This window comes from Schistosoma haematobium, chromosome ZW, assembly GCF_000699445.3.
Source record: "Schistosoma haematobium chromosome ZW, whole genome shotgun sequence".
NCBI classification, from domain to species: Eukaryota; Metazoa; Platyhelminthes; class Trematoda; order Strigeidida; family Schistosomatidae; genus Schistosoma; species Schistosoma haematobium.
In genome coordinates this window covers 67020799-67164977 of record NC_067195.1, presented here as the reverse complement: position 1 = coordinate 67164977, position 144179 = coordinate 67020799, and the positions used below count along the sequence as shown (strand labels likewise).

The following is a 144179-nucleotide window of genomic DNA, read 5'->3' as shown; positions in this document are numbered from 1 at the left end:
AGGAGAATGCTAGTCAGCGGTCTATGCTCCATTAGGAGTAACAGGCGTAAGTAAGAGAGTTATAATGTAAAATCACTGTACAATATAGTCATATTAGTTTATCTAGTCTCAAATAGAAACTGACTACTTATATTAATTGATTAGAAGTAGTTAGTAGAGATCTTTGAACCTAAACTTTTTACTCATTACCTTTAATCACTAAGTATTCTGTATATTGTATGCAATATTCAATCACTTAGACTTAAGACTTCATAGTAACTTTGTCGATAGGACAATAGTAGCATGGAAGAAATAATTATATTTAACATTGACAACTATTCAATGATTAACTAGTTATATTTATTGGTTATGCTCAAATTATTAGATGATATGTATAGTATATGTCAAGATAAATAAAATAGATGTTCATATTTGTGATAGAAATTTAAAAAAAAAATGAAATTGAATTTATTTTATTTCCTGTCTTGATTTTCAACTACAGAAAAAATACAAGAGAAATATTACATAGTAATAAAATCTATAATATGTTTCTTTTGTCGGCTAGTAAAACAAAAAAACCCAAAAAAACCACCTCCCCCCCCCAAAAGAAAACACATGAATAACAATGAAATTTGACAAGAGATATTATCCAACTGAATAAATTTATTTATGGGTGGCTAAAAAAAGGGAAAAAATCATTCCTAATAATTCACCAATAGGATATAGAAATAATATTTCACATATATTACAAGTAATAGAATTTATACAACAAGGCAGGTTTCAATTGATTTTTATATGTACAATAATTGTAGAGATTTAATAATGAAAAGAGCCTAATAATGTAATTTAAAAGGTGTGGTAGTTGGTATTCAAGATAATCCGTTAAACTTCGTATATAGTTCGTTCTGATAACCATCATTAGATAATGGCCCAACGGTGTATTATTCAGAAGGCGAATACGAAGTGTTGATTACATTTATTATTGCACCATGTACAGATAATTAAAATTACAGATACGTTAAGTAACTATGATAGCGTAATGCCGAAAAGCAAGCAGGGAAGAGAGTGAGCTGGCGAATCGAATAAGCGAGTCCAGGAGCCGAATGAATAGGATTAAATGTACATGTGTATATTTATAGGGAAATGAATGAATCATTAAATCAACTAAGCGACTAACAGTAAGACTAGCAGAACGAATATACGCGTAGTCAGTAAACAAATGCTCAAGCATACACATTTATACAATCACAACAATAATGAAGGTACAATGATATAAGTTGTTATTGTACGAATGACTCTGTCCGTTTAGTTAACAAAAGGGCTTAACCAAATAAAATGTGAACAAACTCTTTGAGCTGCTATAAAGGTTAATCTATTTAAAGATTAATTTTTGTTATCATCAAACAATATACTATCCATAGTGAAGTTTTTTTATTTGAAAGTTACGTTCACGAGGAAAGAAGGACTTAATAATTGTTTTCCTAAGGTTTGGTATACTTACTTGGTTTATATTCCTGATAATAAAAAGTGTGCTCATTGAACATATGGAACTATTGTATTTTATTAATGATACAAATGTATTGAAAATTAAAAAATATAGAATATTGTAACATATTCCTTAGTTGAGTCATTTCATATAAATTCGTTTCGGCTCTTATTTTGAGATGTACATTTCCCGTAAATTTCCCATACTAGGACAAAGTAATTATATAACAGTTTATGGTAATTCTCTAAATGGCATCAATATTTGGTAAAATCATCTTTTGAAATTATCATATTCATTTCATAGTATTTATTTAGTTTACATTAATTGGTCACTGAGTGGTAACCAAATTTTTTGTATAGCACAAAATCAAAATCCACAGTTTATTCAACTTGGATTAATATAGTTAATGCATTAATTATTAAATACTAATTATACAATTTCTAATAAAGTTCCATGATTCATTGAGCATGACATGGTTTTTTCTAGTTACGAATCACTGAGAATCTTTTAATTCTAACGGCATACAATACGAATTCAATAGATCAATTGATTGAAGCATATCACTTTAACAACTATACTTAATATAGTAGAAGACAGGAAGAAATCATCATTTATAGGATAAGCTTAAAATTCAAGAAGTCAAAATTTATAATGCAACAACCCTGTATGAATAGTAACAAATATGAACATGGTATAAATTGTAAAAAGTAGTAAAATTGGTAGTAAAAGCAGCCAACCAGATAATAACGAATTTCAAGATTGTAAAACGAATCAGAAACATTTTACTCCGATTACCTTTACACATAAACACTATCATTTGTTAGCAAAAGAAATGAAATAAACTAGTTTCCTTAACATAAAGCATATATATATATATATAAGATCATCATGAAGAAAGTTCGTTATTCATAATGGTATTGACAAATATCATATTTCAATGGTTAAGATCATGAGTCAGTTGAAGCTAGACCACCATGGAAAGCCTGGAAGCACTGGACGGCCGTTTCGTCCTATCGTGAAACTCCTCAGCAGTGCGCATCCACGACCTCACCCCCTGCGAGACTCGAACCCAGGACCTACTGGTTTCGCGCCCGAGCACTTAACCACTAGACCACTGAGCCGGCACCCAACGGTGTTAATGTCTAACTTCAACTAATCCACGAACTTGAGCGACACATTCACCATTGTCTTCAGTGAGTTACTACCTCACAACAGACCTGGTTGAACTCCACTGGTCACTACTTCTCACTAGAACTCCAGGATATACCTCGTGAAGCCAGTCACTAGTGAGCATATTTTGATTAATATCACAAGCTAGACCACTATGAAAAACCTGGAAGCACTCGACAGCGGTTTCGTCCTGGTATGGGACTCCTCAGCAGTGCGCATCCACGATCCCGCACCTCGCGAGATTCATATTTGTTGTAGAAGTGAAACTGTGTCTTTTTTCACAAAAATAAAAATATATTTTACAGTTATTTTCTTCCATTCTGATGATATTCATTTAATCAACTAGTTAATTTTTTAAATTGAATTGATTTTCTCAATTAAATTACCCACCATACATTTATCGTATATCAATAGGATATTTTTGAGTTGCTCTTTTAAAACTCATAGATCATTCCCTGTAAAAAAGAAAAGGAAAGAAAACGGTACAAGTTTTTTGAAGCGATTTTAATTAACCTTAGATAATTTACAACATTGTACTGGGTTCGCGTGAGGACGGTCTATGGATGAACTTGAAGAAACTGTAAGAAGCTCAGAAGGAGCCGAAGATATCCCATTCAATAATCTTCTGGAGGAATATTCTAGAATCTCTACGTGTAGCTTTCCGATTGAACAATGCTAATAAACCCTTGATTGCTGATTGGATAGACATAACGATGGTTTCGTTTTTACTAAAACCTATAAATACTTAACAGTTTTTTACTATTATCGACACTGTCTGGAATAACATTCCTTTCACTTGTCTTCTATCTTCTCATTTGCAACTTGGAAGGATTCTACCGTTCAATTGCTCAAGTTATACACGGCATATCAAGAATATAAGCTCTAGATATGACAGTTCGAGTCCCAGAGTGAACATCAACTCTGAGATACATGTACAACCAGCTGGTAAGTCCTAAATAGGACGAAAAACGCGTCCTGGATTCCACTACTAGCCACTATCCATCTTTGTTTTAAAAAATTATTATTGAATTGTACGTAGTTAAAAGAACTACTAACTTTTGTATCTTTATCATATTGATACATTGAAATTAAATAAATTGGAGAGAACATAAACATAATCTATCTGAGATGATGGAGAAGATTTGTAGCTCAGGTGGATCTAAATAAAGCAAGAACAAACATCTTATGATTATTCAATTCCATTAATCTCTAAAATTATCACATAATTTATGAACTTCACTAAACGATTACACCACCCAACTCGAATTAATTCCTTTTGACCTCTGACCTGTTCTAGAATATATATATATATATATATATATATATATATATATATATAGTTATTATTGTAATCCAGTTATTTACACTCATCTATGTCAGTTGTTTTCACATTATCAATGTAAAAATTCTATCACATTTTTGGTTTGTAAGTAGCTGACGAGAAACCTCGAAATAATATGAATTCATACTATTCTGCATCGATATTTGTTCTTGCTTAATTTAAATTCATAAAGGGAACCAATCTATCTGTTTGTAATATGTCCAACAACCAGAATGACATTTTTGACGTATAAACTCAAAGAAGTTTAGTATTTGTTGAATTATTGACATAATTTACTAGAATAATGTATGAATTGATTGTTATGAATGATGATATACAATGATCTATATATAGTGGCACAGTGATTTCTTAACAAAACAGCCTAAGTAAGTTCAGTTTTATTCATTGTTTAGGTTAAACGGATGATGTTAGGTGAAATAATCAATCTGATTATAAAGTTTTCCTAACAATGTAATCGATCATAGATTTCATTGTTTGCATAGTAGGTTTTAGATTTTTTAAAGTACAGATAATATGGAAGGTTTAGCAAAATGAAACATAATCCAAGAATCTAGATGATAATATGGCTCCAACTAAATAATTCAAAGTGCTGTGTAATCCACAAAATTTTTCTTGAAAATGAGGTATGAAAACGAATCTTCATCTCATTAATATATGGCTTGAATATCATGTTTCATTGATTGTACATCTCTAATCATATCAAGGAAATTAATTCTTTAGTCTGTATTCTCAAACATCCAATGTTATATTTGATGCACAATTTGTTTAACCTTCATTTCCAACAAAGTAAACTAAATAAATTTTCATATTATGTGTTTATTATGATTTTTATTCCCAATTATAGCCCATGTGCATCGATAAATAAAGTGACTTTTACTTGTAGTAATGAGCATGATGTTTTTGGAGATAATGATATTTACTAGATTTTATGAAGACCATTTAACAATCACTAGTTGACCTTTAAGTATTCTGTGATAACGTTGTTAATTAAGCTCAAATGTTAACAATCGGGACGGTAAAAATGATATGTTCACTCAAAACCAACAGATGTTTCATTTCAATTACCTTGAACGGCCTGGCATGAAGCGTACATCCCGTATGTTAATTCCTGTGTGTTTGTTAGGTGTTCGTTGCGTTACATGAATTCTAAGTGTTCTCATATTTAAGTAATCTTTTGCTGCAGTAAAATCACCAAATCATTGCGAAAAACATGAATTTAGCTCTCTCTGTTTTGTAGTGTATGTAAGGCTATGCAAGTCGACATAGCTTATTCTTGCTTCTCGATAGGCTAATTTATCCATTCTTCTTGAGTCACATTTTGACCTTGTCTTTTAACCACTTATCAACCTTGACTGTTTTTATATGAACGTACGTGTGCGTTTCTTATCTTAATCATCACATATTTGTAGCTTATTTTTATCTGATTATAAATCGAGTTGGCTCACATGCCCTCTCCACCACACGTCGTTTCGCTTCGCCCCCTTGATTGTCTGTTCAAATCAGTGAGTGTACAAAATATACGCACTCAAAAATCCACTCTCGTATTTGTATTTGTTAATTACGTTATTCGATTATATACGAGGATTGGCGACGTGCATATCTTAATAGCAATCAGAAACGATCCAACTGGAGTCAGATGTATTGCTGCAAATTGCACACGTCGACTCGATTGTTGCTTCACAACATGATCTGGGATACCATTTACTCTACTAAACATCCTCGTCTTTGTTTAGAGGTTAATAAGGTTCAAAGAACGGCGTAATAAGAATGACTTAACAACTCCAGATACACAAAGTTTGAGTGAATTGCTGTTTTACTCACGGATTAAGACGAAATGTTAAATAACCGGTAAGTTTTAACTATTAGTATTACAAAATATAAACTTCATAGTTCATCATATTCTTAGACATTACAGTCGATGGAACATAGATGACACACAAACCTTCCGTGATAACACAACAATTTTATTACCCAAGCGAAGCAAACAGTACGTGCTGATTCAACAAAGGACAGATTGTCGAGAAATTTGGTAAGCGCTTCGCGGTGTTGGTGGAGAAAAAAATGGACAATTTTAACTTAAGCATCATAAATAACTAGGTAAGATCGTAGTTTCTCTAACGCTTATCTTCGTGTAATCCTTACAGCAAAAAAATATGGCTCGGAATATAACAAAGTTTGGGGACGTGACAGGAACTGTTTATTTTAAAAAGTTCTTTGTGGTTGAATTTGTAACTTAACTATGTGTACAACTTGTAAACTGATTTTTTGCATCAATGTTGCTCTGCTTTTACCAGTAGTAATGATGTATCAATAAACTTTTGCCCAATTTTTATTTTCGTCCTCGTAGTTTCATAAGGAGGTATACTGATAATCTTAACAGGTAACTGTTTGTGAAAATTAAAAACAACTAAAAGTCTGCCTTACAAGTACGCAGTTCATTATAAAAACTTGTAATAGTGCATCAGTTCAGAAGTTTCGCCAAAAAGTTGTGTTGTATATATAAGTTTCTTCACTACGTTAGTATATTTGGATGAATACTAACAAGATTTATAGTGCAAAAGACTGAGTACAGTTGTTATCTTTATGTTTAAATAATCCATTAGATGAAGAAATGTGGCAACAGTCAATATTAAACACAGTTATCGTCAATATGAAAGTTGTTTCTTCACATAGTTTTCCATATCCAGAAATTCTATAAGTTGTTTATCGGTATAGACTTGATTATTATAAAGGTTTGAACCTTTCAATTAGTTGACAGAAGCCATAAGTTGTGTATCAAAAAATCTATGGGTGCCTTTCTAGCTTAATGCAATTCTGAAAAACAGCAAATGAATCGTGAAACAAATGATTAAACTTCGTTATCTGTATCAAGTTCAATAAGTAAATGAAATAGCAGCTAACAGAATGTACCTAAAAGTGACTTACTTGTTGTAAACAATGCTTTTATTTTCTAACCCTTCTAGAATTTCACCTAGTCATTTCGTATTTCCAACGGAATTGCAGGCAACAAATAAACCATATCAAAAGCTTCAAGTAGTATAATGAAATTTCAGAAACATTCAATTATAGCGTTCACAATACTATTAGCAATTCATGGTTTACATACAAAAATGACATCATTGGTAAGCACTATTTAGATATTACTCGTTAATGTGCATCAGCTCTTTGTTTATAATATGGTCAGTGATTACGGATTCCTCCTATAGAAATTAATTCTGAACCTCTATAACAGACGCATCATAAATTCGTATTAATTAACAACAGGCGATGTTTCCTTAGGAGGACTGATTGGAAACATCTTCAACACTATGGTGTACATAAGAAGGTCGTCAACATCATCCCGAATTCATATGACGGACTACAGTGCAAATTCGTGTACGGAGGAAAGCTGACAGATGCATTCCAAGTGATTATCGGGGTCAGACAAGGCTGTTTACTCTCTCTTTTCCTCTTCCTTCTGCTGGCCGACTGGATTATGGAGACCTTCACATCTGAGCTGACGCATGAAACTGGTTTATAAATTTGATGCAAATAGATGATTTTGACTTCACAGATGACCTGGCCCTTCTATCCCATACACATGAAACAATTCAGATGAAGACAACTAGTGTAGCAGCAGCCTCTGCATCAGTGGATCTCAACACACACAAGGGAAGATGCAAGATTCTCAAATACAACACAGAGAAAACCAACCCGATCACACTTGATGGAGAAGATTTGGAAGATGTGCAACCTTTCACATAACTGACCTGAGCTGCATCATCGATGAACAAGGAGGATCGGATGCAGACCTAAAAGTGAGGATTGGAAAAGGAAGGGTCGCATTCCTGCAATTGAAGAGCATATGAAACTTAAAACAACTCTCAGCCGACTTATAAGTCAGAATCTTTAATCCGAAAGTCAGGATAGTCCTATTGTATGGAACTGAAACGTGGAGAACTATTACAACTATCATCAAGAAGGTCAAGTATTTATAAACAGTTTACTACACGGATACTCAATATCCGTTGGTCGGATGCCATCAGCAATAGCCTACTGTGGAAGAGAATGGATCAACTTCCATCGAAAGGGAAATTAGGAAAAGATATTAGAGGTAGATAGGAAATACATCGAGGAAACCACCGAACTGGATCACGAGGCAAGCCCTAACTTGAAATCCTGAAAGAAAACGGAAAAGAGGAAGGCCAAAGAACACGCTGCGTTGAGAATTAGAAGCAGACATGGAAAAGATGAACAGTAACTAGAAAGAACTGGAAAAGTATGCTCAGGATAGATTTGGATGAAGAATGCTTGTGAGTGACCTGTGCTTCTCCACTTAAGGTAACAACGTAAGTAAGTAAGTAAGTAAGTAAGTAAGTAAGTAAGTAAGTAAGTAAGTAACAACATCGTTTAGTTATCACACTCGAAACGAACAAGCATCGTTTTACTTATGAAGAATATGTCACTAATTAATGTGACACCAACAGTGATATTATATACAGCGGGCAAAAGTGGATATCAACGTCAATTGTTACTCATATGATTATTCTTTCTCAGATAAGTTATATATTGATATGTCAGTTTCATCAAAAAGATGATACTTATAATGAATAGAACTGTTTATGGTTGTACACTAGTAACTTATATAATGTTCAAAAATAGTTCATCACCAGCATATTTGGGGATGTGAATAAAATGTTACAGGTTTTAGAGTTCATTGTCACTTGAAAAATCTGACTGTGGTCTATTTTTTGACTCTATAAATAGTGAATTTCACTTGCTTGGGTTTACATTATTACAAATAACCACATTAGGCTGACTTAACATTCACCCAAGTAGTGAGCAACGGCTACGTTAAACTACTAATTAACTGGAATAAAAGCTGTGTAACAAGCAAAAATATTACGAAAATTGTCGTGTGACGGCAAAAATGATGTTAATAGCTGATAAATAATGACATCCAAACTACTCGATATCATGTAACATTTGCATGAGGACTCGCAGCATACCTTTTTTACTGTCCCTAACAATTAGATTAGTCAGAAAAATCAACTATATGAGTTTTTATATAGTTAAATCAATTCATAAATAAATCAACAAAATTGATCCCTACGAACTTCTTTGTAATTATCACAAGAGACGAGACGTATTCAATTAACCATAACTAGTGAAGTAAATCTTTAAATTAAACTGATCAAGATCTTTTATTTATCTGATAATTGCCGTTTAGTTATGTTCTGATACTTAAATTTTGGAAACATGTAAATCATTAACAATAAACAATAAATTATCCAATAACGAAATGAAAAAGTAACCTAACAATTAATCAACTCTTTTATTTACTGAGGTAAGTTTATGAAATAGAATATTCTTTGTTTATTTATCTTTATGTTTTAATAATGATGAGAATTACTGGGAAGATTTAATGTATGTTTATTTAGTCTCTTTTAAAGTAAAAATACAAAGCTATTTTTTTATCCAGTATCTTCAGTTGAATGATAATTTCACAGTTGATAACTGAACAATATAAATATAGATGCCTTTAGGGAAAAAATACTGGAGAGGAATTAATATATATATGTATATGTATTAGTTTGCAAGATCAAGGTGAAGGTCAAGCGATGAAATGTTTGTTCATTAAACAGGATCTATAAATTATTGATATGAAATGTATCCTTATTTATCATTATTTTGATAAGTTAAACATGGTTAACAAACAGGTCTATCTATAGCATTTAAAACTTTTAAGTATACATAGAATGTGAATAATCATGTTATCATTTAAGGTATCTTAATATCGGAGAACTTATTTGAAGGCATAAAACAATAAGACATATTTGATACTCATCTACTGAATCACATTAAAATAAATAAATAAATTTATGATCCCAAAATTATGAGTAAAGGAAACCCTATGACAAAAGACTTTGGCAACTGATATAGTGTATAATCTTTAATGTTTAAATTTTATTTTGTAATGAGTCTAAGTGTTATTCTTAATCATCTTAAGGAATAGATACCAATATTGAAAGAACACATAAGAATAATTATTTTATATTGTTGTCAGAGTTTACATTTTTCTCCTATATATTGCATGACTGCATCATTTAATCTCTAAGACAGCAGGTTTATCTAATTATCTAGATATTTTAAACTCAGTCAAATACACTTCCTTGTTTACACTACTAGCCAATATCAAGAATGATTACATCACTCATTTTATCAAAAATTAAAAATAATTGTTTTAAACGTGCAACCAATGATGGATTCTTACCTACTAACTTACGCCTGTTACTCCTAATGTAGTCTTTATGATCCAGTCGATCACCAGGAGGGTGAGAGTAAGCAACCTTGCCTGACACCGGTCCTTAATTCGAACGACTCCGTCAATTGTCCTCCATGCACGATTTTGCGGTTTAATCCATCATAGCAATTACGTATGATATTGACTATCTTCTGAGGTGTGCCGTAGTGTCGAAGAAGTTTCCATAGTGTTGTTCTGTCCACGCTATCAGACGCTGTGGAATGATGAATTCTATTCAGTTGATTGTTCCACAATGATCCGTAGAGTTGCGATTTGGTCTGTACACGATTTATCCTTACGGAATCCTGCCTGTTGGTCTCGAAGTTGGGCGTCTATGCAGTCCTTCATTCCGTTTAACAATACCCTGTTGAAGACTTTTCCCGGTATTGAGAGAAGAGTGATGCCCCTGTAGTTATCACACTTGCTGAGATCGCCTTTCTTCGGTATTTTGACCAGAAGTCCTTCTTTCCAGTCTTTTGGTACTTGTTCCTCATCCCAAATCTTATTGAGGAGAATGTGGAGTATCCTTGCACTTGCCGCTACGTCTGCTTTCAGTGCCTCTGCTGGGATGTTGTCCGGTCCTGCTGCTTTGCTACTCTTGATTTGTCTGATGGCCATGCTGATTTCTTCAATTGTTGGTGGGCTAACATTGATTGGGAGGTCCGTGGGTGCTGCTTCGATGTTGGGTGGGTTCAGTGGAGCTGGTCGATTCAAGAGTTCATTGAAGTGTCCTACCCACCTGTTTTGTTGTTCTTCAATATTGGCGATTACCTTGCCTTCCTTCCTTTTCACTGGTCGCTCCGGTTTACGGTGATTTCCAGAGAGTTTCTTTGTCGTATCATACAGTCGTCTCATGTTCCCTTCTCTTGCAGCCTTTTCCGCCGTCATTGCTAGATCTTCCACATATTTACGTTTGTCGGTTCTGATGCTCCTCTTCACCTGTTTGTTTTCTTCTGTGTATTCAGCTTGTGCCTTGGCTTTCTCTGCTTTTGTTCGACTGGTATTGATTGCTGCCTTCTTGTTCCTCCTCTCTTGAATCTTACCCAGTGTATCAACAGTGATCCATTCCTTGTGATGGTGTTTCTTGCGGCCCAGAACCTCATAACATGTTGAAGTGATTGCAAATCTCTCACCATTTTTGTTCCTTTCTCCCAGTCCTTGTCGTCCCATGATGTATTCATATCCGGTGTTGCCCATTCCAAACTTGGCATTGAAATCTCCCATCAGAATGGTCAGGTCCTTTGTTGGGCACTTCTCGACGATTGACTGCAGCCTATCGTAGAATCGGTCATTAGCGTCTTCATTGTAGTCGTTGGTAGGCGCATAGCATTGGATGATGTTCATTGAAACGTCCTCTTTCTTTGTTTTGAAGGAGGCTTTGATGATCCTTGGTTCATGAGATTCCCATCCTATAAGTGCATTTTGTGCTTGTTTGGACAGAATCAATGTAACTCCTTGTGTATGTGGGGCATTTTCTTCCTCATGGCCGGAGTAAAGCAGAAGCTCCCCTGAAGCTAGTCGTTGTTGTCCAACTTGCGTCCAATGAGTTTCACTGATCCCAAGCACCTTAAGGTTGTATCTCCTCATTTCTGCAGCAATTTGGAACTCTCTCGGTGTCTCACATTGTAGGAGTATTCCATGTACCTAAATAAGTGGTCGCTCTGGTTGTCAGAAAGGGGAATCGGCCATGTGACCCCCGGAGGAATTCGGCTTTCATCATTATGCGTCATAGTTCTTCTTAATGAAGATCTCCTGACTCCTAGAGCAGAGTTTAAATGATTTTAATAATTTTTTCTGGTTAGATTTTTAGCGAGTTAATTTTCTACGGGATGGGGTCGCTAACCCCATGCTCAACTCTCCTCATTTATCCGGGCTTGAGACCGGAAGTAGCCCCCGGAGGGATTCCAGGTGGAGTTAATAACGGATTCTAATGTTTGTATATTTGAAAAACTTGAAGTTACATTTATATTATTAAGAATATAAAAACAAAAAACGATCTAGCTTATCACGTTCAATTAACCAATGAAATAATGATTATAATAGAACATTTGATTCAGCTATTAAAACGGCAAATCTTGATTTCTTAATCCGTGAATAGTTTCTTACTGGTTGTTTCTTTGTTGTTTGTACTGTACTAAACTAATAATAATTCTTTTATCTCGCTTTCGCCCGCGAGACCGATACGTCCTGGATTGGAATCCCACGTGGATTGATAGTGGATGCGCACTGCTGAGGAGTCCCATACTAGGACGAAACGGCTGTCCAGTGCTTCCAGGTTTTCCGTGGTGGTCTAGCTTCGATTGATTCATGAATTCAACCATAAAATTATTATTTCATTATTAATTAGGAAAGATTAGTTCAGCGAAGAGTTCTCTTTTCGACGAAACTCATTTTCAAAGCTGCACAATCGCAAATATATATACTTATTTTTACAGGCTGATAATTATACTGATGATAAACTTGTTATACATGGTGACAGTGAGGCTAAATAAACAAAGGTATTAAAAAGATTTCAAAACGAGGAAAGTTTAATAATCGTTTGATTGTTAATGGCTCAAGTATTCATCAAAAGATAGATAGGGAAATTATCATTGGGAAAGGATGGTTCAGCATGATAAGATAAAATGTTGAAATTGAGATTAAATGTAATCAGGAGGATCGTAGAAACAAAATAAAACATTTAAGGCTAGAGGATTTAAGGGGAAGGTGGAAAGTGAAGCAGATGGCTGTAAAGGAACAAGAGTATGAAAAAGAGAGGAAAAAATTTAATACATTAAGACCATGGTAGAAGGAGAGGTTGTACCAATCTCTTTTGCACACACAAATCTTGTTTTTCCAGATGTATGGTTGTTGCTTCGGCAATGCAAAGAAGATGTAGTCTAATTGTCTTAGGAAGACTTCTACTTACCTTGTAGATGACTTTGAACGCAGAGTCTGTCTTGATTGAATGACCTGTGTTCACAAGGTGTTCGATTATAGAACTTCTTATTGAGCCGTTGCCTCCTCTTTTTAGCCACGCCTGACAATGTTCTTGAATTCTTTAGTATAAAGTACGCATCGAACGACATATAAACCAAGCTCCACAAGAGCAGGTAAATTGGTAAATGCATATTGAGTTGGTCAGATGAGATAATTTATCTTTCAGATTATTGGTGAACAATCATCGCCTGGAGAGTGATATTCGCAATGCTGCCGCGAATAATTTTCTTTTTAAGGAATCAGAAACTCTCCTCTTTATGATATATCTCGCTCTATCACCTTTGATGTTGATGTTCACGTAAAAAATTTTTCTTTTGTACTGTAATTATTTGTGTTTTTGGCGTTTTCGGTTTTATATTCTTATCAATGAATATCGAAGGATTCCCGTTTTTGATAACTATCTCCTTAAAAAGGTCCAATTCTTCATTTACGACCTCGAGCTACAGATTCTTCATTTTCTTGTAGCGTCTTCTTCGCGTTGCCGAAGCAACAACCATACATCTGGAAAAACAAGATTTGTGTGTGCAAAAGAGATTGGTACAACCTCTCCTTCTACCATGGTCTTAATGTATTAAATTTTTTCCTCTCTTTTTCATACTCTTGTTCCTTTACAGCCATCTGCTTCACTTTCCACCTTCCCCTTAAATCCTCTAGCCTTAAATGTTTTATTTTGTTTCTACGATCCTCCTGATTACATTTAATCTCAATTTCAACATTTTATCTTATCATGCTGAACCATCCTTTCCCAATGATAATTTCCCTATCTATCTTTTGATGAATACTTGAGCCATTAACAATCAAACGATTATTAAACTTTCCTCGTTTTGAAATCTTTTTAATACCTTTGTTTATTTAGCCTCACTGTCACCATGTATAACAAGTTTATCATCAGTATAATTATCAGCCTGTAAAAATAAGTATATATATTTGCGATTGTGCAGCTTTGAAAATGAGTTTCGTCGAAAAGAGAACTCTTCGCTGAACTAATCTTTCTTAATGAATGTCTTAATGGATGTATTCCGTTTATTATTAATACCAAGTTTGTATAGTAAATAGTTTGTACTCCATTTCTTGTTCGTCTCTTTTTTAAAATGCACTGATGAGGCATTTAGGCTTAAGCTCTCAATGAGAAAGAAAAACAACAAGAATTAATTGGTTGTCTTATTGGCGACGTTAAATAAGCATCGTGATTTGAATAAATGCCTGTTATACATGTAATGTTTATGAAATTCGATACTTTTACTTTGAATAAGCAAGAAAGATAACAAGGCACCTTATAGATAGTTGATAAATTTGTTCACTTGTATTGATTCTTATGGTTGGAATGAATTATTAAAGGCTTTTATTACTTGTTAGTCTCAACTTCAGTGAGTTTTCTTATTATCATTTCTCACAGATTTTATCTCAAGATTATTAAAATTTATTGAAATATTGTTTTCTTTCTTAAAAAAAGCTTGAATGAAATGGATAGAAGGTTTGGTTTATGATATACATGTTCAGTCCAAAAACAATGGATATGTTATATACAATGTAAATAAGTTTTCAAGGCATTTTCACATTCAGTTAACCTTAGAATGATGAGGTCATCAGTATATAATAAGTTACTTCAGGTTTTGAACTGAATACAAAATGTCAAAGAAGCGTTGTTTGTTTTGAGATTCAATTCGTTGATACAACTTAAGTGACTACTACTGATTTACCAAAATTTATATTAAACCTTTTCAACGATATCTATAATCGTTTAATATCTATTGGTCTTAAATAATGATGTCACGAATAAAATTGTATTGTCAAGTGATATGGAATGTCATTTCCTTATTATTTGTAAGATAGTAAGAATTATCTGTTTTTATTCAACAGTTTATAGTGACTACTGGATATAGATTAATTGAATCACTTCATTAATATACAGTCTTATCTAAATGTATTCTGTTTCTTTTAAGTATCTGACATATTTGAATAAAACGGTCAATCGAAGTGAACTGGTTGATAAATTCAAAGAATTTCACTCAATTCACTGATATTTGAAACTGTACAAATGATTTAAAGAGGAAGAATGTATTTGTAAAATCTCAGCGAAAGAATTTGAAGTAAATCCAACGTTTCACCTGGCAATCTGGTTCAAGGTTTTTCAAGGGAAATAGTGTGAAACTATTTGTACAAATGATTGTTAATTTTTCTAGAAATTTTAAATTGACTGTGGTGCGTGCTACTTAGATTGATATAAGTAGTATATGACGCGAGTCAGGAATGTAATGTCTGGCAGCAGAAGATGGGGAAGATCAAGAAAGGAAGAACGGGAATAGAAAGCAATTAGTATGGAAATGCAAGAACAACGAATTTCGAGACAATTATTGAACATTTTGCAAATTAAGTATTATAGTATGGTTTTTCTATTTTACGAAGTAACTCAGTAATTTTATCCTAAATGTAATTCAGTTGTCCTCACCTATGTTCTCCTTCAGTACAGACTATTTACCAAAATAAAGGTTAGCATTAGTCTTAAATATCTCAGTAGTTTCTGGTCAACGTTTTTTTATCGGCTTACTTATCTACGGGATCGGGTCGCTAACACAATGCCCAAACGTCCTCCTTCACCCGGGCTTGAGACCGGCAGTAACTCTAGAAGAGCTACAGGTGAAGTTAGGACATACATTACGAAAATCATCAAGTTGCATCACGAGCCAAACCCTAACTTGTAATCATAAAGGGAAGCGGAAAAGAGGAAGGCTGTAGAACACATTACGTCGGGAAATAGAAGCAGATATGAAAAGTATGAATAAAAACAGAAAAAAGCTGGAAAGGATTTCCCAGGACAAGGTTGAGTGGAGAGTGTTGGTTGGCAGTCTATGCTCCTCCACGATGAGTAGCAGGCGTAAGTAAAAAAGAAAGTAAAATCTCATTAGTTTATAAACAATTAAACAATCGTATTATTGATTTAATGTACTACTATTAAATAAATGATGCTGAAGACCAAATTTGGACAATAGTATCCTTTGATAGACTACATTTCTCTGTGTGACAATATCTCAGTTGAAATACGTTTTTTTGTTGTTGAAAGTTATCACTTAACGTTCGATGTATAGTTTCTAAATCTTTTCCTAATTAATAAGCAATAATAAAATTCTTGACATAATGAAAGAATTAACTTAATATTTTATGTTTAAGAAAAAGAAGCGAAAATATATGACTAATGTATTGATATACACCAACTATATTTTGTATATATGCTTATTTATTTTTTCTGTGACACACGTTAAAACCTGAAAGGTTGTCTCATATATCTTATTTCCTGAATAAATTTGTACTATCGTTACTACTTGTAGTTCAACTGATTGTTGATTTTGAAATGAGACAACAAAAACATACTATTTCCTTTAGCCGACATCTCTACTTGTTTTGAATAACTTGATTGCTAAGCAACATAAATTTTATATAAGAACCGGTCATTATAAATTTTTTTATATTTCCAATGAACGTTACTTTTGTTTTATTCATCACTTCAAACTTAAAGAACCTCTTTATATATCACTTATGTGTATATTTTAAGTTGATTTTCATTGAGTGGATGTGTATGAATTAAATGGAGAATGCTGGTGGGCGGCCTATGCTCCTCCACGAGGGGTAAAAGGTGTAAGTAAGTAAGTAAGCAAGTAAGTAAATAAGTGTGTACCTGCAAGATAAAAAATTGTATTCTAAGTAGTTGTTAAAGTCTATGTAAATTAAGATTCAAAGACATTTCAGTTGACTTACATTTGTACAACATGTGGTAATGTAGTACTTTATCGAATAGTTCAGCATCAAAGTTATTAGAGGACTAATGATATGAATTCAGTTCCCAAAATGTAGCTACATTTTCATTAATTGGGAAGATATAATTGATTGATCAATAATAAAAATCACTAAAAGAAAGTTTTATCGCTAAGACAAATCAAGTAGCTTCATTGGTGAACTCATTTTAATGCGTACATTTTACACATTAATGGATGAATTTCTAACATTTCTGTTAATCAAATAGCACAATACTGACTGATTATCCAATGAAGTTTTAGGATATGAGCAAATGAATGAATTGATTGTGTTTATTTAGTTTCAGCAATGACAGGTTCCTCTTACGATTTCGGACATGTGAATAATCAAATTCGTGAACATTTTTTCAATAAATTATGACGAAATTTGTGGCAGCCTGCTTGAGCATCCGAGCTACCTGTTCCTCCCATCAAGATATTTCAACAAGTTATGTAATTTTGTTTGTTTTAATACATCATTATGGCTATTAACCCCATAACCTATTCAGGTGACGTTTTGAAAGTGTACAACCTTTCGTTGTACAATTTACTAAAGGCCCAATCACAAATATCGTGGTTTCTGGCAATATGCAGCGAAACGAATGTACATGATTTAGATGTCGATTGACTGAACTACTAACTTCTAACTGGCGATCACTCAATTTGTTATCCTCAGAATCGACCAAGAAGCAAGAAACGGAAACGTGTTGAAATACTCTGTGCTGAGAACTTTATATTGTACTAAAAATATAATATGAAATAAAGCAGTAATACATTTGAATCAAATAAACGCCTTTTGTATTAGTAAATTCCAATAACATTGATACCAGTTGAAAAAACTGAGTTTTATCTTTTAAAAACATAATTTCACTAGTTTTATTTCGTAAATAAAGCTTTATTATTCCTATTTCCTTACAATTAATACATGCTCTATCTTATTTGCTTCTAAGGAGATAATAAGTAATAAATATGATTATAAACTATTGATCATGTGAAGAGTTTGAAAATTTATCTAAAAGTTCTCTATATTACAGATAAATGTAACTTTGATATAATCTTGGTTGATTTTCATCACGCAATACTAACATATAAAATTAATATGATTTCACAGACTGTCTACTCTTGTTATTCCAGTCTATTTTCTTTAGAGGGTGCAAATATAAAATTTTAGCTGAAAATCGATTGATCAGCTGATCATATATACAGTGAGATTACAGTACAACGATTTAGATTGATATTGAAAGTGTATCCAATATTTGTTTTTTATGTTTTTTAAGGTACAATTTATGTTATATTGAAGTAAAATAATTCATAGAACTTGCATGCTACTTGATTGCTTTCTGATAGGCTGATACGAAATAAGTTATATTTTTTAAAACATTGATTATAACGTATAGATTATCACTCCTATTTCATAAGAAATGTTCAACTTCAACCAATCCACGACAGTGCGAAATATTTTGAAGTCAGACATCAACACCGTTGGATCCCAGCCTGTTGGTCTAGAGGTTGAGTGTTCGCGCGTGAAACCAAAGTTACTGGGTTTGAATCACCCATGCGGAATCGTGGACGCAAATTAATGAGCCCTATACTAAGAGAGAAAGCCCGTCCAATGCTTTCAGGTTTTCAGTGGTAGTCTCACAATGATTGGTCCATGATCTGAATAAAACACAACAATCTCCACAACCCTATACTGACATTTTTAAGTATATTAATTAGTTCATTAGGATGGGTCTAGTTTTCCTAGTTATGTCTTTCAGGGAGTTATGTCACTGATATTTTAGGACTCTTAATTCGTCCATTAACGAAAATGAAAGTGACTCGGCAAAGCAATTTTCTTTTCAACAAAATCGTTTACTAAAGCTGATGAATAGCAAGTATAGTTATTTTCTAAAAATAGTAATCTATAATAAAACAGGACACTGTTATGTAACTAAGGGAATATCAAAAATTATTCATGGAAAATTTTGAAGTTGTGTGGAAGTCCAAGGTTAGAAACCCAACCTTTGAAAAGTCTTAACTTACTAAACACAATAATCCCAGAATATGAATGTTCTTTTCACTCTACTGAAGGTTACAATTTAATTTAGTCTAAGAATATGAATAGTTTGATAAAAAGGAAAATATATCTGAACGCGAATTGAAGGTGTTGAATAGCTCAATCCGATTTAATGCCTTAATGTATGACACTTTTTCATTTAAAAAAACCCAAATAAAATTAAGGTTACAGACCTAAATAAGTTTCGCTAAAAAATCTTCAAAAGCCACTAGTCATTTCAAAGTTATTCGGTATTTCATAATTTCAAGCATCATCTGCTCTGTACAAAAATCTGATTGCTTTAATATCAATCAATTCATTCACATATGCGGTACACATAAGTGGATGTAAATTCGAATTACAAATATCTTTAGGATTTCATACTACATTTGATACATCATACTTGATGGCACAGGAATGAGTAATGTGAAGAAACTAGACATACTTCAGATTCTAAAAAAATTTTGAGATTGAAGTCTATAGTTTGATCATCGATCTAAATAACACCCTGGCATAATGGCTTGTATTATGAATATTGCTTATAACATTGTTAAAGTCTTCAAAGGAAACAATTACTATGGAGATTGAAGCATTTCAGAATCTTCGAATTTGAGCTTCTCTGAATAATAACCGTAGTATTCAGTGAAAAAAATAATTTTTTTTAATGATGTAACATGCATATTTTAGCTAAACGTGTCTGGTTAGTTTGATTAGATTAATTGGGTAGCGAGACAATGAATTGTTTATTGAACCGATATACAACTACTTGGGTAAAGTCTCTAATAAGAATTACTTTACTTTCTTTTTTTTAATATACAGAAATAAACGGTCATTTCTAGTTTCTGGAAACATCATGGTGTCTTTCAAAATGTAAAATAAAACTAGAAACTTGACGGTTCTTATTTCACACGCAGCATGTATGATTTACTGAAATAGATATTGAATTTAACATCTAATGCCAGAAAAAAAAATTGATTTTGATAATTTATTCCTTTATTTCGATAAACAACTGTTGTTTTCACTAATTTTATTATTGTTATAGCAAACAATAGTTGCACATTAGCGTTCAAAGTTAAACACAATACATAGACCTACTAATCTTTTTTAACTGACCACAATAGAACAGTGGAATATCTACCTACATGAGTTTTGTACAAAGTATTTTATTAGTACAATCTTTCATAATGGTAATGAGTTTTCAAATGTATCGCGGCTTTGAAGACAAAATTGCATTTTTCACATAGTTTCTTGTCGTTTTGTTGATTATTTTGATGAATTTCAGCTAATCTCTAGCTGTTTAAAATCTAATGTAGTGTGTTATGACTTTTTTATTAAGTAGTTCGGTATGCTCTGGAATAAACACAGATCATTTAAAGCAGTCCAATCTTATTGCTTTAATAGGATTAGCGCTGATAATTGTGATTCTGTTATTAAATAAAATAAGACACATAAATTATTCGAATACGTTTATACTAATAAGCGGTTACTGGAAAAGTCAGAATCGAATATATAAGAAAGCTGGATTATTACGTAATCTTCAAATAAACACTATTTGTAACATTACATTCATAGGAAATTAATAGAGATCAATTGCAAATAATATAGGCAAGAATGCTTACTCTCTTCATTTTCTTTCTCATGGTGGTCGACTGGATTATGCAGACCTCAACATATGGTGGGGGGGAGCACGGGATACAGTGAACAGCTAAGATGAAGCTGGACGATCTAGACTTTGTTCTTCTATTACACATGCAACAACAAATGCAGGAGAAGACGACCAGTGTAACAGAAGCCTCAACAGCAGTTGGTCTCAATATACACAAAGGAAAAAACAAGATTTTCCGACACAACACAACACGCACCAATCAAATCACAATTGACAGAGAAGATTTGGAAGATGTATAAACGATTACATATCTGGGCAGCATCATTGGTGAACACGGTGGACCTGATACAGATGTGAAGGATCGGATCGGCAAAGCAAGAGCAGCATGTTTACAACTGAAGAACATCTGCAACTCAAAACAATTGCCAATCAACACCAAAGTCACAATCTTGAATACAAATGTCAAGACAGTTCTACTGTATGGGGTGGAAACTTGGAGAACTACGAAATCTATTTTCCAGAAGATACAAGTGTTTTTTAACACCCATCTATCCAAAAACCTCCAGATCCGTTGGTTAGACACTATCGGCAACAACCTACTATGGGAGTGGGATGATGGGAAGAAAAGTCAATTTTCGATTGATTTACTCATTATGAGTTTTGTTCAATATTACTTCCGTTTTAATTCAATGTAAGGATTACTCAATGTAGTATTTGTTGTCTTTTCTAGTATGATATTTTATTCTGCATAATATACGATATTTTTGAATTCAATGAACATGAACTATGCTCAGACTGTGATTTGTTGTAACTCTAAGTATTTTTCATATATGTGATTTCATCCTAATTATTAATCAAAATGGGTGTGCAATCAATATATAAATGAGTGTATTTTCGACTAAGGTCATCGTCGTCGTGTTTTGTGGTCAATAAATCTTCACTTATACCAGTCTTTGTGTCCTTACTTTCGCGTCGTGGGACTTGACGAGGTCCCCCGTTTCGAGTATAAATGATAAGCGTTTTCGACACAACAATCAGCGACGACCAGATATAACAAGTAGCAAACGATTGATAAGTTAAAACAATTGGCGACGAGGATGGGATTTTGGAAAACAGTAACAAGATATAACAAGGAGAGAACAACCAGATCTTAGCGGAGGAAGAAATCAAGAGGAAGCGATGGAAGTGGATAGGACACACATTGAGGAAAGCACCCAACTGTGTCACAAGACAAGCCCTCACATGGAATCCTCAGGGCCGAAGAAGAAGAGGGGAGGAACAAAGAACCCATTACACCGAGAAATGGAGACAGACATGAGAAGAGTGTATTTAATTGGATAAAACTAGAAAGGATGGCCCAGGACAGAGTGGGCTGGAGAATGCTGGTCGACGGCCTATACCCCATTAAGAGTAACAGGCGTAAGTAAATAAATTATAGATATTTATCTAAATTGACTAATCTGATTTATACTACAACGTTATATGTTTGATATAAGCTTCAATTAACAAATTTTAATTCTGTTAGGTTATTGTCAGTTATTGTTATAATTTGTGGCCTGTGTCCCTTGTTAATGTATAACGTGATGATATCGCCAATTAGAGAGCAGTGAATTATCGATCGGACCAATGACGCATAAAACCCGTGCGAGCATTCTAGAGTCCTTATCGGCCCTGCTTCCTGCCTATGATATGATTTAAATCATTTATAATTAGAAAAGTCAGATTTGACAATATCTTTAAAATTATGAATGACCACATGAAATATTACAGTTCTCCCTAGTGCAAATTTACATGGGTTTATTATTTGGCTATAAGTCCTTTTATTAACAATAGTAGCCAGTTCACTTGATGAGCATTAATTAGGAATTTATTTGACTAATAAAAGCGTTTAAAGATCTTGCACGGTAACATACTAATATATATCAATAATTACATTTTAAATGTGTGTAACATTCGGTTGAAGATACACTCAAGGAAAGGAAACATATATTCAAACGATCAAAATCGACATATCACTAGGAAGATATTTTGTCTTCTAAACTCTACCTTTATCATCAAGAATGTTTTAGTAGAACCATCAGTCTAATATTCTTGTCAATTTCGTATTCTACGTTTAAATAAATTAGATGTTTGTTCTTTTGTAAACAAAAGACTGATATTTCAAATAAGTTACCTATGTTTCCGGAAAACCGATACTAAACTATACTTGGAATAAGTTATTTAGTCTGAAAAGTATGCATAAATAAAATCTGATGAGAAAACGTTAATAATTCAATGTTTAATGACAATAGATTTATTTTCAAAGAAGGAAAATGTCTCTATACATTATGAATCTAAGTAATTCAATGAAACTAGGTTAGTCTTGCATTCAATGTATCAGTAAACATCATGCGTTTTTTTTAAATATGAAAGATGGATTCATATAGATGATAAATTAACGAAACCCTTTCTTTTTACAAACAGAGCTACATACGTAACTTGCGGAAGTGTAAACATTGATATGTAAGATTGGGTTTATAAACTCCCAAAATTAACCACTCAAAATTTATGTTGGACTATCTTATTATGAGGTAAAATTCACATTGGATAATCACGAGTAAATGGACTTAAAGTAATTTGAAAATAATTCGATTAATTTAATTTCAGTAATTATACAGGGATTGAAGAACTAGTTGATTTAAATAATGCATTAGATGAAGAACATACAGCTGATGTCAGAAACAATATGATCATTGAGGAATTCTTGTTACTGAATATAATTGTGTTTCGGTTATCTTTTTGAAATTAACAAATTATTTCAAATGAACATGCAGTGTGGTTTCATTCAATTTCACGGCTAACAATATATATTTGGTTCATTGCTTTACCCATAATCGGGTTATTGTAGTTAGTTGCAAATGATCTCGTTGACTCATGGTTATCTATAAAATTTTTCATTTTCTAAGAACTATTACATCTCATTAATAGATAGAGAAATTACTGAATATATGTTTTTTTTTTCATGATCTGCGTCTACTGGTGATGTTTCTTTGACATTTTTACTTATTTAACGCATATATTTTTTCGAGTACTTTGTGAAAATTCAGTCTTTATTTATAGTTATTTCAAGAGGAATCTACCGCTAGTGTAAAAGAATTTAGTTCTTAGTTTGATAAATTTTCTAAACATTAAAACTCAGTTCATACAACATTAAGCTCAGTACATTTGAGTCTCAAGATCATGCTTGACCTATTGAGCTGGAATTCAGCAGTAAAGATTTTTAATTTAAGTCGGAAACCAGTACCATCTGCATATAATGTCGTCAGAAATTAATTAACTTGTTTGCTATTTTGTAGACTTACAGATTACGGGTCTCAAAAATTTTGTCGATCATCTTTGATAATCCCATTTGTTTGAATTTTAAAACGAATAACATGAGATGCTGTTTAGACATTCTTAATATAATCATTTGTTATTTGACAACGCTGGATAATGTTTGTCAGATATTCTAAATCCACTAATTTTTTTTCGAAAGTTGGATGGAGAGTACTGGTGGGCGGTCTATGTTCCTTCATGAGGAGTAACAGGCTTAAGTAAGTAAGTAAGTAAGTAAGTAAGTAAGTAAGTAAGTAAGTAATAACAGTTATAATAAGACTTAATTTTAATACTTACTTGTTTGAGTATGTAGTGATCGGGCGTAACAAAAAGTTCTCAATTGACTGTAGAGTGAGTGATCTATGAACTAATTTACACCTTTATGATATTTTATCAAGCTGATTTTGCATTATTATTATTATGTCATATAACCATATCATTTTATTGCATAAAAATCATTTTTGTTTGGATTTTGTTCATCGTAACGTCTTGACAATGTTGGACTTTTCACTCTACTTAATAGCCAGGGAAATAGGAAATAAAAGTATCACCGTTCAACGTGTTGAAGTAACTGGGTGTATGATATATATTAGAAAATAAAATACTAGTATCCAACTCAGCGTAACACTACTCCTGGTAAAGTCTACGTGTAGTAAATAAGCACACAGAGCAACATAAATGCTTGAAGCAATCAAATGTTGACTTGCTAATCGTAGATTAAAAGATTTTGTACACTTTACTGAGAGACTACATAGACTGTGTTTTGCATAGAAATCATAAACGGACTTTAATGAAAGATCCTTATATATTAATAAAACAGCAAATGTGACCATTGCTGACAGTTTTATTCTATGTAGTTAATTCTAGATTCTCAAGGATCTAATAACGTTATTCATAAATTATAATCGAAGGTGATGATTTCTCATTCCAAATCCACTTCGCTTACAAATTATTTGACAGGTTAGTTTTTAAAAATCTGTAGTGATTTGCCACAATCTTTCCATGAAATAAATTGACTTCCGATGTATAGATAACATGTAGAAAAGTTTCTTTATTTGGACATTATCCTAAAAATAACTGAACCAAAGATGAAGTCACATCCAACTAATGAGGTTTATATATATATATATATATATATATATATATATATATATATACCTAATTGGGATCCGCAAGACGATAGAAAACGATGGTTAGAGACCTTGAATGACATGGCTCAAAATCGCTTGCAATGGCGCAGCTGCATCCACTCTTTGTGTTCTCCCGAATTCTAATCTTCTGAATTCTTCATGTCCCTTTTTTTCTCTTTCCAAATTTATTTTACCAGATTATGCACGTTGAATAACATCTTCAAACTTTAATCTTTCCGATTACTGCTTCTAATTTTACTACCTCTACCACTATGGGATTTGAATCGACAATTTTATCTCTGTGCTAATGTGGTATGGCAACGTGAACGAATGTACGTACGTACGACATTCTAAGTTGTTGCTGACTGACTGATATACATCTATATGTATATTTATAACAGTATTAATATCATTCAATTCGGTATTATAATGATATATATCAATCGGCAGTTTACTGAGAAACTATTTTTATGAATCATCACTTTAGAAAACAATAAAGAAGTTAAACGAAGTAGTACTTCAAGTAATCAATACCTTCATTCTAACTGTGTATTTCAGTTTTCCACTCAAAAAAAAAGAATACCAGTTACATATTCAAAAGAAGTATATCTAAGCCAATATAACCATATCATTAATGAAACCAAAACAGAGAAGACTATTCATATTCATTTTGTTTCAAAGAAAACACATGTTGATTCTCAGAAATTTATCTAGACATCAAAAGATGTGCTTTTTATAAAGAAAACTAAATTTTTATGAAAATTACTTTTCATTATTACGTTTTCTCTCTCTTACTTTTGACATAAATACTTAAAGGAACAATTCAGTGTTAAGTATTTTTAATTAAAGTCTACGGTTTTGTTTGTTCTCTTTTTGTTTAACTTTTATTTCAATGACTATTTTTCTAACAATCATCCAAATGTTACATCTTTTTTTAAAGTTTCGTCATATATATTACAGTCAATTATTATATTCTCAATGGTTTATTCTTTCTTTCACAAAGTTTCATCATTCATATCAAACTATGAGTTGTTTCCATGAATGAATCAATGAAAAAGATGTAAATTGTTCTGAGGAAAAGTAATTTCATCTAAAGACGAAACAAACTAGACATCAATAAACATTATAAGCAAAGATGGATAGTGGCTAGCAGTGTAATCCCGGACGCGCGTTTCGTCCTGTTTGGGACTCGTCCGCTGGATGTACCTGCATCTCAGAGTTGATGTTCACGCTGGGACTCGAACTAATACCAAGTGAATTGAACTTCACCCCATTGCATAAGCAAGTGGCTATCAGGACTCAGTAGCTAAATGGATAACGCAATGGCGTTTGAAGCGAACTGTACTGAGTTCGAGTCCCAGAGTTAACATCAACTCTGAGATGCAGGTACATTCAGCTGACGCGTCTCAAACAGGACGAAACGCGCGTTTTGGATTCCACTGCAAGCCACTATCCATCATTGCTTAAAAAGCTTATGAATTAAGGCAATATTGAGGCATACGCACAGTATGAACATATGCCAATAAGAGATTGATCAATTTCAGTCCTAAAACATCAATTGGAAAATTCAAGTAAAACAATACTAAGTGAATAAACATTGTTGTTTAAAGATGACAATTAATACAATAAAGAGTAACTAGTAAAGAAGTTATTTTTTTCTAGATAGAAACTGAAAATATTTTGATCATGTCTAATTTGAATTCAACTAATGATATAGTAAATAGAATTATTCTCATTCATAATTAATTTAAATTACATTCTCAATATTGTACTGAACTAGAATTCAATTGTTAACTGATTAAATAAATAACACTAACTATACTGCTATTTACAACGATTGATTTCTTGTAAGTTTAATTAATGCTTACGAATTTATATATATATATATATATATATATATATATATATATATAAGATTAGTGAATAAATGAACTGTTAGTGGACACCTTATAAATATGTAGAATTTATTAGTTACCTATATATATATATATATATATATATATATATATTCATTTACTAAAATTGGTTAACTATTCTAAGATGGTGGAGAAAATTTGTAATTCAGATGAATGATGATTTAGTTGAAGTTTTATTCTCTGAAATTGACCAAAACCATCTAGATCATAGAACAATATTCTACCTGATTTAATATTCATTATTTCAACAAAAAGAAATAGATTAATTCAAATGAGTATAGGTATATGTGTAGTTATTAGGAGACAAAAATAAATTTCCCATGAGATTACAATATGTATTACGGAAGAATTTATTTAATAGTTAAAATAAAATAAAAATTATGTATCAGTTTTAGTGGTGGATAACAAGATATTCTATCTTAGTCAAATAGTATAGTTTTGTATTTAGCTATTCTTTCTTATGAAATAATCAAAATTCATCAACTTACATTATAATTGTTACTGAATTATATCGTCAGTGAAAATACATTATTGAATAATTCACTGATAGCTTTCATTTTAAATCTTTATAATACAAAAATAATGAATTTCTCGTACTTACTTACTTACGCCTGTTACTACTAATGGAGTATAGGCCGTCGACAAGCATTCTTCAACCCACTCTGTCGTAAGCCTTCCTTTATAGTTTCATCCAATTCTGGTTCATTCTTCTCATGTCTGTCTCCATTTCCCGGTGTAATGTGTTTTTTAGTATTCCTCGTCTCCTTTGGCCTTGAGGATTCTAAGTGGGGGCTTGTCATGTGACACAGTTGGGTGCTTTCCTCAGTGTATGTCCTATCCACTTCCAGTGCTTCTTCCTGATTTCTCCCACAGTTGGGATCTGGTTTGTTCTCTCTCATAGTAGGTTACTGCTGATAGTGTCCGGCCAACGGAACTGAAGTATTTTGCGCAAATGGCTGTTAACAAACACTTGTATCTTCTGGAAAATAGATTTCGTAGTTCTCCAAGTTTCCACCCCATACAGTAGAACTGTCTTGACATTTGTATTGAAGATTGTGACTTTGGTGTTGGTTGACAGTTGCCTTGAGTTGCAGATGTTCTTCAGTTGTAAACATGCTACTCTTGCTTTGCCGATCCGATCCTTCACATCTGTATCAGGTCCACCGTGTTCACCAATGATGCTGCCCAGATATGTAATCGTTTATACATCTTCCAAATCTTCTCTGTCAATTGTGATTTGATTGGTGCTTGTTGTGTTGTATCAAAGAATCTTGCTTTTCTCTTTGTTTACATTGAGACCTACTGCTGTTGAGGCTTCTGTTACACTGGTCGTCTTCTCCTGCATTTGTTATTGCGTGTGTAATAGAAGAGCCAAAGTCAAGATCGTCCAACTGCATCCTAGATGTCCATTGTATCCCGCGTTTCCCTTCAGATGTTGATATCTTCATGATCCAGTCGATAACCGGGAGAAAGAGAAAGGGTGAGAGTAAGCAACCTTGCCTGACACCGGTCTTTATTTCGAACGACTTTGTCAACTGTCCTCCATGCACGATTTTGCGGTTTAATCCGTCATAGAAATTCCGTATGATATTGACTATCTTCTGAGGCATGCCGTAGTATCGAAGAATCTTCCATAGTGTTGCTCTGTCCACGCTGTCAAATGCTTTTTCGTAGTCAATGAAGTTGATGTAGGGTGATGAATTCCATTCAATTGATTGTTCCAATATGATCCGTAGAGTTGCGATTTGGTCTGTACACGATCGATCGTACTAGATCTTTGTTATTAGTATAAAAATTAACAAGTACATAAGATAACAATTACATTTCCAAAATATTCTGTTATAATTATTGAAAATAAAATTTTATCAGTACTTAGTTAATTTTAGGAAACTCATTATTTTTGTATTATAAAAAGGCGAAATTATAATTTATGCACGAACTAGTCAAATATAAAATAATAGGTCTCGAATTTCGGCGTGAAGTTCACTCATCCATTTGGATAAATAAAGTTTTGACATTTTAGTTCGTGATGAAAATCTGAAATCTAATTCCTGACTTTAATCATCAACTGTAAATCATCATTCTAATTCTTCACACAGGTTTATAACCGTCATTTGGCCCTAGTTATTAAGTGGGTACTCTCAAGATCAGTCTAGAGTCGTTGAAAGATCGTCCATAAATTATAGTCTCACCAGGATTAACATTAACAAAACGATACTGTTTTAAAACTAATAAACTGAATATATACATTTTGATCTCTATCAATTTCATTCTTTTTTTTATTATTTATTTAGGTTCAGGTTTATGAGAATTAGGTGAGTACACTGATTTTGCTGTTTAATTAAAACATCTGTCCTTAAGTAAGCATAATTTCTCATACTTAAAATGTTTTTTCTTCATATACATTATAATAAAAATGTTTACTGGTAAAATCTAATTTTATTTAATTTTTAAGAATATTAATTTTACCTAGTGTTTTTATCCAACCATATTACATGATCCCGCCAACGGGGTTCGAAAACATGACCTATCGATCTTGCGCCTCCAGACCATTGAATCGGTATTCAACTGTGTTAATGTCTAACTTCATACAATCCACGAAATTAAGCCATCGTCCTTCATTGTCTTCAATGAGTTACTATCTCACAACAGATCCAGTAAAACTGTAGGAAACACCTCTTGAAGCCAATCTGGAGGTTAAGCATCTGCGCGCGAAACCGGAAGGTCCTGGGTTCGAATCGAGTGGGGTGGGATCGTAGGTTTGCATTACTGAGGAGTCACATACTAGGACAAAACGGTCGTCCGGTGCTTCCAGGTTTTCCATGGTGGTCTAGTTTTAATTTACTCATGAATTTAACCATTAAATTACTACAATTTCCACAAAACCTCCTTCTGAGAACTCTAAAAGTTACTAGACTCATAATCATATTTGCTTATTGATTAGGTGTTAGCACTTTTTTCTACTTCCATTAGTTTTCGATACTAGATTTTTCTTGAAGAAATATGCTTTAATTTCAGTTATTATTTGCACTTCTGAGTTTATCAATATTGGATGGTTTATGGTCATCGTTGAATTTTCTCAGTCTACTTCATGGACTTTCTTAAATGGACAACTAGTAGTTTAAATGTTAGAAAGTCACTATGACATCGAAAGGTCCTGATTGCGATTTCCGATAAGGTCATGGATGTACATTGTTGAGGAATCCTGTTCAGGGATGAGATAGCCGTCCAGTGCTTCGCGTTTTACAATGAATGGCTAGCTAAGATCAGTCTGTAGTATAAGCTATGAAATTCGTTTGTTTGCCAGTTTTCTTTTCCCAGTTCATAATCTTCTTTCGAACTTGGTAAACTGGCCCATTTGTTTTTATTTATGTTATGCACTGAAAACAACAAGTATTTGTTTTTAGATTTGTAGTAGATTGGGGGGTCATAATTTCTTAAAAAAATAGAGCTACTTGGTTACAGAATTCGGTTTCTTATTTACTGATTACCGTTCAAATTAACAAACTTTCTCTACATTATAAGTAGTTTATCTAATACATGACAGTGTGACGTACACGATTTTTTGTCATTAAAATGTGGATTTTTTTTATTGTTCATATTACACCTATTTTATGTCTCACCACTTGGAGCGGATGTATTAGTTAAGTGCCTTCTAGAAAAAATTAATAACAGATAAACAGGACGTTTGCTGTACTCACATGTCATTTGATAGAAGTTCATTAACTAACAAAATCATCCGGAAAAAAAGGTTGGTACAAATCACCACTATTCGTATTTGTTGAGTGTCTTCTTACCTAAATATATATGCCTGCCAGATCACACTACAAAAGTTCTCTGATCTTGAGCTTGTGAATTTCAACTTAAGATTATATAATATTTACAAAGTTTTTGTATCTTATTTAATGGGTAACGCTTTATAGTTTCAGCTTTTATCTATTTATACATCCAGAAATATAATAATGAATGTTTCCTAGGAATTATTGCTTTTCATACAATAGCACTTTGTTCATATTTTGTTGTTTAATCGAAGATAATCTTCGTCACATCAGATTAACGAAAAAGGTTGAATTCTTGACCTTTATGGACATTATTCCTGATATCAATAGAAATCAGGGAAGGTTGAACAGTAATTTCTTCCTAGTATGAAAATTGTGCTCAGCGTAGATCCACGACGCAATTAGATACTAAACCTATAATCTTTTGGTCCCGTGTTCGGCACTTAACATTTAGATTAATCCATTCAGTGGTTCATATATATAGTTTTAGTAAATTGAGCTTGACGATTATCGTCGGTGACGATTAACTTACTACTCGGATGAATGAACGCTCAACCAAAGATAAAAGAATCCTGGGTTCGGTCATCCGTTGGTTTAGTAGGTTTTGGTGATTAGGTGTTATTCACTAGGATGATTTTTATAATACCCCAGTGGTTGCCTATTCGTTATTTGTCAATATACTTACAATTTTGACCAAACATATTAACCCATTTATAGTTTTCCTCCCCAGTGATTTGCAGGGATATAGTACTTTTAAAATGGTATACTGTATTCAGAGATGATGGTAGCTAGCAGTGAGGTCTCGAATGTGCGTTCTGTCCAATTTGTGACTTATCAACTGGATGTGTCTGCATCTCAGAGTTGATGTCTACTCCATGACTCTACCCCAGTGCTGTTCACTCCGATCACCATCGCGTTGTCCACCTAACTACTGAGTCCTGATAGCCACTAATTTATGTAATTCAGTGATGTTTAATTTACTTTTGTATCTGTTGTTTGAATCTTCCCACTGACATTTAGAATGAAATGCGCGTCCTGGATTCCACCGCTAGCCATCTTTGCTTATAATCCTTGTGAATTAAGGTAATATCGAAGCAGCCAAACAGGGTGCACTTATGCCATTAAGAGACTCATCAATTACAGTCCTAAACATCAATGTTGATATTTAAACAATCAGTACAATATATAGTACATTGTTATCTGTCTCGGTATTTTTTGATTGCAAATAATAAACTCAACGTTTCAATACATGAGAGTTAAGTGGCAAAGTTCAGGTTAGTTTTTACTGTGTAACAAATCTTGTTAGTTGATTACATTGTCAAGTGAATGAATTTGAAGCTTATTACACTATATCTAAGCATATGGTGATAAGACCACTTGATAATGAAATCGCTATTGAGTATAGCTGTAATATGAAGTCTGAGATTGTGTCCGAAGATTAGTGATTAAAAAATATTTTGAACTGCTTTAATGAAATAACATGAATTCATAAAATCCTACTAAGTTCTCATCCTCTGCATATAACCATAAATATTTGCAGATCTAAATGAGAATTGAAGTCATAAACATAAACAAGAAAAAAAGCAAATGTAAACATATAGAAGCATGAACCAGAAAAGCTTCAAATAATGTTGAAACATTCAACCAAAACGTTGTTCTTTGAAATGTCTTACTTTAAAACTGAAACAACTGAATAGACGAATTTCATCAATAAAAGTAAGAATCCTGAAACTCTATTTACAATCGTAATAAATGAACAGAAGGTTGAAATTAAGTAGTAAATCAATGAAACAATTGAGTTCAAGAGATAAAATCGACCAGTTAGAGAATAATCTAAATTCAGCTGACAATTGAATACGGACTAAGTGCATTAATTAAAAAAGTGAAAATAAAGTGAAATAAGGATCATGTTATTAGAGACTGAAATCTGTTTTACTCCGAAAGTATGCGAAAAAAAGGAATATCAAATTGCTTGGTAAATACCTTTCAAAAATAAAAGCAGAGGGTTGATTCAAATTGTTGTTATATATAAATGGAAAAGCTTGAAATTTATTGTATATTATTAACAGAAACAAGAGATTTATTGTGAAGTAAAATGAATTATTCGGTGCTTCAACATGGATTGCATATCCCTTTGACAGATTTGTTGATTATAGTTAAATAATTATGAATTAACATTAGCAGGAATTCATCATGTTTCCCATTTATTTCTTCAATTTTTTTTGATTGCTCATCAGTGGAATCAAGGATACGAATTTTGTTCTACTTAGTTCTCATCAGCTGAATAAAAATTTATTGAAGTATAAGAATTTCAACAAGGATTTAAACCAAGTTCCTATACCATTCAATATCAAAACATCATCAAAAGTATATTGAGATTCAGCACATATCACTTATTCAAACATTTTTCTGATTGAAATATTAAGTAGTTGCTAGGTTTGGGGCGGTTAATATTTCACTTAATCTGCGAACGGAACAAAGTCTCGGTGACCAAAGAACAATAAACTAGCTATTTGATGCGTCCCAGCCTCGCTAACTAGAGGAAGAAGTCCAAGCTTGAAATGGGGAAGTATATTCAGCAAAAACCAGAAAACGAGTGATAACAACAGATACAAATCAAAACGTTTATATCCAGCACAAACCCGTCTTTGTTGAGAGTTACAAAATATCATACTAAAAGACTCAACGGACGAATAGCACTTAAGACTCTCCCAAGTGGGAAATAGGACATGAAGGGGAAAAGAGTGCTTTTGGCGCAAAAACATAGAAATTCAAATTTTCAGAATAAAATTACAAAATACGGTCCTTTTCCAAGTGATTTCTGGTGATCTAATGTTTCCAACAGTAGTATAAATATTCCATGAACAAATAAAGTAGATATCAGTCTAAAAACCACTATTATAACATAGTAATCTTATTTATGAAAATTCTCAAGATTGTTTCAACGAACATTCCAGTAAGACATATCATTAGAGCAATTTTAAAACTGCACTTAGATGCTTCTTATATAAACTATTTAAAAAAACTCCATACAACCTACGAGAAGTTTTCATTCTAAATCATAATTTGTATCTTTCTAAAGTTTCACTGATTGAAATCATGAATCAGTTGAATCTAGACCACCATGAAGAGCCTGGAAGCACTGGACGGCCGTTTCGTCCTAGTATGGGACTACTCAGCAGTACGCATTCACGATCCCGCACCCCACAAGATTCGAACCCTGGACCAATCAGTCTCGCGCCAGGCGCTTAACCAACTAGACCTCTGAGCCGGCGGGCATCCAACGGTGTTAATGTCTAACTTCAACCAATCCACGAAGTTGCACCACCGTACACCATTGTCATTTTCAAAAAAAATACAAAAATTAAACAAATAACTTCATGCTTATTTAGTATGTTAAAGATACTTTGTTTACTATAACAAATAAACAATAATTGGATAAAACAAAACAAAGATAAACTTGATACTTTGAAAAAAATTGTTGGCATCATTATACTTAAACTGGTAGCATTAAAAAGGGTTTTAATTATTTATCACTTTGTCACTATCATTATATAAATGGAATATTTTGGTTACTTGTTGATTAGTTCATTTTCGATTTAATAAGTGTATTCAATGTTCAAATTTGGCAATTAGATGAATGATTTATGTCATAATCATATTACAAAAGTATATAAAATCTGTAGGAAAAAAAATACATTAAGCCATTTCTAATAAAGGAGTATACAATAAATAGATATCAAATCTTATGTTTTTTTGATGGCATCATATGTACTTGGTAAGTTTTAATATGGTATTATTATGATTTTGAGATAGTGGAGAATATTTGTAGCTCAGGTGGATGATTTTGATGGAGTTTTGTTCTCTAAGCACAAACTTCAGGTAGATGTCGTTCAGAAGAACAATGAAAGCTCCATGACTTAATTATCCAGCTCAATGATACTATTAACATACCGATTCCTCATGTTCAATATATAACTTGCTGATTCAGATAATGCTTCTCAGGGTATATACAGTTTGATTCACTTTATCTTAATGGTCTTCTAAAATATACACTCAGAAACAGTATAAATTACCAATAGAATGAATTTTAACGGCTAAGATGAGTTTGATCCAAAGTATCGCTGCTACTATTTAATAGTGTGCATGTATCAAAAAGATTTATTGGGGCTGATTATATATGACATGTTTACAAGCGTTCAAAAAATAAAGCTCTCTGAGTACAACCCAGGTAACTCATTTCACTCAAGCAGTTAATTTGGTATATATAAATCTATGAGTCCATCATTGGTATTTCATCCTTGATTCTTTTTGCAAATAATGTTTTAATAGAGAAGGTAACATGCCATTTAACACCGTTGAACATCATTTCTAAAGACCTAAATCGATGTGTCAGTGCGTACTGTCTGTGATACTGCCACCACTTCTGTTACTTTGGAATTTCTGTTGATGATTTCAGCTTACTATGCAAATTCAGTCCGGAAAATTGAAGTTATGCACAAATGTGCCATTTGCTACGTTACTTATATTTGATTAGCTCTCTTGTCATACTGATTCGCTCCAAGAAACTTATTTGATATTTCAAAAAATGCGATATATTTAACATCTGCGTTTATGACGATTGAGTTACCTGATACATAAGCCAAATATTAAAAATCTTAAGTCTTGAAACCTTTTTGCGTTTATTTCTCCCCTGCTTCATTCACCTTTCTCAATCCATGTAAATTTCTCATCACCTTTATTATCATAATTATCCTGACAACATTTCTCTTACATTATATTCGGACGAATTAATTTTCATTATTATTATTATGTCAATTTATATGACTATTTGCCTATTGTGTTTCTGATTTACTTTATTGTATCGATTGTAACTCAATACTTTACAACGAACTTGTTTTTCTTAGATGACCTTCTGATGTACAAATAACATATTTTTGATCCATTTAAGCCGTGACCGATGCATATGCTCACTGTTTTAACATTTAATATTTTTTTAATTACTTTAATTAGGTATACCTTATTTTAGCCATCGTAATGTGTGGCCTGATGATCAAGTTATCGAAAATAATTTTTTACTGAAATACATTTTTATATTTAAATATTCCATAGGGATTTTTAAACTAATCATAATAAATACTAAGTATGTATTGACTGTAAGGTGACAGGTATACTAATAGTGATAGGAATAGTAACAGCCTGAAAAATAATATTTCATCGAGGGAAGTAGGTCAAAACTTATTAAAAATAAGTTTATTAAAGCGATGATTCGTTTGCACTGGTTGTTCGAATCTTCCAGCTGATGTTATGAACTGCAATTGACCAATCCCTTTAGGCATATTTACATCCCTAATAGATACTCTCAATTTTGACACGTTATAAAAATTTTAAGCACAATGCGATAGCAGAATGCAGAATGTGCATTTTCTCCTATTTGGGGCTCGTTACCTGGGTGCATCTGCACCCCAGATTTGCTGTTCTCACTAGGATTGGGACAAGTCAACCTTCGTTTCAAACGCTTACCACTCTATCCACTGCTCCAAATGGCTAGACAGAATTGGAATTTACCACTTTGTACTGGATAATGGTTATCTGTACTCAATAGTTTAGCAAAACCTACCATGTTCGAGTCCCGATGTGAAAATCAGTACGGGTGCATGCATATCCATCTGACAGGTCCCATATAGGAAGTACGTCATCATCCAATTCCGCTCATAATATAAAATAATAATCACTTAAAATCATATGATAAAAATTGCATGAATAATCATTATAACCGTATAAAAATCTAGAAAAGAAAAAAAAGATGATGGGAAGCAAAGAAAAGGTAGAAAGAATTATCAGGATCGTATATCTATTTTTCTTAATTTAATCGATTTCATAATTTTTATATATGGATATAAATTTAACTGTATTTTGCAGTAAAACTTAATGGAGATCTATTTGAAGACAAATATATTCATCATTATCTATCGACCAAACATAGATCATAGAAAATATTAATATTTAAGAAGCCCAAATAACAAGATATTATCAAATTTTCTAGTTTACCGTCAATATGAGGATTTGTAGAGATCTTATGTTATCTAGTTAATGTTGGGTCGGCTTTCAGCGAACTGCAACGGAGCCCCCAGAGGCCCTAAAGGAGCCGAAGTGTCCTAGCCAGTCAGAGCATGATGGAGCTTTGTAGAATATTAACGTGGTACACTAATATTGGTCAGTAGCATAATATGACATTTAGCGAACTGGCCAAAATATGATGTTGATTTAACAAATGTTAATATCTATAAATTCCCGTGTTTTTCTGTACAAAAATGAACCTTTAGAGTGAGGTGTTTTTCGCCTATTTTGCGCCTTTTCTCTCGAGTTCTAGCTTGCAAGTTACCAGAATAGCTTAGGAACTGAATAAAGTGTTCGAATTAACAAGACTTATTAGTTAATTTTAAAATATCAAATTTAAAACATTTTTTATATTTTACATTCAAATTTCATGTCTTAAGCAATTAGCTATTTTCTAATATACACTATGTTCCTCCATCTAAATGTGGTATTTTTTCAGTTCATTAAAAAACTTTTTTTCCACATAGATAATGAGAATTAAATTTTTTCTAAAAGAAAAGAAGCAAACTCATCAAGCCACTGTAATGTTCAAATCTTATTAGCTTTACTAAAACACATGGGATACTTGGTTTTCCGTTGTTGTTGTCGTTTTGTTCTTTTAATGAAAATGTTTTGTTAGTATATTTTTAAACACGAAACAATCTTGGTACTCAGGATTTATTGATGATAACATTTTCAATATTCAAATTATCTGAAGAAAATGTAAGACAATTACATTTGTTCAAATATAATGGTATACGATGCAGATATCTATCCCTCTTTCTCTCTCTCTCTCTCCCTCTCTCTCTCTCTCTCTCTATATATATATATATATATATATATATATATATATATGGCTGTATGTATATTTATATAACAAAATTCTAGCGCTTCAAATTTCACTGGTTCACATACATTCAAATAATTAATTTATTAAATTTAAATCTTTAATGTGAAACAATTATTCTGTTTTCTTGTTTTTGTTTTCCAAATGAAAGGGTTTAAGTTTACAGTAAGCTGTGTGAGATACTTGTTTCATTACCGTTTATGGTCATCTGTATTTTTATTGTTTATTTGTTAGAAACGGTTGTTATTTCTCATTATAGTATATATATATACGATTATTCACCAATAAAAGAAAGCCTTAGTTTAAGATTTATCACCCTTTGTAATAAACATAATTGTTTGTGTGACGATTAGAATATTAATTCAGTATTAAAAACCTGTGTACTTAGACATTTTAGGGCATAAATTCAAGTTTTCACAGATTCATCAATAGTTAGTTTTACATCAATGAGGAGAACATTCAGAAAGTGAGTGCATTCTTATAGTAGCCTATGAAGATCAGTTCTTCCAAATGATCATTTTTCAACCTTCATATGTTGAAATTCGATATTGATTAACTTACGATGCCTACTTTCGGTATCATACTTATATAAAATATATTATGACAGTATTTAAAATGGCTTGATGATAATAAGATTATTGTATACCTAATTATCGTTAAGTGTTTGAAAACCATAGAAAATGTAATCTTATAATCATATTTAACAATGTGTATAATTAGTTGAAAAATAAAACGGTTCACTATTCATTCAAATTATAAACAAAAAATAATAACAATGGAGAAACTGAATTTATCTCATTCACTTCATCTCATTAAGTGATTGCAGTAATTTCTCTTTTTTTTGCATAAGAAATTGTAAACCTCTATAATGATCCATCAGTTACTTTCTATCAAAATATTCTTCTTTCAAATAGCACAAATAAAGAATAATTGGAATTAAAAGTGAAAACTACCTAACCGACTTACGTTTTTTATCTGACCTACATAACTTTTAAGAAGTAATTGATTTTGTCGTTTCAAAATATTAATTGTTTGTTTTTCTCTGTCGATTATCAGAAGTCATTCGTTAGATGAGTAATCCTAAAATCTTATGTCTTCGAAACATTTGGCTAAGTTATGATACGTGCATGCATTTTCTATGGTGTGATAGTGAAGAAAATCAAATAATAAGTTCTTCGAGGTGGTTTTTTTACATTTAATTTTATTCTTTTACCTCTCTCATGATACACTATGCCCAAATGTATTATAATGTTGTCGTAAAGGAGTTTTATTGCAGCTAAACTGATTTTCTCAAATATAGCTAAGTAGTAATTTAACATACAATTAAATTATAAATTTACCGACAGGTTTATTTGTGAATTTGTACGAGTTTAACGTAGCAGTTACGTAGAAGTGTCTGAAAAAGGGTATCTCCAAAATTTCCCATTCATGTACCCTAACATATATATATGAATTAACGGATAAAAGGCCTTTAGAAATCTGATAGTCAAGTGTTGAAAAGGATATCCTCGATGGGTTCAAAACAATTAGAAAACATAATTAACTGCACTTTTATTAACCTTTACGGTGGTCACTGCCATTAAGAGCTTTCAATTCGATTTATATATCTCATTTCTAAATCAATGCATTTCATTATCATCTAATAGTTATGGAGATTTATCGAAAGTAACTTGATTTATTTTAAAAATTAAATTCTTCTACCAAATGTAATAATAACACTGATGTTATGCCAAATATATCCAAATCATTCTGTAAGAATCATTTTTGTCTTTGATCATTAAGATTCTCTATATTACAGATCATAGTGATAAATCAATATAATCTGTTCACGGATATGTATTTTTCAATAGAATAGAATACAATTTTTTTTATATACACAAGTTTATATTACAGGATAACTATTCATCATAAGCTTTTTTTATACTGAATATAACACGTATATATATATATATAACTTAATTTCTATAGATAAGCCTGAAACGGAAATCATAAATAGCGGTAGATTCTAGAATTATGTTATTTCAAAGGGACTGAACTAAGCAATTAAGATTACATCATAATTAAAGGGGGTTTTTTTAAACTATAAAAACAAATCATTTTTAGTAGTATTTATTCAATGGATTCTACATTGTCCTATGTACAATAATAAATCATATGAGAGAACATAATCATCTTCTTAAAACTACTGTCTCAATTTGCGATCAATATTTCCAGCAAATAAATTTCCTTAACGTTTATTAATGTTGGCAATTTATTATTATGATGATGATGATTGTTTTTTCTTTGTTGCTAATCAGTATGTATGATAAAATTGAAATGAGGAAGAATAGTTCATTATAGTAAATGAGTAAATCATATAAATGAAGATAAATTAGTATTTCATAAATGAAACTTGTGTTAGAAACTAACTTTCAAATAAAAAAGAATTTTTTTTAATTTTTATTTTTAGATTTATTTAAATATACAGAACTTATAATCAATAGTTTATGGACAGTATTTAAGTAGTTTTATGTATAATTAATACTACTGTATTGTTTAAGCAACATAGTATCTATACATAAAAGAATTTTCTGTATAAAGTTGTGGAGATTGTTGAGCTTTGATTGAGATCATGAAATGATTGATGTAAGATAATTATTGAAAACTTGGAAGCAATCTCATGGATTGGTTGATATGAGACAATAATGTCATCTGATATCAGCTCAGTTGTCTAAAGGTTGAGCATTCGTGCGCGAGACCAGTAAGTCCTGAGTTTGAATTCTGTGTGAGGAATCGTGAATGAGAACTGCTGAGGATTCCCATACTAGGATAAATGGCCACCCAGTGCTTTTAGGTTTTCATTGGTGGTCTAACATTGGTCGATTCATGATCTCAATCATAAAAATAATTTTCATTTATATTGTTTTTATTCGATACTTAAATGTTGTAGGATTTCATATATCATCGAGCTAAATTTACCATACATTTGTTGGAAAGTACTTTTCATATTTGGGTACTTTTACTACATTGATGAATTGTTTATATAAAGTGTACTTCAATAATATGATGGAAAAATAAGTTGATAAGACAGAAACTTTGATATTAAAATATTAATCTGCTTGGATAAACTACTTTATATAGGATGATAAGATTTTCGGTTCATCGAGAAAATTTTATAATATGACAATTGAAAAAGTTGTCGAGTGAAGTTAAAATTATGCTTTATTGAATTATTTTTAATATTTAGGCCAATTTTCTATTCCAAGTAATGATAAGTATCAGGACACAGTGGCTAACTGGATGACGCTATGGCATTTGAAGCGAACGGTACTGGGTTGGAGTCCCAGAGTAAACATCAACTATGGGATGCATGTACATCCAGCTGACCAGTCACAAATAGAAAGAAAGGCACGTCCTGGATTCCAATGCTAGTCACCATCCATCTTTGCTTATAATGCTAATGAATTGATACAATATTGAAGCAATACGCACAGTATGCAAATATGCCAATAAGAAACTGATCAATTGCAGTTCTAAACATCAATGTGAGGATTCAAGTAAACAATACTAAGTGAATTCGATTTTCTATTCCTTTTGTTGAAATTTTTACACCGAAGGAATTTTTTATAATTTCATTACACAATTTGCATAATAATGGATACAAATCACAAAAGGTTTACTCTACTTAAAACTGTTCAAATAGATAAACAGTTGATTTTAAGTGTGATCTTCGTTCTCCACAGGTTTCTGCATGATCACTTTTTAGTACATACAGAGCTGTTGTTAGAAACAAAATGATTGAGATTATGAACCGATTGATGTTAGACCACCTTTGAAAATCTGGAAGCACCGGACGGCCGTTTCGTCCTATTGTGGGACTCCTGAGCAGTGCGCATCCACGATCCCGCTCATGGGATTCAAACCCAGGGCCTTCGATCTCGCGTGCGAACTCTTATCTTCTAGACAACTGAGCGTGCATCCGACGGTGTTAATGTCTAGCTTCAACCGATCCGCGAAATTGCGCGACAATCTTCCATTGTACTGTGGTAAATATCTGTTTCTACCCGACACGGATTGGACTACAATGGTCACAGCTTCTCACTAGAACTCCGAGAATTCCCATACATATATTGAGTTATTATCTTGACGGTTTAAGTGAATGTATGTTTGTGGCAAATAATGCAGATAAAAGTGTATTCAAAATCTTTAAAAAAGAAGAATATCAAGTACATTTTAGGATATTTAAAAAAAGTTGATTATCTGTACTTATTTTCCGTTGAATAATTGATAATGAAATTATTTTGGCTTTTTGTGTAACCCACTTTTCTTATCACTTAGAATGTTTATATAACTGTTAAAATAAGTATTGATGAATTACTTCAGCACTTCCAATAAATACCGCTTTTATCATTGTTTATAATAAAGTTTATGAAGTCTAAATATCGATCAATAGTTCAGAAAGTTGTATTAAACCGTTATATCCGTTAATCAAAGATTATAATAATGCTGTTTATCTATGTATGTTCCAAACAAATATAGAAGTAATAACAGATATACGATAATCTTTTTTTAATATAGCCTGGTTTGATAAATAAATATTGAAAGAACGTATTCAAGACGTTTTATAGGAGTTGGAAACACCTAATTTTCATTAATTATTGATTGTTTATATTGTATTACTGATGAGTAATAAACTTTTGTTGTTAAGCCGATGCATAATTAACTTTTGATATTCTCTTCATTTCAATATACCACTACGAACGTAATATTCAATCATTAATAAGTCACAATATCAGTTATAAATCGTTTAGTTAAGTGTATTTTTACTTAGACAATCGATAATTGATTTAAGAAATTTACTCATCCAGTTTATATTTTCTCACATTTTTATCCAGTTTATTCCGTTTGGTTAGTTAATCTAATTTATTTAACTTTTAATACAAACTGACTGTTTTATTCCTAAATGATCGAATAAGGAGATATAATGCTTAAACTATCTGAAATTCAAATAGAGCAAGAATAAACATTGATGCAGAATAGTATGAATTCATATTATTTCGAGGTTTCTCGTTCTTGCTCTCTTTAAATTCATAAAGGGAACAAATTGCATGAAATATCTGAAATTCAACTAATAATTTTTGGCATTAAATTCCTCCATTCACTTGAGTTTGATAAACCCAATATTAACAACAATCTTAACATATGTAATTTGACATAAAATTGATCGTAGATGCGCAATGCTGAAGAGTCCCATACTAGGACAAAACGGCCATCCAGTTCTTCCACGTTTTCCACGGTGATCTATATTCAGTTATCTGATGAACTCAATTATTAAATTGCTATAATATCCACAAAACCCCTTACTGATGAAATGGATTACTTGATAGTGTAACTGAGTTTCGTTAAAACAAGACATAATTTTTTTCTAATTTAAAGGTGAAATTTAATTAAAAAGCCATATATTTATATACTAAGAAAACAATAGATACCGAAGTGATTTGATTGAAAATTTCGAGTTTGTTCTCAATGAATTGTCATACAGTTTTTAATCAGATTATAAGCATTCACTTTCTATGTACAAAGTTAGTTAGTAGTATATATCTAAATAACTTTGTATACATAATGTTAATTAATTTACTATTCTTTTATAAATCTCCAAGTTGAATATCTTGTATATTTGTGATAATTAGAAGTATGTGAATGGTTGTACTAACTAGGTATCCCAGAAATAATGTAAGTAAGACCAAGAAAAACTAGATGAGGAATAATGAACATATTGAATTCAAAATTCGAAATCAGGCAGTCATTCGTACATACAAACATCACAGTACTATATCTTTACAACAGTATATAAATATAAAGAGGAGTCAATCAAAAATAACAGTTTTCCTTTAACTTTTTATCTTTACTTAAAAATCAAAATCATTTACAAACATTTGGAAACGTCATAAAGTATATGTTAATTAAATGAAAGTTCAAATAAAAAGGGTAACAAAGGTGAGAGAAACAATCTTTCATTGTATAGAAAGAATACCGAATTGTCACTTTATCCTAGGTCATAGAATGACTTAAGGATTATCAGGGCAAATTCAGGGTTACGACATATTGTTTTTGTACTTATAAGCGTGATTTAAATTTACGAATAGCCAAGGCTGCAATAAACCTGAGAATTTATTCTTGGCAATTTCTACATAACGTTTTAAAAGCTTTAATAACATCAATTTTTTGCCCCGTTTCAATTACATATTCGCTATAGATGTTATGTATACCTTGGAAATGTTATTGACATTGGTTGTAATATGTCATGAATTATCAGAGTGTTTAACATGTGTCATTCTATTAAATCAAAATTACAAAATAAGACGTCATTTCATCTAATTCATAATATAATAATTGTTAAGAAAAAGTGAAGTAATGACAATCACTGCGGAAACCGATGTTTATCCGTATTTTCAGATAGAAAAATAATAGAAGTACTATTTTATGAATACAAATATATGTTTGTCTACTGATAATTACAAGCTATTTAAGCCTTTGACAAGAAATGCAATGAATGATATTTGTGTAAAAAATGTATTTTGAAAAATGATATAAAAAGATGTCTGGCTTGTCAACTCATAACATAAAAAAATAAAGTATAATTTGGTAAGTTGTTTACACTGTTGTCTTAAACAAACATTTTCACTATGGAGTTTTATTTTAAGTGTAGAAACTTTAATTATTAATGATATAATGCAATTTCCATGTTTCCTAAATAGTATATTAATAAATCAAATAATATATTTAAAACAGGTTTCAGCAAACAGTATACCTATTTCGAGAACTCTTAAGACAAATTCGTGATAATACAGTAAATTGATAGCACTGTCGATAATAAAATACAAATGGTAACTGAATTTCTATGGAAAGCACATGTTAAAAAACTATCTGCATTGAATTAGAATTCAATATATATCATGGAATATGATATGTACAAACACGTATTTCTGTGTAGAACTGTCATACAAAATTAAAAGATTTCGACAGTTGAATTCACGAATCGATATAAGCTAGACTACCATTGAAAACTAGGAAGAACTGAACAGCCGTTTCATCACAGTATGGGATTCCTCAGCAATGCTCATCCACGACTTTGCGCGCAGGATTCGAGCTCAAAACCTTTCTCGCGTGCGAACTAGTGACTAGCTTCAGGGTAGATTTCCTGGAGGTCTAGTGAGAAGCAGTGGCCAGTGGAGTCCAATCCGTGTCGAGTAGAGGTAGGCATCTACTTCGGATAATGGATGAAGGGTTGCAGGAAACCATGGATCAACTGGGGTTAAACATTAACACCATGAGATGCCGGCTCAGTGGTCTAGAGTTTAACTGTTCACGCGCAAGATCGATGGTCCTGGGTTCATGTTCGGTGCGTGGGATCGTGAGCGCGCACTGCTGAGTAGTCCCATACTAGGACGGAACCGCCAATCAGTACTTCCAGGTTTTCGATGATGATTTAGCTTAGGTCAAGCGTGAACTCAACCGTTAAAAATACCATATCATCCACAACTCCCCTTGGTTAAAATAAAAATTACAATAATACATAATGGATAAAATTCATAATGTTCAAGTTTGATTCATTTAGGTCATCGCAAAAGACTTTGTATTTTGTTTTATTATCTGTTTTTCAATAAATTAATGTCAATAACTTTTTTCAGTTAATTATACGCTGGTATATACACCAGAATTAACGATCTATACTTAACTAAGTTTGGAGTTGTCTGCTGGAATAACTCTACACATTATTGGATTAGGGAAGAACTGATAATGGATTTGAGGTATTTTTCAAGTGAATGTTCTTAAAAGAACTATGTATTCGTATATATGTAAAACCGGGATCACTAGAGTTAGACGTTAGCACTGCTAGATACCAGCTCATTGGTCAAGAGGCTATGTGTTCATGTGTGAAACCGAAAATCCTGGGTTCAATGTCCGTATACGAGTTTGTGGATGAGCACTATTGAGGAGTTCCATATACAGGCAAAACGGACGTCTAGTGCTTTCAGGTTATTAGTGATGACTTACGTAAGATTAGTTTATGATTTAAAGAACGAGAATTCTACAATCTCTGCAAATCTGCATATACCGAGAACGACAATTTCAGGGGGTACCTATTAACGTAAGGTTTTTGTTAGTAGAGTTCTACATTTGCTATGTTAATTTAAATGACCCAATAAAGCTATTTTCAAAGAGATAGCAAACATTAGTTAAAGATATTTAGTTCTGTTTCAGTTCTCTGGGTAACGGAAACCCGAACACAACAAACACCACTGACTTGCATAAAAACTAATTCTGTAACTAAGCTTTTGGATTTTCCTAGACGTGACACTTTTCCTATGTCGGTGAAAAGATTCGTATCAGTGATTATTCAGTGGAAAGTTACGCTCTCTAAAATCTACAACAAATTTTCTTTAGGGTTCAATATTAAATCAGTCTATGAAAATCAATATATATTCATTTATGAATTTTGAATGAAAAATTTCACTCTTACTAGTAAGGAGCAATTCCATTCTGTACACATCATTTGGACCAATTAAATTAAATTTTTACATTTTTGTGTTGGAAACCAGTTATCAGTTTACAAACAAGCATCTATCAAATATAATGCAATCACTTTAATCTGATATCGATAAATAAAAAGAAGTTGAGTTATGGATTCAATAAATATATTTTTAGCTTGTGCTAATGAAAGAAACGAGGTTTTTCTGAAAATTCTGTCATGCATTCCCTGGATATATTATTTTTCCAAATTACTTCCAGATATTAATGAAAAGAATCTAAATGAACCTGGAATTTGTATTTGAATGTTGGTTAGCAAATCAAAGCATCCTAAAACACACATATTATTCGTAATTACTCTCTCAACTACTCAAGTTTGTTTTAACTTCCAAAAACAGTTAGTAATACTAATTATTTCTGATACACTTAATCGAACGTTTTTCAGCAATATGGGCGATATCTCGATCAATGATCAATGAACTTCGAGGAACATAGTGTAATATCTTTATAAAGGGATAAACGGTTCGTAAGAGCTTGTATTTATTATACACATATTTCAATACATTAAATTTCGGTGCACATAGGCTCATTTTCTAATCTTTACTTGCAAGTCCATTATAAGCTACTACAGTAGATTCATATTTCGTTGAATACACAAAAAACTTCTATTTAATGTATTTGTCATCTCAATGGGGTCTCATACAAGAGAACAGAATTCAGAACTCAGGTGGTCATATATTTGAAGATTATCTGCTTTGATTTTGAAATTTGATTTATGAAGAAAAAGCTGTCATAGAAGACAATATTGAGAGTCACTCTAAGTTATTTTCCCGAAAAGACGTCTACAGTGTTATGAAAACCATCGTTTTTCCTAAAAAAACTCATTTCGTCAACTCATTAAAATTTCGAAAAGTCTACTAATCAATTGTATCAAAGCCTCTACTTTGAATAAAAACAAACGAGCAAATTCCCACAAGATTATTCGATCAAATGGTCATAAAATCAAAGATTACGAGCATGAATCCTCAAGTATGCCACGAAATATAGTTTTGAAGACAATTATCGCATTGCTTTTGGTGATTATTTACTCCTGAAGATTAGTAAATTAAGTCTGATAATAGAACGTATACGGCTGTTAAAATTCCCATTCCATGAATTGAGGGCTATTTGAAATAATTTTGATGCTACAAGTGAACTTTTTTTGAAGTTTGTGAAAATGTCTAGTGCATCATATAGTGACTGACACCAACTATACTCTCAAGGTTATGTAAATCCCAATTTGAATGATAACGATTTTACTTCTCGAGAAAATACTAATATTAAATTCTGAAAAAAATTATTAGGGTATACAAAAATGCTTGGTAAATAATTGTGGTTAATTTCACCCATGAACATCATTCGTGTCTCGTAATATTTAATACTCCATAGATGGCAGAGTTTACCTGTGTATCGTACTTCTGCCCATTTAACAGCCTAAGTCATGAAGCTTGAAATTCGGATTTGATCAGTTATGCTTACAACAATTGAATATACAATTTCTTTATCAATAACCTCAAAGAATATATTTTCAGCTTATGTTCATTCTAAGCTATCAAAACATTTCAGTAGTGTATGCTTGTTGACATTATTTATAATTTATATTTAGGATTATTTATGGAGAGCTACAATCAACAGTGTAATTGGCATAGCACATTTAATACACTAAGTATGTCTCTAAGTGGATTCAGATATAGAAAACACAATTCCAGCCCATTTTTGGTGACTAAATTCATATGACTTCTGTTTTTTTTACATCATAAATGCGAGAGGTCTTAGATATGTTAGAAGTGATTTCAGTATTAACCAATAAAATCATTTGATCTGGCAATTTAATCTTCAAACCAAGAAATGAACTTGTGGTCGATAGATAGATAGAACCATTTCTAGTGTGCGTCAAATGAACTAACAAAACATAGATGTTTGATTTATACATCACAGTAGTAGTAATATTTGAGGACAACCTCAACAACCGTTGTGGCAGTTAACGAATTACAATATATGAGACAAAATTTGAGTTATCTAATTATATAGGTTTAAGCAGTTTTAGCTTCTGGATACCAAAACTACTGTCACCAGTTCATAACCAAAAAGTATAACCTCAGCTTCATTAAGCAGTTCTATCACAGATGGTCTAAACATAGTCTAGAAAAAATCATAAGAAATTTCAAGTAATATTTCATATAAATGACTGACTTAAAAGCCGTTTCTCGCAGAGATAGTCATTCTAGTCAAGTAAAAATATACTATGTATTTCTTCAGGACAGCAGTCCATTGTCGGTGACAAAATTACAAGTTTGACTAGAAAAGCAATAATTTAGGATAAGAGACAAGGGATGTTATTTTATCGTAGAAAGTCTCTGACGAATGGATTCTGTATTCATAAATTGTTAGTCTGATAACCGTCTTTTGAAAGAACAGTACAAAATACACATCAGTTTATAAATATATATATATTTTGTAACTATCTGTACAAAGTAACTTACTAACGAAAAAAGCAAGTGTTAATCACAGACGTTTGCTGTTTGCACATTTGTACTGTTATTATTACTAATAATCATAGAACCTGAACATTGTAGTTCATGGTGATGATTATGATGATGATATTGATGTTGATGGTGATGTTTAACAGATGTTAAATGTGTTACAGAAGAATTTTTAGTTTTAAGACTTCCACCATTTAATTTTGAATGATCTTTCAATGTTGTTATATCCAATAATTTACTATTACATACAACAGAATTATTAATTTTTTTAGGTTTATGAAATGAATAAAAATATTTACCGGTTGATATACTTGGTATAGAACATATAACATTTGGTAATATTGAAGTTGTACATAAACCGTTCTCTTCTTCATTTTCATCATGAAGTAATTTTGATTGAATATTTTGTATACAAAATAATTCCTTATTACTTATATCATGTGTACTAGGATACAAATCAATCATATCTGTATTATTTAAACATTGTTTACTATGTAATTTGACACAATTAGGTGTTTGTAATAAATCTTCATTTAAAATATATGATGAATTCCTAAAACAATCATCTGATGATATTGTCTTTATATATTCATTATTATTTACATAATTAGGTTGTATAAATGATGAGAATGGATAATGTGAATAATTCATACTTTGACAATAACAATTTTGTGTAATTGATGTCGGTATCATTGTTGTAGAATGTAATGTTTTAGAAGGATCTAAATTTGTTGAAGATATTGTATGATAAAATAGATCTGAATTATCACAATGGATTGTTTCATGTTTAGATGTATCAGAATTTTTTAAAATTAATGTCATATTATTATTATTTGTAGAATAAGTTGGTTCACAGATATTTAATTTCCCATTTAAATGATTTAATGATCCAATTGTACATGTAGCTAATAATGGAGGTAGTGATAATACAGATTGAATTGAGCTTGATGATATAATCGATGAAGGTGTTAATGGATTTAATTGAAAAGATGATTTCATATCTAAATTATCTGTAGTTAATAATGTTGAATTAAATGGTAAATCTGGATTTAATAAATAATTAGTTTGATAATATTCTTTATTATATATTCTTGATGGACTTGAATGTTCACTATAATCATTTTTTGCTAAAATTGATAATGATTTTTTTATAGATTGATTTTGTTGTTGATGTTTTCCAAGAAGATTCAATGTTCTTCTTTGTAAAAACAATCGATATTTACGATAAATTAATATTAAAGTGATACAGAATAAAATAAGTAGCATAAATAATCCAAGTAATATCCAACTTAAATGAATTGTTGTTAAACATAAAGTATAATTACATAATGATCGATCACGTGTTGATTGTAATGATGAAGTGGTTTTCATATCTAATTGATGATTTGATATTAAATAATTTGGATTTAGTCCATTGTTATTAGTACTATATGTTACTATAATTCATTGTTAAATTTGAGAGAAAAAGAAACAAAAATGTTGGACTGAAAATCGACAAGAATTAAACATTAGACATTACATCTATTTTTATAAGCAAAGATGGTTAGTGGCTAGCAGTGGAATTGAGGACGCGCGTTTCGTTCAGACTCGTCGGCTGGATGTACCTGCATCTCAGAGTTGATGTTCATTTTGGGACTCGAACCCAGTACCATTCGTTTCAAATTATATCAAGTGAATTACATATATTTGTTTACTTATACTAGATATAGATATCGCAAAAGCTTAGGGTTTTGTAATGACTGTAAAAATTATTTCATATTTGATAAAATGAAGTGTAATTAGTAACAATCAGTAATGTTATTGAGTCGACTTTTCAGTTGGACCATAGGAACATTTTAAGTTGTGAAGAACAAAACTAAATTACTTATGGAACTTTACAATCCTGATTAACATACCTTTCAAGCCTATTGTAATGGTCAAGAACATAGGTGGGAACAACCAATTATATTTTAATATAAAATTACAGAGTTCTTTTGTCGAATGTGAAAACCACACGTTCAATACTTCACTTGAAAATTCGCCACCAATTGTCTCAAACTTCATCGTTCCTTCATTATCATAACAATTAATCTGTTCGAGTCTTCTTTATTGAGATCTGCCCAACCTTTTGCTGCCAGGCACTCCAATTCTGATTAGTGTTACATACTGCTTATGTCGACATAAGTAGCATAAACCACACTACTACATGTTTAACGTTTCAAATAACGGCGAATTTTATCGTGCTTTAAAAATACTAGTAAAGTAAACTTCCAATATTTTAGGTAGGTCTGAGGTTTCTTGTTTGTCAATTGTAACAATGTTATATCTTTAATAGATATTTAAAAATCCTCTAGAATATCTGAAACCTTCCTTGAACAGATTGGTGCTGTATTTAGTCTTGTTTTATAATATTCACTCATTCGTTGGTTGCTAACTGGTAGTTGATTCAATATAGTTGTCGCCGCAGGAGCAGCTAAGTTTGTAGATACATACTAAAGAGGTAAACTGATGTGAATTGTCTTAGTTTATGTATTCGGGAGAAATATGTTACACTGCCGTTTCCCTGGCCACATAAGGCTTAAGTTTTTCATAACTATTATTTTCTAAATCATTTGTCCATTTGTTTTTTTCTTCTTTTTTTCGTATATGCTTTTAACAATCCGATTATTTGAGCTCTCAACTAAGCAATTTTAATAACTTTTAATGCTGGTTATATATTTTCTACTATGTTCCAGATTTGATCTACTTTCTATGTTAAGACACTGATACAAGTCATTATCGGTTTTTTAATCCAACACTTACTAAGTCAAAATCGACCGACACATTTTGCTAGATATGTTTATTTATGAAGTCTATTTGGTCGCTATCATCGACCCACAAATTACCTAGATTGGTATAGTATTTTTCATTTATCCATATGAGTATTATCACACATTAAAGTAAAGCCTAGTAAGGATATATCAAAAGTACTATTGTTTTCTTATACACGCTGAAAAGTTCAGATACTAACTCATGAAACGCTGATACATAAATAATTAGAGTTGAATACCGGCTAGCAGTAGAATCCAGGATACACGCTTTGTCCTATTTGTGACACGTCAGCTAGATATAACTCCACCTAAAATTTGATATGGATTCCTGGATTTGAACCCAACATTGCTCGCTTCAAACACCACCAGGCAACATCCAACTCCGCTCATAATCTTTATGACTTAATGACAATATCGAGGCGATTCACACAGAATGAGCATATGGCAAAAATGTTAGATTAATAGCAGTTAATAATGTTAATAGGAGGATTCAAACAATTAATGCAATTGAGTTGACTCACAAATGCCTAACTCAACATACTCTAGAAAACGTTTGTGATATGTGAATATACTGACATTGACCACTAATATACTAATGTACCACGTAAATTATAATTTAGATAGATCTTATTCATAAATGAAACATGGTACAAAGTAAATTCAATATAAATGATGTCAGAATAATATGTCAATTAAAATGTCTGAATAAAATCCATTAAAACTGTTTTAGGTGTAAATTGAGTGAATTTTTTTTGTGATGGAGTTTTGTTCTCTGAGCTAGATGGTTTGGTCATGGAGTTTTCATTGTTCTTCTGAACGACATTATCAGCACAAACTTCAGATAGATCCACCTGAGCTACAAATCTTTTCCACCATCTCGAATTTTTATTGTTTTACAAAATCTATCATTAATAATGAGTACATGGCTACATCATCTTTATCAACAAACATCATCATGCATAGATAAACAAATATTTATATAAGTTTATAATTAAAATAAATGAAATTATATTTGAGCAATAATATATTCTATTAGGTAAGATTGATGTAACATTAAGCAACATCTTAACACAAATGCTCATACATACAATTTGAATTATTTCCTGTTAATTGTTGTGATTACATGGAGATAAATTCTTAAAGTTATTATTTCATATTGCCAAGATATATAAGTAGTTTATTGTCTTTCCTTCAAACATCATCATTTTACATCAGTTTTTTTAAGATAATTTGGAGATGTGTTTGTGTTTTATTGTCCTTCTTCCAAAAGGAAAAGTGATATAATTTATTAATAATTTGGTAAACTGAAATTCGTGTGATTGTATCTTTTCTTTTTTTGAAAGTTTTGTTTTTATGTTATTTTCAAACTACTTAGTGTTCAATGTTAACATTGATGTAGATATTTTCTATTAAATTGAGTAATTTGAAAAACCATTTTCTTCACAAACTGATATCAGTCGGAGATACACTACAGATAAAGGTATTTTATAACAGCTTACGCGAGATCAAACCTAGAATCTTTATATCTAGCAACGACTATGTTATCTCTGAACAATCGTCTATAGAACTAGTTGTTCACTTTGACAAATTCAAGTAGTTCATTAAATGACATACGTGAATAATTTTCTCACTTTCAAATAGATTGAACTTTACTAGTTGTGAATTCAAACAGGGAAATAAAGAATTTTAAAGTCACTTCAAATAAATCATAACATAGTTCGTGAATTAATTGAAACGATTTGAAAAATCCTACTATGACCACGTTCAGAGAGTATATGTTTATGAGAAACAAAACTTTCAGTTAAAGTTATTAAGATAAAAACAATTACTCCGTGCCATTTTTGAGTTTATAGACTTGAAAATATAGTCTTGATATCCATTCTCCTTTAAGTAACTCGTTATATAGACGTTTATTCTTGGTAAAAATGAATGTGTATTTGGTTTATCCTACAAAGCTTGCAAATTAAAGAACGATTGGGTTATCCGATTGCAGACTCAATAACAACAGATGGTACAAAGCGCCTCAACAATTAGTCAATGATACAGAAAGAATAAGCAATGTAAGAAAAATTTAATATTCAAGCAAAATAGCTTGGAATAGAACGAATTAGCAAGAGTCATGACCTTGGAGCACATGGAAGCGAAGTGAAATTAAGGACAATCAACCAGAAAAAAAGAGAAATCTCGTTAACGTTTATTCATAAAGCTTCAACATCCGTAACAAAAAGGAGTGATCATGTGATGATCTGAGCACTGGATGTAACAAGAAATCCATAATTATTGACTTCTTAGATTTGATTATGTTACCTTTTTAATATATATTCTAGTATGTACGTTATCATATTCAGTATAACATAACTTCAATTTTAATGATTTCAAGAAAGAATCTTTTTTTCCTAAAACCTTATATGAAATAGTTAAATGGTATATTAAGGATCTTATCAGTATTATATTTAGTCAATTTATTATCAGGTCAATATTTGATTTTCAATCAGTGAATCGTGAAAGTTTTTTTAAGATTCATTTCTTTTTAATACACAAATTGATTTTCTTAGTGATAAAAAAAAGAACTTATGAAAAACAATTTCTAAAAAATGAATAACTCACGTTTAGGGTGTCTTTCATTTACTTCAATATGAGCGTATGTTTGAACATGGAAAAAGTAACCGTCACCTTTGTAGATATGATGTAAGTAGTTATTCTTTGAATTATTATTTATAATTTGACTTAGAAATGGTATGATATTGTCTTTTTCATTTATTTCTGTTGGATGAATTTTTTGTACTCCATCATCTGTTTTACATTTTGTCTAAAATATCAAAATGTGGCAATAATAAGTTCAATCTATTTATATAAACCCCACTCATATAAAACTGTTTTAATTTTTTTTTAATGTATATGAAAGTTCAGAATGTTACTCAGTTAGAGCTTAGTTTACAAGCACCCACTTCTGTTGATACATTTATTTTTAGATGAAATCAATAACTATAGAAATTAAAACAATGTGGCAATGAGTTAAAATCTTATGCTTAACCCTTTTGTTTTTCTTTGTCCAACCTAAAACTTCATAAGTCACAAATTTCATCAATTATTCACCATTATACTTTTATAACTTAAACTAATTTGATTCGGTTATTAGCAGTAAAATTATTCCTATAGAATTAGACAATTTATTGATAACTCATTCCACTTAACATCCACTTAGCCAGCTCAGATCATTTCATGAATTTAGTAATCTTTGAGTTAATTTCTAATTTGATAACAAATGACATTATGATGATTGTTTCTAATCTACATTATTAAAATGTATTTTTAATCTTAATCTAAGTATTTCAACCGAGCCATAAATGAATGATTTCAACTTTATTACTAGTTGCAAATGTATATTGTATTTACCATAAACCTAATGATTCATTATCAAAAATGATTTGGATCTATAATTACGATCTATGACATTAAGAATTTAATGAATAAAAAGATGATTAATTCATATATTTCTTTTAACCTAATTAAAGTTTAATAACAATGGAAAACGTTTTAGATTTGATATTTTAAGAGTAAACTATTTATACATTAATGTTGATTTAATAATTGAATTTATGGATCAATTGGAGCTGGACCACCATGGGAAACCTGGAAGCACTGGATGGTCGGATCTCGTGAGGCTGGATCGTGGATGCGCAATGCTGAGGAATCTTATACTAGGATGAAGCAACCATTCAGTGCTTCCAGGTTCTCTATGATGGTCTAGCTTCTAATGACTCATAAATTCACCTAATAAATTACTACATTCTTTACAAAACCTTTCTCTGATTATAGATGTTTATTTTGTATTTGTTGAACAGAAACTAGACAAATATACTATTAGAGAATTATCAGTCATAAGAGATTTGATCAGTTTAAAAATACGGATTGTTTTGAAGATTATAAGTATCAGATTAGGATTATCACTTCGGTAAATTCATAAGTTTTTCTCTAAATGACTGAGATTAGTTAATCGTTCAGTTGATGAAAGTAAAACACAATTTATACTATTTGGATAATAATCTAATTTTTATTTCCAATGTTTCTAACAAGTCTAGATATTCACTTGATGTTTATTTGTATCTTCCCATTGTTACTAAGGACTGCAATTCATCAGTCTCTTATTGGCATATGTGCATTTTGTGCGGACTCTATTCGAGACTCGTTAGCTGAATGTACCTTAATGTAACTTAGTGTTCACTGAGATGCAATGGCATCCAGCTGACGAGTTCTAAATCGGATGAAACGCGTGTCCTGGATTCCACTGCTAGACACTATCCATCTTTGCTTGTAAGTCCATACATCTTTATTGTTAAATTAATTATGATAACATGTTCAAATCATTCAGTTGAATGAAAACAATAAACTATTACTATACATTGTTCTGTCGTATGGATAACATATTCTACTGAAAACAAAACGGATAAATACAATTTTACCAAGCTAGACGTTTAGAAAACATTATATCTACGTAATTACATAATTTGACAACATATTATGCAAAATGGTATAACTTAGGGAATAATAAAAATAGTATAACTCCTTGTCTACTGAGCAGACATTGTACATAAAATCTACCTATTCCCATAACAAATTTAATATTCTTTAGGATTTTTAAAACCATATTTATTTCATGTATATTACCTAATGCTCTAGTAATAAATGATGGCGGTAGATGGATTATTTAATTGTAATTTCTTTCCAATTTTCTATTCATTAGGTAAACTATCATTATTTAATTCAGTATAAATGTTTATTGTTATTAAACTGAGAAATTGCATATAATGATTACTAATTTAAGGAAAGTTGATTTTCTACCGAAATTTCTATTGTAGAGTCGATACTATTAGACAAACCTGAGGAAAATTCAAGTTAATTAGAATCTTATGAAAGCAAAAAAAACAACTTTGAGGGTATTTAATGCTATAGCAACATTATTTCGATAGTGTAATAAGATGAAGATTATCAGAACTATGTGATATATTAGCGCAATACATTTCGAACAATCTGAACATTCATATATATAAACATAAAAGATCAACTAGACTAGAAATAGAGGGTAGGAGAACACAAGGACAATAGAGAAAATAATGGAAAATCACTCTGGATAATAAGCTAATAGTACCAGGGTAGGTTTAAGGTGAGAACGAACTGTTTTTGAATACACATAAGGGGTTTGAATTTTCATATGGCTAAGGCTTCAATAAACCTTAGTATATACTCCCTCTTACACTTTTGTACATCACCACAAAAGCCGAGTTCAGACCAATTTTCTAACTTATTTCAATTACGTGTTTGGCAACAGAGGATAATGGATGTTTATCCTCTACTCTTATTGGGTCATTTGATTCTATTTGTTTCTGCAACATGTTTACATGTTCACATACACTAATTTTGAGATCATGATTACTCCTCCCTATGTGTGTATGACCATACACACATTTGAATTGGTAAACACAGTGTGATGTAACCCAATCGTTTACATGTCTTTTAAGTTTTCGATGAAGCATGAACCTTGTTCTTTCCTTGATAACCACCTTTGCTGAGTAATACATCTTTATTATTTCGATTACAGATTAGATAATATCATTCGATTTTTACAGCGTTTGAAAACTGAGCTTTGTATTTTTTCGAACTCTGATAGCTACGTATGATGAATGAAATATAAATATATTGTAACTTTCATTTGTTCAATTTTTAAAGTCATTTTAATAATATATATCATTAACTTTGTTAAACAATCACCTTGATAACCGTTATTATATAAATCTCAACAATGTTTGAAATAAGAAGGTGGTAAGAAGCGGCGACTACAGTTTATTAACGGATAGCGCAGACGACAAAGTTATAAGCACATCGAGCGAATTTGAAGCGGAGAGGCGAGTATGTGTATGGTCAAATCAAATAAGGCGCAACGAGGCAAGAAAAAGGCTAATAACGGGGTTCGAGTACATATATACATGGGAAAGAGAATGACTCATCGAACGGTATTTAAGATATTGACTTTTTAGCTAGAGAGAAACATGTACTTAGGATGTTACGTGTGATTAAGAGTGCACGTTTATACAGACAATATGGTGATCATAATAGTACAAAGAAAAATGCGAATGGTTACTGTTTAAATAACACTGTCTTTTGAGTAAGTTAATAAAAAGGCCTAACCAAATTTAACCATGATCGAAACCGATTGTAGGAGAGTTGCTATAGCATGAATACAGATCACTTGGTTTTATCCAGTATTATGAATGTGTGTAATTGAATAAAATTTCAACACACCTTTTCCTTCGAGAATATTTTCGAAAACGTCACGTGACAATTTCTTCCTACCCATGACATTTTGATGAAGGGTATAAAAACATCTTTATGCTTGATCTATTTAAACATCAAATGCATGATTACTGAATTAGAGATGTTTTAGACTATTTTATTTGAAAAACCACGTGAATAAACTAGTGATTGATAAAAGCAAATTTATCATTATTAATGCTTTTTGGCTTTTAGAGATTATTATGTTTTCGTAATTTGCAGCATGAACTGATCTTAGTCGGGAAACCATTAAATAATCAACCACACTTGACATCTATCCCGTTTTAGAGTAATATTTCTCAATAGTCCACATCTACAACAACACAGAGGTCCGATCCATGACCTCTTAACGAGTGCTTAGCTCATGAACGACCGATCTGTATTCTAGCTGTTTATGTGTTTAACTTCAATTCAGTTAAATAATGCCTATTTAACGTTCTAAAGGCTAAGCGCTCCTTGCGAGATTTGAAGGTCTTGGGTCCCGCCTCTGATGGGGTCGTGAATGTGCACTGATAAGAAGTCCGATACTTGAACAAGACAGCTACTCAGTTAATCGTTTAAGTTTGTGACTAAGCGATCAGCAAGTCCATTTTGTATGAAATTGAAACTACAAAATTCAGTTATCAGGGTAGTAGTGACAAAATTTATTTTTCGAGTTATTACTCAATGGTGAAGATTCTAAATTCTATTAGTCATTTTGAGCTATAAAAAATTCATTATTTAATATATCTACTGAGCATAGAAGATATGTATTGATTTTATTTTCCGATTTAGTATGGTTTCTGTACGTTAGAATTGACATTGTATCTTTTTTTTAAGGTAGAATATATTCTAATTTAAGAAGATAGAAAAATACTGACATAGAAATACCAATGAATATAAATTCAGAAGAGATTAAAAATGTTCCATGGTTTAAAGAGTTATAGATTAAGATCTTATGTAAACAAAATACAGTGGGTACTTTGATTTACTTGTAAATGTTCAAGTGAAACTATATTTCGTAGAAAAAAGCCAATGCGTTGTTACCGTCTAATGATTCTTTATTTTTAAATCATTAAACTAATCGACTTTATAATGTTCTATTGCAATGGTTTTTTACTGAATTGATCAACTATATGTGTTCATCCTGGAACAATATATTTGGTTAAGCTCATTCTGATCAATTACTATATATGATCACGATATAAATTACTTGAACTTTGAGTAGACAAATTATTATTTTTGGCTGCCACACAATGTGAATCATAACCCAGTTCATAAACTTTAATCATCAACTGAGTTTTTTATTCTAAATAAGGTCAATTTCATTAAAATTACAATGCGACCCCAAATGTCCATCGAAATGAATTGTACTAACCATTAAGGAAAGAAAATTGAAACACATTTTGATCTAATGCATAATACTCTAAAATGTCATGTTGATGGGTTTTAGACTGAAAAAAAAAACAGAAACTACATGTGCTTCTATTTAAATAAACCTAAATCCACAATTTTTTCTTTTATTGAAACTTTGTTATTTCTTTTCATATTTAATTGAATCAGAAAATGTAGATTATTTTAAAATTTTTTAACTAAGACAATATTATTTCGAAAACATTCCTCATCTGCTTGATTTAATGGTTGAATTCATGAGTCGATTGAAGCTAGATCACCCTAGAAATCCTACTGGCATCGGATAGTCATCTCATTCTAGTATGAGACTCCTCATTAGTGCACATTCACGACGCGAGATTCGAACCCTGGACCTTTGGTCTCATTCACGAACAATTAACCTCTAGACCGCTGTGCCGTAATCCAAAATATTGATAACTAAAGATCGATAAGAAAATCAATATTATCATTCGACTTCATATTATTAAAGTATTTAATGTTTAAACATTTAAGATGTGAATCTATGATGAAATGCAAGGTTACTTCATTTGATAGCGAATGAGAGATGATATTTCAAAATTAAGTGACTTGTTGTTCACTCTAATGATCAGATTTGATTTAAATCACTTTAATATATTCCTTTGTTGTATATCAGGTTAATATAGAAAAAGCAATCATAACTTCACTATACATGTTATGAACATCTTACTTTAAGGAACAGACTTTGAAATAGTAATACTTTATGCTAGAATTTACCAAAATAGAAAATTTTACTGAATAATAAGTGTTTATTAAACACTGTTTCTGGATCTAGGTAAGAATTAGTATCATTATTACTTCATATGAAGAGAGTGTATGATCCGCAAACCATTTGAATACCAAGACAATTATCCCGCTTGACAGGACAAATTCACCTGACCATATATTTACTTGATTTGATGGGGGATACCTTTTATTAGGTCGGTTGAGTTAAATAATTAGTAACAATATTATTATTATTTCCACTTTAAGAAATTCAACTACAATTTACTTCATTTCACTTCACTACTTATATTCCAATAAACCACTACACTATTCAATAATCATAATAACGTTATTATCAGAAGAGGTTTTGTGTAGAATTTAGTAATTTCAACAATTGAAATCATGAGTCAATTGATTGGTTGAATTTAGACATTAACACCGTTGGATGCCGGCCGGCTCGGTGGTCTAATGGTTAAGCGCTCATGCGCGAGATTGATAGATCCTAGATTCTACTCTCGCGGGAGGGGGCGGGATCGTGAATGCACACTGCTGAAGAGTCCCATACTAGAGCGAAACGTTCATCTAGTGCTTCCAGGTTTTCCATGGTGATCTAGCTTCAATTGACTATATAATAACATTAATTTCTAAGAATATATTCTTATTTTATAATAGAAATGTCTATACATGAATACAAATAACTGCTTATATTTTTCTGTGCTACTAAACAAAATAAAATAAAATTCACTGTTTATTTTATTCAAACAAAATGATTGTCTGAAATAAAAAAAGGATTATGGTAGGGTAATGTCGAAAAATAAAAGAAAGAAAATTTTAAAAAAAACAATAATTCATTTTGTTGTTCTTTCTTAATTCAAATTAATCGTCAATTGAATTTTATTCGATGACAAAATAAATTCAATTTAATGATGAGTTATTTTGTTTTCCAGGATACTGTTTTTTTTGTATCCAACGGATTTTTAAAAAAAATTAAAAAAATAAACAATAAATGTTTCCAGAACATTAATTTCTTCAATATACAAAAGTAATCTTTGTTCAAAAAAAAATATGTTCCTTTTCATTTGTAACAATTTGGATAGATTGTTTATATAAAGGTTTAACTAGACCATAAATTTTTAAAAAAAAATATAACATCAGTATTATTTATTATTTTGTTATTAAGTTTAGAAGCTAACAAACTAACTGATCTTTTTGTAATTCATCATAACTAAGAAATCTTTTACAATAACAAATATATTAGAATAAAACTTACAGGTATATATATTATTGTACAATTTGGGTTTATTAGAGATAATAGACTGAGGTTTTTTTTCAAATCGTTAGAAGGTAGACTATTGGGGAAAATATACGATTCAATCAAAATGTGTTCTTAGCAGAATAACAGACTATTTAATATAATTTTTGATCAGATTGTAGTCTGTTAACGTAAGAATGAATAGATGAATTTAAAAAGAAATGACGAAGGAACTGGAATAATGTATTAGCAATGACTGAGAGAAAGATTAAGCGGTGAGAATATAGTCTGAAAACTCGGAATGAAAAAGTGTGTTTGAAGGAATACTGAAACAAAATACCTAAAGGAATGTAAACAGTGAATAAATCTATTCTAGTGACTGATTCTCAGTCATGTCACTCAATGTCTCCAACCTATGATTGTAGTTAACATGAGAACCCTAACCAAGTAGTCAGAGATTACTTACATAGTTCAAACCAGTAGTCGATAATTTTATGAACCTTTAATTTGGCCGCCTCAAAGTGTCATCCAACAAAATCCTATATAAGCTAACAAAGATACAAGTATCTGCATAATATAATGCTTAAGTTCTATGGTGATTCTGTTCTATACTGAACAGCCTATTGATTTGTTATTTGTAATATTTCAGTAGTATAAAATTTTATAGGTAAGATAAATCACTCTGAAATAATTTGCCTTAAGTTCATATTCTTAATAAACCTTTAATCTCACAAAATGTGTACATATTTTTTAATGAGTTTGGTTTATATCATACAAAGTACTGCTTTTAAATTGTAAGACAGCAATATGATGATAATTATGTTGTGTCCAACCATGAAAGAGATAGTATTTTATAAAAAAGAAATAATTACCTAAGAGAATTCATCAAAACAATTTTAGTATGTTATATAATTTAGACCACCATGGAAAACCCGGAAGCACTGGACGGCCGTTTCGTCTTATTGTAGGACTCCTCAGCAGTGCGCATCCACGACCCAGCCTCGCGCTTAACCACTGGACTTGGGTGTCCCAAAATAGGACGAAACGGTCGTCCAATGCTTCCAGGTTTTTCATGGTGGTCTAGCTTCAACTAACTCATGATCTCAAATCTTGAAATTAATACAATCTCAACAAAACCCCTTCTGATATTATATAAGTATGGAGCATTTTATATAAAATTAATTCATCCTTAAATATCATTCAAAAGTTAATTATCTAATGAAAAATGTCCAATTACTTAATGCATTTTTATTCAATAACAGTTAGTACTATGGTACAAATTGCGTGAAGTCAGTCTACTATGCATGATAATCGGTACGTTGTAATATGTAGTAGTATGTTTGTGTGTCATGTCTTACCATTTGTTTTGATAACGTCATTGTAAAATTGAAACCACATAGCATATAAATTTATTAACTAAATGATAATAATAAACTTGAAAAATGCACTTCCATACGTGAAGAAAAATAACGAAATCAGACATACCTGTTCACAGTCTGTAGGTAATTGACATATTCTGAATACACAAGTAAAAAATACTAAAGTCATATTACCCAGGCGAAAAGCTTGAAATAATTCTGTTTGCAAATGCCCATTCAATAAACCAATACTTGAAAATTTGGCAGTTAATAACGGTTTCTTATGTAAACATCTGAAATATGAGTATTGTAAAACATTGTAAATTATTTGGTTTTATTGTGAAATATCTGTTTGTACTTTATCGTTCTCCACTACGCTTGTTCTTGAACGTTTACAGAATTTAACTTAATAGAATTGAATTATATGGTCAATCATAAATGAAAATAAATCATTTTTAAATACCATTCAATGATTAGTAGTTAGGTTTATATTCTTAATATGTCGTAGATAACTGTGATTTAACAGCTCTACTAATAATACATGCAGTAATCGATTATTAAAGTAACGAATGTATTTTAAGTATTTGAGATCATACTGTATCAAATATGAAGCTAAGTTTTAAATATAACTTATAGAACACTATACTTTTTAAGCTCGCTTTTAATTATTACTTATCATTGACATTTTATAGGAGCGAAGAGACAAAATATTGATTGATATACATTAAAAAAACTAACATCTATTTAAAATGTGACCTGATGGCAGATTTATTTAATGAACTATAAATAAAAATGAAATGAGATTCTAAGAATATTGCTTTAAGTCATTTAGGGTACACATATGACCTCATTAGTGTAAGTGGGTATAAATGACATCAGTAAGCACAAAGTCAAGGTCAGAAGTGGTTTCCTGTTAATTATTTCTGGTATTTCGTTACATTTAAGGTATGTATCAGCAGCTAACCTCAATTGAATTCCATTAATGGGAGTCACTATAGTTTAGAAACATTAACTCGGCTTATTAAGCAATATACAGTGAAGCATTTATATACTAATCGGTTTAATAAGCTGTTTATGTAAGATAACCAATGATTAATCTATGTAGAAAAATGGACGTCCCAATAAATTATCAGAAGTATGAAAAGATTCTTCTTTCTGAAAATCTACTTTTCTAATTGCTGCGATACATTCAGAGCTTAATTCGTTTAAGCTACCATAACATACTTTTATTGTAAATAAGCTAGCGTATTTAAAAAACGATATACCATTCCACGAACGATTTCAACAGTATTCCAAATCCAACAAGATTTTGTACCAACCAATAAATGAACTTTGCTTCACAATAACTTGTCAATCATTCAGACGTTTTTCTAAGAGACAAGGTCTAAAAGGTGAGTGAATAAATATTTACACACAAAAAATTTAAATTTAGTCTATGGAATAGACGTTGTTGGGAGAAAGACATCGGGTGGTATAAATCTAGGTTTCATCCTACTTATGCTCTCAGAACCTAATTTTATATTCAAAAACATTGCCATGAACCTCATTGGAACACGGCTCAGTCCCAGTGAGTATTGAATTCCTCAATGTTTTAGATAGACTTTACAGGACTGTCAGCTAAAATAAAACCTTGATCATGACCGATATTCTGTTGTTTATAACCACCTCATATTAAAACAATGCCCTAAACCTCTCATCCCTTACATTTCAATAATCATTAAAGATTAAATGAATACGGCTTTGATTACCCTTCAATAAAAAATCAGTATAAAATACAATTTATTACATACAATCAAGTACAGTTATTGTTTATCATAATCTTACAGTATGAATCTTAAAAAGAAATTAAAATAAAATGATTACCTGTGATCAATAAGCAAAGTGCCTATATCACTTGAGAAATAATCAGAATGTAGAGATCGATTGTTACCATAACAATATTCAGCAGCAATATGTTTATATGATCCTTGAATAATAATTAAATAAAGAAAAATAAAGAGAATTTGATATCATATTTCTTAAAAAAGAAACAAAAAGAATTTTTGTTTGTCAAATTATGTTGTCAATCCTGTAATTCATACTTTGATTATTTCTGTTAAAGTATTAATTATGTAAAAAAAACAAAAACAATATTAAGTGGAGATTGTTTGTGACACTTTTGTTAAACCCTCTTATTAAATTATTATTACTTATTGAAGCATAGTAACTTAAGGTTAGAATGAAACGAAAATCTTTTATTGTTTAAAACCAATGAAAATCTTTTTGAGATGGTGGAGAAGATTTGTAGTTCAGGTGAATGATTTTGATGGACTTTCGTTCTCTGAGCTGGATGGTTTGGTCGTGGAGCTTTCATAGTTCTTCTGAACGACATCATCATCACATACAATTTATTTTGTAGATGATGTTTGTTTTGTCTTTCTTTGTTATTTCATTCTTGGTTTGCATAGGATTGATTGTAGTGATTTTGTCGGTTTGTGTGCCACACCTATCCCGTTGGTTTTCAGCAGTTTCGTCGCAGTTTCTGATATGCCTTTTATGTATGGTAGGGTGATCCTTTTGTTGATTTCTGTGCTGATGATGTCGTTCAGAATAACGATAAAAGCTCCACGACCAAACCATCCAGCTCAAAGAAAAAAAACTCCATCAAAATCTTTTTGTTTAAATGGTCGTTTACAATGATAATGTTGCTTAGAATTTGTTTATAAGTGAAATTAATTTATTATATAGAATAGATGGATTGTAGCTAATAATGTAATCTTCAACTAGATGTACCTACATCTTAATGTAGATTTTTATGCAAGTATTTAACTTTATTACTTTTCATTTCAAATGTTGAATGTACTGTCAACTAAGTGATCGAATCTAGATGGTTAACAATGTTCAAATTAATATCATATTCATATTGTTATTATTTATGCTAATTTTAATAATCACACGAAATTTATTCTACTTGAAATGCTGATTTAATCTTGTTCTAATAGACGTCAAATTGTTTACGTACGTTTAAATTATTGAAAGAATAGTATATATAGAGAGTTGTTAAGGGAAATAAATATTTCAGACCTATTTTATAGTTGAAATAAATTGTAAAGGAAATGATATACATTGTTTGACTAATTGAAAATGTAAGTCCATTAATGTTATGAATTTAATCAAAGTATAACTACAATGTAGTCTATAATAATCATTCATACTTTATAGAATAATTAAACAAGCTCGTAGAATGTGCAAGAAATAAATGTCAAAGAAACTTTCTTATAACTATTAGAATAAATTCATATGATTTAATGTACTTTTTGTTATTCATTTGGACTTTCTCTATCTATCGGCGGAATCATAGATGATTTTAGTCCAAAAATCAAATCGAAATATTCACTACATGAACATTTGTCAAAATCTAAATGAATAATTGAACAGAAATTAGGCGCCAATTATTTAGAAGTCGTTATATGTAAATATATAGGAATTACATTTAAATCATCTCAATAGTCCAACATTTTCCCCATTAAAATTTTACGAACTTTTTGTTATAATCAACCTTCATGAAAAAGTGATACATTTAAATCGTTAACAAATACTCTAACACTTGAATGCAAGTTTTATCACCAATTGTCATTTAAAAGCAAAGTGAATTATTATTAGTTAACTGTATGCTTAAAGACATGTGCTAGGTGAAATGTTAGGAATATTTAGATTTTAACCGTTCGGATTATACAAATGTACGTCATTTAAATAAAAACTGAATTTTAAAGTTTAATACGTTTAAAAAGAACTATGGATCTGATTTAATACATAGATGCGATTCAATACATCAATACATTAATGCGAATTTCAAAACTATATATATAACAATTAGAAGTACACCGAATAATACTGTTTGTTGGTTTATAAATGAGGCGAGGTATCACCCCTGGTGTTATATTGTAGTTTCGTTAAATGAGAGATCAACATGATTTTTATGTATAAAGTATCAACTAACAACTCAATGTTGTTCACAGTGACATCTGATAGTCAAGAATAGAAAGAGGTTTTGGCTGTCATGAGTATGTCCTATTAGAAGTCTCCAAACTAGGATGAAGTAGATGTTTAGGTCACTGTGGTTTTCTGTGCTTCTCCAAATAAAATTGATCGCTGAAGAAGACTAGCTGAACAACAAACATAACTGAAAATATCTCAATAAATATAAAATTATTCAGTTCATATTCCTAAATAAAAATTTCAATAAAACACGAATATACATTTTTCGTTTATCAAAATATAGTCTGATTGATTAATTCATCATTTCTGTTTGACCTACACTTTAGATAATGATTTAATTATAGGTAATTAAATATAAAAGAAAACATATGTCTCATAGCACTTGCCTGAGGGATTACGTAGTAAGGCATCCAAGCGTATATGTGAACCGACAAAAGCTGACAGAATTTCTTTATTTCTTTCATTCAATATACGCAAACTTATTTGAGGATGAGTTGGTGTGTTTGCTAGATTCATAGTACCAAATGTTTGTGGATTCCCACTGTATGGAATTCAAATAAAAGTAACTTAAATGTAAAAGGTCTATTTTGAATATTATATAATATTACAAGTGAAGTGAATAAAATTTCCGTTATAAAACTATCACTGTTGAGTAATAAGGATTTAAGGATAAACTTAAATGATAAATGTGTGTATTTGAAAAGAGATAAAACATTGAGTTACAAAATGATACAAATACACAAAGCATAAGGACTTCTATACTTTATAGGTAATGAACTACACAGTGTTAATAATTCATAATACTGACTTCGATAGAAATTACTAAATACTTTGTTTAAAGACATCATGTAGATCTGTGTATTTGTGCTGATATATATATATATATATATATATATATATATATATATTTCATAATGGATAATGTATACATTCCAATAACGAATAGAATTATTTTGTTAGTAAATCATATTATAATGTATATTAATTTGAGGATATCTTGAATAGTTTAACCTTCATTTTGCGCTAATTGTCGTTAATCACGAAATCGTATCTGGAATCTGAAGTGAATTGATGCACTACGTGAAACTCGAATCAATTCCATTGATTATCAAAAACGACGACGAACTATATGGGTCGTGTTCTCTTAATTTTCTTTTTTAAAAAATCAATCATTAGAGTTATTGTATTTTTTATTTTTTCATGACAGTCAAGAATATCAGGCCAGAAAAACTCTTGATGTGTTGATATAAGCCTTTAATCGTTAAATAGTGGTATTTGTAACCAATCAGTAGTCTGCGTGAAGTAGTTTTCATACCGCTTCTAGATGAATTTTCTTCTAATAAGTGATAACTTGGTTTCGTAACTGTATACAAATAATTTGTCAGTGACAGAATCATAAACTTAGTTTAGAATTACGTTTTTTTATGTAAAGGTTAATATTTTTAATCGACATTTCATGCCGTTTTAAGGGAGGTGAAACCGAATCTGAGATATAATGACTGAAAGTTACCTAAACAAGCCATCGGACTTCTACTTTTAACCACGGAGTGAAAATGATAGCTTAAAAGCTAATGATTTTCTAGGGCAGATTTTAAGGTAGGGAGATTTGAAAAACTCGAAGAACAGTACTTTTGAATTACAAATATTTTCTAAAGCAACTTTAAAAATCTTGAAATCCCCAATCATGTAAAGATCAAATTTGATATCAGTGTAATACTTGAATTTATACTATTCAGCACTTGATGAACATAAGCTGAAGATAAATAAAGACGCCTCTGACACAACTACGAATTTTGTCATTAGCTATCATTTGAAAGGCTGCCATTAAGTCACTACAGTTATCTAAGTACTTCAGTAATATCTCGAAAATAATTATGATGAACCAGCACACGGTAAATCGGGTGAAAATTTGCAATTTTTTTTTCGCGTTGTTTATATCGGTATTCTCCACAGAAGAAACATTTCATAACCAAGTAATGATGGTATTATGCAAAGTGGTGACTGGAGGTAGTTAACAGGAAACCCTGGAACTAGATTGCATGTTTATTGGTACTCGCCAGCAAGATGTACCTGTGATCTTGTGGAAACTAATGCTCCCCGGTGAATTCAATCTCGTGCCATGTAGCTTCACAATCCCAAATAGCATGAGACCTAGGTCGAAGGTTTCCTGTCGACTACTTCTGACTGCCACCTTACATGTGAACTCGATTTCGAGTCACTTATACTAGTGGTCACATTACAACTTGTTCGATAGAATTAGACTGATAATAAGAGAGAATTAATATGAATGACATTTACCACTTCTCTGCAATCAATCAATTGTACAAAATTTATCATGTTAATAGAGTTTCAATTTAGCAGAGCTCATTTTCGATTACTGATTCAAATACATCAATATTATGTAAGGCATTGATTATTAAAGCAATTAAACATAAATAATAAAGCTTTCAGATAAATTAGATGAGATCGTTCTTTTGACAAATAACTTTACGAATCAAGCTGTCTTTTCTCTTTACCCGATAAAGATCAGTTGCGACTAAATACATAGATAAATGCTTAAAACTTGTAAAATTTTGTTGTAATTTTCGTTGGATTCATGTCATGTACATTTAAGGGCTCATATAATAGAAACCATTAATGATAAAATATTTTCATAGAGATTTTTCAGTCACTTACTCACTAATTTTATTCATTGGCCTATTAGGTATTCGTGAGATGCATTTGATAGGAATAATTTTATCTCTGCTAGGAGTACGTATTGAAGTATTTACAAGAACTTCTAAAATTCCTTCATATTGTACGGTATCATGCTGTCAAAACAATAAGAATTATTTACTTTAAATAAATAATTATGAAAAAAACTTTAGAATTTCAAACAATCTGAATAGCTTCATGACATGTATTGTACACAGTATTTAGAACATCAGGTAAATTAGTCAACTCTTCTTAATTATATTAATTCACTTCAGCGTGTCGTAGATTTTTATTAAATATGAACACACTTCTCACGTATTGTGCATGATAAATAAAAATATACTAACAGTTCATCATTACAACAGTAAGTATTTTTCTGAAACGAATGTATTGCCTATTTGTCAGGTTTGTTCTTTTCTGTAGTCGTGTCATGTACAGTCTTTTGTTTGATTATCAAGAAACAATTGAAAGACTATAATTAATTTGACATTTCTATAGTATAAACAACCTTAAAGTCAATTTGTGGATCTGTTGAATGGTTATAGTCGATTAAGTGTTCAAGTATAGAACTCCTAACTGCTTTCCTTTCACCCTTATAGAACCAGGCTGGGATATGTTCTCGTATCCGAGTTGAAAGCGAGCGCTGGCTACGGCCAATGTACAGTTAGGAGTTCTATACTTGAACACCTAATCGACTATAACCATTTCTATAGTACACGTTATTTATATAGAGACTATAGAGAAGTTAATCCCTGTGGATTTTTACAAAGTAAATCTTCTATTCCAAAGTTACTTAAATAACCTATGCTTAGCAGTATTGTTTATTGAGTACTTCATATTAAACAATCTAACTGTTTATAGTTTCTTACAGTTTGGATTAGTGTGAAGTTCTTATATATAACTTGGTTTCATTTCAGAATATTCACTCTCATAGATTAATTGATATAGAATGAAGCTAATTGTTTAGAGGTTACCTAATAAATGTTGTAAGAAAAATAATCCGATTTACGTTTTAATCAAATTTCGAGTGATTAAGATAGAAATATGTGAGATTAGATGGTGGTTGAAGGTAGTCGACAAGAAACTCTGGACCCGGGTTTCGTGCTACCTGGCACTCATCAGCAAGGTGTACCTGTAATCCTCAGGAAACTGGTGCTCCCTGACGGATTCGATCCCGTGTCACCCAGCTTCACAGTCAGAGACGTTACCACTGAGCGACCGACCTCCTGTAGGACTGAGATGTAATCACAATTGATTGATCACTGTATGGTGATCGATGTCATGTGTCAAGTCCTTATTTAGTGCAGATTGAATGTTATCGACCATTTTTCATCTAGAAAATATATGGAAAACTTGAAAATGTGCTCATTTTTAACGAAGTAACCAATATCCTAGTAACTATAAACCATCCTATAGACAAATCCACATTTTATGTGTTAATAAATTCAACACTTAGTATAAAATATTTTTCTTATAAACAAAAATAATGTCAAATAAATTATCATTATATATCTTAAAGTTGAAAGAAAGAAAACAACAACAACAACAACCTAGAAACTCTTATAATTATATTTAAATTTGACAAATAAATTATAATTATTACTGTAATTGTAGTTGGTTTATGGTCTGTTTGTATGTTGGTATATATATATATATAATTGTGTGTGCGTGTGTGTACGATTTTGTATCAAAGTGTTCATTGATACCTTTTTTATTCTATTTTAAGTGATAGTGGTAATTCAATGAAATGAAACCCTTTATTTTAAAGTCATAAAAATTTCACTTTATATAATCGTTAATTATATCTGATTTAATGTTTATTTCTTAAATAAATATATGATTATATTTCAATCACTGTGTTTATATTAATAAAACAAAAAAGGAGATTTGATGAAGAAAAAAAGTAACTCAGATTAGATAGTATATAAAGATTGAATAAGATCTTGTGTTATTTCTTATACAGAACTAAGATGATTGTTTTATTTTTACCAATTTAAAACAAGTATCAAAAAATATTCGACACTTAAGGCATGATAGCCTAGTTTAAGATAGTATTATAGTGTATGCTATTGATATTGACAGATATAAGTAGTATGTATCATCAATTGAAAGTGAAATACTTAGAGGCAAATGGTTAAGAAGATTAAAAAAAGAAGTAAACAAGAACGAACCGACAAAATCACTACAATCAATCCTATGCAAACCAAAGAATGAAATAACAAAAGAAGACAAATCAAACATTATCGACAAAATAAACTGTGCGAACTGCGAAAAACACTACATCGGACAAAGCGGACGCCCTCTTCACCTTCGCCTACACGAACATCAATTAGCAGTCAAACGCCATATTTCCTTACTTATATCACTATACGTGGACAACTACGGACACTCATCCGATTGGAAAAATGTGGAAATCTTAGACAGAGGAAACTCCAAAAACACCAGAGAATTTTTAGAAGCCTGGCACTCAGGTCAACCAGCAATCAACAAGCATATTGATATCAATCCAAGTTACCAACCAATCAGGAAAATCATGCACAAATATAGGAACGAAAGTCAAACCAATGGGAGACAACCAAAACAAAGAAGTAAACAATGACAAATTTAAGGTCAATAAGAACCATCCAACGTCGAGGTGTACAGAACAAGCTGTGAAACGCATATGGAGAAATTCGAACACTTCACTTCTGAAGCTTGTGCTGATGATGTCGGTCAGAAGAACGATGAAAGCTCCACGACCGAGCCACCCAGCTCAGAGAACAAAACTCCATCAAGAACGAGAACAAAGAATGATTGGTGTAGAAATGAAAGAACAATAAAGTTTTAGACAGTTGATGGATATATTGCAAACTAAGTATTTACTGTATGGCTCTCAGATTTTACTAAGACGTTTTTGTGATTTTGTGTTGAAATACATTTGATTGTCCCCACTTGTGTTCTTGTTCATTACATTTGATGTTGCTTCTACAGTATCACACAAATTAGAGCTACAGATGATTTTATGTATTGAATTTTACTATTTCACTTCATTACGAATATATAAAATAGTATTTTATCTCTGTAACTTTGAAGCAATACAAAGAGTAGTCTCCTGACGTCAATTGTATATAAATAACGAATTCTATAGAGTGGACCAGAATGAGAACAGGCGAACAGTGACAAGAATAAAGGAAGATTGTCGAATATTAAAAATCCTTTAGTGTGTATAATGCTAGTCACCGAATTCCGGTGGTACTCATTTGAATGAAGATTTTACATCCAATTACATGAGTAGTGAATACTATGCACTTACAAAATAAAAAGTTAGTTTACACTAGTATATACAAGTTTCGTTTATGATGTTTTTCCTTGATCGAAAATCTTGGTAAACGATTGTATCTTCGTACATATAAACTAGACATTATAATTCCCTTACTCTCTTTTCAGTTCCTGCAGTGTTTATATCTGCCTTCTTTCTCAATCCATACATATCTTTAAATAAGGACTTTCGTCTAAATTTGAACGAATATTTTCACAATATTTGGGCGCCGAGTTATTAGGAGACACTAAAGTCACATCTTTATCAATCCACATGAATTTCTTATCACTACCTTAAAAACACCTGATCTATTATATATTATGTTTCTAAATTGTTATCATTGTTATCATCGTACTCCGACAAAGTTTTCCCAGTATGTATGCCATATACACGATTCATTTGATTGTTATTATACTCAGTATAACTTGACACTGCTACAATCAAAGGATATATGGAACTCAAAACAGCTATCTACCAATATCAGTGTCACAATCTTTAATACGAACATCAGGACAGTTTTACTGTACGGATCTGAACCTTGGAGAACTACCACAACCATCATCATTATAAGCGTATGGGTATTCATGAACAGTTGTCTGCGCAAAATACTCAATATCTGTTGGCCGGAAACCATCTGTAACACTCTAGTGTAGGATAGAACAAACCAACTTTCATCTGAAGAGGAAATTGGGAAAAGATGTTGGAAGTGAATAGGACATACATTAACAAGATCATCGACCTACATCACGAGCCAAGCGCTTACTCGGAGTCCTGAAGGAAACCAGAAAAGAGGAAAGCAGATATAAAAAGGATGAACAGCAAGTGAAAAGAACTGGAAAAGATTGCTCAAGACAGATTTGGATGAAGAATACTGGTGAGCGACTTATGCTTCTCCACTTAGGGTAACCGGCTTAAGTAAGTACATTATATTACATTGTGAATATGAATTTTATAAATATTTGTTATTACCAACAAAAGCAAAATACTAGGAAGTGTTTCAGACCAATATACTGCTTTTTATGGATTCAATATTGTTTTGTTCGGAAGAAAACTAAATTCTCAGCTTATGACTGAATTCCATCATTCATAAAATTTCATACATTTTTCTTATGACCTCACCAAATATACTTCATTAAGCAGTGCATGCTACAATTCATTTACTTTTAAGAGTAATAAAGCATACATTTATAAAGTTATTAGGTTCATACTCAGAATTTTACAGTCCTTTAAAAAAATGAAGAAATTACTTACACTGAGTTTGTACAGTCTAATACCACATAGTCCATTTTTTCGCCAAACATCAACATTCAAACAGAATCTTTTTGTTTGTGCCCCATGTAAATGATAATTATCATGTGATATTGATTCTGTTACGAAAGTGTTTTCAGTATCTGTTGTATCGTTCTCTGATTTGAGTGTACAAAGATTTTGAAAATTTGAATAATGATATGTCCTGTTGGTTTCACTGGACAAACCAGACATTTGTAGAGGCAGTGTATCTATCATATAATTATCGGATGCTAATCTGGCTACAGAACGGTGATTTATCAGATCATCAAACAAGCTGCTGTACGGTCCATAGGTATGAGGATAATAGCACACAGATAAATATCCATTTGTACAGTTGACAGATACTAGAACATGAAAATTAAAATAATCATAATTGCAACTAATATAAAGTGCCTGGTTGACATTGTTTTGTATTTATTTAAATGAATGTTTGTAAAGTGACTTTCTTTTATATCAGTCCCTTTTAATATTATATAATTCATAATTATTCCTATATTGAAAAGTGGTTAAAAGCTCCACATGAAAACATTTTTTTCATTTCACTGTAATATGATTAAGTAATCAAGTTAAAATCCTGATGATAACTTTATTTACAAAAACTATTTCTTCTGCGAAGAATATTACTCTGTTGGTGCGACTATCGATTTAATATCGTCGATGGGCACTACTGAGGAGTCCCGTGCTAGGACGAAACGGCCGTTTAGTGATTCTAGGTTATTCATGGTGGTCTAGCCTCAATTATCTCATGAGTTCAACTATTAAATTATTATGAGATCCACAAAACTCCTCTCTGAACATAATAAATGACCTTTAAAATTTTTACATTACAAACGAAATGTTGGCTGAGATCAGTTGATTTTAACACTTTTTAATATTGTATATATTCTTATGTATAGTCATCTTTCTTGTATACTGAATTCACAACCGAATTGGAATGTATTAAAATATTTTCACTTACCTACTAGAAATGCCTGATACAATTCATTGATATTTATTTACCGAGCTAACTGACTAGCTTAATTTGCATTAATTGAAGTAAATTAAACTTTAGCAAATAAATATTTAAAACATACGGAATAGTTTCACATTTCTCTGCCTTATTTCTTGTGTTTTACATTCATATTCACGTAAAGAAAATATGTACAGTCAGACATGAATTAGTTGTATTATTAACTGATATCTTATGATATTTAATGATGACATAATCATCTAGTAAAATATGCTTATCTACTCGTATGTAGTTTGTTCTGATATATGTAATTACTAGTATTTAAATAGCTAACAATATAATTTAATATGAGGCTACATTTACTTCAGAGATATACTAAAATCATTGCATAAATTAATTTTTTTGATTATCACTAATGATTATTGACATACCATGAACTGTTCCACAATATATTTCTGAGTTTTCTTTTCCATAGACAATAGATGAAAGACTAGGTGGACAATCACAACCATCTCCTATTCCATCATCGTTTAAATCATAACATTGACCACCTGTATCAACACATTTCTGACAATGTTTAGCTTTCATTGGTAATATTTTAACTATAAATCAAAAGAGTAAAGCTTAATACACGATAATAACAATATGTGTAATTTTAAAAATATGAAAAAATGGGTGAAACATGAATTATTTTACAGATTCTCTCATATAGCTGCACAATATTTCTAAAATACATGTTATGTAACTACTAGATGGAATTAAAACAAATTACTGAAATATTTTTAAATTTAAATATTTGAGATCATGAGTCGATTGAAGCTAGACCACCATGGAAAACCTGGAAGCACTGGACGGCCGTTTCGTTCTATCGCGGGACTCTTCAGCAGTGCGAGGTGGGGTCGTGGATGTGCACTGCTGATGAGTCCCGCGATAGGACGAAACGGCCGTCCAGTGCTTCCAGGTTTTCCATGGTGATCTAGCTTCAATTGACTCATGATCTCAACTGTTTAAATAACTACAATCTGCACAAAACTTTTTCTGATATGTTTTTTACTTTACATAAAACCATCCTAATTGTTATAAATGGTGGTTACGTGTTCTATAGAAGTGTGAACATTAGTAGAATCTTCATGAAACTATTAATCGTAAGAGTTCAAATTATCTAACTGTTGTTATTCAGAACTGAATTAGGATGTAATCTCTGTTAAGTGGGGTGTATATAATGTATTTACATTTCTTTCACAATCTTTAATAATATCCCTAGTCGAATTAACTTCGTCTGAATGGAAGGATCTGAAAAACATCTCTAAGTATAGCCAAGTTTGAAAGAGAAATGTTAAGAAACATGAAATGATTAAATAATCTGTATAAACATCTAAATATCATGACATTATTCACATTAACGACCAAAGGATTTTCTAAAGTAGTGTTATATATAATAGTTATTTTTAGTTCAGAATAACAATTTACAAAAGTCAGTTTTTTAAGCTTAATACAGTAAATTTTCCATCTAATAGATATAATCATGACAAAAATAATTATTTATCTAACCTAATCAATAATATACTTTGGTTACAGATATATGAACATCATAATAAGAAATGTAAGTGGATAATAATGCAACAATACTATGAGTACCACATAAAACAAACATTAGTTATCTTAAGTGGATTCGGAATCAATCTTCTATCATACACAGTAAACATCATAAATATATCAATAGTACTTACGGACAGTGTTTTCTTTATCAGACGAAATGTTTGCTCATTAAATAAAATTATATTTGAAACCATCCTCTATTTTTGATGTTAATGATAGATTTTAAAATCCTCTATCTTATAGTAAAAATATTAATTAACCTGGTTACTAGTATGTGGGATAAAATATTTTTTGAAGGGAAATTTTCTATGTTTAATCATGAATTTGAGGTGGTGGAGAAGATTTATAGCTCAGATGGATGATTTTGATGGAATTTTTGTTCAGCTTAGAGAACAAAATCATGAATTATTTTCACACTACTATCTATGTATGGTACAAGAATGTATATTCCCTATGGATATTGTTGTGAGTTATATTCTGTAATAATGAGTTTCACAAAAACATTTATAAAGGAATGAGTCATTTGTTTTATTGGTTTATATAGATTAAATAACGTAAAAGATACTATAAATTTACTTGGTATTGTTTACTTGAATCCTCACATTGATGTTTAGCACTGCAAATGATTAGTCTCTTCTTAGCATATGTGCATACTGTGCGTATTGCCTCGATATTGCCTTAATTCACAAGGCCTTAATTCATTACTAGACACTATCCATATTTGCTTATGAAAGATACTATAGTTCAGTAAAATATAATTATATTATATATCTTAATTTCAGATTGAATCAATTTGAAAATTAATACTTACTTTTAACTATGTGGAAAGTAACTGGTCATTGATTCTTAAGTACAAAGACTAGATACTACTTATTATTTGGTTAAAACATTAGTGATCAGTTTCTTTTATGAAATAATAATAATAGTAATAATCAGCAAATAACAGATTTTTTTACTTACAGCATTCATTATACTTTAAATTAATTTGATATACTGGTAAATATCCTGGTTTACACTGACATGTACGTATAATTTGACTTCTGCGTAAATGATCTCCACTAGGAAAGTTTTCTGACCACAGATTACTTTTAATACTATGCAACTGGTTAGTGGATAGTAACAGTTCTTCTTGTAATGGTTTGCAAATGGAATTTATTGAACGACAAAATAGTGATTCATCATCACATTCTGATCCAATATCAACTTGATTAAAAGAAAATATGTAATGAGAAATCTAGTAAAGGATTATATAATCTTATTTTTAACATAGAATCTAATTAGGCTAAAAATGTATGACATTAAAATTTGACTCACTGATTAGTTACCACATAATCTGACAGGTCTAAGATCGATACTGTTTGATGTCGTAAGTGAATACTCACTAGAAGATTCACGAAGAAACTGCTTAACTATATAATCCATACCTTTCTTGATACCTTAAACATAACACTTTATTTGATACATTATATTAGTTTCTGAAAACTTAAATATAGCAATAACTTTAGGCAGGACCATAAATGCTCAATAATAACTACTCAGTTGTAGGTGGATTTATTCATAAAATCAATTTATTTTATCATTGTTATTCTTAGTCTATGGTAAACATTTTAATAGTTTGCATGGAAATTCAATCAAAATGTTACATGATAAAATAAAATATGCAAGGTATTCTAGAAGTCTAGACGAATAAAAATGTAATGTATAAGAACTTTTAATAAAATCTAACAAATGAGATCATATTAGAAAGTTCTGTTTTTATTAAGCTAACAATATTGTTTTTAACCATCTCTAATCATTTTGACTTGTATGAGTAAATCTCTTGTTTAGATATGTGATTAAGTAAGTATCTTCATCTGTACCTTGAAAAGCAGTTAATCGGTTATATTACCTTGTCAACTAGGGTGATTGGGGTGTGTTTTATGTATTTCAAGCAAATAAATACAACAAGCACTTTAGAAATTAGCGTAGTAATAAGTTAGAAAAAGACTGCCAGTTACTTGACTATTATTCATGGTCATATATATCACTATTTGGTCAAATTACATACTTGAGATATTTATACAAAAATACTGCGAACTTACCCAAATTTCCATCACACATATATTTTAACGGATCACTTGTTCTTGTACTAATCGACACTTTCTGATCTGGACAAACACAACCAACACCATTTGGATTCACCCTATGGTGTATAATACAATAAACAATTTTGAACTGTCAAGGAATATCACAGTGTCTTAATTATAAAGTTTCGGAAAATAATTGGGAAAGTTTTCAAAAATGTGTTGATAAGTAAAGAATATTCATTAGAACTGATTAAATAATTCCGAGATTATTTTATCTACAATAATTCACAAAACAATTTTACATTATAGACCAAAACTCATGGAATACATTTAAAAAGCGAATGCCAGCTAAACTATATTTCAGTAGTTGAGATCATGAGTTAATTGAAGCTAGACCACTATAGAAAACCTGTAAGCACTGAATGACCGTTTCGTCTTATTGTGGGACTCCTCAGCAGTGTGCATCCACGTCCAGTGGCTAAGCTCTCACGCGCGAAACCGATAGGTTATGGGTTCGAATCCCGCGGGGACTGATCGTGGATACGCACTGCTGAGGAGTCCCACAATAGGACGAAACGGTCATCCAGTGCTTCCAGGCTTTCCATGGTGGTCCAACTTCAACTAACTCATGATCTCAACCATTAAACTATACTTGTCTTGTTGCATTTTATTCAATCTCTAGTACAGTACTAAAACTGACCTTTTGTAGGAACATGTTCGAAATTAATAATGATTAGTAGTTTTTTTTAATCATGAAATATTCCTTATGATGAATGATGAAATGATGATAGAAATCGTGTCACTAACCATTAAATAATACTGATTAACAAAATATCTTATTTAATTGAATAACACGGTTTGGATTTACTAAACAAGTAAAGGAAACATTCATATGTTGTTGATTCTTTATCTCATTGACAATAATTTCTTTGAAATTATATTAATAAGAATTAATGATTACTGAAAGAGAAATTGAATCTAAATTCTTTTTATTAGTAATTCCTTTTGAAAAGATTGTACATTGAAAATATACACAAAGATTTTGTTAAAATATTATTCAGGACACATTGTTTCTTTGTTGTCATTGTTATGAATGAAATGCATATATCTTAATTTAACAATTTACATGAAAGTAACATTGTTATTTTTACATTGAATATTTGATATTCATGGATTGTTATAGTTATTTATGAATATTAAATAATCTATAATGTTATATTTGCAAGCCTCCACATGGAATCCTGAAGACCAAAGGAAATGAGGAAGACCAAAAAACACATTACGCCGAGAAATGGAGACATTCATGAGAAAAATGAACGAAAATTGGATAGAAGTAGAAAGGAAGGCCTAGGACAGAGTGGGTTGGAGAATGCCGGTCGGCGGCCTATGATCCATTAGGAGTAACAGGTGTAAGTAAGTAGTTTTATATTTGGTCTGACCACTGCTACAATTTCCCCTGCATAGTTTTAATTGGTTGTGATAAATAATTCTTAATAACTATTTTACTTATTGCTTGATATATAATACAATTGTTATAAAATATACGATGATTACTATGGAGTACAAATGTTGATCAGGTTTAATGCTTTTCGTGGGTTAAATTTTCAATATGGGATTCGGAGATCCAGAAGTCATCTGCAATTTTCTACTATTAAAGTTATCATATTCATTTATGGTGATAATATCTAGAATCACATATCAGTGTATCATAAAATATTATTATGCAAAGGTATAGTTAGAAATGTTAACAGCTCAATTTTAGTTTATTTAGTACAAACGAGTCATACAACCAACATTAGGCAATCATTTACAGTAATTTATCGTGTTAATAGTAGTCTGCCTAAATCCGTCAAACTAAGAATTTTTCAGACGGCTGAAGTAATAACTATTTGTATCAAAAAGCTGGTGCTTTGTGTCCAGAAGTAATATGTTTACCCGACTCTTTTGTTCTGGCCAACACCTGATTCGATTACTTAATGAAAATTTGATTATATAGTGATGTAGTTCGATTGATGTTTATACAGCCTACCTCTTCGCGTTTTCATAGATTGAAATTATCTGGTTTAAATCAACACTTATTAGCTATCTCAACATTAACAATTTTATTTTAGTTCGTACCACGAGCGATCCTAAATACGTATGCCATAGCTAAAACTAGTGGATGGTGTTAGTCCTGGTTGTTTTTCATAAACATTATCATCAACAGCCCAAACAATTGATTCATTTAGTTTTGAAGGGATAACTTAGTATTTCTCTAATTACAGTGATTTACAGGCTTATGCATTTCTATTAGATGCGGACAAAATATGAAAATGTTCCATACAAATTACCATTTTACTTTTTGCTTTCTCAATAATGAAAATATGATAAAATTATCGGTGAGACCACATTTTTTGGACGACCTTTTGCAGATGAACGTCAGAGTAGGGAGTAAAATTTAACGTTTTCATCAACAATTGATATCAGCTATATTACAAAATGGTATTGTGCCGAACGAGTAAGTAAATCTTACGCGAAATCCAGGAGCTGCTGTCTTAAACGTGATCGGTTCGTTCATAAATTAAAGTCTCGTCAAATTATCCATAGGACTAATAAAACGACCAAATGATATTATAATGAAATTCTTTTGCTTTTTGCAGTGTTTGCGAGATAAAAGTCGGTAGAAAAAATGAACAAATTTTTGGAGAACTTTCAGAACCGAGTATTATTTGTCGCAATCGTTAAACTGTAGGAATTTTTGGGGAAATGGAAATAAGTCCACAGTGTATATTTTGATAGTAAACAACTATTCAACTTTCTATTTCTCCGACTCATCTGTGATGATATAGCTACACTTAGATATATGCTGGTTAGTTTCAACAAAATCTACCCAACTTAGCAAATTATTAAACAGTCAAGCATCAATATGACGATGAATCTATCACAGTGATTGCCGTTGTTTCCCACATTCTATCTTATTTTACCTCTTTTTAGTTGCACTGAACAATAGGTGCCTTGTGAATAGATTAGAACCGTATTTCTCTACATTATTCATTCACAAAATAAAGTCTTAGTCTTCTAGCAGACAAAATCTTTGTTCTTAACTGCTACCCCCTCTGAGATATTCGTTGTCTCAAAACGATCATTAAATCGTAGCTATGTCAATTTCCTAGAAACATTATGTTCTTTTAACACGGCTTATTGGAGACAACGCTTTGTTTATAGGGATGATAATGCTGGGGTTGAAGCTATCATGAGTTCACTTAATCTGCGAACGAGAACAAAGATTCAGTGACCAATGACCAGTAAGCTAGCTATTGATGCGTCCCAGCCACGCTAACTAGAGGAAGAAGTCCAAGCTTGGGATGGGAAGTATATTTTGCAAACAGCTAGAAACGAGTGATAACAATGAACACAACTCAAAACGTATATATACAGTACAAAACCGTCCTTGGAGAGAGTTACCAAATAGCATACTAAAAGATGCAACAGACCAATAGCATTTAAGATACTTTCCAGTGGGAAATACGACATGAAGGTGACAAGAGCGCTTTTGGCACGAAAACAAAGAAATTCAAATTTTCTAAATGAAATTACAAATTTGGTCCTTTTCCAAGTGAGTTTTGGGGATCTAACGTCTCCAACAGATAACTGGTACATTGTACACTTTGATGTAAATGCTGTGCTGTAAAATACTATCACTCCTAATTATACCGTTTAACTGTATTATATTCTTCACATTATCAAAATCCTTGTGACAAGTGTTCAGTAGAAAATTTTTTTCAAACAATCTCACCTTCCTCTACATTTTGCATCCATTTTGTATTGATCTAACTGTATTGTTTTTTTTCTTAACTGTGACTAGATTTGCTACAGTTTGAAGCTAAAAGAAATACTGAACAGTTTGCTTGTTCTTGAATTAAAAGTATTTTATTATGGTAGATAATTTTTATTTTGTATCGCTCAAGCTCTTGTCATATATCAAGCACAATATAACGTTTTTCACTTTATAGTCTTACTAAGTATTATTTGTGTATTCATATTCAATTCGATGTTTTACTGTTTTTGTAACAAATAAGCTATTAATATTGTTATTCATGAACTAGTTAGTCTATTCCATCTTCTAACATACTCAAGTTTCAAGATTTTCTTTATCGGTTTTGTTAATCAACATATCTAAGAAGGGCATAATAATGAATAACAATTAATCATATTCCATCTTTTTTAAAATAAACTATTTATTGTTTACCTTTCAAGGAATATATTGATTTTATCTAGAAATTCATTGGTAAAATTTAAGTCATTGACATATATTCATCCTGAACTATATATCCTCCAACAGCTTATACAATCTATTTAATCTCGGGTCACTGAGACTAAAGGCTGCATTGTAACTTGATCGATAGAATCCAACTAATACTAAACACCGAACACATATGATATTAATCACTACCCAGTGATCAATCACTGTAAATATCTTTTTTATCATATTTATAATTATCAAAATTGAGATCTGTGGAGATTGTAGTAATTTTAATAGTTGAATTTATGAGTTGATTTAAACTAGATCATTATTCAAAACCTAAAAGTACTGAACTACTCAGCAGTAAGTATTCACGATCCTGCATGAATGATCTATGATCTATGATAAAGTAACATACTTGCTATATGTATAAATATGATTAGTGAAAATGAATACATAAGTTGTTTTTTTTTTAAATTTTGATCTTGGTTAATGAATCAAGTATAAATTTCATTATTCTTTAAGTGGAAAATACAAAACAAGTTTAACATGATTATATGTATGATCATAATTATATCTACTTAACTTATTTATAAACTCAGATAAACTAACATTTCGATTATAAATTTTTTACTTAAGTATTGAACTTTCATTATATTTTTCGTTTTCTTTAAAGGTCAACTATATAATAATCAGATTCTTCCTTAATTTTATTGAATTCTTATTACATAGGTGTTACTTATCTTATGTTTTCACTATGAGAAATTAAAAAAAAATAAATAAACACTTTACATTATATATGAAGATTAAGATTAATTAAAATTAGGTCATTACCAATATTTTAAAGAAAAATAATATTTTCAGAAGGGGTTATGTGGAGATTTAGAGATTTAAATAGTTGAAATCATGAGTCGATTGAAGGCAGACCACTATGGAAAACCTAGAAGTACTGAACGACCGCTTCGTTCTAGTATGGGATTCCACAGCGGTGCGCATCCACGATTTCGCTCCCCGCAAGATTCGAACTAAGGACTTATCAGTCTTGCGCGCGAGCGCTTAACCATGTTTTCCATGGTGATCTAGCTTCAATGGACTCATGATTTCAACCATTGAAAAATAATATTTATTAAAGAAAAAAAAGAACAAAGAAAACTATTCAACTTTGATTGTAGGTAGATGAAGTATTAAATTCAAAGTAGACTTATCATCTTCATTGATACTCCAATAAATATTATGAAAATAAACTTGAACTTTAATTTTGAGTAGTCTATTAACGTTAAATTGAATAAGTTGTCTAGGGAAGTGAATATAGAAATTTACTTCTAGTTCATATCTACAATTCTCTTAATAATGAAACATATCCTAAGTTTGGATATATATATACATATATATATATATATATATATATATATATATAATTTATTGATTTCCATATTTGTATGACACAAGGTTAAGATATATAGTCAACATTATCAATAATTTGACTATAATGTTCAAACAACATTTTCATTTCTAGGAAAATATAAAACCATAATTGAGCTATGAAAAATATAACTATTCAAATTTGTTCAAATAAACTAGCTTCGTTAACAGTAGAATCAATTCACTTATGCTATTTTTGTATAAACATAAAACATATGTTAAAACACCTACAGAGAAAGTTTTATTGTTTTAATGGGATCACCATGAACATGCTAATAATCATGACATTCATAAAACAGAATATAAATAACTATGTTACATAACATACTTTGGCAAGACTTTAATTTATGGACGAGCCAGTCAGAGGCGTTTTAGAGATCTCAAGGTTACAGTGCCAACTTCAGTGCTTAGTGCTAACGTACGATCGGTTCACAGGGAATTTTGTACAAAAAGTGATAATTAAGCGGCTATTACAAATAAAACGGCGGGACTATAACTTGTGGACGAACCAATCAGGTATAAGACAATAGGTCTCGGATTCTGGAGCAAAAGTCTTTCATCCATTTGGCTAAATAGAGTTTTGGCATTATAGCTTATGTCGATTCGTGATGAAGACCTCACACACAATTCTTAACTAAGCCAAATTACGACAATTATCGCGAACCGGATAATAAAAGCACCAGTAACACTGGTTGCAGCGAGGTACTGCAATATATGCGGATGATTGGAGAGCGTACAGACTCCTACATAGACTTGGTTATGTGCATCGTGTCGTTATCCATAAGTGGCATTTTTGGGACTAACAAACGAAGTGCACACAAACAATATTGAAGCTATGTGGTCGAGGCTGAAAAAGTTTTCGCAACCTTATCATGGCTCCAAAAGCCGACTATTCTGTAGCCATATTGATGATTTACTCTACTGCATGCATTACGATTTTAGAACCTCTGAACCTCTTTCTAACCCTGACAAATTTTTGAACCATGTATGCGAAGTGTATCCACTTTATTTCTTTGGTTTTTTATAATATATTTTTACTCTATACTGACTGTTTGCTGATTGACTAATATTTCTCAAGGTCACTTAAGATTCGTTCAAACGTCGTCCATAAATTAGAGTCTCGCCTATACTTTCATTTTGATAATCAAGAATTAATATTCTTTGTAAAAATACTCGATATAAGAAAAAATAAACACTATTGTGAATAAAATTGTCATATGTTATTTACCTTTTTTCTGTTGTAACTCTTTCAAATAATTCATATTTAAAACAAGTTCCTTTCAACTGAAGGCATACATCACAAAATGGATCACTGGGATAGGTAAAACGTGACCCTATATTCGAAAAAAGGAAAAAAAACTATAGTTACATTTTATGAGATGTTTAAATCAAACAAAATTTGGATTGTTCCTCAGCACATTATATTCATTCATACAGTGAAAGTACTTGTCCTATAAACCAGTTATACTGTGGCGTGCAATGTTGATATTTCAATATAGTCTTCTGATTCCTGTAACTCAGTCACTTGATGACGATCATAAATGTAGCAACAATATATATATTATAACAGTATAATTCTCATTTTAGTCTCTTATTATTTTTGTTTAGATTGCCCTTTTAAGTTGTTGAACAATACTAGGTCAAAAATCTAAAAAAAAACAATTTGCGTGAGCTCCACTAACATAATTAACCTGCTGATTCTTAGTGTGAAGTGGTTTAAGTGATCTGGTTTTTTGTATGAATTTCCTCTTTAAGTTGTGAACAACTAAATTGACCAGTATTCTTAACATTTGTCATATTTTAGAAGTCATTAGTAGAATGTGATGCAGTAGAAACACTATTTTCTCAAAATTGTAGATTCATATCGCGAAATGAAACAAATATTTGTTGCCTCATAGTTATATTTCAATGGGTGTATGATTTATTGTTCAAAATTATTATGTTGTATCTATCATTTAAAGTTTCGTTATTTTTTAAAATAAAGATAATGAACTCTCTTTTAGCAATTAAATAAATAATTTATTTAATTTGTCCTAGATTATATTGAGAATGGAATGCAACTGACTTGAAAGGATTCAGATCAGAGATTTTTTTAATGAAGTGCTAGTACCACACTAAATTTTAGGGATTATAATAGAACATTTCACTTGTGTGTCTAAATGTAAATGGCTAAGTAGTAAATCAGTATTGAATAGGTCAATAATCATTAACTGTCGTGTTTTGAGTTACTGATTCTATTAGGGGTCAGCAATTTACTAGTTCATTGTAAGGCTTATTCATCCAAACATTTGCATATTAAAATGAGGTTTTACCGTATTTAGTATGAACATATTTAAAAGAACCATCAGAAGTTAAGTCATTTCACTAGACGTAATAGTGTACTTTTGATTCAGTAAGCCCATCAACTCAAAAAGCAAAAGTTACTCAGCTATATTTTTAAAAACATTTAAGAAAGTATCAAAGGAATTTCTAAATTGGATAACACAAAGTACTATTTACAGCACAAAATGATACTAGCTAAATAACTTTAGTAAATTAAAGACTATAACATGAATGTTTCATTTTAAGCTTAGGCTCCCCATTCATGTGTGATTAATACATAGCAACTGTGTTCAACTCATGTTTCCTCCAAGTTTCACATCTACTGAACGTATACCTATTAATCAGTTCAGGGATGAATGTTTCACAGTATAAACTTATTTAAAAACTTAGAATAATCGTATATGCATTTTTTTTCAGGAGTTCTTAGTGAAAAATATGGCACATGTTCTAAACTCTATGTTATTCACCAGGTTTGAAATTATAAATAAATATGTTAACAATAGTGGATTACGTAATATGGCGCAAATCATGGTATTTCATTAACTTTTCAACACTAAGGTTTTTTATGATTTAAAGATTTCATAAATATTGAGAGCCAAATTTCACACATAACTACTTCTTGAAATCAAGCATTTAACTGTCACGTTAAATAGCAGTGGTTACTTGGCCAAATTTAAATATTATTGGAAGCACTATAAATGATTTGATATCTAAAGAAAATACTATCTATGAAATACTACTATAAAGTTCCATAGACTTTAATTTACGTTTATTATACTTACTGCAAGCATGTTTTTCAGGAACGTATATAGTATTTCCAGGACATGAACAGTAACCGGCACCAGGATGACAACTGCTTCGATTCACATGAACACAGTCACGATCTACCCGACATTTTAAATCGGTTAGCACTGAGAAAATAAACGGATTAGAAATTAATATATCCATTAAAATCCGATTTATGAATGTCTCCATTTTTTAAAACTTCAATTATGAATTCAAAAAGCAGATACTTGAGACTGAAAATAATACTTATTCTTTTTGTTAATGATGCAGATTTACTTAAAATAGTCAAAAGTAAGATCTGCCGCCCAAGTTAGTTTATCAGTATTTTTGATGTCAACGGGATCCAAGACTAAAGAGAATTTAAATGTGTTCTATACCAGATAGAATGCATTAAAAATAACTAACAGACTTCATGGATATAAATTCACAGTAATTTCATCAATGAGACGGTAAATGTCCTGTGAGAATATTATGGACAAAACAACTTCAAAGCAATGCACCATAACTTTCAAGAGTTTTTACATCCATAGAGTTGTGTTAATCCTGATAATAATCGTATATCAATATCAACCTATCAAAAACAACACGTTTTCTAGGATTGTAAGGACTTTCAGAGTGAAATAATTCTACAGTATGAAAATAGAGAAATGGTGTATGTAATTATAATATACTCCAAATTCAATGCTCGCATATTCTTTATTCCAATAGCTATGCTTTTAAACATTTGCTTGCTATCATACGGTACGTGGTTACACATCACATATGTTGATAAGCTCAAAAGCCTTGTTTGTCTTTTTCATTTCGAGCAGACTTTAACATTACTGTCATTACCTTTCAAAGTTTCATTTTACTAATAAAGTTCAAATTTATAGTTCCAAGCAACAGGCAGCCACATACTTCTAGTTTCAATGTATATTGTTGATTGACTTCTAAATGATAAGTTCAACTCTTTGAGTTAATTCTTCTCACGAATGTACAAATCTTAACAATAGATTTCAGATTAATTATTCAAAAAATCAGTTTTGTTTCAGGTGTCACATAAATCAAAATACAAATAGCGATTACAAATTACACAAAACTAGTTCACTTTGAAATATAAGTATATAGGTTAGACACTAACACCGTGGTCTAAAAGTCAAGGATTCGCAAACGAGACAAAGGACGCTGTATCCGAGTCCTGCTTGCAGAGTCGTGGATGCGTGCTACTGAAGAGTCTCATACTTGAACGAAACAGCCGTACAGTACTTTCAGTTTTTCATTAGTGTTTTAACACTGATCAGTTTGTGATCTCAATTTGATCACAACAATCTACTGAGGATGATGATAATAATACTTTTGTTTTATTCAGTGAATTTAAGTCAGGTGAATAAAACCCTCATATTCACATATGAAATAAAAGAAAATATATAATTTCGTAATTAAAATTCGAATATGAATCAGTGAGATTCTTTCTAGTAAGTTATAATAATGGTACTAAAACTGAGTCCAAAATAGTTATCATAAACAATAAGGAATTTTAAGATGCACACACTATTTGCACAAAAACTGAATTTCCTATTGCTGTGAAAGTATATTTGTTATCACTTGTAAATTTCTAAATGATCAGTAGATAATGTATACTTGGTTAAAATTATAAAATGATTAAAATAGAGAAACTAATAATTAGATGTACCTGTAATATAATGTGAATAAAGAATCAGATCAAATATTCTATCAAGAATCAATATGAATTAATTATGTAATAATGAAAGTAAACCAAATTAGCTGTCATTCTGGTTAGCGTTATTTTTTAGCGAGTTACTTATCTACGGGATGGGTTCGCTAACCGCATGTCCAACCCTCCTCCTTTGCCCGGGCTTGGGACCACCAATAACTCTAGAAGTGCCACAGGCGGAGTCATTCTACCTGACCTCTTTACATTTTAAATAAAGACACATTTTGAAAAAAATAACCACTTTAGAATGACTAATTAGAAAAAACAAATGAAACTTTCATCAAACTTTGTAAATGTTACATTTATTACTTGTTATTCCTGTACATGCATATTTTGGTAATTAATTACATCATTTCATATTATTGAAAATTCCAAAGAGTTGAATGAAAAGAGGTTTCTTTATTTACAATCAACCTAGCACTTATATTAATAATGTTAAGTTTATTGTGCTATTTTTTTCCGTATTGTTATATTAGTGATGGGTTTAGTAAATAACCTTAATGAAATCAAAATAATTTAATGATAAAATCAAAAGTAAGATATGTTAAGAAGTATATTAAATACTTCACAAATTACTGTGACTGGAAAATTGTTACTTTTCCTAACAAATCGAAAAATTTTATTTATTGGGGTGGTAAGATGTTCTAATTGAGGAGTGCCATGACAAGATGGAAAATATATGTAACGCACTGTACATCTAGTGTTTGACTAAGTAACGTCAGACAGTATGAATAATGTGTGTATACCTCCTATGTTGATAATTGTATTTTCTTTAGCACTAATCCGAGGGAGAAAAACATTCAAGTCGATACAAATAAACGTGATCAATAACGTTCAAGATACTTTTGGTGATTATGAACACACAAATAACTGATATCTAGGTAAATTTGAAATGAAGTCCATCGACCGTGATTTAAAATTGTAGGAAGATGCCTGATTTCGAAATTAATCGGTTGCGTATTGTGTGATCACAAAGCAACCATTTTATTATTTATTTATTTTGATTTTCTTGATGTACGATACGTTTTATGTAAAGAAATATCAGTTTATTGTGACAGGGTTCTTTATCGATTTGACAATATTTAAAAAAGACATGTATATCTATTGCAATCCTCAAGGCCAAAGGGGACGAGGAAGAACAAAGAACACATTATGTCGAAAAATGGAAACAAACATGAAAAGAATGAACAACAGTTGGATAGAACTAGAAAGGAAGACCCAGGACAGAGTACGTTTTAAAATGCTGCTCGGCGGCCTATGCTCGATTGGGGGTCACAGACTTAAATAAGTAAGTTAGTAATTATATCTATTGGGACTTAACAGATTTTATTTTGTTACTTATAAAACTATGTAGTTGCCTAAATAAAATTCAGCAAATATTTCTTAGATATTGAATATTCTAAAATTTATTTAAAGAAAATAAAACAACATTTATCCTTTAGTGTACAAATGAAAAGTATACTTACATGTTTTACATGTCACTCGACCATTTTCACGAATTGCCACAAATCCTTTCCGACAAAAACATTCATTTTTCTCATAATTACAAACACTATTTTCTACTTGTCTTGAACAAAAATTTGAATCATATTGACTACAAGCTCCTGAATAGACAAGATGATCATTGGTATATACATTTTTATATAGAATGAATAAATATACATTTATTATAATAATGAAATGATGTAATACAATCATAAATAGAAATTAGTTAAATTATTTGTAGAAATTGTATAATAAATTTTTTTATTTTTATAATTTTATTAGAATAAACCATGATAAAGATCACTTCTCTATTGTTTAAATGAATTCAATCAAAATGAATTGTTTTAATAAAAAGAAACGATTTTACTATTTTTTGATTGGTTATCATTTTAACCAATCAAAAGTAAAGCTTCTTAAATGAATTTAGATAACAATGTATTTTTGTTATAACCATTAGTTTATTTTTATTTCTTTTTTTTCTTTTTTTCTTGTTTCTATTCTTCCGTTTTATATGACTTTAATGAAATATAACATGTCCTAAGTAACTACTTGATAAAATTATAGGAAAGAATAATGTTTGTAAAACATGAATTAGAATGCAAATAAAATGGGTTATAGAGAGTTGGTAAGGTAAATAGTTTATTAAATAATAATCTTAGATACAATTCATTTATCAAGATATGATAAAATATTGATAAACCTAAGATATAGTGTTAAAGAATTAATGTTCATTATTTACATGTCACTTTATTGATAAGAATATACTAAACTATCTTTTTTAGATTAATTTACTGGTCAGTTGAAGCTAGAGCATCATAGAAAATCTGAAAACATTGGATGGTTGTTTCGTCCTCGTATGGGATAAGTTAAAAGTTTTTTTGCTTTTTTTTGTTATAAATTCAATATTCTTATTTATCAATAGAAAATTCAATCATAAAATGCTATTCATAATTAAAGTTGTTATTCTTTAGATTTTTAAGATTTCCTCATATTATTGAATTCCAAAAATAGAAAGTAATAAATTTAACTGATTGTTGCCATATTCACTAATCATTTATATAAATAAAGTTTTAATGGATATATAAAATAAATCTGGATGGATAAGTTTATTATTACGTAGACAGGTTAGCAAAGTACTTGATTTTTTGGCGGGTGAGATACAGGCACAATGTGAAAACTTTAACAATATTAAATTCATGTTTAAATGCTCAGTATTGATACATCCATTCTTATATATTAAATGTTGTCTAAGTAATTAGGTTGGATATTTATTAGTCATTGACCTACACTCGTCAATGAATAACAAGCCTAAATAAGTAATTTGAACAGTTTGACAAATTTCATTTTTGGTTTCTTTTGACTTGCCCCATCAATAAATAGTTATGAATTTTAATATACGTATCTTCATCTGAAACCAATGAAAGTGAATTATTAGTCTAATGATTCACAAACATTACGTAAATCGTCACATGACTATTGGTTGCAAGGTTTATTAGACGCTTCAAAATATAAAGGTAAGTAGTATACATTTTTCTGATGTTGTTTAGCTAAAGTACATGTTCTGTAGTTTCTATCTAGCTATTTCTGAAGTACAAGAGATATAAATGACCTTTGAGCATAACTGATTAACGGATAAATAATCTTTCTAATTTAACCTTGAATGAATGGTTTTTCTTAACTGCTTTTAAATTAGCATGACATCTATGTAAATATAATTGATTGAATTTCATTACTGATTGAAATTTCTCTTTTTACAATGAACACTAATTGATTCTTTCGAATCCTCATACTGACCATTTAATCGCAATCAGATTGTTTTGTATATCTAGACTAATGAACTGTAATTCATCAAACCATGTTCATTTAATAACTTATATGGAAAATGATTCTTTGAACGAGATAAAGGAATTCATGATAACAGAAATATTAAATTTAGGAGTTTTCAAATTCAGTACAATATACTGATTAATTTGTTATAAAATATAAATGTTAAATGAACCTAAAAAAGCCAAATCGTTGGTCTAATCACTATGGTAATAAGATATGATGACTGATCAGAAAATAATTTTTAATATTTGGATCAATATCTTAATGATATCATATAAGTTACACATTTAAAATGAATACTGATGTGAACTACAAGATTATTGAAACAAACAACTTTTCAAATTTGAAACAGAATTAAATTAAGCTACATTAACAATTGAATGAGTTAAAATGTTTTTCATGAATAGTATGAAAACTCATAAGATCATGAATAATTATCTATACATCGTTACTCGTCATTTCATGTATAAAGTACTTCATCAACCTTATGATTTATCAATAGTACTTTCCTTTTCATTTATGAAAGTTGTACAGTCATAAATTATGATGATCTTTCATCAACCTATTTTAACTATTTTATGCATGAAATTTAATAACATTTACTGACCCAAATTTAGATTTTGTTGTTTCAAATCATAACGCATTCAATAGCTAGTTAAACACGTATTTTGGTTTTTTTATCATTCAGTTAGTTTATATTGTTGAGAACTGTCACAATTGGCCAATTAAGACCAAATGACCAGTAAACATCAAGCGGAATATAATAGTTCCTTTGTATTGATTTTTTGAATCATCCCATTTGTGTTTAGGATTAAAAGTGATCATTCTTTTTTGTCATATGAGCATCCTGAGTGGATTGACTCGATAGTACCACTATGTACAAGTCAAAATAAAGTAAATGAAACGCGGATTTCAGTGGAACTCAAGATAAATTTTTCGTTTGATCCTAGAGTTACTGACTTAGGAGTTCTAAATAGGACGAATCTTGCGTCTTGGATTCCACTGCCAACCACCAGCTAACTTTACACATAATGCAAATAGTAGTTGGTTTTTTGAAATTTAGAACCATCAAAGACAATTTATTCAGCTTCATATAGAATTGAACTTAAATCAATCATTGTTTTTTATAACATGATGAATAAAAATCAAGCTTAACAGTTAAAACCTAATTGTTCCTAGAATGAGTGACCTGTAAATTTTCTAGCCTGTGGAACAATCTACCACAATCTATCCGTACGATAAAATCACTCCCATTATTTGTTCGCCGCATTGTTGTATAGTGCTCCTCTGAAAATGCATTGAATGTCCTAGCACCTGTAAGTGTACCTCATTCCACAAGTGATATTATAGGAATTTTAAATGTTAGCCATTATTATTAGTGAATTCCCTAAGTAAAACCACCTACTTACTGTCACTTTATGTTAACGCCGTCCCTAGCAACTTTAACTAATTTGAGTAACATCTGACATCAACAGTATATCACTGTGTCACATGACACATGTCTTTCGGTAGACCAGATTGACATATTTCGGTAATTATTGCTTTGTTGTTCCATGCTCTCTGTTTTTGTTTTACTTTCTCTAGTTGTAGATAATTATCTTTAATTCGATCTGGCACACGAAATGACCTTAATTACACCGTTCATAAATCAACAGGCCGTCCATTTAAGAAATATTAAAAACTCCCGGCTGATTCATTGGATCGCTGTAATACATGCACTACCTAAACAATTACTGAATTAATAAACTTAAAACTTTCTTCTATCACATGTTTGTTCTCTACATCTAATGTTACTATTTATATCAAATTGATCATACCTGTAAGATGGCGTGAATTCTGTAATTATTATCTTCAGAATATATATGTGTATATTTATATTATTAAGGAATTGATAATGTTCAGTCATTTTTGACAATTATTCATATACATTTTTCGTTAATTAGTTGCATATAGGTATGTTACTTATTATAATAAACCTCTTTTTCCGTCTACTGTTCTTGTCTTTAATCTCAAATACATTTGGAGGTAAAGACAATAATTTGGTCTTGTGGACAGCCATTAGTTAACCACACTTCGTATCACTGCATAGCGTTCATTGATGAGCACTCACTTATTTCGATTCGATGAAGATCGCACTTCAAAACTTTCTGCATGAACATATATATATATATATATATATATATATATATATATATATATATATATATTTAGAGCTTCATAAGAGGAACTTAGCGTAGTGAAAACCTAAAAAGCAATCAAAATGTCTATGGAAAATAGAAATAAGTACGTAAATTCTTCCAATCGGTTAATAAAACTTATATCAATAAGGCAAAAAAAGTATTTTTCTTTAAACATTTGATAGTACAAAGTGAAAATTGTAGTAAAAAAAAAGAACTGTTATCTTGAAACAATCGGTCACATAGCCTACTTATAGGATATTACGTTCATCCGTTTAATATGTAAACTATACTTTATAAAACTTCACAAACCGTTACTACTGATATATTGTCAGTCGACGCCGAAAACTAGTTAATCTTGAAATAAAACGTTATTTCTAGATTTTTCTAAAGGAAAAATATTAAATTATATTCATTTGTTTGATACTTTCTTGAAGATAGGATTGTTTTAGTGAGAACGGTTTGGGTATGCGAATAAGCAATAATGATTATATATATAATTTGCTTAATAATAGTTCATTATGGTCACACACAATAACATATCGTTATTAAAATCATAGTTAATTGATGAGATTCTTAAAAAGGATCATTTACTGTTTCATTTAATTCTCAGTATTTATATAACGTTTGTTGATCAAATAATACAGTATAGATATAAAATTAGATACTTAATCTGATTATCTCAAAAACTATAAATGATACTACAGATTTCATAATGAAATTTAATAGACATTAATCTGATAATAATCAAATACTAAAACTTATTTAATTATAGTTTGTCATCAAAATGATTATGAATATAGTTTGTTCATATCATTAAATGAATAGAATCAAATCTATTTTACTCTTGGGAATTTAATTGATGTACATTTAATTTCAAGTTGTTTAAAAGCTACAGTATTAAACCATTTTTATCTAGGCATGAAATAAGACATGACTATGAAGATGATATTTAAGTATCAAAGACTTTCAAAATACTAGACATTGTTAGAAAAGCTTTTAGTTAATTGTATTTTATTATAAAATAACAAGCGAATAAAATGTACTTAGCGTTAATTGTTTTATGATTAATTATAGTTGTTTATCTGTTAGAAGACTTATTCATTCTACAACACCAAAAGAAATGAATTAAAACTAACATATTATGTCATTGTCATCATCTAAAGCTTCATTTTATTAACTGTCCTCATGACACCCGATATGTTTTCGAAATTTCATTCAGTGTTATGAAAAGATCATGAAATACTACTAATGATAATCAAGTGTAGTTTCTGTTTTTTTTGTGACGTTTACGTGAGATTGATCGCAACTTCTTGTCGTTAGTTACATAATCTGTTACTAGTAATAAGTCAGTGTTGTCGCTCTTTCTATCTGTTAACTAAATAAATTGAAATAAAAGAGATATGACAGTAAATTCCATTACTTTTACAGCCTCATATATAATGTCATTAGTCGTGTTTTGGTTTAAGTAATGGAAATAACCAGAAATATTTTTACATAAGAATGAATATCCATTGTAGTAACTCATTGAACACAATTCGGAACAACTTAATTTTGTAATAATCTGTTACTGTTTACCTAGTTTTGTTACGTTATTTAATTTTTCCTGTCTTTTGGTCTCCATCCGAGTCTTAGAATTTTATGTGTTTCTCTAGTTTGTCGTTTAATTATTATCTATAGTAGTTTTTGGTAAAGTACTGTAATATTACCAACATCTGTCGAAACACATCCCATTATGATTACTTGTAGGTAAACATGAACCAGTCAGCAATTCCAGTGTTGAAAGTGTAGTCAAATTTGGTCATTTATTCCCACCAGAATTTTCATTCAAAATTATCCAGACTAACTGATTCGAGGAGAAGCTAGACATGAAACTTGTGCATAGAGAATGCTTTGATAGAGAACAGTTTAGCTGACTTTCAGCTACTATATAACTATCCACCATTACCCGACAGTGTGAATGGAACAGTGAAATAGCTAGCTGACGTTCAATAGGCTATAGCTAATCTGAAGCGAAGAAGAGCAGTTGTTCCAGATGGATTGGCTCCAGATGTCTTTAAGGATGGTGGTCCAGTTTTGGCAATTAGGTTGACTAATATTTTAGCTAAAATCTGGTAGTGGGACTTGATCTCGTCTGACTGTTCTCAATCACTGATTGTCCCAATATATAACAAAGGGTCAAAATCATTCTGTGATAATCAGAGAGGGATTGGTTTGACTAATATAGCCTCAATAATTGTCGGGCGTCTAACTAAGACTCGTGAACTGGGGACACGAGAATATCAGGCAGGCTTCAGACCTGGTCGTGGCTGCATCGACCACATATTCACCATTCGTCAGGTTCTAGAACATAGGCATGCTTATCGGCGTCCGACAATGATGGTTTTTCTTGACATAATAGCAGCATTTGACTCCGTAGACCGAGAGATTCTGTGGCAGTGTCTGTCATTGAAAGGCGTACATCAGAAATACATAAACCTTGTGAAGGCTCTTTACTCGAACACTACTAGTCGAGTCAGAGCTTATGGCGAACTGTCATCTGCATTTGCGACCTCAAGTAATGTCCTTTAAGGTTGTCCACTTTCTCCATTTTTGTTTAACTTCATCATAGACCTATTGATGGAAATAGCATTCTCGTCGACTGAATTCTCGGGTATTGATCTCCTTCCAGGAGGTCCGCTTATCGACTTAGAATACGCAGATGACATAGTCCTGTTTGGTGAAGACGCTGATAAAATGCAGAGTCTTCTGGTAGAACTGAGCAACAATGCCAGGATGTTTGGAATGCACTTCTCTCCCTCTAAATGCAAGTTGTTGCTTCAGGACTGGTCTGCGTCAACACCTGAACTAAGGATAGGGAGTGAAATAGTCGGACGCGTTGTCAACTTCACTTATCTTGGAAGTCTGATCCGCTATAATGGTTTGATGTCTAACGAAATCTCGGCACGGACTCAAAAAGCCCGTTTGGCTTTCACTAACTTACGTCACATATGGCGAAGGTGAGATATCCATCTATCAACTAAGGGACCAGTATACTGAACAGCAGTTCATTCTGTTCTAATTTACAGCTGCAAAACGTGGCCGTTAAGAGTAGAAGATATTCGTAAGCCACTAGTATTCGATCACAGATGCCTTATAAATATCTCTCGTATCTTCTGAGATCACAGGGTAAGTCATAGTAAGGTTAAACGCAGGGTATTAGGGAATGATGGTAAATCAGTTGATGAGGTTGTGAATCTTCATCGACTGAGATGGTTGGGCCACGTGTTGCATATGCCTGAACACCGGTTACCACGATTCGCAATGCTAACTGGTGTTAGGGATGGTTGGAAGAAAGTTAGGGGTGGCCATACCAAAACGTGGCATCAGTGCTTGAAGTCACTAACTTCTAGTCTTAGCCGTGTTGGTAGACGAAGACTACTCGGTTGGGGTCCACGTGACTATCGTAACCAATGGTTGGAGACTCTTGGTGACATGGCTCAGAATCGATCACAATGGCGTCGGTGTATACACTCTCTTTCTCCCCTTAAACTAAGAGATTAAAATCACTTCATATCTTTCTTTCTACTAACTAAGTCTTTCTTCCTGTACCATATCATTATTACAATCTTTCTTTGATATATTACCACCACTGACCTAACCACTCCTATGAATTCGGTGTTCATCGTGTTGTGCTAATGCTGTATGGCAAATTGGATCGATGCATACGTGTGCCTGGTTTTACGTTGTGGCTGGTTGAATTTGGTAGCTCCTCAAATCGAGCCTTGTCTTTGCGTCCAGAAGAAGTATATCCAATCCTTTCATTTTACTATGGTTCCAGTACACCCTGAGTTTTTTATTAGTTGTTTTTTTATCAAACATGCATCTCTTTCGCATCTTTATAATATACGTCAAGTAGACTATTGTCTCTTTTATTCAATATCCTAATTTTTATTAGAGTTTGGCCATTACATAGATTTGTTACTCAGAATAGGATAATACTTTCATTTAATATAGAATAAAACATATTGTTTCTAGAAGAACATGACTGTTCAGCTCAAGATTTTTAAAAAATTACTAGACGATATCGTAAGCGGAACCAAACGGACTCTGTTAATAAACATATTTTTTCAGTCACATGAAATGGCTTAATTACTATTCTTTATAGTTCTTTACTTTACTTAGTCCAGAATATTTGTCAGTGTCCAACGAAGATGTAGTCGATCGTTAAGAGGTTAATTTAAATGAATGCATGTAGTTATGTGAGGTTAGGTGAATGCGCCTCTATACGTACTTATTAACTGTAAGGAAATGAATAAATAGAGCGGCAGCTAATCAGTGTATTTAAATATATGCATTTAAACAACACAAATAATATGGCTCTATAATATGTTGTGTAAGTTTATCATATTCTTATAGACAAATTCATTTCACTCATCTATTTGTCTGACGGTATATTGGTTTACTTCCCCATTGTAACCAAGTTTCAAAATCTTCCTAAGTAATCAGATAATTAGAAAAACCATTATTACTTAATTCTTAACAAGAAGAGAAGTATATTAAGAACATGAACAAATAACTGAAACATGTTTTCCGGCTTAATAAATTCAACTGTAAAAAGTCGTTTTCATTTTTAGATAACTGGCTACATAAAAGTATAAGGCCAACCATTGTTGAATGTTACATTCATGTCATAATGTGTGTTATCTTCGGATATCTGATGGAATAAAAAGTAGATTGCTGGCATTTCGTTCAAGACGTGCCGTAATATGTTGATTGATAATGTAAAATACTAAAACTTTTATAAAGTCTTACAGGCATTTTGTGATGTTATTACTTGATTCATACAACCGACCACAAAATCCTCAGTGATGAATATTTTAAGACCGAAATCTGTGGACTGACTTGCAACTACCCTTGTTTTTAATGGCAGGTATAAGATATGCTAAATTCAGCCAATAAATTTAATCATTGCCAGTGTTTAATTTGTTATAAAATATATATTACTATTTAAAGATATTAAGTAGTATAACATTACCACCCAAATTTACCAACTGTTTCTTGGACGTCAAATAGCGGTTAAAAGGAATTTATGATGAGACCACTTTTTGTGTGTGCCTTTGTTAATGCAACTGAAAGTATTTTAACACAACATCTGAAAAAATTTTTAAATCTTGTACTTTCAAATCTAATGTTTTTAACTGCTCGCCATATTATTGAATAAGTTAAACAATTTTGCTCAATAAGAGAATGGTTATTGACTGTAATTTAGGTAATAAGACTGTACCGTAGTCTACCAAGGGTTGATACCTCTATGATCTGAGGAAAAACTGTTTAATGGGGCTGACAAAACTTACGTAACAAAAATTACTTATGTTCTTATATGACTAACTTCTCACCATCTCCTGTCTATTCAAAGGAATGTTAGTAGTCACTATGAAATCCTGCAAGATTTCCTATATTTAAAGTTTCCATAACTTGAAGCAAATTTCATAATATAAGTCATAAAGTGAACACTTGTACTCTTCAATCCGTAAACAGCAATGAAACCCAGACAATTAGTTGCTCGTTTTAAATAATCCATGAAAATCCAACACATGTAATGTTGGTTGGAAACAGAAAAACAAGCTGAATAACTGAAGGCTAATAGGAACCAAGAGGCGTAAGGCCTATATTATTCCAATTCACTTTAGACTAGATAAAAATGTGATACAAATATAAGGAACAATTATCGTAAAAGTTCTTTTTGAACCCTGAATGGAGATCACTGAAGTAGAATAAACTTGTATATTAAGATTCCATAGAATTCAAGTCAAATATATTCGCTCCTACCTTTATATAAGATTACACATACATATTCATCGACCTTAAAGAGCTCAGTTAGAGCATCAAGTGACTTTCGCAAGGAAGCTATGGCTAGAGAACTTAACCAAATGAAAAAAGTTAAAGGGTTATAACAGGTTGAGTAAAATACGGAGGTAACACACGACGGAAAGCGTGTTAAAATAAATAAGCTCATGACGAATGATATTCCTAACATCCAATATATTCAAACTTATATCAATTTTACTAAAGAACCTAAAAAGCAGAAACCGTCAATAAAAATCTCACTACAAACAAAGCTGGCTTTAGAATCACATGAAAGAACCACACTTACATTTTTAGAATTCTATTTTGAAAAGAGAGATAACAACTTTTAGCCTATATTAAGTAACAGAATTTTCACTTTTACTAAGATTCAGATGTGATGATCTTCTTTCCCTTACTATTACACACAATCTTCGATAGATGGGAGTACTTAAAGGGATACTTTTGCAGAAGTGTAAAACGTATGATTTATGACAGTAATACGGGTAAAGAAACTTGGCATCATGAATAATAACAGAAATAAATAAATCCATGTTGCTAATGTGCAATCTTCAAAAATCTTATACGAACAGTATTATATTTTAATTAGATTGTCACTGTGATGAATAAAAGTTCTGCAAATAATGTGGAGCCAAACTTCCGACGTATGATACTGATCACCCTGACTGATCAATATTCATTTGGATGATTATATATATATATATATATATATATATATATATATATATAAGCATTAAGTTTACTTGCTAATCCCGGAGAAGTTTTTCTTACAAAAACTTACCTATAGCTAGATTTTCTGTTTTTTGAACTGGCTTTTCTTCAGTTGCAGCAATAAACCAAGAGTTGATTAGATTCAACAGAATGATTAATAAACGTCTCCAGATAAGCATCCTATTTAAACATTTTCAAACGACCTAGGAATATGTCTACTCCTAAAATTGAAAAATAAGAAAGTTTAACATTTATGGCAAGAAAATCAAATCGTGAATCACTTTTCAATGTCAAAGATTTTAAAGTCTGTCAATGAAAACTGTGGTCTGTTTTTCTTTCAAACTTAAATGGTTCGAACGATTTATCTGGTTAGTGTCCTTGCACTAAGATATTTTTATGAAGTGTGTTGCTAACCCCACACCTGATTCCTCTTCTGTATCAGGACTTGAGAGTAACAGCAACCCTAGAAAAGTTCCTGGAAGATATATCCCTGACAATAAAGGTTCAATCAAGGTTGCTTAGTTTTCACCCTAAGCAACATCACCATTCCCTTTTCAGGAAAGATGAATATTTTATCTGATCTACCAGCATCAAACTTAAAAGGTAGATCAAGTTAAACTTGATTCGTTGTAATTCATTGAAACCACAACCATTCAAAAATTACATGCATGATGATCTAAAAAACAAAATACAATAAATCCATTTTGTTTACTACGAATTGAATTATTACCTCAGTAAAACCACTTTAGAAAGTTTATCTTTTACATAAGTATGACTTTTTATATTAACTAAAAACAATATTATCTGTATGCAAGTAGCTTCCAAATCTGTACCATTCAGAATCTTTAGCACAATGATGGAAGTTGTGTTATCTTCAGTCTATAAATATGTGCCTCTCTCCAAACGTAAGTCATAAATACTGCCAAATGTCTCAAACATTTGTTAATCTCCTAATTAAGAACTAGGATATCTCATTTATTAATGCTTTTAATAATCGAATATCGTTCAAAAATCATAGATTAGTACAGTTCAGAAAAATGAAAAGATACACAGAATAATTCTGTCAAATATTTCATCCTTTTAACATAATGTTACTCAATGTATAGGTTAAAATTGAAGTTTAATGTGTAAAATATCAGCCAAATGTTTGACTTTTAGTAAATTTATAATAGTTATATCCAAGCCAATGTTATTCAACTCCATGTGAATAACTAAACTGACATAATTAAATTGATTATTTACCAATACAAGATTATATGAAAACAAAATCTATCATATTGATTACTAACTAACGTACAACTACTATTGTCATGTTAACGAATTTTAATAAATTTTTAGAAGCATCATCATCTACAAAATAAATTGTGCCAACTGCGAAAAACACTACATCGGACAAAGCGGACGCCCTCTTCACCTTCGCCTACACGAACATCAATTAGCAGTCAAACGCCATATCTCCTCACTTATATCAATACACGTGGACAACTTCGGACACTCATCCGATCGGGAAAATGTGGAAATCTTGGACAGAGGAAATTCCAAAAACACCAGAGAATTTTTAGAAGCCTGGCACTCAGGTCAACCCGCAATCAACAAGCATATTGAAATCAATCCAAGTTACCAAACAATCAGGAAAATTATGCACAAATATAGGAACAAAAGTCAAACCAATGGGAGACACGACCAAAACAAAGAAGTAAATAATGACAAATTTAAGGTCAATAAGAACCAATAAACATCGAGGTGCACAGAACAAGCTGTGAAACGCATATGGAGAAATTCGAACACTTCACTTCTATCTGAAGTTTGTGCTGATGATGTCGTTCAGAAGAACGATGAAAGCTCCACGACTAAACCATCCAGCTCAGAGAACAAAAATCTACCACAATTTTAGAAGCATAATTTGATTACGGATTCACTACATGTATTATAAATGTAGTTAAAACAAAGTTTAATTTCCTAAAATGTGGGATTTTAAAAGTAGATCGTTTTTTAAGAATCATTGTAACAAACAAAAACACACGAAAATATAATTTCTTTCAAATTGACAATTTATTCAACATATCCATTAGCGACAATCAAATATGTTTTTGTCTTAAAATCCTCAAATCTTCAAATCATCTATTATATTATGTAGAATCGATTTGCCTAATAGATTATTCCATTATGAAAATGATGGACTATAAGTATTGGTATTATAGCAACTCATGTGCGATTGAGTTTGTTCACATTTAATTCGATTAAGTCATTTTGTCAGATTATTAACGAGCTGAATCATCTGTACAACAACAGCCTATTTATATATCATTATGTGTTTATTGTTGTTGCGAATGTATAAACATGTATGCTTGAGCATTGCTTACTGCCTACGCATATATTCATTCTGCTAGCCTTACTATTAGTCACTATGTATATATATGTCCACGTTATTCATGTTCATTGCTCTCGTTTATTTACACTCGCTTATTTGCACTCTCTGACTCGTACTCGTATTCGCTAACTCACTCGCCTGCTTTCTTTTCGGCACAACTCTTTCATGTTTGCATAACGCACCTGTAATTTTGGATACGTGTGCGGTCCCATAATAAACGTAATGACCACTTCGCATTCGCGTTCTGAATAATATACCGTTGGGAGCGTTAACTGGGGACGGTTTTCAAGACGAAGTGTATACGAAGTTTAAGGACTATATTGAATACCGACCACCACAGTATGTTAAACCAATAAAAAGTCATGATTCCTCTCTTTACAAGATAATCAAGAGATATTTTGTATTATGCCTAATATTTTAAAACTTTAGTATGGAAATAAAATAGTTTGATCTGAAGAAGAACAATTTTTCTTGCGAAATGTCGAAAATGCTCTAGGCAAGAATAAAATTTATGGACGAACCAATCAGATTTAAAATAACAGATCTTAAATTCTGGTGTGAAATTCACTCATACCATTTTGATAGTATAGCTGATGTTAGTTCATAATAAAAACATTAGACCTAATTCCTTAACCTATCGTTAAGTTGTTAATCTTAATCCTTATTCCTCACACTAATCTATAACCTTTATTTAACCTTAGTAAGTATGTGGATATTTTAAAGTCATTTTAGCATTGCTCAAAGATCGTCCATAAATTATCGTCTTAACGTGCTCTATACTTATAAACTATATTTTATAAATATTATTTTGAATAGTTTCTTTCCATATAAATGGTTTCTATGTTACATGAGGAACTAGGGTTTATGAATAATAAAAAGAATCCTAATATTAAATAAGTGAAAAACTGATTATATGTGAAAATTATATTTGAAATAATCTCAGCAATTGAAATTTAAATAATTCCGACGTTTCGTCCAGCTAACTTGTCTGGACTTCCTCAGGGTAATAATCAAAATTAAAATCATTAAAGAAATATATAGTGTTTTAATAATCAAATCAGATCAACTCTATACTGTGTTAATCCAATCATATTTAGATATTGATTTTCAGTAAATAGGATAACATATGTCAGTTAAATGAGAATCATGTGAAAATTTCAATGACATGGAAATAATTAACTGAAAACAAATTGTAAGTGTATGAGTGTGTAGTGTCAGTTATTATGCCAAGCCCATATACCTTATTCTGGCTTTCGGACATTCCATTCTATTCATTCTACTTGAGTCATATTCTGACCTTGTCAATCTATCCGCTTATCAGTCTTGACTGTTTTTATATGAGCGTATATGTGTGTGCCCTTCTTATTCCATCAATCACATGTCTGTAGCTTTATTTTGTCTGACTATAAATATTGAGTAACGCTTGATTAAAATGGAGTTGGCTTCCCAGCCATCTTCCATACGTGTCGTTTTGCTTTGCTATGTTTTATTCACTTCATATTCAAAATATATGTATTCTCAAGTCAATTCTCGTTATTCGACTTATTTAATTCCGTTATTGACTAACGCGATTCAAGTCGACGATGATATACGAGAATAGGCGATAACAATCATTCGTACGATCTAAATAGGAGTCAGATCTATGGGCCACTAAAAGTGTGTAAGTATGTTTTTGATTCTTAAAAAGTTATATATTTCCTCGATGATTTTGATTTTGATTATTACCCTGAAGAAGTCCAGACAAGTTAGTTGGACGAAACGTTCGAATTATTTTAAATTTAAATAGGTGAGATTATTTCAAATATAATTTTCACATACAATAACTTCCCTATACTTGGCACCTAATTTCTGTCAGACTATTCGTTCTAATCTTGACGAATATTCGTATAAGTGAAAAATTGTTTATATAAAATCATACATAGTAATAATTTTAATTGAAATTGACAAATGGATTATTCGAAAAGAACAACATTTTAATGATTAAATAATAAATGGGACAATGTGAAAATGTGAAATAAACATTTGATTTTATTATTATAATAAAAGCATTAAAATAAAGATACAATAATCCATGTTCATGTTTTGTTTTCAATATTCAATATATTAAATAAATAATACAGAATGATAAGATTGATTGATTGATTTGTGTATGTATCTATACAACTATTGTTAGCGTGATATATTAAATAAATGATAGATACATATATCAGTTTGTTGCTAAGGGACTAAATTTCGGACGTCAAGTAAATGAAAAATGAGTTTTAGCTTATTATTATTTTAACATCAAACAAAATTTCATTAAAATTAAAATCATATTATGTGTTAACAATTTATTCCCCTTATAAATTATAGTTATTAAACTTACCTTATTTAACGATAAAATACACTTAGCTTTATTTATTGTTAAAGTAGATGTAGAACACTGCTTAAAACATAGATTCGTTTTAAGAGGATATATCAACAACGCTTTTGAATATGTCTTGAATATTCTGGACCAAAAAAAAACACAAAATATTTGGTGTCAATAAATCAATTGTCAGAAGTAAAAGATCTATCGTCTCAGAATTTCCATGATAGTTATTATTATCTTAAAATTAGTCTTTCTCTTCTTGTATGTAAGTTAGACAAATTAAGTGATGGAAAATATTGCTTATGATTTTAAGGTTAATCGAGATCATTCGCTTCAACTATTCATTAAGTGGTATGGATAGAAAATCATGATATATTGTATATTAATTAACGTCAGCTAATAAACTCAAAGTTTTGCTTAGTAAACCACTGTATTATGCAATGGTAGATAGGTTAATATTTATCTTCAGTGATTACAGATATTAAACGTATGATAACTAAAGCATTCAATCCAAATTGTAATTACTTGTCGAATTTTATACCCACTGATTTCTTTCTCGCTTATAATTGACTACTTATACATCACGATGATGAATTGATCCTAATCTTTAACACACTTTTATCGAGAAGTAGTTATTTAGTTCATATCAAAATATATGAAGCACGCTGTGATTTGGGATGATATGCTATTTCTGAAATCTATCAATAAAACATGTATTGGGAACAAAACAATAGAAAACCCTATAAAATAAAGTTCAATTCTATTCAAATCAGTAAAACGTACGCTAATCAGTTAGGAAAAAACTGTTCACACTTTTTCTACAGCATATATTTGTACTGCTTATTTATACCATTTGAGATTAATTTATAGTGCTATTAGTGAACAGTTACCAATATTTACTTCTATCTCATTATGTTTTGAAATTTGGTCAGTATTATACTGTCGAAACGGATGACAGATAATTAGGTATAATTCGAATTGATAAAATGTTATCATGATCACTAGAGTATACTTTGGTTTCAATCAGATGATAAAGAAGCACAACAATAAGCAACACAAAGTTAAGCCCTTTTAATTTAAATGACTGTATGCTTTTATTGAGTTAATTTCATGGTACTGATAAAAATATGACTAATTATACTGTTTACTGTGTATAAAAAAATTCAAGTGGTAAATTTACATTTGACATGCCCTTACTTCATTGTTTTCCAATCAGAGAATTTAGGAGGATATTCTAGAAACGTTCACAATCCCAGGGCAAACTACATGACAGCTTACTGTCGACTTTCCCATCGAATCATCAATGAATAGAACTCATTACCTCAACACGAGATTGAAGCTTCATCTGTTGACACATTCTAAAGAAACTTGGATCAACTGAGAGACCATCATTACCAGGATTAAAATAGGTCATCTAGCCTCGCGTAGTTTCCATACTGAAACTAATCTCCTTTAATTTATTCATATACACAAAGGGTATTAATATTTAATATTAGACTATTTTGTGACAAATAAAGTTTGTAAATTAAGACTACGTACGGTAGTGTGTCATTTTAAATAGCTACACTTCATATGAAATAAACAAAACATGATTGTGTAGGTAAAAAGCATTAATAATTTGTTACTGTACAGTTTAAAATTAAGGGAAAAAAATCAATAAAAAATTTGCGCTGATGGAATTTTTGTGACCCTGTATTTGACTCCAATTGGATTGTATGCCGTTTGTTACTGAAATATACATCCCAACTAACCTTGTTCATAATTATCAACATAATCCGCGTTAGGGAATAACGTTATTAAATAATTCAAATACGAGAATGGATTTTGATGCACGAAACGACCGTCCACTACTTCCAGGTTTTCCATGATGGTCTAGCTGAAATTGACTGATGAATTCAACTATTGGATATGTTACAACTTCATTTGTTCAAATATTTTTACTATTACTGTAATAACTTCGAGTAAACAAACCTCACTTAAATGTAAAAAAAGCTGCTCAAATCTACAATTTCTCGGGGTCAGATCGTTAAAAAATCTAAAGTGAGCAAGTCTTTGGTACGAACAAATGATTTCTGCTTATTATATGAAATGTTGGGTAAACAGTTCATTCTAAGCACAAGAATACACTAATTAAGAGAAAACAACTATAAGAAATGTATTTGTTATTAACATGTATAGTTTGTATAAGTTGAGCTGAAATTTATATTCCCGGTGATTTAAAAAAATTTCTGCAAACAATCCAAATAAAGATGTACTTATAATTTCAATGTTTCTTTAATTAACGTTGTTAACTATCTTGGTGGTCTAAATTTACAATGACTTAAAATATAAAATCTACTAAACCCTTTTAAGTAGAAAGAGTAAACTTATACATTGTAAGTATCAATACCTAGCCACTATGTGGTTGTTTGGTACTTTTAGATAAATCTAGAGTAAGCTAGTTTCAGCAATAAACCATATACATATATTAATTTAGGTATAGTTGAAACATGTCATACTAGAGAAAACACATTATGTAAACTAAACATAATTTAGAATAGCTGGCGTAAAAGTATCATAACCGACTCATTTAAAGAAATAAATGTTAAAACTATTTATGGGCGGATGACCTACAGCTGAAATTGATTTGCTTTTAATAAAAGAAATGGAATTCATCTGAAAATCAAATAAGGCACTTTTGGTTTCAAAAAGCAATCAAAAATTGACTACTGTTTACTTACCGGAAGTAGTAACACAATAAAACTAAATTTTATATTAGTTCTACTACAATAAAATGTGAATGGAATTCATCATAACTTTTAATGTTGCTTGTCAGGCTATATTGTGAAGTATTTAATTCAATACTATTAATATTCTCGTTTTGTAACGCTAGTGACATCAAAGGAGGTCAAATTCTACAGGTTAGTTTCTAAAGTACGAAACTGTAGGTCCTGAATTCGATCTCCGTTGAGATGGTAGATATAATGCTAAGGCATCCTTTACTATGACGAAACAGCCGTCCAGTTCTTCCTAGTTTTAACGGCTATCTAACATGGGTTTGTTTGTGATCTTAAAAATTGTAATTAATTTGTCTATTCATAAAGAATAAATTATGAAAGCTATTTTTTGTACTTTTATAAGGAACCAATAATAACATCCTTAGTAACAATTAAAATATAATTAGATTTCACATTATATCCTCTGATCGATTTAGTATTTGCATAATGTTGACCAAAAGATATCATTTATAGTAAAATATGTATTAAATCTCTATTGGTCTTATAGTTGATCACCCAACTGCATCACAAGGCAAGCCCTCACATGGAATCCTGAAGGCCAAAGAAAATGAGGAAGACCAAAGAACACATTACGCTGAGAAATGGAGACAGACATGAGAAAAGTGAACAAAAATTGGATAGAAGTAGAAAGGAAGGCCCAGGACAGAATGAGTTGGAGAATGCTGGTCGGCGGCCTATGCTCCATTAGGAGTAACAGGCGTAATTAAGTAATTAAGTATAGCTGATCATACCTCGATTACTTTCCTTTCGTAAAAACTACAAGACATTCATAAACTTACTAGTTCAAATATTTACAACAGGCAAACCAAGTTATTTTTTATTAATAGCTATCTCTTTAAATTTCATATATGTCATACACAAAATAAAATGTTAGTCAAGAATAAGTGTGTTCATAAAGAACACAAGTTAATTGCAAAACGTTTACCTTACATTGTTAAAAAAACGAGGTTTTTGAAAAAACCATCTTATATTTTCTTAAAGCAAAAACACTAAATGAAGTAGAATAAAATGAGTTCATTTATTCCATTCTTTCTCTTCAACTCCTTACAACCTAAACATAATAGTATTATTCTTTATAAATACAGTGCACATGTTTTTATTATCATATTTATTAATAGGAAAAGTAATATCAATTCAATGTCTAATTAAACGAATATTAATACATCATCTCTCTTTGAAATAACAGTTCACAAACTGCATGATAAAATTAAGAGAAAGATGAATTAACAAACTTCTATAAAAAAGATATACTACTGAATGAAATGAAACCTATTTTTAACATTACGTTGTAGTGTCAGTTGCTATGTTGAACCCAAATAGCTCATTCTCCTTGAGTCACATTTTGACCTTGTAAATTGTTCGCTTATCGACCTTGACTGTTTTTATATGTGTGTACTTATTATCCTATTCATCATATGTCTGTAATTTATTTCTGTACGATTATAAATATCAATTCACACTTAGCTAAATGGAGTTGACCAACTCGCCTTCTTCATTGTTTCGCTTTGTTGTCGGATAAACAATTGTACGAAATATATGTATTCGAAAGTTCATTCTTGTATTCGACTTATTAAATTCCTTTATTCACCAACGCAAATTAAGTCAATGATTATATACAAGGATAGCAGAGATGTATATTTCAACAGCGATCATTTGTACAATCTAACTACAGTCAGATTAAGAGCCACTAATAACGTAAAAAAGAGGTATTTCAAAACCACTTTTCATCATCACTTTAATTTTCACTTAAATGCTCCAAATCTGATTCAGTAGGATAAGAAAACAATTTGCGAATTCCTGATTTTTTTCATCTCTTTAATTTAACTGACTTATCTAGTTAGTTCATTATTCATAATGCCATAGTAAATAATACTTAAAACATTTTATTTCAGTCATATTTCTTTGTAATTTATAAATTTATTCTATTGCTAACATATATATAAACATTTTTAAGCAAAGATGGATAGTGGCTAGCAATGGAATCCAGAACGCGCGTCACTTCATCCTATTTGAGACTCCTCAGCTGGATGTACCTGCATCTCAGAATTGATGTTCACTCTAGGACTCGAACCCAGTACCATTCGCTGGTACATTTGCAGGTACATCCAACTGACGAGTCCCAAATAAGACGAAACGCGCGTCCTGGATTCCACTGCTAGCCACTATCCATCACTGCTTATAAAAGCTTAAGAATTAAGGCAATATCGAGGCATACGCACAGTATGCACATATGCCAATAACAGACTGATCAATTACAGTCTTAAACCTCAATGGGAAGATACAAGCCAAACAATACCAAGTAAATATATATAAACAGTTCACAAGACACAATATGCTTTATTATACACCCTAATAAATAATTTTATCAGAACAAAAACGTTAATTTTTCCTACCAAACTTTATCTATTTATCTGTTATAATTATAAAAAATATTAATAACATATTATACTATATTACTATATTGCTTGCTTTGTTAGTAATACTTATCTGTCAAATGAAAAAAAATATTGTAACAAAAATAAAGAAAAACTGAAAACAATTGCGAAGTATTTATTTTTTGTGTTTTTTTAATGCTCAAAAATGTCCACCTTTTCGTTGAGTACAAATATTCAGTTTATTTATAATAGTTCATTTGTTCTATGAATGAAAATATAGTACAAAATGCCAACAACAAAAAAACAAAAAAAAAGAACATGCGACAAGACAAGATTGAAACTTTGGAATAGTAACTGTGATAAAAATAATTTACAATTCACGGCTATATTCGTTATTGTTTTCTTTCTTTTAAACAGTCGACAAATTATAGAAATGTTTTTTTTAAAAATTTGATTTAACAGGGACCTGTCTTCATTCCGAATAGAATTTCTACTTTTCTCATTCATTTTGAACATAATTATACTTTTCTCAAAAAATTAAATTTTTTTTGTTTTACATTCAATTCTGTTGAATTGTAAATTTTGTTAAGTAAAATTAAATCTTCCAAGTCAACTTGTATAATGTTTATTTAGATGAATAGTTAGGATGAGTTCAATGGGAAGAGAGATTTCTAACTATAAGGAATGGTTGAATAATTTTAAGATAAAATTCAATTCTAAATGTGCATAAATGTTACATGTATTTAGACTTCATTAGAATATTTTTTTATTGCTAATCCAATTTATATGTCGTCTTTTAAGAAATTTCATACACATAGTTCCCTTCATCATTTTGAAAAGAGCAAGAACAAAGATTCTAGCAGAATAGCATTTCGTACGAAATAAAAATGTTTTCATGCTATTCTGTTAGAATCTTTGTTCTTGCTCTTTTGATTATATGTCGTCGTTATTGTAAAGATGATCAATGAATTAATTTAAAGTGAAAAGATCATTTAAGGTGTAATATAAAGCTCTTATTGCATACACTTGATGGTAAGTAACTTGTTATTGTCAGTAAGAGTATATATACACTAATATTTTTTCCAGAAACATCTGTAGTTTACATTGTTCGAGACAAGAAATTAAACGATGAAGAGATAAAATAGTAAATGAAACCATAAAAAAACAATTTATGAGAAGCAGAAGTGATTCAGAAAAATAGATTAATAAATATTTCACTGGTTGAAATCATGGGTCAATTGAAGCTAGACCAATATGAAAAACCTGAAAGTACTGGACGGCCGTTTCGTTCTAGTATGGGACTCCTCAGTAGTGCATAGTCACGATCCTACCTCGCGAGATTCGAACACAGGACCTATCAGTCTCGCGAGCCGACGCTTAAACTCTAGATCACTGAGCCGACATCTAACGGTGTTAATGTTTAACTTCAACCAATCCACGAAGTTTCGCCACCGTATACCATTTTCTTCAGTAAGTTGGTATCTCACGACCATATTAGGACGAAACGACCGTCCAACGCTTCCAGGTTTTCCATGGTGGTCTAGCTTCAATTGACTCATGATTTCAACCAGTGAAATTTCTATAAAATCTCCACAAAACCCCTTCTGATAATAAATATTAGTTTATAATATTTGCCACTATCTCAAATGTAATATATTTTACCATGTTGTATGTGTTTACACACTTCTATTATGAATCTTTTGCACACCAATGTACAAATTAATTTTTTGTAATTGAACGAATATTTCTATATTACACATCAATATATATATATATATATATTGTTAACATGAATCAATGGTCAATCATAGATGAAACAATATAATGCAAAACTTATCAATGGTGAACAGTAAAGAACACATTAAAATTCAACAAATTTATGGACTGTATTTCTTTGAAGATATTTTCAGAAATAATAACATGGTAGAAATTAGTGTTCATCAATAAAAAATTAAGTGAATTACTCACATAGTAAACAAATAGATTTGTGTATATTACATATTATTTAACTGTTTATCTAATGACATAGGCAACCAAGATAAACTCATGACTTGCATCCTATCATATCCTATCATATTCAGAAAACTATATGTGTTATTGAGTCTCGTAAAAAATATTAGTTGATAAGTATGTGGAATTTTATTTTCTTAGTTACTAAATCATTTAATTCATCGTCACTTAATAGTAAGTTTGTTGTATCTATTTTGTTTGTTTTTTGTTCCATTAAAACTATCAATCTCTTCATGAATAAATAGTAAATCAAATACAAATTGACTGAAACTTTAAAAGTGACAAATTTTCACTTATAAAATGTACTACTTCCGGTTTACATTTAAAATATGTACACAAAATAAGAGAATAATGTACAATAGCATACTTTTTTTCGTTTGTAATTTGTTTCTGGCAAAATCAAATAATCAGACTAACAAAATATTCTCAAATATAAATTAATGAGAATAATAATCATGGTAATAATAATAATAATAATAATCAAGACATAAGCTGATGAACAAACGGTAAAGTATGATCAGTTTAATGACTTTCATTTGGTTGTTTTAATGTTAGTATTATGATGTGAAATTTAATTTCTTTTCTAAATTTTATGTGGAATTAACACATGATTATCTTTGTAGATGATCATTATTAAATAACTTATGATATTCTACTGTTTGTTTGAAAATATAAATTATTGTTCAACAATAGAAGATCTATGCAAATTTTTATTGTAAGGATATTTCTATTTTGGAATTTAATACATTCAAACATAAATCAAATATATGAGATGCGAACCAACAAGTTGTTATAAATATCAGATGGGGTTTTGTGTATATTATAGTAATTTGAATAGTTTAGGTCATGAGTCAATTGAAGCTAGATCATCATGGAAAACCTGGGAGCAGTGAACGGCTGTTTCGTCCCACTATGGGATTCCTCAGCAATGCACATCCACGATTTCACCTCGCGAGATTCTAATTCAGGTCCCTTCAGTTTCGCGCGCAAACGCCTAAATTATAGACCGCTGAGCCGGCATCTTATAGTATAATGTCTAACTTTAACTAATCCACGAAATTTCACCATTGTTACCAGTCAGTTACTATCTCACAACAGATTTGGTTGAACTCTATAGGTCACTGCTTCTCACTAGAACTCCAGATAATACCTCTTGAAGACCGTCACTAGTGAGTATATGATGATAATCGGAGAGAAGTTTTGTAGATACTCGTGGATTGTTTGAAATTAGACATTAACACCTTTGGATGCCGGCTCAGCGGTCTAGAAGTTAAGCGTTCACGCGCGAAACCGATAAGTCCTGGGTTTGAATCCCGCGAGGTGAGATAGTGGATACGCACTACTGAGAAGACTTGCAGTAGACGAAACGGCCTTCCAGTGCTTTTAGGTTTTCCATAGTGCTCTAGCTCCAGTCGACTCATGACCTCAACCATTAGAATGGTTATAACTTAACGAGAGGAACCCACCTTACACTTGTAAAGTAGGTTTTTACAAAATAACATTAAATTTATTGAATAATTTAGTAATACTGTTATAGCAGCTCACGTACAATTGAGTTTGTTCACATTTTATTTCTTTAAGCTCTTTTGTTAACTTATTCAACAGAAAGAGCCATTCGTAAAATAACAACTTATCTATATCATTTTATCTTTATTATTGTTGCACTTGTATAAATATGTATGCCTGAGCTTTGCTTACTACCTACGAATTTATTCATTCTGTTAACCTTACTGTAAGTCGCTTAATTGACTCGATGATTAACTCATTTTAATCCTATTCATTTTGACCCACGAACTTGCACGCTCTCTCGCTTGCTTTCCTGCATTAACCTTTCATTCTTGTTTGGTGTGTTTGTGGTTTTGGTGATCTGTGCGTCGTGCAATAATAAAAGGGATCAACGCTTCGTACTCGTCTTCTGATTTATACACCGTCAGGAACATTATCTAGTCACGGTCATCAGGATGAACTGTTTACGAAGTGTAATGGTCATATTGAATACCGAACACTACACTATTTATTAGTAGAAACGATATGGTTATCTAATTAAATGATAAATAAATTAAATGTAAAGATGTGTTCGAAACAAGTTTTAAATTTAAAAAAAAAAACGTGTTAAACTATTCTAATCATGAAAATAATGACCTTCATATTGTAATATATAAGCAGATCGTGTGTTTTAAAATATTGATAATACACATTTACATGTACATGTATATTTATAATTTGCTCCAGAGGAGATGTCGTCAAAGAAGTTTTCTTACTTTCCTCAAGAGAACGATATGATTTTGATCATCGACACATTTAACTATTTGGAAAACTACCCTAAAGAAGAACAAAATTACATATACCCAAACAGTCATTTAATTAGCTGAAGTGGAAAATGTAATATATATAATTATCTAACCCATTTTCAAATGTAAATATTACATAGTTTCATCATGTAAGCTGTACAACTATCAAAACGGAAAAAAATGTTTTTATAATGATGTATATGAATACGTTTCCATATATATGCAATTTCATATTTATTTATATTGTTTTTTTTTTATTTATAAACGTATTGCATATGCAAACACTAGATATGTACACAAGGTATGCTATTGCATAATCAGTAATATTGAATATAAGACTTTAGTGGAAGTATGTGATTTCCATATCATTGGTCACGTCTTCTCACTAGAACTCCAGGAAATGCCTCTTGAAGTCAGTCAATTGACTCATGATTTCAACTATTGAAATTGATATTATAGCTTAATCGATAACAAACACTTATTTGTATAATATTATAATGCATCATTTTCTTCAAACATAAACGTCTCCTAGATATTAAATTTTAGTTTCAAAAGACAATATAGATAAAATAGAAGTCAACTTTAATTTGCCAATCAATCATACATTATAGTAAAAAAACTTAGATTCCTATTAAAAGAAAAAAGAAAAACAGAATACAACTTCATTTTTACCTTTACACATATTGCATAATAAGTATGTGATATAATTGTTATGTCCCGATAAACATAATGAATGGTAACCTTGAGATCCTTTTATGGACCAATATTAAACGTATATTTTTATCGTTTAATTGTTAAATAACTTAACTATTCATATCCATGTTCCTCTTATTATAAGCTTTACTTTGACCTATGAACCATTATTATACGTTTGACCATTCTTGAATTATACTCTGTCTATTAGTCACTGCCTCCTACATTCACAGCCACATTTGGCCAAATCTTGTACGTTATTTTCTATTTTACGCTACATTGTGGTCTGTTTGATTGGTGTATAAACTCAGTACGTTTGAAATATAAGGATTTATATTGCAGAGGCTGAGACTGGTGTTCTGAACTTAACTAGCTGGGCTAGGCGGAAAGCAGGACCAATCAAGACTCTAGGCTACTCGCATGTGTTTTACGCGCCCTTAGTCCTATCGATAATTCGCTGCTTCTGAATGGCGGCTTTGGGCTATAACAATAATATAAGATATAGAGTATATTTATATTAATCAGCAATAATAATTATATTTTCATATAATTTACAATATGTAATAAAAATAAAACATATTTTTCTTAGTTTCTCATTACCGGTATAAACTAAAAAAAGGTCTTTTTTGTTTGTGTTTTTAGCATGAAAGGAATAAATTTATTGCAAAATTACAAAATATTATCTATTTCATTTTATTCCTTTAATTTATCCGATCGTTGAAATTCAAATAGTGAATTTAATTATCTACATATTACTTAAATATAATTTAGATTTTTATAAGTAGTATATTCTTTTATTTTATTAAGACGAATTTTATTTAACAAGGTTTATACAAAAATTAAAAAAATAAATGTATCATTCAATAGACACTTATTTCTTCTTTTTTTCCCTTTTCATAGTTCCTTTTAAGGTACAATGTAACAAAATCATTTATATATTATCCATGTATTATCCTGTTAAATTTGTATTTATCTTAGTGAATATACTTTTCCTTATTATTTTTCTTATATATATATATATATATATATACATATATATATATATATATATATATATATATATATGAATATGTATATTTCTGTCTGTTGCTATGGTTTCCCTTAATAAATAATCAATTTACGGATTAATGTTTTACATAGATTGTATGATACATTTTATTCATTATTTTAGTAAAACAAACATCAACATTGACTTTTATACTGTTTACGAGTTTTTAGATTGTTTGTTTGTTAAAAAATTATTGATTTTAAGATAAAAATATAAGTACACAAATGATTTACTGATTAACTGTTGAAGTTGAAAAATAATTGTAGGAACAAACTAAGGATTACGCTATTTTTTTGTGTACCAGATTAATTTACTTTCAAATTGTTTTTTTTTAAAAAGTTACGTTAACAAATTGCTTTAGAAAATGTATATATTTCCTAAGAATAACCCTTAAAGTAAGTTGTTAAACAATATTCTTCACCTAATCACTAACGTTCTAAATTTGGTCTATAAACTTATGTAAACATTACGGTATTTCAGTTACCGGTTCTACCAATCAATTTACAAATACGTAAAGGTATAAACAATAAAATTAATTGTCTGTTAGATAAGATTGATTACTACAAGTAGTATTATATACAAACAGTACATTCTTGATTATTAGAAGATATTAACTCAGAATTGTCTGAAATTTATTTTTGTTTTCTTCTTATTTCTTTGTGAATGGTCATTTTATTTAATGTAATACATCAACAGAAAAAATAAAGCAAAGCTAGTGTGGAACTCCTCAGCAGTGAGCATTCACGATCCCGATGAAACGGCCACCCAGTGCTTCCAGGTTTTCTATGGTGGCCTAGCTTTAATTAGCCCATGAATTCAACTATCATATTACAAAAATCTCCATAAACGTTAGTATAACTATCATTTATCAAATTCATCTGACTGACTGAATATTAACAACATCGACTTTACTCTGTAGATATTTTTTATTGCTTTACTCTTCTAAATGTTACACAGATTTTCACTGACAAAATGAACAAGTGAAAGAATAATAGATTATGCTGTTTCAAGAAAAATAATACTATATTTAGAAGTTAACTATTTCATGTGCTTTATATAATACAAAATTTTAATAATAAACTGGAAGATTTTGTGGCAGGTATTTATCACATTTTCTCACACAAAAATGTATTCATTTCAAAGTTAACTCATAAAGTATATACACTAAAGTTTGATAAACTATTATATGGCCATAAAGTATAGATTATTGCATATATTGAGTTTACTATCTTTAATGTTATATAGGTTCACGATTTCTCGTTTAATATAGCTGTAATCAATCACTTTATTAAAACCATATGGCCTAGATCCCTTATTTATAATCAATTTTTAAAAAAATGTTAATCATACAGTCCCTGTAAGTTTCATTGTACGATATGTTGATTTAACTTACTGAAATTGTATCGTTTATAACGGATAAAACTTCCCTAAAATTATTATTTAACTGAAAGGGTTTAGTGGAGATTTTAGTAATTTCATTGGTTGAATTCACAAGTTAATTGAAGCTAGACAAACATGGAAAACCTGGGAGCACCGGACGGCCATTTCGTCCTAGTATGAGACTGCTCAGCAATGCACATCCACTATCCCGCCACCCCCTGCGAGACTAAAACACAGGACCTATCAGTCTCGCGCGCCAGAGCTTAATCATTAGACCACTGAGCCAGCATCCAACGGTGTTAATGTCTAACTTCAACCAACTAAGATTCCAACTATTGGATTACTAAAATCTCCACAAAACTTATTCTGATAATAACCATCTGCTCACTAGTGACTGAAATCAAGTGGCATTTTCTAGAGTCCTAGTGAGAAATCGTGACCAGTGGAGTTCAACCAGGTCTGTTGTGAGATACCAGTCCACTAATGACAATAGTGTATGGTGGCGCAATTTTGTTGATTGGTTGAAGTTAAATATGAACACTGCTAAATACCGGCTCAATGGTCTTATTTAACTATTTAGAATAAAATAAAATATGATCAGTCATGTATGATATAACTAAATTCAAAATTCTATTATCTATTATGTGTAAACGATATTAAAAAAAGAGAACAAAATTAACGCAAACTTTCTAAATAAAACTGGATAGTATTCTTTTTCAAATAAATTTAGTTACTTTAATTTGAACACATTTTATGCACGTTTAAACTGAAAACATTAAACTTCTTTCTTTCTTTTCTTTTCTTTGTTTTTCTTTTAATATCTAATGTTCAATATAAGTCGTAGACATGGAAACATAAAACTTGGGTTTTTTCATATTTTTTATGAAATACCTACGGATTTTTAAAATTATTCTTTACTAATTCTTTGAACTATCAGAAAGATATGACTGACTTCTACCATAAATGTCTATATATATATATATATATATATATATATATATATGTCAATGATTTACAGGTTGTTGTATAGTGTTCTAGACCAATTTTTTCTCTTTTTTACGAAAAATAATAATAAACAACTTGTTTGTATTTTAGTTGATAATAAACAGATATTTCTTTCTTTCTTCCTTTTTTAGTTTCTTTTTTTCTACATTAATTATTGTGTCAAATAATTCATCCATGAAATACCTATTCTTTATTGTTTAGATTTGGGCGTGACTTAATCAAATTTTTTTTGTTCAGAGTTTTAAAATTAAAAAAAATACCCTCTCTGAAACATAATTATCTCTTGAAATGTCACGAAATGACCTAATATAAAGCATATTTAGAATCAGCTGTTTAATGGACAACAAAAAGGTTTATTTCGTTAAAGTGGTTTATTTGAATAGATAAAATAGAAAATTACTATGTTATCATCGTAGTTTTCCGTTTTTCTTAAACCATGATAATTGTTGAATGATTATTGTATGAGAAAAAGAAAGAAAGAAGTAAACAGCTGTCAAAATACAATGTTTATTTAATGTTAAAAGTGCCTATTGTAATTTCAGTAAAAAGAAAGCGTATTCCATATAAACACAAAATGTTTTATTTAGTCAAGATTTATGACAAAGTCAATTAAAACAACATGTTTTATTATGAATTAAATAGTCCTACTGTATGGAACTAAAACGTGAAGAACTACTACAACCATCATCAAGAAGGTATAAGTATTTATAAACAGTTATCTATACAAGATACTCAATATCCGTTGACCGAATACCATCAACAACAGCCTACTGTGGGCGAGGATAAATCAGTTTTCAGCTAAGGAGGGAATCAGGAAAAGATGTAGGAATTGGATAGGACATATATTACGGAAATCACCAAACTGCAACACAAGACAAGCACTAACTTGGAATTCGTGAAAGGAAACGGGAAAGAGGAAAACCAAAGAACAAACTGCATCGGGAATGGAAAGCAAACATAAAAAGGATGAATAGCAATTGGAAAAAACTGGAAGGGATTGCTCAGGACAGAGTTGGTTGAAGAATCTTGTTAAATGGCTTATGCTTCTCCTCATGTATTAAGAGACGTAGATAAGTAAGATTATGTAGTGTTTTGAAAGCACAACTGTAAGTTGTGGAAAAATATAAATATAAATTTACTGAGTTGAGTAACTTCACAAATAATCGGTTATAATTTTAAGTTTATCGTTTTGACTGTTTATTTAGCTTTGTACTGAAAATCACAAAAAACTTATGCATTTTCTGTGACTTTTAATGTAAACACACTTTCATTATTGTTGAGCCTTAATTTTAAATTACAAACCATCATATACTGTCATTATACTTGATCAGTATGTAGTTCAATCACAGTAATTGTTTTCGAAAATCTCTAATAGAAACAGAAATGATTTTCAAAATGTTTATTTAGTTTCCTAAACTCATTTACTTTTTTTAGTGGTTGAATTCATGAGTCAAATAAAGTTAGACCACCATGGAGGATCTGGAAGAACTGAACAGCCATTTCACCCCAGTGTGGGAGTCCTTAACAGTGCGCATCCACGACCCCGCGAGTAGGACATTCTTATATTTATGAAGAGATCTTAAATTATGACTGTAATAGATGGCTCTACACTTCGGCTAAGTTTTAGAATTATACATTGATAAAAACGTTTACTTTTAATTTACAGCCAAACGTGGTAAAATACATTTAGTTCTGAAGGCTCTCTGTTATTTGTGTAAATAAATGTCACCTTAATATAATTTATTTGTTCATCTAGACACTTCCATAATTTGTTCGTTCCACTTGCTGTAATGTTATTTATAAAGTCAAATAAGTGTAAGGTCATTATGAACGTTTTATCAAGCCTATTTATTATTCCATTCACCGACACTATTAGACAAATTCCTCTTTAGTCACGAAAAAATGTAGTAAACTCCTTTCTTTAAACAAAGAATGACACTGCTGTAACGTACACCCAAAAAAATTGAAAACCCAAAGAATAAAGTGAACCCATGACTAAAATTTGTTTACATTTGAAGGCAGATAACTAATTTAAAATGACCATTCAAATCAACGAAAATTAGATAGAATAAGATAAGAAAGTAAAAACTATTTGAAACTATTAAATATAATCAACGGTTAAACTGATACGAACAAAATAAATATTAATGAGTTTGTAGGTTCCAGTGACATAGTTGAAGTTGATAATTACAAACAAATTGAGTATTGGGTAGAACGCGAATAACAAATATGTTTTTTTGAGTGGCTTTCATTAAGTTACGAAACGTCAGAAATATTATTGGTTTGCCATGTCAACTAAATTCTTCAATGTTCACTGTCGAAGAGAGAACACCATTTATGTTTTTTTGCGTTGTGTCAAAAAAAATCTAATCAATTCATGAAATTTTTAATATGCAAAAAGAATAGGGCACCAGCTTTTTATGAACATATCCATATTAATATTTAAATCATTAGTGTCTCATTAGTATCTAAGGTTGTTAATTCGACTTTATTCTCTATCCATCTTTTCTTATTTGAACGTAGTATTCTCAATGTTATTATAAGTACTCATATACAAACCAAAATGGTAAATAAATATACATGTTTACTTAAATCGTATATCTCAACATAATATTCCATGGAAGCTTATCATTTTGACCTAAAATACTGACTACCTAATCAATTAATTTATTCAAGAAAATTCTACCTGACTCTACATTTAAACTAATATTATTTGTTTAAGAACACTAAAAGACCCTTAGTTGATAAGAAGAGAGTTTATTTTAAATGAACTTTTGTGCCATGTAGATTTTATTTTTTAACTAATGTGTACCTTACATTCTTTATGAAACTAGGTTTATGTATGCTGAATACTTTCAGGGGTTGTTCACAGATAATGAAAACCGATTAAATCTATCTATTTCAATAAAAACTAGTTCACATACTTTTGACCAAAAATGATAGAGGAATAAATTGTAACCTCTTACTAATTATTGACCTTCGGTAACATGAGTTATCTAATAGATCAACATGCAAAGAGGAAAATGGAGATAAAATAAAGTTTTTAGATGTTCTACTTACTAAGAAAGTAGATGAATCACTAAAAAGCAACCCAGACATGGAAGGTACTTGGATAGGACAATATAAAAACTGTTAGTTTTTGAACGTAATACGCTTCTCGTTTGTTAGTTTTTCCTTATACAGAAAAAATGGAATCTAGTGGAGACTTTATTAGGGGATAATTATCACATGCTTCTAGAATATAGTCAAGAAAAAGATGCTTTGCGTAGTATTGTAAGCAAAAATGTGTGCTCTTGGAAGTTTATAAACAAACATTCAGTCACGGAAACAAAACGAAAGCAAATACATTCTATCAACAATTTTTATGTTTATGCATCTTCCTTTTAGAAATGACTCTGCGAAATCTTTATACCGGGGTTACATAAAACAGTCCATGAACGTCTAAAGCAAAGAAACTGCTATTACTAAACTGAGATTAAAAGATAAATCACTTGTAATAGCCACCGCTTTTTTTGACTATCAAATCAACTGTTACTATGAATCGATTTACATTGATAGATGCTCCAGGGATTTGCTTCCCCGAACTTCTTCCATAGTCGCGAAGCAAAACTACAGTTAAAACTGTCAATAAACCTATCCTAGCCCTAGTTCATTCACAGTAATCTAAAAGACTGGTAATCATTCACTGAAATCTCCCAGACTTAAAGCTCTCCAAACGGCGGAAGCATTAGCTACTTGGATTAACAAACTGGAGTTTGCACGCCTTGGCCTGAAAAGTCAATAGTAATCCTAGTGAGAAAATGACCTAATTTTTTTCTGGTATGTGTAGCCTTCTCCTTTGAATTTTAATAATTTGAACTTATCCAAACTATGTTGTTATGGTTATTATTATTATTCAAATTACATTACATTATTACTTCTAAACATATGAAAAAACTTAACAACTCATCCAACTTTACCATTTTTATACTTTATACGTACCACATTACACATTACTTTCTAATCAAACACATGGTCTGATTTGTAACTGGAAATTTTCATACAATTTAAATGTTAGTATAGAGGGTTGAATTTTATTAAATTAACTCACCGACATTAATTAGACGACCATTGAAGACTAGCAAACATTGGAGAGTTATTTTGTCCTAGTGAGGCCTATATATCTAAGGTTCTGTTGCTGGTGGTATAGTTGATGCTTCCGAGTGTGAAGTTCTATACTAGAACAAAATAGCTCTCTAATGTTTCCTGGTTTTTAATGGTCGTCTAACTTGATCCAAGCCATGAAATCAAGATTTTACTATAATTGATCATACCCATAAAATTCTATCAGGATTACCGTTTACGTGGTATTATACCGAGTACTACCAAATGTCAATATAAACGTACTTTGAATTCGGTTTTTAAGTCAATGTTCGTGATTCTCTATGTAATCAAACAATTGTTCAATCAGAACAAAGGAATGATAAACGTTATATTCATAGTGAAATATTAACTGTCTGAATTATTTTTAACGAATTCTTTTTGTTTCAGATGATATGGAGCACTATTTGATCACGTCTTATCAAACTAGAAAAGTAAAACAAAATATACTGATGAAATACAGGTTAGTATATAATTAATACTCCAAAACCTATAGACTTCTCATATGGAATAAGTTATAAAATAACTTGCTGGGAAAGAAATTTACATCATGACAAATATTTTTAGATGAATTTGTAACCGGACCAACATGATTACAGGGAAATACGGAATAAACAGTTCACTTAAATTACTCTTTGTAACATCGTCTAGTCTGAGAATGTTTTTTATAATTTAGATAAAATAAATGTAAAGCCATTAAGTTAGGATTATTGTTTTTATTACGCTAAGAAACTATTCATTTTAAAACAGTCTAAATGGAATGTAGTTGACATACATAAATTAAGATTACTAAAACATTCAACATATCTGTCTTTAGAATAAACTAATTCATACAATAAAAAACAACACAAGGATAAAAGAAGAATGGGACATGAGAGAATTAAACCGACTGTCTACATTATGCGGCTTCTTTCTAGACATAATATGATTATAAACAATTAATTATCGATGACTGAATATACAATATAGTAAATGTGTTCAATTAAGAAATAGGATGTGGCGATTAAAAACTAAACTGAGTTTCTGGAGAGTGTATTAGGTGCACTTTTTTTAAGAATTAAGATATTATTATGTTGGTTAACAACAATAGTATTCAAACTAATTTTATAGTTGGAAATAAACTTATTTTCACAGTTTCGTTTCTTCACTGATGTTTTTATTACAAGTACTAGTCGTTTTGACATTGTTTACACTGACAGAAATGTTTTCAATAGGGTATTAGGTTTGGTATTTTTACGAAAGACAGTGTGAAATTGAATTATTTCATCTATTTCCTACATAATCTATACAATGTATAATGAAAAGGTTATGCTGCGCTTTCCAAATAAAAACTAAGAGGATTATCAAATCTTAAAGCAGTTTGGCAAATCACATTTTCAGAAAAAATTAAGGTGTCAAATCAACGATATTTGTCGGTTAAACTGTAACCGCTCTGAAAACCAGCAACAGGAAATTCAATTCACAAAGGTAAATTTATTTTTTAAAAATATAAATGTAGATAGGTTTTAAGTTTTATACTGTTATGACATGCGGCCCGTCGAATATCACGTGACAAAATCACCATTCAGAATACCGACTTCAATGAACTTATCCCTGCACCAAACCAATGGCATACCAACAGGTACGAGCAGCCTTGAGGCAACTCTAAATTCTTTTTGACCCTTAACTTCTCACCTAGCTCAGCATGTTCAGTCCAGAACACGAATATCAGCGTTCGTTGTGTGAATCGTGCATTTCAGACATACGTTCTTTATATACGGACATAAGTTAAGAATAGTATATTGTATAACAGTGGCCAATAAGTCAAATGAAAGCTCATGATAAAAAAAATAAATAAATATACTAAATAATTATCCCAAAGAATATATGTAATGGTAGTCCATAAATAATCCCTAACAGTTACAGTTCATTTATTCTTCGTTCGAATATAGCAAACAACCGACGCCAATACGTTGTACAGCGAAATGTGTCATTGGAGATTTAAATCATCACCTTTCTATAAATTTTTAATAAGCACTTTAGCTATTTGAAAATTAAGCGAAAATAACCATAACACCTTACTTGCGATAGTTATTTAAGTTTACACTCACTTTCACTCATAATTGTAATATTAAAGAAATTTGACAATTCAATGTCACTATTTTAAAGGTGGAAAAATTTCCATTTTGTAAGTTTGAGGATGTTTTATTCTTAGAATTGATACAACAACTGTTTGCTTAAATCCATCTTGCTCTAAATATCTAAACTATCATACTGGAATTATTGATAATTGCATCATAGTGTGACAATACTTATATAATTTACTTAATTATAGCAACAAATCTAAAATCCAGTAAAATAATATAAGCGAAATATGAACTTTATGTTTTAATTATGAGTTACATCAGCATCTGACGGTTGTCTAGATACTTTAAGTCCGACTTAAGTTATTTACATTTTATTTATTAGCAATATTTCTTACAGGTTTGATTCAAAACTATAGAAAATAACTTAGAGACAATTGGTCAACTGTTTGCTTCTAGTTTCCAATTCTTTATTAATACTCATCCATCCATGACCCAAGCATAGGACATTCATTAACATACATTAACAAGTTGTAAAATCTAATGATTCTTATTTTCAACCCCAGACTTTCTAATTTTTTAAATACAAAATGGTTACGTTACAAACAATTTTACTATTTTGTCAGTATTATCTAAATGTTTTGTAGCAATATTAAACATATAATAGTTATATTCATTCAACAATTAGAAAATAATCAAGGAAACTCGTTCTGTCGAACTACTTAGAGATTGACAATAACTGAAGACTATTTGGTACTATTTTAAAATTTCACATCACAATCATTCGTGTTTAATGTATACATATATTTCTTTCTAGTGTCAATTTTCTATTATATTTTGTAAATGTGTTATTCATGATTAATTTTAACATTTTATATTAGAATATTAGTATATGACACTACTGCGTTCTATAATATGGAAGATGGTCGTGGATTGGTTGAAGTTGGACATCAACACCGTTGGATACAAGGTCAATGGTCTAGAGCTTAAGCGTTTGCACGCAAGACCGAAGGCCCAGGGTTTGAATCCCTCGAGTGGCACCGTGGATACGGACTAATGTGGGGTTGCACAATAGAACGAAACGGCCGTTCAGTGCTTCCAGGTTTCCATTGGTAGTCTAAAATCAATCGGTTCATGATCTTAATCAAAAACTTAATAATCTCCACAACGCTATACCGATATGACAAAGAATTTAATGTAACGTGACATCTAAACTAATTTGTAATTAAATGACCTGAGGTTAATGATATGTACAGTCATGCTAAATACTAATATTCATTATTAATTAAATTCTGATTACTCCTTAGTGAGATCAAATATCCACACAAAATATCTAATCCAACATATTTTGTTACTTATTTCATAAACATAAATATTCACTAATTTATTGAAGAGAAATTTCTAGTTAGAAAATTTTAAATAATAAAATAGTTTGTAAACTTCATTAATTGGTTTTCATGTGAAAGTATAATTGTTAGAAGTTGATGTTAGATTCTTAATATACCGCGTATAACTTGAGCACTCGAATACTAGAACCCTTCAGGTCGCAAATGAGAAGATAGAAGACAAGTGAAAGGAATGTTATTCCAAAGTGTCAAATATAGTACAAAGCCCTCTGGTATTTATAGTTTATAGTAAAGATAAAATTATCATTATAGTCGACCAATCCTTATGCAGGGGATTTTTAGCATTTGTCCAATAGGGAAGCTACACGTAGATATTCTGGAATATTCTTCCGAAAGATGACTGGATGGAATGTTAAGTAGGCTTTAAATGTGCTTTTTTGCTATTAGAGTATCACAAAATAATCAATAAACTTTGACCAGAAAGCGGGATTGTGTAGATTGTAGTAATTTTAATAGTTGACTTCAGGAGACAATCTAAGATAGACCACCACGGAAAATTAAGAAGCACTGAATGTTCTTTCCATCCTAGTATGGGGCTCCTCCTCCACGACCCACACTCGGGATTTGTAACTGAACACTGCTGAGAAGTCCAACTACTAGGACGAAACGGTCATCCAGTACTTCCAGATTTTCCATTTTGATCAACCCCAGATCGACTCACGAAATCGGTTATTAAAATAAATTTTGGCTTATATTAATCTGTAATCAGTTTATTTCATAAGTTTAATCAAAATTGTGTGAAATTCATAATGTTATCAGCTATGATTTATCTTAAAAATGCATCTCTAAAAAATACTCAATTGTATTAAATAAGCATTTGTAAGTTTGAACAAGATGATTTACAGCAAATATATTCATCTGAAAAATTTCAAGATGGTATGAAACGTCAGTTCTGGATCTAACTTCTAACTACATATTGAATATGCTACGAAATTAACAGGGTTAAAGAAAATACACTAGATAAAAATATCCAGATATTTAGTAAACTATTTCTTCGTTACTATTATTAGTTTTCAGATTCACCTTTACCTTTTCATTCATGATTTAAAATAATGTGATTAAAATAAACATAACATTATCAGTAATAATAATAATAATTTTCTTTTCTGGATATTAGGTCATGACCTATCATTATCATTTTGAAAAAGCGCTGAAAATTTAAAACAACAAATAACAAGAACCGTCCCACAAAAACAAAAAAACAACAACAGTGGAACAAACTACAATCTAATCAAATGTACAATTGTAAATCTAAATATTGATAGACAACTAGATTGATAATTATGTATGTATTGAAAGCAATGGAGTATACAAATGTTAAAAAAATATATAATGAAAGGAAATATATATACATACATCATACTAACGCCAATTCTAATAACTAATAATTATGTTAATCAACAAGTATTCTGAATATAATCAGTTCATATCTATCATTTCCGTAATTCCAATAATTAATATAGACGTATATAAGCCCTTTATTTCTTGGTAAAACGTTTATAGACAACTATTTTTTTTGTTTTTTTTTATTTGTTTCTTTATATTTCCAATAATATCCAAGGTATAATTGATAAAGAAGAAGAAAAATCCAATACTCAATCTTCTATTCCAATGTATCAATTAATGTTTTTTTTAGAAAAATTAAAAAAACCCATCTACTATGATCAGATAAATTGTCAAAACAATAAATAGAGAAAACAAAAAAATGAACAAACATTATCATAAATATAAAGAATAAAAAAGAAAAGAAATACACATAATTATTTCTAAGGTATTGAAATGGTAATGACAGTTTATTATTCTAATCATTTTCATTATTTGAATTGAAGTATTCTATTTTATATTATTATGTCATTTTATAATATGTGAACTTATTTATTTAGTTTTATATTATAAATTTCTTATTTATTTAGATTAGAATTATTTCTATTTATAGCATGTTTTTGACATAAAAATGGAAACTAGTCAATTTTTTTTAATTATTAAAGTCTATCATTAAATTATTAATTGAATTAATCTTATCTATTAAAATATTCAATCGATTTTAAACAATTTGGGTCATATTCTCTTTTATTATTCTAATAATAATAAATGACATGATTCGCTTGGTATTGTTTGACTTGTATCTTCCCATTAAGGTTTAAGACTGCAATTGGTCAATCTGTTACTGGCATATGTGCATACTGTGCGTATGCTTCGATATTGCCTTAATTCACAAGCTTTTTGTAAGCAATGATGGATAGTGGTTAGCAGTGGAATCCAGGACGCACGTTTCGTTCTAATTGGGACGCGTCAGCTGGATGTACCTGCATCTCAGAGTTGATGATCACTCTGAGACACGAACTCAGTACCAATCGCTTCAAACGCCATCGCGTTATCCACTCAACTACTGAGACCTGATGACATGTATCATAAATAACAGATTGAAGCTATTTTTAATTATAATAAGAAAACATTAGCATTTTGCTTCATATAGGTTTACTAAAATTTCCACAAAACCTATTCTGATCATAATCGTCCTCTGACTAGTGACTGAAATCAAGAGGAATTTTCTGTAGTTCTAGTGAAAAATCGTGACCAATGGATTTCAACTGCGCCTGTTGTGAGATAGTAACTCACTGATGACAATGGTGTACGGTGGCGCGATTTCGTGGATTAGATGATGTTAGACATTAACACCATTGGATGCAGGCCGACTCAGTGGTCTAATGGTTAAGCGCTCGCACACGAGACTGATAGGTCCTAGGTTCGAATCCCACGGGGGTGGGATGTGAATTGCTGAGGAATCCCATACTAGAACGAAACAACAATCCAGTACTTCCAGGTTTTCCGTGTTGGTCTAACTTCAACTGACTGATAAATTCAAATATTTAATGAATATTTCATTAGTTTTCAGAATAAATCTTTTGTAGGAATTCACTTTTTATTCTTAATATTTTTAATTTGTTTGTAAACAGAAGAGTTTTGAAATTACAAAACCCCTTCTGATAAGACAGTAAGACTATAATTTATGGACGGACCAAACAGATATAAGATAATAGGCCTTGGGTAAATAGAGGTATGACAGTTCCTGATGAAAACCCTAGATCTAATTCCTAACTTTAACTATCAACTGTAAATTACAGTTCCAATTCTATAAACTGGTTTATAACTCTCATTTGGTTCTAGTTATTAGGTGAACACTCTCAAGATCACCCTAGTGCTGTTCACAGGTCGTTCATAAATTAGTCACACCATAAAACTAGTTTCCTGTAAAGAATAAAAAATACATCGGATAGTATTGAGTGTCATTAATAGATAATTTATCTAAACTGCTTCTATTAAAATTGTATGAATGAAATTTATAATTATTGAGATATGAAGTCAGACAGATTATCATGATCTTAATTTTCAGAAGATCAATCACGGTTACTCACTTAATTTATATATAAAATTTATTCGGATTATTATGAGCTTTAAAAAGCTTGTTTTCGACCTCAACTATGTAAGCTACATTGTAAAATACTTGTCAGCTATTGTTTAATTACAACCTATTTGAAACAGAATATGAATTAAATAATTATAAATCCTACGTTAGCAAGTAAATGATTGTACTATTAAACATGATTTGTCGTAAAGTACATCTCAATGTAATTGAAATTTACAACGGGAAATATTATAACCAGATTAATACATTAATAAAATGTATTTCATAGTTCAACTATATGGAAAATATAGGAAATGATATAGTAATTAACTGTCAGCGTACTTCCTTTATTTAATATTTCTCAACTTGCATGATTTCCTTAAATGTTTTCATTAGATTAAACGTATCGTAATATCTATAGCTCCCGGTCAGACTAAAACATCTGGCTCAATTTTACTCAATCTCTTATCATTCGGTTAAGATATTTGAATAATGAACAGATGGATAAGTAGAGTTTGTTTTCGAGAAATATTATTTTTATTTGGTAAAATATTATGATATTAGGTAAAATGAGGGAAATAATTTTTTATTTAAATCTATCACATCATTTATTACCGCACCATTCTGCCGTTCATGTAACGATCCATAAGAAGTTAAGGATAATTATTCAGTGAATTGACATATTTAAAGTTAATTTTTTGCTACTTTCAAGTTAGAATTGAGCTAAGGTAATTATTATACAGTTTGACATTTGATTTTATTCCCATGAGCTTTGTGTTCTTTAGAATAATCCATTTCATTTTTCCTAGTGGATTGAAACTTAAGGCTTGTCATACGACGTAATTCAATGGATTTCCTCATAGTGGGCTTTACACAACTTCGGTCTGTACCTAATTTACACCTCCGTTTTCCCAACAGATGCATCTGAAGCATTTTCCGTAGACAGTTGCTCATAAATCCCTACACATTTTTGGTGATGGTTATGGTAGATCTCCAATTTTGAATTTGTACAACAAAACTGTCTTAACATTGGTATTGTGTGACAGTTATTCTTTGAGTTCCAGATATTTTTCGATTTTGCGAATGCTTCTATTTCACTACCAATTTGTGCTTTAACATTTTCACCAGAGTTTCCTAGTTTATTAGTAATAATATCAACGTATGTAAAGGCTTCCGTTTGTTCCAGAACTTTCTCATCAATTGTGATTTGATTAGTGCTCTTTCTGTTGTATTTCATGACCTTGATATTTTACTTGTGACTAATGAGGCTTGTTTGTGCTGAAACTCTTTCTATACTGGCTGTCCTTATCTGTGATTGTTGCTGTGCATCTGGTAGAAGGGTTAAGTTATCTACAAAGTTTAAAGATTCATGGTGTCCACCTCATTCCGTACTTTTTCTGAGATGTGTAAGTCATCTTAATCCAATCATGAGCTAGGAAGAAGACAGACGATGAGAATAAGGAAAGTTTAGTGACATCAATCTTCACCTGGAATGCATCTGTGTGCTACCCCTCTCATGCATAGTGACTGTCTTATCAGACACTTCATAGTGTAGGAGATTCTACAGAATTTTCCCATTTACGTTGTCGAATTATTTCTCATAATCAAAAAAGCTGATGTATAGTAATGAGTTCCATTAAATTGGTTGTTGAACAACGCTGCGACAGTTTGGTCGGTACATTATCGAGCCTCACGAGGTCTAGTTTATTGATCTTAATGTTGAATGTCTGCTAAATCTTTCATCTGGTCGAGTAACAACCTATCATAATTTTTGTCTGGAACTGTTATTAATGTGGTTCCTCTGTAGCCCCAATACTGACTGAGACCTTTTTCCGATATTCTGATGAGGTATTTCTGTTCCCAATTTGTCGATACTCGTTTTGTTTCCAAGATCCTACAGAAGAGAACTTGAAGTATCTTGAATTTGACTGCATATCTGACTTAGTGTTTCGGCTGATACGTTGTTTAACTCTGCTGCTTTGCGATTCCGGATTTTCCGATGGTATTTTAAATCTCTTCTATTGTTGGTGAAGTATCATATATAAGGAGGTTTGTGTATACTATCTCAAGTCTCTCTAGAAGATATACAGGCCATATGCTCGATTAAGCGTTGGGAGTGGGATTAATAATTTTATACCATGAAAATGAACAGAGCTAGAAAAATGTTTATAAATAGCATGGCGTTGTTATTTCACCTATAAAATGGTTCAAAAATATTTCATTTACTAACCATTTTATCAATTGCAAACGCTAGACGATTTATTTTATTTGTAAACTGAAGCCTATATTTTGTAGTTTAAAAAGAATGTCGAGCTTCGTGATATGACATTTTAAGGTAATTGTACACGTGATTTTATTTTATGGTCAATGTTTTCAATGATAGTATTTCAGTTTAATCATTAGTAGGCATGTCAAATAGACACCGTAAAAATGTAGTTAGCACAAAGTGTGATAAATACATCTTTGATACAAGAAACCTGAACTTAAGTTCAATATTGTGACTAAGACTGGTGCCCACATTACAACTTGATCAACAGAATATTATTACCACAAAAGGAAAGACAAACAAGACATTGGTTACTAGCCAGTAATCAGATAGTGTAAACGTTAGTACTGCGAAAACTAGCAATTTTGTACAGCTTTGAAAGACTAGATATTAATTCATACAACTTTTATGAGTAATAACATTATTTAAATAATAAAAAAGGAGCTTATGAAAGAATTCATTTACCAGTACAGAAAAGGCTAAATCAAAGTATAACACAAAAACAATGCAATACATCATAGATGACGTAAGCTTTTAAAATCTTGTTGTTAAGATGATCAACAATTAAAATAAACGATCAGATAAATTGTAATTTTACATTTAATTTCCTAATGATCATTATTCATTTTAAAATGAGTTAAATAAATTCCTACTTGGTACAAATTCCCTTCATTAAGTATCTTTATTACCAACCTATATAACACGAATTCACAATCCACAAACATTGATCTGATTGGCATGTTTAACATATGATAATTAAATCGAATTATTATTTAATATTTGAATTCATGAGTTAATTGAAGCTAGACCAACATCGAAAACCTGGAAGCACTCGATAATCGTTTCGTTCTAGTATAGGATTCCTCAGCAATGCACATCCACGATCCCGCCCTCCGCGAGGTTCGAACCTAGGGTCTATCAGTATTGCGCACGAACGCTTAACCATTAGACCATCGAGCCGGCATCCAACGGTGGTAATGTCTATCTTCAACTAATCCACGAAATTCCACCATTGTCATCAGTGAGTTACTATCTCACAACAGGTCCGGTTGGACTCCGCTGGTCACAGTTTCTCACTAGGATTCCAGGTAATACCTCTTGGAGATCGTCACTAGTGAGCATTTGATGATTATAATTAAAGAGAAGTTTTGTGGATATTCGTGGATTGTTTGAAGTTAGACATTAACACCATTGGATGTCGGCTAATTGGTGTAGTGTTTAAGCGTTCACGAGCAAAACCGAAAGATCTTGGGTTCGAATCTCACGTGGCGAGATCGTGAATACGCACTGTCGAAGAATTCCATGCAAGGACAAAACAGCCATCCAGTGTTTTCAGACTTTTCATGGTAGTCTAGCTTCAATTGACTCATGAATTCAACCATTAAAATGACTAAAATCTCCACAAAACCCCTCTCTGATTAAAATTATTATTTTGTTTTCAAAAAATATATTTTAATAGAAATAACCTAAAAACTATATAAATCAGAAAGTGTCTAGAAATGTTATTTGTGTGTGTTTTTTATTCTCACTTGGCGTGTAATTTAACCTCATAAAAATAAGAATAATATGAACAATTGATTCTTGACATGCAAATCATTAGATCAAAAAAAAGAAAAAAGAACTTAACTACTTAAATATTACTTTAAATAAGTAATAAATTTATTTATTGAATTTAATGAATGCAATTCATTCTAATGATAAATTCAATATAGAAGTATGTGAATAATTTATGATAAATATTTCAATGAAGAAAAAAAGAGAAGAAAGAAAATTATCGTCTTATTAAATTAAACTACGATTTTATTTATTTGAGAATAATAAATACACTTGAAATAATGAGAGATTTAACACGTAAATGTAAATATATATTTAGCTGATTCATATGATTTTCATAATAAATGAAATAGTTAGGAGAATGATGAATTATAGTTAAAACCTTCTATATAAATGAATATATATATGGATAGAGGTTTAAAATGGTCTGTCGATATTATTTATTTTATTTATTTGAACACATAAATATCTCAATAGTTGAAATCATGAGTCAATGGGAGCTAGAACAACCTGGAAAACCTGGAAGTACTGGATGGTCGTTTCGTTGTAGTATGGGATCCCTCAGCAGTGCGCATCCACAATCTCGTCCACCGCGAGATTCGAACCTATCAGTTTCGCGCGCGAGCGTTCAACCACTAAACCACTGAGTCGGCCGGCATCCAACGGTGTTAATGTCTATCTTCAACCAATCCATGAAGTTGCACCACCGTACACTATTGTCTTCAATGAGTTGATATTTCACAACATATCTGTGACGAAACGGCCGTCCAGTGCTTCCAGGTTTTCCGTGGTTGTCTAGCTTCAATTGACTCATCATTTCAACTATTGAAATTTCTAAAAATCACAAAACCCCTTGAGACATAAATATTTGTACAAAAAGTCACCGAATACAAATGCGCCACACAAGTCACTTGATTTGCGTGTGGTTTGTGATACTGCTTGTGTACCCAAACCGAAACAGGTGGTCTTCTGAGTGGGCCACATTCGATACCTTTGACCTAGAGGTCTAATCTACAAAACAGTGGAGAAACGTCAGGAAATGCAGTCCCATAGTATCCGGTGACCAACAATTGGTTCATACGCCATTTGTTTCCTTAGGATCCCACTCCTATGTACACCACTGGTTAAGAATCAGAGTTTTCCAACTCTCTTATGTGGACTCTCTGTGCCCACCAACCCAGTTAAAGCGCCGGATATTCACTTTTTGTCCTCTCAATTTCGTCAGTGAGTAAGACTTCTCTGACAAGGGTTGTATGCACATGATCATGTGAGAGCATTTCGATAGGGAAAGCGGACTTTCCCCACCCTCAACCATACCAGGGCATTTGGGGGCTGTCGATATTAGTCATTGATTATATCCCACTTAAAATTATCAGACCGAAAATCAATGATTCACTGAATAAACAAAATCAACCTAGAATTGAATGACAAATGTTTTATATTCTACTATATTTTGTAATATCTTTCCACGTCTAATCAGTTTTGCACATACAATTTTTGAAGTCCTAATGGATTATTTAAACCGCCTAAATGAATACAACGTTGTTAGGTGGTGTATATATTGTGTAACACAATATGAATCTCTTTTTCAACAGAAATAGTTAAAATGTAGTTCATTTTAATAGCTGCCCACAATAGAAATTAAAAATTAAGGTTTTTTTTAATTTAATCTCATATACCTGTAATATTCATATGATATAAGTCTTTGCACTCAGTAAATTTATAATTTATTTTGGAGCATAATTATAAAAATACATCATAATATCTGAGTAATTTTATTTATTTATTTATTTATTTGAACACATGAATATTGGTACAAGAGAGCGCCAATATATATGCGCCACACAAAACAATGAGAATTCGAAGAGAAGTAGAAAAAAAAGAACTAAGGAGCGCAAAAGAAAAAGAGAACAATTACGAAGAGATTGGAGTAAGGTAGTGTGGTAGTAACGACGGAACGAAAAGGTACAATCAGAAGAAATCTTTCAGGTAAAGGAGACACAACCACTTTTTATGAAGAAAGTAAAAGAAGGTTACAGCAGGATCGCCACTGGCTTCTATTCTGAGCCATATCTGATAACGTCTCTAGCCACTGTGTAGCACCATCTCTCAGACCCCAACCAGGGAGTCGTGAAGGACCAACACAAGCCAGTCCTTTGCAGCTTTCTTTCATACCACGACACCATGTCATGCACTGACCACCTCTCCGCTTCTTCCAACCAGTCCCAGAGTCGGAAAATAATGCACAATGTGGAATTCTCTGGGACGACATTCGGAGAACATGTCCAAGCCACCGAAGTCGATGTTTCAAGATGGTGACACCAATTGGATTATCGTCTCAGTGCCCGAACACACGATGCCGGACCTCTGCATTACTACTGACATGATGTTGCCACTGGATGTCAGCAATCATTCGGAGACAACGATGATCGAACACAGAGAGTCGTCTAACGTCCTCAACTCGGAGAGGCTAGGTTTCACAAACATAGAGCAAAACTGCTCTCACCGACACGTTGTAGATCCGACATTTTACAGCCAGACTAACATCACGAAGACGCCAAAGGTGGCCCAGATTGGCATAAGCCGCTCTGACTTTCACTATACGTGCATTGATCTCATCACTCACATCCCCACCAGCACTTATGCAGCTACCTAGATACACGAACTTCTCAACTACGTCTATCTGCTCATCATCCAGGGTGAGTACAGGATTAGAATCCTGCCAGTCTTGTAGAAGAACTTTGCACTTCGAAGGTGCAAAGCACATACCATACCCACGGACACTGATTGCCAACTGATTAAGTGCGGATTGCATGCCTTTGACATTATCGCACAGTAAGACAATATCATCCGCATATTCAAGGTCGAGAAGTCTTTCTCCAGGCAACAGATCCACACCACCATTACTTACATTCATCAGAGCTGTTTCCAGAATGTCATCGATGGCAAAGTTGAAGAGGAATGGTGAGATTGGGCAACCCTGCCTAACCCCACTGCTCGAATGGAACAATGGAGAGAGGTGGTTGTATGCCCTCACTCTGCCTGAGGTGTTTTTATATAGGGCTTTCAGGATGTTAATAAACTTCTCAGGCACACCCTTCTTCAATAGACAATCCCAGAGAACAGTCCTGTCCAACGAATCGAAGGCAGCCCTGATGTTAAGAAACACTACGATTGTTGGCCTTTGATAAGTATGGCGGTGTTCCAACATTTGGCGGAGGGTGATCAATACATCCTCGACCAGAACGAAAACCAGCCTGCTCTTCACGAGTCAGTCTTTCTCGGGTTTTAAACAACCTACGAAGTATGACGGAAGCCAATAGCTTGGACGCAATCGGAAGTAAACTTATCCCCCGATAGTGGTTACAGGAACGACGTGAACCCTTCTTAAAGATAGGGACAACTATCGACTCATTCCATGACGTTGGTACATTCTCTAGTTCCCACACCTTTGTAAATAACGTCGTCAATTCCTTAGTCAAAAAGTCACCACCATCTTTAAAAAGAGCCGGAGGTAAGTCATCTGGGCCAGGTGATTTGTAACGCTTCAAGAGTTGGAGTTCCTTGAGGACTTCCTCCTCATTTGGTGGATCAGTCGTCACCGGCCATGGAGGGAAGGACAGTCTGACCGATGTTGCCGGAGCAGCAGGCCAGTTGAACTGCCCTTCGAAAAATTCTGCCCATCGTCCAAGACGTCGATGGATGTTAGTGATTGGCATCCCGTCATCCTCGCAGATTGTTTCACTCACACCAGACTTCTTGCTGCCAGTGGCTCGGATGAGCTGGAAGAGCTTCCGGTAATTACCAGATGCAGCTGCTGCTTCCAGCTCATTAGCACGCATCGACCACCAGGCTTCTCGGTCCTTACGCAAGCTTTGCCCAATTTCATTACGTAACATCCTTCGTTTATGGTCAAACTCACGGTCACCCGGAGTAGACCGACGGGCTTCAATGAGTTGTAAGGAACCAGAAGAAACTCAGTGCTTATAAGCGGGACGTTTCGCAAACCCACAACTGACTGTACATGCATTTTCATGGCGTCATTCAATTGCAACCAATGCTCATCTATACTTTTCAGTGGAATGGTAGCTAGCCTAGAAGCTAGCTCGGTTCGATACTTACTTGCAACAGAAGTTGCAACCAACTTGCTAAAATCAATCCGTTGGTGGCGGTCACTTCGTTGACCACTGAAAAGTAAGGCAAGATTGGCGCAGACCAGGGCATGATCAGAGTCCAGATAGGTACTCCAAAAGGAGCAGCAGTCTTGTACACAACCACGCCAGCGGTAGCTGATCGCGATGTGATCATTCTGAGTCCAGGCTTGAGATGCAGAGGGAGGACGCCAGGTGGCACATCGGCGATGACTGTGCCGAAAGTTAGTGCTAGCCAGAAACAGGTCGTGGTTTGTGCACAGTTGCAGTAGACGGTCCCCGTTATCTGTCCTGCGACCAACAAGTCCACATCGGCCACCTAAACGACTCTCTTCTGTGCCTAGACGCCCGACCTGAGCATTCAAGTCTCCGGCTAGTACTACAATATCTGTCGAACGCACTTTCTGGAGAAGAACAGATAACTGGTGGTAAAACTCATCCTTGATTGCATCCGGGCTGCAATCTGTCGGGGCATAGGTGGAGATGACGAAAGGCATCGTTTCTCACACCGATTTCTTCTCACTTTGATGGAACTCTCTAATCTAACAGCATATAACCGACTGTTAATGGGGATCCAATCGATTAGTGCTGCCTCAGCTCTGGCGCTTAGTGAGACACCAACGCCAGCAAGACCAGACGAAGATGACACAGGGTCCCCGGATGAGCGCACGTAAAACAAGCTTTCCGAAGCGACAGATGGAGATCGAATTTGTAGTACTTCGCCAGAGTCTTGAATACGGGTCTCGGATAGACAACAAACATCAATATTAAGACTTTCCAAAGACATAGCCAGCCCTATCTGTTGCCCGACCTGCATAAATGTGCGAACGTTGAAGGCAGCCAGTTTGAATGGTGCACGTGGTTTCAGAAAAACTGCTTCAGTCCTCGTATTCGGTGGTAACATACAATTTTCAACCGGACAGTGACTCGAGAACGTTTAGATACAGTCGAATTTCCACCAAAGACGAGCCGCTGTATAAGTATAAAAGAAGGTGAATAATGTGGAAAATAATAATAATAATAATGACAATAATAGTAGTAATAATAATAATAGTATTAATAATGACAATAATTGTAATGATAATAATCTGAATCAATTGTTTGTCTCTCATAGCGAGAAAGGTAATTTTCATAGGCATAAACAGTTCATCAATTTGTGTGTGGGCTGTGATACTGCCCGGGTGCCCAAACCGAAGTAGGTGGTTATCTTAGGGGGCCACTCCCCGAGCCTTTGACCTAAAGGTCTAACCCACAAGGCAGTGGAGCATCGTAAGGAGATGCAGTCCCATGGTAGCCGGTGACCAACGATTGGTTCATACGCCATTTGTTCCCGCAGGATACTGGAGCCCATGTGCACCATTGATTTGGAATCCGGTTAAAGCGCCGGACATTCGCTGAGTAATTATAACCTACCATTATTGAAATAGCTTAATAAAATTATAATGAATCTCATGAGGGAAAATTCACAAATCCAAAATATACATCGGTCAAAAGACAATCTAAATCTAACAATGATTAGATTTGGTTTAATAATTTCGATCTCTTGTTATATTACTTGGACCATATTAAAAAAGTAATTTTACTGTTAGTTACATTACACAATTCTGCCTGGAGTCCCTCCGGGGGCTACTGCCGGTCCGAAGCCTGGATAAAGGAGAAGGGTTGGGCATGGGGTTAGCGAGCCATCCCGTAGAAAACTAACTCGCTAAAAAACGCTAACCAGAAAAAAATCATTCAAACCTTACATTATCACACAGTTTAACCATATAACATGTTAATGACTAAAGTGTCATTCTGTAAAAGTTACGAACTAATCTACTACAGCTAAATTTGAAAACTTAATGCTCAATAATTATATTGTAGACACTGAATACAACCTTCATACTAGTTTGTTTTTATATTGAAAGATTTTTCAGGCAGAAATACATACATTTAAATTGTTATAAGTCCAAGTTGATAGTCCTTCTCATTGTCTAATTTGTAGAGAGACCTTTCAAATCCTTAAAAAAACAATCAATCGTTGATTTATAACATTGACGACTAGTTTCATTCAAGATAAATACAATGACCCATATTTCTGTTAGGCTAAAACTTTTCAGTATGAATTCACTATCTATCAAGTTGATTGATTTACTCAGTTAGTACATTCACAGAACGGATTAATAAAAACTTCTAATGTAAAAACATTTGTGTTATTTCCATCATACCCTACAATCATATTTGAAATACAATAACAAAAAAAAGTGGAAATTGTGCGGTTAAGAAAATTAAAGTTCCGGTTTACTATATCTTTTGATGTTTTTTTCTATGTTTGGAAACTAAAATAAAATTAAGTAAATTTTGTCTATCCTGAATAAAATAATAATCAATCATACAACATCAGACAATGCTTGTAATATGTTTAGCTAACTTTTTAATAAGTTCAATTCATTTAACCTTTTTTATAATGGAAACTTCGTTCTTAAATATTTGAAGAAGTAAACGTCGTCTGTACCTCAACACTTCTTATAGTCCGACTTATAAACGTAACACATACTACATAAGGAATATATAATAGTCGGCATTTCTGATTCGTCATGACAACTGGAAATCAATCATTACTTTGAATCTTGAGTTAAGTTACACCAAATATATTGATGTTAACGATAAAACGATTTGTGAGAATCTTCGTCATTATAATAATCTGACAGCATTTTCAACAACTTCAATACCTATATTTCAACCGCGGCTGTATATGCATGACTCATGCTAAAATAGGAAGCAGAGAATAATAGGCTATGTGAATAAAATGCTAAGTTTTAACAAAGGTGGTATTTTACCATATTTAAAATTTTATACATAAGAGAAATCTAGGGATGTATAGAAAGTTTTCTATTTCGTATCAAAAGTACCTCTATGTTCCGTTCTTTCAACGGTCGATGCTTAGAAAAAGTTGTAAAATATAGAGTTAAGTTGAAATATTTGAATCACTTTAGAAAATAACTTGGTGAGTCTTATGTCCCATTAGAAAAAATTGTGGTTGTATACGTCATTCTAAATTAAACAGTACAAATAAGCTATCTCGTATTGGTGTAGGACTTTTCGTCATCCAACATCATTCCATATATCAAATCCATAATTTTCATTCAATAGGACATAGAATTTCCAAATAAATAAAATAGAACAATTGTTCAACTCTTCCTAGAAGAAGTTTTTAAACGTGTGAAATTATCGAATTATTTCGTACAATGCTTACGTAGGCCATTGATTAAAGTGAGATATATTTTGAAAACCATATAATTTCTGACTTTAAATGCTTGGCTTCTTATAAGTGCTAATATATATATATATATATATATATATATATATATATATATATATATATATATATATATATATATATATATATATATATATAGCTCTAACCAGTACTTTCATAATTTCAAGTTCTTAGTAGACCTACTTTTATCTCAGTAGAGGTGAGTAACAATCGTCTACAATCATAAGAAACATTTTAGTAATTAAGTCTTCCACCAGTAGAAAATATCGATTAGTATCATATATTCAAATGAATACATATATTTTACTATTCTTTAATATTTAATGAGATTAACATTAGAGCATACGAAAACAAAATATTCCATAACTATCATTACAGATAGTTTACTTGTAAAATCTCCAGCACTAACTATACTTCTTTCAAATTTTTATATCACTTTGACAAAGTTATAAAAATAAGAGATCAGTAACATTTCTTGAAAGAACTAACCCACAGATTTTTATTATCGTTATATTGAGCTAATGATAACTGTATCATAAAAAAACAAAAATTAGTAAACTTTTGAAAATTTTTATTATTTTCTTACAAACCAATAAAACTAGGTAAACTACATGTGAAATTCTGTTGTGTTTTCATCTTGGCATCGTTTTTCTTTGTTATTGTTTTTTTTTCCTTCATCAATTTCAGTGTAAACAATAAAATTCAGTTTATTGATATTTAGTTAGAAGTATTACTACTATTTTATATAATAAATAATCTCTTATATAAATATGTTCAAATATGAGGTTATTATTATTTTTGGAAGTGGAGGGGAGAGGAAGAATATTGTAAACAGGTAAAACAACCTAATTGTTGCTTTAATTATCTTCTACCAGTAAAAAAAAGATGTTATATATCACACCAACTATTCTTTGTATAAATATATACAGCTCAAGTGAGGAAAATAAGTACGTCAATAGAATATGTGTCATTTTATTATCATGGTCATGAAAAAAGTTATGAGAAAATAGCATTTCATTCAGTATTTGTTTATGCATGATTCAGTTGTTCAAAAATATGAGGTAAAGAAAATAGATTGGGCAAAAAATAAACAAGATATACCTAGAAACAAGACAGTTTTATTCTTTTCTTTAATATAATCATCATTCCACTTTTTTTAAAATTTACGATTACTTTATTAGATGGTGGTTGGAGGTAGTCGACAGGAAACCCTGGAACCGGGTTTCGTACTACTTGGCACTCGTCAGCAACGTGTATCTGTAATCTTGAGGGAACTAGTGCTCCCTGTCGGATTCGATCCCGGGTCACCAAGCTTCACAGTCAGAGACGTTACCACTGAGCTATCCGGGCCGCGACTGACCTCCTGTGGGACTGAGATGTAATCACAATTGTCGACTACCTCCAAACACCATCTGATCTCAATATATAGTGCCCGGCATGTCGAGTCACCTAGACTGGTGGTCACATTACAACAGCATTCGATTTGCACTAAAATAAGGACTTGACACGCATGACATTGATCACCACCCAGCGATCAATCAGTTGTGACGATTACTTTATTTTGCATTTGACAAGAAAAACATAGTACTGGTTATTTAATTATTGTTAAACTATTAAGCTTAACAAATGAAACTATATCATTGACTAGTAGGTATTATTAATTAATAAATAGTTACATTCAGTTTGTCGTTTCTTCTTCATATCAATCAATTAGACAATTACCTGATCCATAAACTATTTTCTTCCTTACCCTTTGATTAGTACGTAACTTCATTTGTTATTTAGTCTCGAATCCATTTATAATGCAATCTTTTCTATCTTCCTATAAACATATATTTTCCTCATAAAACTATATATATAAGAATGTACGAATGATTTCGTCGAAAAGAAAACTTTTCCTCGCTGAATCCTTCTTTTCATATATACTGACCTTTATATATATTTATATACAATACTTTCAGACTCTTTTTAATAAAACAATATCAATTATAATGAGTATACATTGTCATTGTTGTACGATAAATAATAAAAAAATAGTCAGTCAGTTAGTCAGCTACAACGTAGGACCAGGTACATATATGCATCGGTCCAGGTTGCCATACCTCATTAGCACAGCAAGATGAACACCGGATTCATAGGAGTGGTTAGGTCAAAGGTGGTAATATATAGGAGAAAGATTGCATATATGGATGCAGTACAGGAAGGAAGAATTAGTTATACTTTGTACATTTATTTATAATAAAAAAAATAAATGTACAAAATATAAGTACGAGTATCACAATTGATTAATCACTGGGTGGTGATCAATGTCATGTGTGTCAAGTCCTTAATTAGTGCACATTGAATGCTATCGACCATGTGACACGGGATCGAATCCGACAGGGAGCACTAGTTCCCTCAAGATTAAAGATACACAATGCTGACGAGTGCCAAGTAGCACGAAACCCGGGTCCAGGGTTTCCTGTCGACTACCTCCAACCACAATCTAATAAGTACAAGTATACTTGAATTTTATAAATCCCGAATATTATGCTTAAATTTATTCAAGCGTTCATTTGAACAAAATAAATTTTA

The 144179-nt window shown here is 31.2% G+C and overlaps 1 protein-coding gene across 1 annotated transcript; it reads right to left on the bottom strand.

Annotated features, from left to right (window-relative positions):
* Positions 1–48847: 48847 nt before the first annotated feature.
* MS3_00010468 (uncharacterized protein) lies at positions 48848–101239 on the bottom strand (the record flags this gene model as incomplete). Its single annotated transcript, XM_051218829.1, has 14 exons — positions 48848–50265; positions 54226–54427; positions 62801–62966; positions 64537–64639; positions 67038–67192; positions 69328–69461; positions 73895–74277; positions 75314–75484; positions 77442–77684; positions 78563–78663; positions 85420–85525; positions 87296–87424; positions 90480–90617; positions 101131–101239. 14 exons carry the CDS (start codon positions 101237–101239, stop codon positions 48848–48850), a joined length of 3558 nt encoding a protein of 1185 aa, XP_051072239.1.
* Positions 101240–144179: the final 42940 nt, after the last annotated feature.